Below are 144,179 nucleotides of genomic sequence, written 5' to 3' on the forward strand. Positions count from 1 at the left end.
GACTAATTTCAATTCTACCCAAATTCCAAACGTTGTCTTAATGTAACAATATATCGTGTCTTTATCAATTTCTAGTTGCAAGATTAACCATCAAAATTTTTATGCATCTTTATTTAGTTTAAGTTTAATTAACATATATACAAACTACCTCTTTTAGATCAGAGTTGAGCGATCATGGCGGCTAGGTCCCCGCACAACAGAGGAAACTTCGCGCGCGCAAATAGTACTCAATCTATATATATGGTGATCTACTTATAATGAGGAATGACTCGGCGCCTCGTGGTAACGCCTTGTTGGTGACTTTTCAGAGGGGGAAAACACTATCTTCTTGATCTGTAAAATGAGATTGCCATTAAAGTAAGTTACATGGGACATTTCATATATATTATATAGAATTAAAAGCAGTCAATATAATGAGTGAGGTAACATGCTAGCTACATGACATACATATAACTCATTTTGGAAAAGTATACCGTTTAATTTTCTTAGTGAGGACCATCTCAGTACCTAACTAATTAATAAAATTTAATAATTCTTCCAAATATCTAAATGAATTGGCTAGAAAACTCAAGTTGAATTATTACCTAACGACCTAAGTAGCGACACAAATGCATGTGCCATTATGTGAAAGTTGAAAACATATGCTTCGGCTATATATATAATTTTCACCTACATGCTCAAACGCACCGACACGTTAACGGCCCACGACGTATCTTTTCAAGTTTCTGATTAATCATGTGAACCCCATATATAGCTAGAATGAGAAAAGGAGGAAAATGACAAGCGAAAATCTCGGCCAATTGTTTTCGGTCATGCATACCGAATATGTACCAATATCCACGAGCCAAGTGCATGCACAGGCGTAAATAATGGTCGTATAGTAGTCCTAGATAGTACTGGGTAAAAACTGAAAACACAAGTTACACAACTATCACAGAATGTTTGTCTAATTATTCAAATGCATCGAGAAGGCGAGTGGAGTAGATGGTACTTAGAAAATCAACTTTTTTTTTCTTTTAAAAGGAGTTTTAGGGATTGCCCAATGACTCCTCCTTTGACCCCGAGTGTAGAGTGGTAATGCGCAAGATTCTTCGAGGACATTAGATTTTACTCGTAACCCTAAAACCAGGCCAGAGCCAGCGGTAAGAGGACTTGATGTGACTTTGATGTGCCTGAATTTGTACGGAATGGGCGGAAGAGTGACACGCTGATAGCGTACAAAGCGGAGACGTGGATCCAATAGTAATGATCCCATCGGCAACAGTTTTCCACACGCATGCCCATGATCCTCCTCGTACCATGCATATATCAGATGCATCTCAGATATTACTCCATGCGCGTTTTCTTTTCTTTATATTGAAATCACTAATGACAATATTTTGGAAATAGTTTTACTATACATGAGTTTACACATTATATATTTTAAACAAAATTTTAAAAAAAATTATTTTTTTAAATTAATTAAATTCTTCTACCCATTATTCATCTATCAAACATTTGATAATACTAAAAAAAAAATGGTATCTAATGTATGGGCTCATATTCAAAATTTTTATTTTAGAAAATAGTTTCGTTGAGCATCTATATGACAGTTTTAAAAAAAAAAAAAAACCTTTGAATTTGAATGAACATAAAACCAGTCATGGTGCGTTAACATAAATTTTGATGATAATACGCGATCAGTCAATTGGCTCTTAATTGCACGTCTGTCTGTACAGAAAGGAGTCGTTATACGCACTAGGGTTTGAGCCAGGCAATAAACATCGGGCAGGGACTGGGGAATTGTTCCTTGGGACAGCCTCTTAATCTTTATGGTTAATAGGCCACCACCACAAAACATGAAAAAGGAAACTTTGATTTCCAACACTCCGTTAATTCTTTATGTTGTTGGTCAATAGGTCAAGGTCCGATGGGCGGGGGATCCGTCAGTTTAAACACTTTTATTGAGCGGATTAGGCAAGAAAAAACAGAGAGAGAACCAAAAAAACAAAAAAAAAAATGAAAGCCGTGGGTTCCCCCCATCTCGTGGCCGGGATAAATTTTCAGATCTCCCAGCTGATCAAACTAATGCACGTACGATGCAGGCCGGAAGGCCGGGAGTGCCATTCAGTTTGTTGGCTTTCTTCACGTACAGCAAATAGCAATATATAGCTAGGAGATCACTTCCAGAATGTCAAAGGGCCCAACCTATTCTATTCGTTGACCTATCTACTAGCAGCTATTAATTCCAGATGCAATATTCCATTGTACATTACTAATTAAATGAAAAATCGAGGAAAGAAACTACGTACAGCCTAACCAGAAAAAGGAAGATATTTAATGGTGATGCATCAGGAGTTAAAGACAAAAATAGGGCCCTTCGAGCTAGCTAGCTGCAAAGTTGATATATAGTGCTTTCATCGCAGGCCAGCTTTAATTCGTAGGGAACGTTGCAAGAACCACCTGTAAAGGCACCTTTTCAACTTGGCACTACAAAACGCGCTTATCATATCAATTAATAGAGCGTCGTCTCCTCAACATTGACCATCAACTATTTATTTGTCGCTAATCATGAATCAATGGTGGATCGATGATCTTTTTGTGTCTCATATTAATGTTACCTAAGATAATGTTATACACACAAACACTTCGTGTAAATAACACTGTTCTATTCCCCAAGTGCAGATAGCTACCATCCTCAATCTGTAGGAATTTAAGCATTGTCGGTTCCGATAACAATCCCAACTCAAATCAAGAGACTTGTTACTACGTGATTTTTGATTGTTACTTCCATTCTCTCTTCCTGGGTCTGCTGTCAAATCGCACTTTCTTTTTATTTTATGAAACTTTGTTTAAAAAATAATAGAAAATTTTGGGAAGATGGTAACTTGGATTGTCCACCTCACAATAATACGATCACACGCTTTCACGTCGATGCGAAAACAAAAAAGGGATCCATTATGGTTCTGGCTTCGGTGTCAGGATACAGCATGCCACCGGGTCCCGTTCCAACTGTAGATCGGTCAATTATAATTATAGGGTAGCGCTATAAGCATTTTCCTTATAATTAAGCTTCTCTCAGCTCTGCTCATACAAGCGTCACAGACACTTGCACGTGGAGTGAGACTGCGAGTAGAAACATGGTACTGTTTTTTCCATTGATTTGCCGATAGATCTTCTTTTTACACAAAGTGGGGACTACGTGCTTTTTCCTTTCCATGCTACGTTGTCTTTCTTTCAAATAACTAATTATAGGCAATATAAATATATATATATATATATATAAATACGTAGATGTATTATTCTCGTTTCTCATAAAAATTAAAGTTAATGTTTGTGTAAAGTTTTTTACGAGCTGGTAACGTCACGTAATAAAACAAGAATATCAGTGCATGCATCATCCATGATCAATGTAGTAAGAAAAACTCCATTTATTGGCTCATCAAGTAAACCACACGATCGAGAAAGTCTGCATAAAACCTAGAAAAAAAAAAGGGGGGGAAATGTGACCTGCAGGTCAAATTAATTAGGTGGATCTAAATTGCGTCCTACTTGATAATTAATTTCCCAACATTGTAATATTGTAACGGCATTATTAACGTTGAACATGTTTTGTTGCACTGGCACTTCGTTGAAACTTGAAACGATTGAGCCCTAAGTAGGCGGCAGGCTAGGAGCTCTGAACCGGTTTGTCCCCAAAAAAACTCCCTGAAATTTCGGTGAGAGTTGTTTACTAACCAACGGATGTCACGTTAAATTGAATCAGTGGCTTAATTACCAGAAATGGAACGAATGGAAATCCCAACGTCCAAAGCCGACTCATGATCTTATAGTAGTTCTGTTTCCACCGCCCCAGCTTTCATCTACTTACACGCCATGCATCTCCTTTCTTTCAGACAGTAGTTTGACCCTCTTTTCTTTTTGTTCCGCGGCAGTTGTTTTATTAATTATCATCTGTTGCCCAGATGATGATTAACATAAGAGGAGGTGAATTGAGTTGTATTAAAAAAATAACAATTATAAATCAAATATACAATATAAAATATAAATAAAATACGAAATAGCAATAAATATAAAGAGTAAGGGTAAGAGAGAAGCAAACTCAGTATGTTAACGAGGTTCGACCCCACTGCTTACGTCCTCGCCTCAAGCTACCCCTTGAGAATTTCCAAATTCACTATTCAACCTCCTTCAGGTAGAGATAGAAATCTATTACACCTTTGAACAACACCGCTACAAAGGATCCGTGAACACCCTCTACACTTACAATCACCTTACACATAGTGATTCAACTATTCCCTGTGTAGATCACTTTCTACACGCACAATGGTTATACACACCCTTTTACTGATACAAAAGCTGATAGTGGGTAGGTTATCAAAAAACACTCCTCAATGAGTGGAATAAGAACAATACAGCGCAAACTATATCTCTCAAAATGAACAAGAATTAAGACTCAATACTTAGAGAAGAGAGAATGAAAGTTTTGAATAAATGTTGTATGCTCTTGGTGTTGTGAATGTGAAGTTCTCAAATGATCTATTTATAGGCATATGAGATTTCATATTCAAATTTAAAAAGATTCACATGTTAAAGACAACATCATTCACTTTTTCAAAAAATTCAAATAAAATGTTCTTCTTTTTCAATTGTCAAAGACAATATCATTCATTTTTTAAAAACTTTAAACCTAATCTTTTACTTTTGGCATATGAAAATGAATACACTTTACTTTTCAAATATTTCAAACAAAAACATCTACCTTTTGCATAAGTCAAAAAAAGTATCAATCACTTTTGAAAGTATTCAAATAAAGCATGCACATGTAAAAGATGACAATCAATCATCTTTCAAAATTTTCAAATTTAATTTTCAAAATATTTATACACATGTGGAAAATGTATTTTAATGCTTTATGATAAAAAATTAATTTTGACCCTTAATTCTAATTTCGAATTTTTGAGAGATTTACAACATTACTCTATCACTTTAATGTGAACTTGTTCCTTTCTTGCTCATACTTGTTTCCTTAATGTGCTTGGCTCCATTGTATAGACAACTTGAGTTTGAGACTCCTTTATTCTTTGAATTCATTTGTTATCATCAAAATCCATGTGTAGATATATAATTATACAAAACTTGAAACATTGGGTTTAACATCATCAAATGGTGACTGTATTATAGTATCCAATTAGAACCTAGTCTTGGACAATTTCAACTTTATCCTGGATTTGTCAGTACGGGCGGCAGATTGTAAATTGCAACTTAACAAAGCATCAAGCACCAAATATGTACCCAGACGTGGTAGCATTAATAATGGCAGAATTATAAGAATTTTTAGGCAGTCGATCGTGTTCCCGCTACAAGGAAATCGCATCCGTTGAGAGGTGAGATCAACAGGTTGCAATTAGGGCTATACTTGGGGAATCTGATCGACTGAAGCTGTGGTTGTGAATAACAATAGTCTGTGGGGGCAATTTTACATGAATGCACATATAAGATTCCCATTTGTATGGGTCCTCTTCTCCACATGACATTCATTCAAGTATAGTTGGGTGCTTGATATTCTTTGCCTCGATCTCTCCCAGATCAGTGTTAGCTAAAACAGTGTCATTGGTTCAATGATGAGGCCATGGTGCATGCAGGGCAGGCAAGGGCGGTTATGATTCTGAAAGCTCAACTCTCTGTGGCCATGCATTTTCTTCCATCTTCATGTGATGAGAATGATATGACCCCATTAACTAAACTCGTCCAAGAAAAAAAAATCCTTTTAACATGTCAATTATTTGGTCTCTCTCTCTCTCTCTCTCTCTCTGTCTCTCTCTCTTAAGTAAATTAAAGCAACTATGAAAGTTGGACAACCGGGGTTAGTGATAAAACTTTGCAAGTACCGAATCGATAATAGTTAACTTCAATTATAGAAAAAGCCAAAGTTAATTTATTTTCTTGAACTGATATTTCCGTTTGAGCCAATTGGGTCGTGACATGTGCTCAAGAATATCATCGAGTCTCTGGCCCGCTTTCAACATCACTATATTGACGAGATATGTATACTAGGGAATTTTAAAGCTACCAACTCCGGCCATCCTAAAACTGGCCTAGTTTTAGGCGAGTGTTTATCGAGAAGCTCCTGATCTAGACTAGCTTCGAATTTTATCCTACTCACCTGTCACTCACGGCAGACGTGCGCGCACACAGAGAGAGAGAGCGAGAGAGAGAGAGAGAGAGGACCCATAAATCCTACATCCCTGGTGTTGTATCAAGGAAGAAAAAGGCACACATACGGACAAGAAATTCTTTAATGTCTAAGAGTAATGTTTCTAAGTTGCAAATCAATTGGACAAAAATGAAGTATGTTAGAAAAATGGACCGTGTTAGTACCACCGCTCCCAGCTACCGCTCCCATTTACCGTTGAGAGCTACCGTTAGTATATATAAGTAGAGATTTTTTTTTTATTGTATTTTTTATATGTAATTTTTTCATATTTTTAAATAATTTTTTTCACAACAGTATTAAAAAATATTTTCTTAATCTTGAAATAACAAAAATAATAATAAATAATTAATTAAAAAATGTGAGTGGTAGTTGGGAGCAAGAGCTCTTATGATTTTTCTAGAAAAATATATAAGAGCACTCCTAATAGTTTATGTATTCTATTATTTAAAATATATCATCAAAATTTATTTATTTTTTATTTTACATGCTAACTTTTATAATATACCATATATCGAATTATTTATTTGTTCTTTACATCATTTAAATGTTATATTATTTAATAGTTTGTTAGAAAAATTATTGTGGGAGACAAAGTATATTAAAAGATAAAAAATAAATAAAATATTTTTATATTTGTGTACAATATACACTAGATCTAGCTTAATACTGTAGCAAAATATAAAATAAATTTAAAAATACATAATCCGTTAAGAGGTAGTTTTGAACTATTTTTCTTCAAGTTTTACATAAAAATAAGTTTCACAAAACTTATTGAGAGTGCTCTAATATGGGAAACGAAAAAGTAAGATCGATGTTAAATAATTAGTTCTCTCGAACACTTGAATTAATAGGAAAGAAATAAATTTTACGTAATTTTTATTCTCTATCCTTCGGTGGTTTATATTTTGGGGCAATGGCTGAAGGGGTGAGGTTGCAACGTGGGTGTACTATATATAATTGCGTAGAGGGTGGCTGCAGGTGAGGTGTTTGGCAAAAAGTCACAGAGAATCATTAATGAGTGAGGAAAAAAATGGATGACAATCACATCGGGAAAATAACATGTGTCATGATTAAAGGTGAAGCATGCATGGGCAAGAATGCTCTAAGAATAATTCCACTTTACCATTTTTATATATCATATACTACATTTATTTTATTTTATTTTTTTATTTGTCTATAATAAGCATGTCGACTACGTATAGATAATAAGTAGAACAATTCAATTATTTTAATAATAATAAAATAAAATAAAATAATTTTAAAATATATTAAGTGTATGGTATAGATTAATAAATAGCATTCCATATACTTCAATACCATAAAATATTTGACAATGCCATGGAAATTATAATCTAAGTCAAACTCTATCGGCTATTCCCAATTGAACCGTTGCTTATATATATAGATGTAATCATCCCATGCTTATTCTATTCAGAGTATGAAAGTGGTGAATTGCTCCGCTTAACACGCTTCTCCATCATATTTGAAGGCGAGATATCAGACCATCGCTAATAGAGGGCCTCAATATTATTGGGCTTCTAACTGCAAGGGCCCAAAGCTTATGGGTGCGCCCATTACTATCTGGGCTGCCTTCAGGGACACCACCATTTACCATTTAAAAACCGACCCATCGATATAGGCTTTCAGAATTTGAAAAACTTTTGGGCCACGAAAAAGGGAAAGAAAATAAACTCAAATAATAAATTGACAAAAGTATCATTTTTTTTTTCTTGCGAATTTGACCATAGGTTAGCAAATATATTACAAATATAGTCTGCATGGGGCACAAAATCTTGATCTCTTTTATCATAAAAAATAATCATAAAGGTAATAATAAATTGCATTCAATCATTATAGAGGATTATATTAATATATATCCTGTCGTTGCATCTAGTTTTTGAGTCCGGCCATTTCGGTTAGGACATCAACTAGAAAAACAGAAAGAGTTAATATTCTTGATTTTTAAAAATAATAACTTTATGTGTATACCATGTACACTCTATTAATATGAATAATTGGCTGCGTCACTTTTTTTAATATAAAATAATTATTTTGACAAATCATATTAGTGAAATGTATAAAAAATATATCAAAGTGGCCGTATGTAACAGAACTCTTTTAAAAATAATGATATTGGGAATTAAATATTAACTTGATCTCAAATAATTCTAGACGATCCCCCCTCTCTAGCTTGCTGCTTTATATATATATATATATAAAACGCCGCTGATTTGAAAATTTAGCGCTTGCTGCGCGCTCACATGGAGGCGCATGCATATGATATTCTCTTCTCACCTTAATTTTGAATTCAATCTGCATCTAAAGAATATGAAATTGTATATTTTCTTCTCGCCTTAATTCTGTAATCGATTTTGTGTGAAGGAGTACTACGGTTCGGACGAACGGTATATACGGGACGTTGGTTTGCTCTGTGAGGGAGAGAGAGAGAGAGAGAGAGCCGGGGGGAGGTGGGGGTGGGTGAGTGTGTGACGTAAGTTGGACTTGGAGGCTCGTAGTACCTTGTACTAAACGAACGTGACAGAATTTTGCACGATCGAACAATATTTACAGGGAATATTAAAATTGTAATGATTATAAGAAAAAAGTTAGTAGCATGTGAACTATTAATACTTTAAGCCTTATAACGATTTAATATTATAACAACAGTTTACTGATCATGAATCATTATGTATTTATAGTATAGTATGAAATTAGTTATAAAAAAAGTGGACAAGTATTCTCTTAAATATTCTACTCGTTTTATTCTTCTATATATATATGTATGTCATGAATAGTCATCAACAAATTAAAGGTAATATAAAAACAAAATCATTCACTGGATTTCTTTATATATACATACGTGTATATATATGTGTGAAAAAATTTAGTTACAAGTACAACTGTCCGTTAATATGTGTACCAATTTAATATTGGTCAAAAAGTAAATTTTATTGAAAAATATATATACACCAATTTCTACTTCAACTCAGCTCCATTCATTCCCCCCCCCCCCCCCCCCCCCCCCCTATATGATCTTGTCAAGTTAGCTAATATATCAAACCCACAAACAAAGATACCCATATGGCATATAAGGCATGGGAAATATTTGTAGGATTCGTGTTCCCCTTCCCATGAACAATACATGCAAGTAAATCTCTGTATCCACTATTTTTTGCGATTCTATCGATCTTACATTGACGCGATCTTAGAAAAAAAAAAGGGGAAGTGTCTTTATTAATCACAGGCTCATGATTGAAGTTGCCTAGCTCGGCGATCGATGTAAAAGATTTTCTAAACTTAACTTCATGGAAGCTGGTCTAGAATTTCTAACCATGCAGCCAGAAAATCAAGTGTCCATGATATCGCGGTAAGATATATAGAAATGTAGCAGAGTGAGTTGAAATGAAGGAATTGATCAAAAAATCTTTCATTCAAATATATGGCAGATATCAGCTGCAGTTACGAATAAAAGTGTGGTTTCATGAATATTTCATCTCCATTTGAGAAGAACTTTTGTGAGTCAAGAAAGTTAATAACAAACAAAAGTACTGGTAGGATAGCGCACCATAGAAATCCGATGGAAGAAACATGAATAGAAAAGCATTAGCTAGCCTCACAACTTCAACTCATTATTTTAACTGAAGTTTCCTTCAATCGGCAGCTGCAACAAACTTTATGCATTCATGTGTGCGACACATCTCATGTTATCGAATCTAATATGCTTTCCCTTCCAGTAAACATGGCGTGCTTTATGGAAGCTGCTCTGCCTTTTACAATTCTGATCAACTTTTTATAGAAAAAATAACATATTTTTGCATATTTTTAATTACCTGATTATTGATGATTCCCTGGCGCAAAGAAAGAGTCACGACATTTTTTTTAATAATTTGAACTTTTACTCTTAGCATGATAGCAGTCTAGGCTTTCTAGCTAGCCAAAACCATGCGCCGGAAAAGTGATGAGCAGTGTATCACTGGTTTTGGAATTTTCAACTTTCAGTTCACGTTAAATTGAAGTTTCTGTGATGAGAATACTACTGAATACTGACTGTATAAGCTCTGGGGAAGCACAAAGGAAAAGTGTTGAGCAGTATATCACTAGTGTCTGGAACTATATGATGATTAATTTGAGCGCAAAGGAAATTGAGGAAATAATTATTCGCTCGTAGAAGAAGACTCCAAATGTTCATGCATGGAAACGATCGTTGACATCATGAAGATTGGTCAAGCGCTCATGAAATCAGTAAAAACCCGGCCTCAACTAAGAGAAGACCATTCCTTGGTAGAACTCGGAAATTATGAATATATAAATGTCTCTCGATTCCAATGTTTTGACAACAAATTAATGCAGGATATTGGTTTTTTATCAATTCCATAATCTTTGTTAGATAGTCTGAGAAAGACAAAAAATGTACTGATTTAATTATCGGTCTTTCGTTCGACCAAGAAATCAAATAACGATCAGACCTAGAAGCAAATGGGTAGCATCCAGACATCTCCGGTAGTTACTTGTCGCTCCAAATATATATATATATATATATATATAAAATAAGCAAAGATATGGAGAATGATATATCTCCCGTCCTACTTAACGGCACTGATCTCTAGATCTCTCAAGAAGAACCATTTTGAGGTTGACATTATTTGCAGGGTTGTTGGCACATGAACTCTAACTACTCGGTTTATAAACAACACCCCTAGTTTGAAATTAAGTTCAGAACGCAACATCGCTCACATGCAAGCATATGATAGTTTCACCCAGTTGATAATCAAAGAATCGTGACATTGACCAAGTCATTATGGCAGAAAAATGCAATGTAATTGTAGATATCTAACGAGTGGACCTATGCATATGCCAGGGCAGCATAATTAAGAGACTGATTGACTGAAGTAGTACTGCTACAATTAAGTTGCATTCAGGCTATCTGACAAAGCAGTAATTTTCTAATTAATTTTTCTTTTCCCTTTTCCTAAGCCGACAGACAGGTTGTCGTAACACTCGGATCAATAAGTTCAAGCATCAAGAGAACCTGGAGTTCAGATTTTTGTGGTTATTGAGAAATGTTTTTGGAAGGGGTGAGGCAAAACTTCACTAAAAGCCCCATAGGACATTAAAGGGGAACAACACATGAGCAAAGCAACATGAAAGCCATTAAAACCGCTTTCGTGTTATGAAAATGAAGCTTCCATAACAACATATATATAGAGGACAACAGCATGATAAAGTAATTTATTAGTTGGTGAACTAATTTTAAAGAAGATAAGAACCACGTCTTCACGCCTGCATTAAGAGCAATGTTTGTGGTCCCAAACTGATATGCATTAGAAAGTCCAAGAAACGTAAAGGGGCGACGACCGAGTAAGACAAAATGTCTTAATAAGATATCAAAGCATAATTAAAAGACAAATGCTTAACCACTCCCATGATCCCAGATACCGTCTCTTCATTACTTAAATGTGTTATTTTTCTTCTTTATTGGGCACAAAAAAGGCAAGGCAGAAGTTTTTGTGCAGTAACATGCAGTTTTGCAACTGAGAAATCATTTTGACTAGTCAATTAAGACAATCGAAAGGAAAAACAAAACAAACAAAGATACCATAGAATTCAACGCAGGAAAGGAAGATAAACATTTTTAGAGCAAATGTTCCCTATCCCATGAACACGGAGGGCTGAAAAGGTGAATCTGCCTCATTTTGCGTTTGTGTTCTATATCCCATAATCCAAACGTAACGGAAGAGTCAATGATTGATGATGCCTTGGCGCCATGATTGAATTGGAATCTAGTTAATGGAGGGTTGTCTTGGTAATACTTAATAGTATAGACTCCGAATGATTAAGAGACTAGATAGTTATATATATATTAATACTGATTTCCCCGTTTTTGGTCCACGTAAACTGATTTCGGTTCGTAGTCTATTGGGAATTTGCCCATTTGAGTGGATATGTAATAGGGAAATCAATGAATCAAGAAAGATAGGAAAAGAGGTTCAGAGAGACAAGAAAAAGAATGAAGTGTTTCTGTGTACTAGTCGTGTATTTCTATAACCACTAGCTAACAGAACTTGTGGATTGTAACACTCGAGACATACGTACTTACCCAGTTTTCCCATGAGAGTGGTCATCTTGAATTTCCATATATGCTATATATAATCAACATCAGTGGGGATGGAAAATAGAATATCGTCCACATTTTTTGTGGACGAAATGCATGCAGCTAATAAAACCAAAAGAGAACACGTGGAGATCATGCACTTTTAAACCAGATAAGGTCAACACCATACGTAGATTACGCGTCGAAGACGTTTAAGGTCAGTTCTCGATATCCATGGTACGTGGTCTCTGTGATTTTTGACCGCTGAGAATGGAAATGAAATATAGCCATGTCTTGCATGGATTGTTGTCTAAATGCGTTTAACATAGCCAATGGGTAAACCTGGACACATGAACCATGCGGATGTTTTTATGGCGAGAGGGAGACTTGTACGTTCTGTGTATACAGATTAAAGCTGGAAGGAAATGGAAACACGAACGCTTTCATAAGCTCAAACTACATACGCACATTTAAAAAAAAAAACAAATTACGTACACTGTTCGTAGCAGATCTCTCTCTCTCTCTCACAGATGGTTGACCAAAAGAAAAAGCAGCAAGGACTTTTGGTCTGAGGGACCGGAGACACAGAGTGTCCCTTGTGCCGACTGACACGTGTGCAAAGCGACAGAAAGCAACCCAAAATTTAACCTTCTCGACGATGCATGCATGATACGATGTGCACCATGTGATCCTCACTACCTAACGTCCATTTTTTTTCAGTTTTTGTTTCTTCTTCTTCTTCTTCTTCTTCTTCTCTCTCTCTCTCTCTCTCTCTCTCTCTCTCTCTCTCTCTCTCTCTCTCTCTCTCTCTCTCTCTCTCTCTCTCTCTCCCCGGTTATTCCCTTTTCACCTATCCTCAACCTTTGCAAGTTTGTAACAATTTTTTGTTTTTATCCTTTTCTTTTCTCTACGGTTTTCTGATTTGGACATTCGTAGAATAGTAGTGCTACTCATAAGCTTCATACACCATACACTACATATTTTTTATTTTTTTAAATTTTTTTATTTTTTTTAATTCTTATTAAACTAATTCAAATTTTCTATTCATTATTTATATACTAAATATTTGATAAAATAAAAAAATAAAAAAATTTAAAAAAATGGATGGTATGTGGTGTATGGGCTTAGAGCATTCACATTGAATTATGCATATGCATATGCAAAGTCACTTTTACATAATATTAACATAAATTGGTCTACATTGGATTCTCTATCTCTAAAAATTTAGCTAACTATAAACAGTGTTACTACAATTTTCCATATCTACTATTTACTCTCCAAGTTTTATTTTAATCTTTATTTCTCTCTCCTCCCACACTCTCTCTCCCCGGACCCTCCCTCCCAAACGGGATATTTCTGCAGCTCTCTCCTTCGGTTTCTCCTCTCCAAATATCCATCCCTCTCTCGACCCAAACAATCCCACCGGAAGAAGCAGACCTCGCTCGGCGATTCATCACGCGGGACCAGCTCAGTCTTCCTACTCTTCAACCACACCGCGCCGACAAAGTTCACATTCACGAAGGGATCGACGATGTACTCAATCGCCGACTTCAGATCACCGGTGAGGGAAGCTTCCAGTAGCCGTTGCGAGACATCTGCTTCGTAGTCAACCGGAAATACCTGCTGCTTACTGGAGAACACCATCATCTCCGTAGCTTCGCAGGTCGACATTCAGTACACCACACTCTCGCTGCAACTGATAATAATAAAATAATAATATTTTATTATTATTTTATTTTAAATATGCATAAACCAATGTGGAAGTTTTGTTAAAATGATAAAGTGGATATGTAAAAGAGGTAAATTTGCATATGCATATAGATAAACCAATGTGAATGCTCTTATGTTTAGAATTTTTCTTCGTTAGGCAATCCGGCCAATCTATCTTTTTTTCTATAGATTTATGTTTTTAAAAATTACATTATGGCTTTCCATGGTATCGATTACACATATATATGTGTGTGATCTTAAAAAATACGCCTAATACGAAAGTCGAAAATAATATTTAGAGGATTTTTTTATCAGTGTTTCGTTAAAAATAAAATAAAAACAGAGAGAGTGAAGAAAAACAAGGCCGTATTTGTTTTGATTTTACCGCCAAGTCTTGCTGGTCCCTAGAGAGGAGAGCGTGGGACGAACATGGAACGTAGAGAATATTGGCGCTGTTTCACGTGGGCATTGGACATGCATTAAATTTGACTCTTACACAAACTTGTTATTTTTCAAAGGAGTCAAAGTTGCACCCGTGCAAAAGGGTCATGTACCCAAGTACTACTTTTTTTTCTTTTTTCTTTTTTAAAAGTTCTACGTAGCATAAATGGGACCACAATGATAAATCTATCTGAATGTACGATCTATGTACTTAAAAATAAATAAAAGATTAGCTTAGAGTCAAAAGTATGTTAACGAAAAGGTAGTAATGTGAATCGATCGACTTCAATTTTCCATCGTAGTGAATTCCGATTAGATCAGTTAGATATCAATTCATTTAAACCTTGACATAAAAATTGGAGAGTATGATCATGTTCATTTAAATCTTGATCATGAAAGCTTTAAAAAGATAACATATTATCTAAAATAAAATAAAATAAAAAGAGAACTAATATATGCATACTAGCAGCTTTTTTAGCATGCATGTATTTATTTATTTATTTAAATTGATAAACAGACGAGTCCTCAAATGGCTTATCAATCAGATCAGGACTTGAAGTGATCATCATTTAATTAATTAGGACGTACGTTTATTGGATGCGACATGCGAGATAGCAAATGAAACTGATATACATTTCTCTTCACTGCTTCGGAAACCTCTAGATTCGGTGAGTCTCTGCCACACCCACGATGAATATGATAAAGAACGCATGAGTACGAAGAATATATATATATATATTTATATATGTATGTATAGATGGGTGTACCTCTAGTAGAACACGTCTTCGAGCTCAAAATGGCAGGACTGATTGAACATGCAATACGATATGTCACTGTGGGAAATCTGAGGTAGGCATCAGATTGATCATCAAGCCGGCCCCGCCCAGAGGCCACCATTGGCCTCCCCCTTTCTCGTACCGTCACATCCACCTGATCCTCTTTCTTTCTCTCTTTCCAAACTGCATAAAACGCTACCTAGCTTCCCATATTATACAATCTTTTACGACAAGGAACACAACCAAGCAAAACAGACCCCCATTCTAATTTTTCTTTCTAGTTAGAGCTGAACCATGCAATGCGAACATGAACGACACGTTGTTGGAGGGTATCCCATCGGGATCTGGTGGTCGGTGCGTTCGTGCACCGCGTAAAGGGATGGGAGGGCGTGAGTTCAGAGGCAATATTATTATTATTATTATTATTAGATTTGGCCCATATATATATATATATATATTTAGTTCCACGACATAGGTGAAAAAGGTGGTCACTCCCTCTATTTCTAGTGGACACCGCTATGACTGTTTTCTTCCCGGCCAGGTCTTGACACCTGCTAATTGGTGGGATTATTGGCAAAATAAGGAGATAGATTAAATAAAATACTCCTTTGAAACAGGCATATATAGATTAGAATCGCCTTTTTGTTTAAGTACTTCTAAATCCATTTTAGTTACCAAATCCTAGCCATACAAGTGTTTTGAAATAGCGAAGCAAAGTTGATTTTGTTGTTATTAACTAATTATTCTTTTTAATAAAACTTTTTTTTTTCTCAAATTCAATTATATCTCTTAGAAGTATTATCGTCTCCTTGTGAATTATCTTTGCAGTAATTTTGAACTTTCATTCGGATAAATAAAGCACAAGCCAATGAGTACATTGTGATTACGTGCCAAGAAAACTTTTTTACCGTTCGAGAAAAGAAAAAGGCGTGTTAACATTCCTGGCCACCTTTGAAAACAAGAAGAAATCTCTATCCGGCACAAGTGGGTTTCCACATCATTCACAGTCACTCCTCTTAGAAATTCTACTCAGTGCAGTTAACATTCCTGGCCACCTAAACCTCAAGCGCGCGCGTGATGTCACAAAGACCTTTTTTTATGTGACAAGCCTTTTTTTTTTTTTTTGTTTCCTTTTACTTGCCAACTGGTTTGATGGCAGAATGCAGGATCTCTATAAATTTTTCTTTACTTTTCAACATATGCAGCTTTCAAACTGTTTTATACAGACTTTCGTGCAAACCCTATAAATTTTACAGTCTCAGCACCACATCCAGCCCAGTGAGATTTCTAGCATTAAATTCCCATCCCCTCCATTTCACCGAATTGAGTAGCCCATGACGTGTGCTTTGGGAACCCACCTCATTATTATAAAATTATTTTCCATTGAAAAAAAATGATATTATAAAATAATATACTAATAAAATACTAAGTGGGGCTCTCGAGGCAAAGAAGACCCAGGTGATACCCACTGTCCCAACCATCTGCAACCTCTTTTCCTCCCTAAACCCATTATAAATAGTAACCCTAACCCACCGTTTCTTCTTCCTCACAGACTCAGTCCCGTTACTCACTGCCTACAGTTTTTTTTTTCACTTCTTGTTGCTTTCATTTATCTCTCTTTCTCTGTGTTGCAAAAGCACAGCAAAAGTAATTGAAGTGAAAGAGAATATCTCCCCAGAAAGTTTGTTTACATCCATGGCTTCCATATCTTCTAGTACAAACCCCAATCCTCCTCCACCACCACCACCGTTTTACTTTGATGAGAAATGGAAGCTTTCAAAGAAAGAAGGGTCATCGAGAAGCCGCTCCTCGAGTACTCCTCTCATGAAGACTTCCTCGCATAGAAGGTGTGCTTTTACAAGAAAGTGTGCTAGGCTTGTAAAGGAGCAGAGGGCTAGGTTCTACATCATGAGGCGCTGCGTCACCATGCTCATCTGTTGGAGAGACTACAGCGATTCCTAAAAGAGTCGAGGGAAGGATAGAGGGTTAGAGGGATAAAGTTGTCTCTTTTTTTCTGTGTCTTTCTACGAGATCGTTCTTGGGTTTTGACAAAACGTCCAGTTTAGGCTTTTCTTGGCGTCCAAGGAGGAAGCAAATGAGAGTCGTATACCTGTATATAATTTTTCCCCTTCTTAATGGTTTTTCTTGTTAGATTTTTTTGAGCTCTGAATCTCCTTTACTGGAGACGGGTTCTAGATGTTGCTGTTGCTTTCGCCATGTTATCCGTCTGAAAATAGAAGTTGAAATTGAAAGAGAGAGAATGGTTCAAAGCTTCAGCATCCCAGTGTCATTTACCCTATTCTACCTTTTAAGTTCTCCGTTCTTTTAAATTTCTTTGTTTTGGTGGTGACCGGAATTCAGTTTTTGGCTCTCATCTGGCTTCACTTTTGATTGAAGTGATGGGTGTCTCTGACTCTGTGATCTCAAATCTCTCTCTCTGGTCGGATGGAGATTCCATTCAACCGTTGCAGTTTGAGCTTTGTGGATCTGGCTCGCCCTGCTGACAAAGATGATTACTTTATCTTATTTTCTCTAATTTTATAATGAATCATGGATGTCAAAAATTAATAAACAAAAAGGTGATATTCCCGTAGAAGATGGATCAACGTGGGAGAGAGACTCTTTGAATGCTGAAGGGGCAACCATGATAGATGCCTCCTCAACGCCATTGTATTTTGCAGAAATTAGTTCTGCAGTTATTATAGAGTCTCGTTTTGATACAAAACCAACGTTTCCGCACGGTATATTGAGAGATCTCAACTCTCAAGACATTGAAACTGTTAGAAATTATCTTTATTCTAATCTAAAAACAGAGTTCAAATAAAGATATTAAGCAAGATTTAACAAGAATATATTCACGTATATGAACCAAACAGATTCAACACTAATAACAGATTAGACCTAATCAGCAATATCATGTTATATACAGATTAGACCTAACAGCAATATCATGTTATATACAGATTCGGACTACTAACAGATTCAGTCTAACAAAATATTCAACCTAACAGATAACAGATATTAAGAATATTTTCAGATTGTAACAGAACAATATTAACAAGAAACTAAACCGTAGCAAGATCAATAATCAAAGAATAACAGAAATGACAGGAAATAAACAAGAAATAAGCAAGAAAAGAACAACACAATCGATTTACGTGGTTCGACCCTAATGGTCTACGTCCACGGCAGGAATGGCCTCAGATCTTTATTGATAAGCAATGTCTTTCACAGAGAAGCCTCAGAAACACTCAAAGATTTACAAATCTCTCATCTCACTATAAGAATCACACAGATTTCCTTCACAACAGTGAAAACCCTAGTTTCCCTCACTGCTCTCTCTCTCGAAGACGCTCTCACTCAATCGGCTGAAAAACCAAAATGAAGATTAGGTTATCTGAAAGACCCATAGCGATACATATATATGGTGGCACAAATAGCTCCACGTGTACAGATCCTGCGGCTGAAGTTTAACTCCTCTTGATGCTGCTTACGAGTCACGTGCAGAACACGTGATCACCAACTCAGGCTTTTAACTTCAGCATTCCAGAATTTTCTACTCATTTAACACGGTCAATGTCACAAAGACACAAAAGAGGTCAGATCACATATAACAATAGCAAATAAAATTAATTGCCATAACACTACAAATCTCCACCTTGGCAAAAGATTTATTTGCCAAAATTATCGATTATCAACATTGGCTCATTCCTGCACTTATCCCCCTAATGGGGACTGACTCCAGACTCCATATTAATTAAGTTCAAACAGTGTCTGAACTTAGACCTTGGGAGTGACTTGGTCATCATATCAGAGGGGTTATCCTCAGTTGAGACCTTCTCCACACCTACAATCTTAGACTCTATAACATCCCGGAAAAAATGAAGCCTTATATCAATATGCTTAGACCTTTCATGGTAAACTTGGTTTTTAGCTAAGTGAAGTGCACTTTGATTGTCACAGTGCACAGAAATATTGTCATTAAAAATACTTAACTCATTTGAAATGCCCTTTAGCCAAATGGTCTCTTTTATTGCTTCAGTCAATGCTATATACTCAGCCTCTGTTGTGGACAAGGCCACAACAGATTGTAAATGTGACTTCCAACTAACAGCCCCTCTAAAAGCAGTGAACACATACCCAGTTAAGGATTTTCTAGTGTCTACATTTCCTGCAAAATCAGAGTCTACATAACCAACTAACTCACATCCTTTCTCAACACCCTTTCCATAACTCAGTCCTAGATTAGTAGTGCCAACTAGGTACCTTAGTAACCATTTGATAGCCTGCCAATGGGGTTTCCCTGGATTCCCCATAAACCTACTGACTATACTCACTGCATAAGTTAGATCAGGTCTAGAACAGACCATTGCATACATTATGCTCCCCACCATGCTAGCATAGGGGATTTGTTTCATAAAGTCAATATCAGAATCTGTTTTAGCAGCCTGATCTACAGAAAGTTTGAAATGTTGACCTAAAGGTGTGTTAACAGATTTCAAAAGGTTCATACCAAATCTCTTTAGGACTTTAGAAATATAAGTTTTCTGGGACAGATATAAAACCTTTGCATTTCTGTCCCTTACTATTTCCATTCCTAATATTTTCTTAGCAGGGCCCAGTTCTTTCATTTCAAACTCAGATTTCAACATGCATTTAACTTCATCAATTAGATCACGGTCTTTACAAGCTATAAGCATATCATCTACATAAAGTAAAAGATATATCATTATTCCTTTTTCTTCCTTGTAATATACACAGCTGTCATAGCAACTCCTATTAAACTTATTACTAATCATGTGTGTGTCAAATCTCTTATACCATTGTCTAGGAGATTGTTTAAGACCATATAGAGATTTTTTAAGAAAGCACACAAGATTATTATTTATTTTATCAGTAAAGCCTTCAGGAGGTTGCATATAAAGTTCTTCTTCTATTTCACCATGTAGAAAAGCTGTTTTGACATCTAATTGTTCTAAATGCAAGTTTTCAAAAGCTGTATAGGCTAGCAGTAGCCTGATTGAGCTATGTTTCACCACAGGTGAGAAAATCTCATTAAAGTCGATTCCCTCTCTCTGTGTAAATCCTTTTGCTACAAGTCTAGCCTTGTACCTAGTCCCTTCTATCCCTGGTATACCATCCTTTCTTTTAAAGATCCACTTGGATCCAATGAGTCTGACTCCTTTAGGTTTAGGCACCAGAACCCAAGTTTGGTTCTTATTTAGTGACTCCATCTCCTCATGCATGGCCAAGAGCCATTTAGATGAGTCTTTACTAGATATAGCCTCTTTATAAGACCTAGGTTCTTGGTAAACAACATCATCAGCCACTGTCAAGGCAAAAGCTGTAAGGTCAGCTTGTCCAAACCTTTGAGGAGGTTTAATTACCCTCCTTTGTCTGTCTCTAGCCAGATTCCAAGATCTGGCTCCACCTTGACCTGTGTCCTCTGAGGTTTGATCCTCAGAGTCACTGTCATCACCATTTACAGGTTCAGGTTGAGTGTCATCCTGCTCCACCTCAACCTGAGATCCTTCTAATTGTTTGTCAGTATTATTGATTGGCTGTGTTTCTTGTACCCGAGCCATGTGTGACTCATTAAAAGTCACATCTCGGCTAACAATACACTTATGTCTACCAGGTCCATCTACCCAAAGTTTGTATCCCTTTACCCCTTCAGGATATCCTATAAAAATGCACTTAAGTGCCCTAGGTTCCAACTTATCAGTTTTTGAATGTGCATAAGCTACACATCCAAAAACTCTTAGGTAGTCATATCTGGGGGGTTTTCCAGACCATAACTCCTGTGGGGTTTTAAACCCTATAGCAGAGGATGGACATCTATTTATTAGGTGAACTGCAGTGGTGGCAGCTTCTGCCCAAAAGGTTTTGGGCAGTCCTGAATTAGACAGCAAACACCTAACTCTTTCTAAAATTGTCCTATTCATTCTCTCAGCTAAACCATTCTGTTGGGGTGTTTCCCTCACAGTCTTATGCCTAAGAATTCCTTCTTTTTGACAAAACAGATTAAATTCATTTGACAGGAATTCTAAACCATTATCTGTCCTTAGGGTTTTCAGCTTCCTTCCCACTTGATTTTCCACTAAAGATTTCCACTCTTTGAACTTTTCAAAGGTGTCACTCTTGTTCCTCAGAATATAAATCCAGACTTTCCTAGAGTAGTCATCCACTAAGGAGAGAAAATAACTCCCTCCACTATGTGAATTTACTCTTGCAGGTCCCCATAGATCTGAGTGGACATAGTCTAAGGTTTGCTCAGTATTATGGGTTGCTGACTTGAAACTGATCCTCTTTGCCTTTCCAAAGATACAATCCTCACAGAAAGGTAAATTTCCTAGGTTCTGTTCAGTCAGTAATCCTTGTTTTTGTAACTCTACAAGCCCCCTTTGGCTTACATGACCAAGCCTCCTATGCCATAAGACAGACTTATTCTCTAAAGTGTTCTGTATAGAGGAAGCTTCCCCAACTACAGTTTTTCCAAGCAATGTATATAACCCATTCTTAATAACCCCTTTCATAATTAGTAAGGAACCTTTAGTAACCCTAAGAACCCCTGCTTCAGACTTGAAGGTACAACCTGATAAATCAAGCATACCAAGATAAATTAAATTTCTCTTCAGCTCAGGTATAAATCTGATTTCCTTCAAGGTTCTTTCAGTACCATCATGTAATTTTAGTCTAACTGATCCTATACCCATGATTTTACAGGACTTATTATTTCCTAGGATTACATGTCCCCTTTTTAATTCAGAAAAGGTTTCAAACCACTCTTTCACTGGACACATGTGGAAAGAGCAACCAGAGTCCATTATCCACTCTGTCTTAGAATCAACTTCACTTACTGTGAGTACCTCAGCACTCTCATAACCTTCCAGCACCACAGAGGCATCCCCTGCCTCTTTGGTCTTATTCCCTATATTGTTTTTCCTGTCAGGGCAATTTCTTTTGAAATGCCCTTCCTTATGACAATGAAAACATTTAAAATGTTTTCCCTTTGATTTAGACATAGATTTCTTGATGTCACTCTTGCCTTTCTTTTCTCTTTTTTCTGTTCTGCCCCTAACAGATAGCCCTTCCCCATGTTCCTGTTTGGTATCACCTTTGTTTTGTAATTCCCTAGTATGAAGTACAGATTGTACTTCATCTAAAGTCAAGGAATCCCTACCATACATCATGGTTTCTTTAAGGTTCTGATATGATGAGTCCAAGGAACTCATCAAGAGGATTGCTTGATCCTCATCCTCCACCTTAATATCTATATTCGCTAGATCTAGAATGATTTTGTTAAATTCATCGAGATGCTGTCCTATATGAGGCCCAGGGTTCATTTTAAAAGTATAAAGTTTGGTTTTCTTGTGGAGCCTGTTGGCTAGAGATTTTGTCATATACAAATTCTCTAGTTTCAACCATATTCCTGCAGCAGTGTCCTCAGTGGCCACCTCTCTCAGGACTTTATTCCCGAGAGATAGGATTAGGGCACTGTGGGCTTTCTGGAGAATGTCTTCTTTGACAGTCTCCCTATCTTCCCCTTTCAAGGAAGAACCCTTCTTCCTTTCACCCAAGAGGGCATCCTGAAGTCCATGTTGGACTAGGAGTGTCCTCATCTTTATTCTCCATAACCCAAAGTCATTATCCCCTGTGAATTTTTCTATGTCAAACCTCATTGTCCCCATCGACCTAGACTCTAGATACCACTTGTTAGAAATTATCTTTATTCTAATCCAAAAACAGAGTTCAAATAAAGATATTAAGCAAGATTTAACAAGAATATATTCACGTACATGAACCAAACAGATTCAACACTAATAACAGATTAGACCTAATCAGCAATATCATGTTATATACAGATTAGACCTAACAGCAATATCATGTTATATACAGATTCGGACTACTAACAGATTCAGTCTAACAAAATATTCAACCTAACAGATAACAGATATTAAGAATATTTTTAGATTGTAACAGAACAATATTAACAAGAAACTAAACCGTAGCAAGATCAATAATCAAAGAATAACAGAAATGACAGGAAATAAACAAGAAATAAGCAAGAAAAGAACAACACAATCGATTTACGTGGTTCGACCCTAATGGTCTACGTCCACGGCAGGAATAGCCTCAGATCTTTATTGATAAGCAATGTCCTTCACAGAGAAGCCTCAGAAACACTCAAAGATTTACAAATCTCTCATCTCACTGTAAGAATTACATAGATTTCCTTCACAACAGTGAAAACCCTAGTTTCCCTCACTGCTTTCTCTCTCGAAGACGCTCTCACTCAATTGGCTGAAAAACCAAAATGAAGATTAGGTTATCTGAAAGACCCATAGCGATACATATATATGGTGGCACAGATAGCTCCACGTGTACAGATCCTGCGGCTGAAGTTTAACTCCTCTTGATGCTGCTTACGAGTCACGTGCAGAACACGTGATCACCAACTCAGGCTTTTAACTTCAGCATTCCAGAATCTTCTACTCATTTAACACGGTCAATGTCACAAAGACACAAAAGAGGTCAGATCACATATAACAATAGCAAATAAAATTAATTGCCATAACACTACAGAAACCACTATTCCAATGAAATCTTGGTAAGCACCGTGAACATGCATTATGTATGCGTGGGACTGGAATGATCTGCACGTATCCCTAACATATGATAATTTCAAATCCTTAAAACCTTTCATTTGTCGATTTAATTTGCTTACGAAAGAAAAATTCTCATTTTTTAACATAAATCTAATCGGGTTAGACATTATATGTACGGCAATTCGGTTTAAGCCTATTAAAATTCTCATCTCATCTTATAATTTTATTAAATTTTTATATAAAATATAATAAATAATTTAACTTTATCTAATTTTTTTAAATTTTAAAATAATAATAACATTAAAATATAATATTTTAATATTTTATGTTAAAATTCAAAATTCTAATCTTATTATCAAACCCTACCTAAATCAAACGATCGTCTTGTCCTAAAGTCTGGAGTTCTTTGACCATTTTGGACCACTTGACCCCTTATTTCATATTGAAAAAGTTGATTAGTCAAAAAGTAGATTTTATTGAAAATATTATTAATTTAACTTTTAAGTATGAATAAATTAATATTGGTATACAGATTAATGCGCGATTGTGTTTGTATGTAGCAAAACTCTTTTACAAAATCCATTGTGAGCTCTCAGAGTCTAAGAGCACTAGTAATGGTTTATTCATCTTTATTTTTATTCTTAAATTTGAATAAACTTGCCTTAAAATTACCTACATTGACTTATTTATCTTTATAATTTTAAATAATTATGAACAGTGATTATTCATCTTTGAATATGTCTTTTTCCTTCTTCAAATATTATTTTATTGTTTTTTCTCTCTCCTCCCAACTCTCTTTTTTTTTTTTTGCTCTTTTTTTTTTCTTCTCTCTTTATTATTTTATTATTATTTAATCAAAAAATACATAATTCAATGTAGAAATTTTTTTTCATATTTAAAATCAAATTTTAAAATATATAATATGAAGATTAATTATGTATACTGAAAGCTGGTAGCATTAGCAGAGTCGAATAATGTGAAAGGTAATTAAAGTGTATTTCTGGGGGTATTTTCGTCCGTGAAATTTTACAGCTGGGTTTTTCTGTAGTTTATACTGTATATGTGGGTGTAGTACCGTCATGGATCTGACAATTCTTTAAAAAAAAAATGGAAAGCCTTTGGGAATCATAAAGCTTCGGCACTACAATGAATCATGACTTATTACTTACGCCAAAAAAAAAAAAAAAAGGACCAGAGAGGGAATAAAATATTTGTTTCTTTTTGGCGTGTAATGGTGATACAGAATGGGAAATTCAAATCGAGTATATGATTTTATTTCAAAGGAGGATGAATATATGGTATAAGATCCAATGTGAAACTAGCTTTGGGAATGGCAAGTATGCACGTTTGCTGACATTGCAGCACAAGAACTACACATGGGTCGAAGCCCTTTTGTTTTCTCAAACATTGCCTGCATTGACAGTCGACCAATTTATATAAGTAGTATATTATTGGTATAATTTCTCTGACTTATTGCCCTAAATATATATATATTCAATGGCTTGATCCACCAATGAGGCCGCGGTTTGATGCATGCATGGTAATACAAATTGGTAAAGGTCTTCATTTAGGGTTTTAATTTCAATACCAACAAACTACAGTCGGGGATTTTATGTTCTCGAAAAATATTGTCAAGCAGAAGGATAAAAGTCATACAATTCATGGGTTGGTTTCGCCTCTTTCTGTTGGGATGATAAGCATAATTAATCTCTCTCTTTTTTTTCTCTGGCTTTTCTAAATTCTATATGTTGTCCTCTACTTTTCAGGTCAACGGTCAACCAATTAACTTTGCTTTCCTGGATTTTTCTTCTGTTTTCATGCAATTAGAGAAACATAAGTACCTATGAGATTTAGGTTTTGAATATAAATCATTGGATTTTGCTCCGTGTGCTAAGGGACCCCTGAAGACCAAAAGAAAAAGGGTGAAACTATTATTGCATATTTTAAATCTTTAATGATGGGTTTGACACGAGTGGAAACGTGTCAGCCCCACGTTATCCGAACCCACTATTAGTTTCGATGATTGAAAATCTTAAGTCTTTTCGATCACTAAAAAAAGATAAAAAAGAAAAAAGAGAGAGAAGATAAAATTACTTGAGAGACCAATGGGTGACATTAATCTCAAAATAGATGCATGGGCAAGCTGAGCCAAACAAGGGCGTGAGTGATTCTTAAAACGTCATTAATTATCTCTACAATTTGTGGGCCCACCCCTTCTTATCGCTTCGGTTTACCAAATGCCAATGTTTTCATCTACGTGGGCCAACCCTAACCCTAAACATAACTCTAAAGAAGATTCCAGCCAAGCCCTAAGCCTTCTCTTAGGAAACCGTTTGTGGGCCCCTGATTGACCTTAGGGTAATCTTGTACTTGAAGACAAAAGTATGTATATACACGTGTGTGTGTGATGATAAAAATAATAAAAAATTTAATATATTTAAATTTTAGCTCATCAACAATTTAGCAGTAATTTTGTCTTTAATGTTTCAAAATTATATTTGATATAACTTTGTGGATAAAATACTTCTATATGAGCAATGAAGAGGAAGATCAAAATAAGAAGAAGAATAGAACAATATAAGAAATTGGAATTGGAATTATAAATAGTAGAAAAATATAATATATATGAGAAGTTATTAGCAAATATAAAAGATAAGACGTTCACACTTCGGAGTTAGAATCTGTTAAGTAGGGAATAAAAAAAAAAAAAAACTCTTCTGGACCATTCGTCACATCACATGTTGTAGAAGGGGGCCCATCAAGCACGAGAGTGTTCGAATTTTAGAGTGGGTCCCAACCTCCAAAGTGAGAGATGGGGTTTATTGTTTTTTTTAGTGGGCTTTTAGTACATATAGGTAAGGGCGGTCGGGTTGAGGGGTATCCCCAAATTAATGGTACAAGCTTGGGCTAAAGGGGTAGGGACCCCGGAAGTTGGTCTTCTCCAAGGACATCGTATGTGTATATATATACATATGTATGATCCTTTATGGCACTCCTACAAATAACATTTAAGGTGGTGTCTCGAACACATCGTGATATGCTTGGTTTTTGGGGGACCTTGGACCACTCCATTAAATCCTTTTAACTCCTCTCTCTACCATACATTGCACTCAGACTTGCATTGATGTCAACACGTGAGATTTGTTCTTCCCGTAGGACACTTTAATCATAGTTTTGATGAACACTGTCCTTCCTTTTCCCATCCAAAGTCCAGTCCACATGCTTGGCCTAATGTACTCTGTCTTTCACTACAACATTTGAGTCATATGTAAAATAATATTGTTGTAATCATTTGAATGAGCAGAGGTTCAAAACCAGCTAGCCAGAGTGAAATCAATCCGTAATGAATTCCAATTGAGGAAGCAGATTTAGAAACATCAAAATCATGGAATTGAGGATTTTGATGATTCCTTCGTGGCGAGCAAAAACTCAGTTTGTGGGGCAGATGAAGATGTGTCCACACGGGCGAAAACATGCATTTATAACAATAAAAAAGCAGTCAAAGATGTATGCATCTCACTCATCATCGCCTAGATGGCAGGTGCCACCACAGCCCACCTAACTAAGTACTTCAAGTTCACATTAAAGACTCTGTGACAGTACTGTGACTGAATTGTTTCGGACACTGCGAATCGTTCGGATTTATTTCACCGGTAGAGAAGTTTTTAAACACACTCAGAGTTTAAGAGAATTACTGTCAATAGTTTTTATAAAAATAAAATTCATAAATAGATAAAGTTAAATATATTATATCATATATATTTTTAATAAAAATAATTTTATAATATAATGTAACATGATAAATGAATTTGTTTATACCATATTTTTTATGAACTAATTATATTTATAGCTTTTTAATCCAAAGTGGATTTAAAATAGAATGAAGTCTATATATTGAATTTGATTTTTGCTACGCAATATTCTCAATTTCAAGAAAATTTTTGAGATAGAATTGTCTTTCGTATGATTTTCTTTGATTAATTTAAAAAAGTATTATGTATTCCTTGATCATGTCAAAGAAAGTTTTAACTTAAAACTTCAAAAAATGCATTTAATTGTCAAATATAATTTGTTTGGTTATTGCATTTAAAGTCTTTGAAGGCTAGTTGGGATTAAGAAAAAATTAAATAATTATAAATTAAATTAAAAATTAAAAAAATATTATAATAAATATTTATTTTAAATATTATTATTATTTTAAAATTTTAAAATATTAAATTATTTATTACATTTTATCTGAAATTTTATATAAATTATAATAATAGGATAAACTGAGATAAGAAGAAATCTAAATCGAGCTCTAATACATACAATTTAGGAAAAAGACAAAAAAAAAAAAAAAATCACCGCAACACTAGACACGCGCTATGCGCGTGGACTTACCATCCCCCTCAGACATACAAAGCTACCTTCTTTGCAGTCGTACTGCGAACTTCGTCGAGACGCTTATGGCCACCGATCTGTCCGCAATTCGTCACGATTCTTTGTCCCCGAATCAATCCAATAGCCGATCTCTCCGTTTCGTTTCGTCAGCTCCCCCTTCGCTTAGTAACGGGTTCGTACAACTGCTGTGTTCTCTGTCACAAACCCTAGATTCTCAGAAATTGTCATTTTTTAAAAGAAATTTCGTGCTACTTTTTTATTCCAATTTTCCAATTATGTATACGTGTATGATTGCAGTAATTTTATTTTTCGTTTTGGTTATTAATTTAGATGGATATGGTGAACTGTAATTAGTGGTGTTCAATAGATACTAAACCCTAATCTTGTTCTTTATCCAGATACTTGTTTATTTTCCTGTGCATCCTAAAGTTTGACATAAAGAACCAAAATCAACGCCGTTCCTAAAAAAGATCCCAATTTGGGTCAAATTATATCATGTTCCTTTTGCACCCACTTGAGGAATATTTGGGAATTATCTCAATTTATTTTATTGAGTTGTTTTTTCTGTTAGGATTCTTGAAAGGGTTTATGTGCACGTATATAGAAGCATGACTTTTGGACCCTTTATTTTCCCCTCTACGGAGAGTTTTGGCTTAAAGCCTTGAATACAATTGTAATTTTGGGAGGGTTGCTTCCCTTAGCTTGTGGAGGTAGCTCCTTGAGTCAGTCAACAGTGTAATCTTGTTCTTCTGGTGGGCTTGTCTTGTTAATATTCTCTATTTCCATCTGACTGCCAATCTACCCCCCCATAACACTGCTCCTGTAGTCACTAATAAGAAAGAAATTCTAGTTTAAATGGATACTTGCCTTCTGCTTGGTGTCAAGATACTACAATAGATCTAAACTATGAAATGTGTGCATTATTACCCTCATTGTAGTCAATATCATTTGATATTGCCTTACAACAGACTACAGTTGATATGATCTTGTTTATTTCTCCTCCATGCCTCCCTTTACCTCTCACTACAGCAGAAATGTCAGGATCTGAGTTTTATTCTGGATGATTATTCCAATGCCCGCTATAAATCTCAAGTCACTGCTTTGGGATATTTTTTAGGCACGCTTCCCGTTAATCCTATGCCCATTCCATGACCATAAAAGGTTTGAAAAAGGAAAACTTTCTGGACAAGAACTTCAGTAAACATTATGTTGGTTCTTTCCATTTGTTTATAAAATCGTTTAACCAATTTTTGTCATATCTTGAGCTTATTAATTTGTTTATCCATGCATCCCCTTATTTGATCCACTGAGAAGGAGCATGACTTTCTTGGGTTTTACTTTTTTATTTATTTAGAAAAATATATTGACAACTGCAAGGATAGTAATGGTAAGTGGAGCAAATAGGAATAATTAAGTTCTTAACGTCTGTTTACTGATACTTCTTAGTTCTTAGCATATGTTTAATTGGGAATACTTTAGCAGTTTGGTAGCACCATGCAAACATAGTAAAGGGCCTTAGCCGTAGCATTTCTTGGTCTAGTTTGCTTTAGCAGCATTCTTTCTGCAAATATTTAAATTCCAAGCAGTATTTAGTTTTTCCCAATTCCTGATGTTGGTTGTGCCTGACCAGGCCGTTGACAGCTTGGAGCCATGGGTGATGTGATTGATTTAACCGGTGATGGAGGTGTTATAAAGACAGTTGTAAGCCAAGCCAAAGCTGATGCTATTGCTCCAACAGAAGACCTTCCTCTTGTTGATGGTATCCGCTTATTGCTAAAATTTTCTCCCTGAAGGATTAAAGTGGTTAGCAGTTCGTTAAATCTGCAATCATCACAATTTATTTATTGTGTTGAGCAGTTCATTATGAAGGTGTTCTTGCTGATAATGGCGAAGTTTTTGATACCACACACGAAGACAATACTGTATTCTCTTTTGAGCTTGGAAAGGGCACTGTAATCAAGGCTTGGGACATTGCATTGAGAACCATGAAGGTCACAATATCTTTTGACAGAATATTTTTGGGCATTTATGTAGTCTTTTTGTGACATTCTCTGCTTCTTATTTTACCAGGTTGGGGAAGTTGCAAAAGTCACGTGCAAGCCAGAATATGCCTATGGCAGTGCGGGTTCTCCGCCAGATATCCCACCAGAGTAATCTCGTTGCACTTATGAGTTATGATCTTACATAGTTGAAACACATTAAAGAGCAACTTATGTAAACGTGCATGCATAAACTCTCCCACGAAACCGCGTAGCAATGTGTCTTGCAAGCATGAGAGTAATCCTGCTCATGGGTTGGAACGTAGGTACTTACCATGACCTATTTCATTCAAAGTGGGAACAATATGTATTTAGTACTCCCACAATATGCTCGTGTTAAATTACTTCAAAAAAAAGAAAAAGAAAAAGAAAAAGAAAAAGAATAAGATACTCAAGGAAAACCAGCCTGAAAAATAAAGTTAGGGTAACAGATGGTTAGGATTACACGAGGGTCAATCCTATCATGGCAATGTCCTAGAGTTCAATACTTTGTTTGTGTGTTGTTATCCAGAAAAGTGTTGCATTTGCTTGGTTAATTGCCTTTGTCTACTGTTAGTTCATTGTTAATAGATCATCTGAGTTTCTTCAAATTTAATTCAAGGGCCCGTTATTTGCATCCCATGCAGTGCTACGCTTATCTTTGAGGTGCAATTAGTGGCTTGCAGGCCACGGAAGGGTTCGAGTTTGGGTAGTGCGTCAGAGGAGAGGACTAGGCTAGAGTAAGTTTGCTTTAGTATTTCCATGTATTATTCTCTCTTGAAATGTCAGACCAAGTCAGTTGCATTATATATATATATATATTTCTTTTTATTGAGATCTGCCTACTTTGAGAAATATTTAATGGGTTATTTTTCGTGTTAAACTTCAAACCAGAGAGCTGAAAAGGCAGAGGGAGCTTGCTGCCGCTACCAAAGAAGAAGAGAAGAAGAAGAGAGAAGATGCTAAAGCGGCTGCAGCTGCCCGAATTCAAGCCAAGCTGGAATCCAAGAAAGGTCAAGGGAAGGGGAAGGGCAAAGCAAAGTAGTGGCATATCGCAAGTTTCATTCACGTTAATGTGTGCTGATAACTAATATTTTACTATATTGAGACGTATAAACAATATTTGAAATGTGTTAAGACTATAAATTGTGCCACGGTAGCAACATCAGACACCGGGGCGGGGCCGGGGCCAGGGCCATCTCTAAATACTTTTACTTTGTTGGAGTGGAAATCTGTTGGTTGGGTGTATGAACACCACTCAAGAAGGCAACAGAACTCAATTTCGTGACACCAATCACCAAGACAAACAAAAAACTAGTCTGCATTAGCGTCTTATATGAACTGTTTATTATGAGTATCAAATTCTCTCGCCTACATGTTTCTCTTTATCTGACGGTATCGCATTATATTTATAACCGATGCTGCAATGCTACAAGGCGAAGGCCATTTTCGGAAATGGGATCTCTTGATATTAATCTTGGTGATGCAAATCATGTATAAAGCCAGTCCTTACCATTCATCGTTGAATGTTATGATCAAATTCATATTGGCCATGAGCTATATATAGAAAAGCAATCAGGACGGCTTAGGGTTTACAGTTTTAACACTTTACACTACACTACCCACGTTCGAACGCCTTACCTAGAATTTAGTTCTTCTAAAAACCAAAACGGTTAAGTCAAATGGGTTGCCCCTGGTTTCAAGGAGATGATAAAATAAAAACATAGAGGAAAAGATGGTTTATAATGCTCAGCATCACAGCGACGGTACAACAAATACCAAAAATGAAAAGGCTACCTGGATTCTCTCGTCAGATAATTTCAAAACATATCTAATTCCAATGAGATCTTCCAAGAGTACAATTACAATCTGTTATATGACCGACGACATGGTATTCTATAGTACCTATATGTCAGAGATAATTACACCAATGCTGGCCGTAAGTTACAAGAAGGAACCCCCTATTTTGCCCAATCTATGGCCATATTCATATATGTGAATATATCCAAAAGCTTTAGGCATCCATGTAATCAAACCATGTAAGAAGCATCCAAGCCACCTTGTCCATTTTCCTGCCACCCAGATCCCGCCCTAAATTTACAAACAGGGCATGTTCCCTGCTGTCCCAGCCAAGGGTCGATGCAGTTAGCATGGAACTGCAAGATGATCAAATATATTAGTACATTTTTTGCATAAGCTTATATTAGTAGAATTGCAGCTTGGTCATTCAGAATAACTGCCTAGGACAATGCTTCGTTGGATACGAGAAAAACTCTACTAATAAAATCACAAAAATGTACAAAGACCACTGGCTCTTTCATATATCAGATTCTTATACAGATGAATCCAACTCGTTGTAATAAACATAACTATGAAGAAAAACCAGTTTTCTGTATGTCCCAGAAATGGGATCTCCAATAGTCCTGTTAAATAATGTACCACATAATTTTTTATTTTTATTTTTATTTTTTATTTTTTTATTTTTATTTTATTTATTTATTATTATTATTATTTTTTTAAATATGTACCACAGAATTTACACAGGAATTGTGGCAGTCAGCTCTTTACTTGGCATCTAAAGGCAGAAGCTCAAAGAAGGGGGGTTTTAGGTCCCATGATTAAAACATCATTTGTAATGCCTTGTCCCCCATGGGAGGAGGGAAATAATCATTTTCAGTGTGAAAGGACAGTTCTACAGTGTGCTATGACTGTCAAAGTAACCAGAAAGTGAAGACGCAAAAGATGTGTACACCCACTCTTAATTTTTGACACAGACGAGTACTTCCCCGGGACAGATTTTGCATAAATACCTTTTTTTTTTTTTAATATATATTTAGGTAATCAAGAAGTTATATTCATTGAAATAGGCAAAACCCAGGTACACAGGTGATGCATATGAGAAACACCTAACTAGAAGTTACAATGGAGATTTTGCATAAATACTAAAACAATTTGACGGAATCTGTTTAAAAAGTTCCAACTTTTTGAGAACTGAAAAAAGAATTTATAATTCAATGATGAGCTAAGAAAGTACAGTTAAGAGCAAGACGACAAGGAACCTGATGCAAACATGGCAAGCTACGGATAAGTTCTCCCACATTAACTTGCTCCAAGCAAACACTGCAAGTTAATTCATCTTCTGAGGCCTTAGTGCTCACAACCTTATTGGGATTGTCTTGCTTCTGCTTTAAGAGAGAATTGTAAAACTGATGTCACTCTCAAGAATTTTAAAAAAAATATTACAAAAAAGAAAAAAAAGAAAAAGAAAAATCTGAGAATGGAAAGTAAGTTTCATCCACGGGGATAAAAGTGTAGTATGTTAACATAATTTTAAACTACACAAAAGCAAAGATGATTTAATTTCCTGAACGCTACACAAGTTCAGACTGACAAAAACAAACAACTAAACAATAACCATACCTTTCTCCGATTATGACAAATAGCATATAGACCAGCCCCATTTGATCCTCAGAGGTACATATAGAAAACACATTTCAAAAGTCCAAACATCCTCTATATGATCTTAGGGGCTTCTGGGAGACAAATGCCTAACTGGACACAGTTTTCCCCCAAAATGTCCCACTATTTTCAGCAATAAACACTCTGCACATCGCAATTAGCAATGGAGAGCACGACTTGCTTACAGTTCCTTAGACACGGAGTATAACCAGCAAGATTCCTTGAGCTCAGGACGGTTTTCATGGGTGGGGTTGTGTCTATCTAGAAGATACTTCCTAGGGGTGGGTCTGAAGGACCCTGGGTGACTTCCATGTCATCAAAAAGGAATGCCTTAAACTTAAGACATTTCAGAAACAAGAATAATCCAAATGGGAGAAAAACACTTGCACATGTATGTTCACATGCATATACTGCAGCACCAAACTTTGGCTTGGTGAATAAGTGGATATCTCTTTTTCAACAATACATCAAAAGTCCCCAAACAACAATAGAAGAGGAGAGAGAGACAAGAAGAAAAGGACTTAAATACACATACCATCTCTGCTGCAGATCCTGAAGATGAAGCCTGTTGCATCGATAGGCTACTGCTGCAAAAAAGAAAAATTCCAAGTCATATTATTGCCGTACATCAGTGCACAAATATTACATTTAATTTTATAGATAACCCACCAATAAAAAAATAATCTTAAAGATAACTGGGTTTCAAACCAAGATATTGAACAACTACAATCAACATAGTTCATTCAAACCCCAACTCCAAATATCAGATTCAGCCAGAGGAACATACTTTTGAGGACCTGCAACCTTGTACTTGTGAACAGGAAGTGCATTTATCTCTTCCTCAGTCATAGAAGGAACTGCAGGAGCGTTGTCGGCATCCAGTGCTCTCAGGGTTTCATAATCTGAAATTAAGTGCCAAAAGAGCTCATAATAATCTGAATATCCTAAGAATATAAATCACTAGTTATGGCTTTGAATCTCAAGCTATAATAGCATTTATTGAGTTCCAGCTTTAAACACCTACCAATAAAAAAAAAAAAAAAGAGCTTTAAACACCAAATTAATAATATTAGACAAATGCACCATAACAAACACACCTAGATCATCAAATTCCCTGTCAAGAAGTGCAAGCTGAAGTCGGAGGCCTTGTAGTCGGCCTCTTGTTGCAAGTGCTATGGATGGTGGCATATGCAAACGCAACTCAGTATGGCCAAGAAGCCCACTGGCTGCCACAGCATGAGCTTGGGCCTGAGCTTGAAGTTGTTGGCAAGTTGCATACATCCTTAGCGTTGTAGCCATCAAGAAGACACCGAGGACTAGCCAAAGCTACACAGAGAAGGGCATATAAAGTAGTTTATTGAAAAAATTAAAAATCACATAATCGTTCATTAAAAATACAAAATTCCTCACATAAAAATCAGTAAATGGACATACCAGAAAATTAGGCGACATCTGGTGCGAGTTTAGTATCATGAATAGCAAGAGAACTGACACATTTTAACAAGTTATGTTGATAAGAAAACACATTTCTAGAAAATCCACGTTGATTGAAAAAATAAATACCAAATATAAAAATAAACAAAATAAACTATAAATACCTGTGACAAGAAAAGCCAGTGAGTTAGAATTAACAGGACGTGCTGCGTGAACACGCTGATGGAGATCAGAATCAACATCAGAACACAGTGATTGAGAATTCAGAAAAGAAACCAAATGGGAATGGTATAATCATCCAGGCTTTGGGACAAAAGTATATTCTGGCCCAACGAATAAATTAAAAAGAAATGTACCATTGCACGCCGCTCAGGTATATATCCTGGAAATCCACTTTCTATATCTCCTCTCGTCCCCCGAAATACAAAACTCATAGCTGTAGGTTGAAGGCTTCACAAGCTTATAATGTGACTTCTTACCAAGCCCACCGGAAATTGAAAGCACCTAACAAAATACACTTCTGATATGCAAAATTATAAACCACCCATTAATGAGATGTAAAGTAATGTGTGCTACAAAAAAAGGAGTTCAATGCAATCAAAAACATTAACAAGCACCAAAAAAATTATAAATTTAGAAATTCTGTTTGATACACAAGCCCAATTAGGGATCCATCCCCTATTAATTTTCCATTAATCTGAACTGCATGACCCATAAAATGCTGGCATTTTATCGGTGAAAACTAAAGACTTAATATCAAAAAGCATGAAGTTCTCAAGTTTTCTAACGTGTAAGAAAAATATAGATGATTACTTGGGCTTGGGCTATGCTTTTGTATACCTCTAGTGTAACTGGGCTATGCCAATCTTTATATCAATGAAATATGTTATTACTTAAAAAAAATAAAAATGAATAATATAGATCATCATGTTTTAACACAAAGTCGTTACTTGACTCCTGTTTCATACCACAACATGACGTCCCAACAGGCAGGGGTGGAACCAGAAAATCTGGTTTTGGTGGGGCGGGGGGCAAGTTAGAAAAAAAAAAATAGTGGGGCTAAATACTAATTTTCATATAGTCTACTTTATAAAAACCCCTTTAAAATTTTAATTTTCATCAAATTTTGAATTTTTTTTTGGGGGGTTGGGGGGGGGGGGGGGGGGGGGGGGGGGGGAGGGGGTTTTCCCCAAACCCCTTAGTAGTTCCGCCACTGCCAACGGGCTGCCATGAAGTATTATAGTCATTTAAGCAGTTGACAGTATAAAACAAGCTCTGGTAATTAAATAAAAATAGTATTATACTGGGGAATTTCACCCTTCAACTAAGAGACATTTTACATTTTGCACCCAAAACTATAAAGTGTTGGCAGTTTCGGGTAGAAAGTGTAAAACGCTATTAGTTTGATCGTGGAAAGTGCATTTTCCCCATCATCCCAATACTTTTTCAATGCTTTGAGTGATAGAAGCAAGACAGCCACTCCCTCTAATGGCTCAATCCGAACCATTAAATTTGGGGGCGCATATGCGTGTTTAGCAAAATAACCAATGCCTAAATCACATGGGAGACACAGGAAAAGATAAATGAATCGTACAAATCTATTTTTGTAAAATCATATTAGTCATGCATCAGACTCTCTAGAATAACAAGAAGAGCAAGCAAAAACCAAAAGCCATTTACATTTGTGAAATTTGAGATCAGCCAAAAACCTAATCCCAAAATCACATTCCACATATCACATACTAAACAAAATTCAGCAATCAACACCATGGCATACAAAGTGTATAAAATAAATAATATTAAAGCTTAGTGATCTTCCATTTGGAAAGATGGAACTCGAAAGGCAACGAGGGATTGGAAAAGCGAAAGTGTGACTTACGGAATCAGATCGATACAGGAGAGATTATCGCATCGTAACTTAGAAAAAGCGTTTTGATCAAATGCAACGTTCGGATCTCCGTCGAATGATGGGGGACTGTGTAAGAGCCGGGAGGCAGATCAGCGAGTCCCGACTCGGACTCGGACGTGCCGATCGTTAGATCAAGAAGCTTTTCCTCGTAAGCTTTGGTTGGAGCTGTTTGTTTGATTATTCGTTTTACAAATATTACAAGAATTGGGGAAATCGAGTGTAACGACGTCGCATTAATATTCACGTGGACTTTAATGCGTCTGGTTGGCGTATATCATATCGACCATGGTCGGTTATACAAGGTTAAAGGTTTTGCCTCTTTTACACACAAGAAAAAATAATAAAATTAAATAAAAAAACCTGCAACGGCTTCAAAACATACTAGGAAACCAAAGCTGTCGTGCCGCCCTCAAGATCTGCTATTAAACCATTCCTACATCTTGAGAGAGATGGATCAGGAATATTTCCATCTCTGCGTGACAGAGAGCTGAACAATCCGACTGCAACGAAACTCTGATTTGCAAGAGGGAAGTCCTTAACCCTTGAAACGCTCAGATATTCATCAAGAAACCTCAGGAAAATACAAATCTGCCGTCAAACCAAACTCTTTAGGGTTTAATATTTAATCAAGACGGCTTCAAAAAAAGTTACAAGACTTGTCGCCTCTCAAAAAAGGTTTCCCATTCCAATTCATATAACAAGATAAAGGTTTCCCCATTATATTAATTGGTATGCTTTTCCAATCAGAGCAGCTCCTTTAACCCTTAGATCCCCAAGAAAATTGGACACTTTAACGCAAAAACACTATGCCCTTGTATCAAACAGATTTCTTAAATCGTCCGGACATAATCCTAGTCATCAGTATTAGCCACGTTCTAATCTCGGGCAGTTACCTTATAATCCTAGTCATTTTATTTTGTTTAGAGTTATTTTATTTAGCAACTCTACATTATGATATACAATTTTTTTTTTCCCTTTCCGTATGTATATGATGTAGGATTATCGAGTATGATATATTTTTTTTCTTTATATAAACTATTACAAGGAATAGTGTGCGGTGACTCGTTAAAGTTGATAGTTTTTTTATTAGAATAAGAGAAATAATATTTAAAGTATTAGAATATATAAATTATGTGTATTTGTTTTAAAAAAAATTGTTAAATCTAAAACCTACATATAAAAAAATATATATATTATTTTTTAATAGCTAACCATACATTTTTCAAATTCAATGTCTGTGTATTATAAAACTATATTTAACGTTACATTTATAAAAAGTCTCGCGTAATAAATTTGGAAATTTCTTTTATCAGAAAATCAATGCTGGTTTCAGATTGTGCACATAAAACTATTCATCGTGCGTATAGAAGTAAACATAGATGCTATTATACTTTACCATATTTCTACGTATGTAGTTAAATAATTTGAATGAATGGCAAATGCAGCAAAAAGAGAACACAGAGATATTGAATTCAACAGAGCAAGGAAAAAACAGACTTTTGGGAAGACAGTCGGTGGAATCTGGGAGTGGGGAACCTACGCCACAGTACCAAAAAGCTACTAAATTTGGGAGGGCCCTTGTGATAAACGAGGCATATGTGCCTGTCGACTTTGCTGTCTGATAAATACAAAGATTTTGTGGTATATCACTTCCAGACTTCGCCAAACAAACACAATGACATATGTCGATATGGTGAATTTATGCAGAGGACGACTCTTGTGATGTAACTACACTACAGTACGTGCATGCCCAGATCTCGTTCTGCTCTATATTTTCTTTACTTGGAATTTTGTAAAGTTCGAAATGCCAAAACTGAGTTCAACCTTTTCCGCGTCAACAACTTTCCGACGTTTGAAGAGGAGAAAAGTGATCAAATTGGACATTAAATGTGATTGAAAAGCAAAGCAATTAACATCTTTTCATACTGTACGTAAATGCTTATCCAGAACGCACAGATTAGCTTAGAATAAATTGACGACTCCTTCTAGCTATCACTTCAATTCCAACCCCTGTCTTATCTCCTAGAATATGAGTGATTCAGTGAACTGATTAAAATTCAAAACAGAGATCAAATTCTTCGACAATGTATCAGATCTTAACCTCTCCTGCCTGCCATTCTCTCTCTGCAATGGAGAGGATCTTTGGGCTTATATAGTTTGGTTATTCAATTAACATTGTTAAGAAAATTCAAATGTATAATAGTAGCAAACCTTGCATCAGTTTTGTCAAAACATGTAATATCTAAACACTTCAGAATTAGGATTTGATGATCAGAACGATTACGCAGTTCGAATTTCTGGTTTACCCGTAAAACAAAAATCATGATAGATGGTAACTAGTCCAAAAATTATTCACACCGTTCATTAACAAACTTTACAGCCCAAAATAAAAAGAGAAATGATACTATCATAAAAATAAAAAAATAAAAAGATGAAAATTATAAAAAAAAAATTCTCAAACTAACATAATTTTATATAATACAATATAATAAAAATATTAAACACATTTGACATTACATAACGTCAGATCAGTAAATTATACAAAATTTTTTGGTGGATAAAGCAAATTTCAAAGATAAAATGAATGTACTAGGTGCACTCAGAAGCCACCTGCTCCCCCAATAACTCCCAGTCACGACTACACCAAATCCTAGAGATACATAGAATCTACATATCAAGCAATAAATATACATTTTAAAATAAAATAATTGATTTGTGTAGGTCATGGACAGCCCAATTAATTGAGCCCCTCTGGTACAGTCATGGGGTAGGTAATGGCAAAACCTAATTATGCAAACACTGATGAAAATTGTTGAAGTGCCGATTCTCTTAGCAAAATCCACCTCCACAGATTGCATATTATATATATGAGTGTATGCCTTCTGTTCCAATCTGCACAAGAAAAGACTAGGGAAACTTGGCCTAAAAAGTGTTGCCTCAATCTACCAAGCCAAGCCTTTGACTTGCCAGATCACACCTAACCTCTGCAAGTCCAACCCTAGACTTTGCCAAATCAAATTCCATCCACAAGTTCTGCTGATGATGATGGCCAATCAAGAATGCCTCTATGCCCAACAAGTCCGAGTTCCCAAATGTGAAACAATACACCCAATCCCCACCCCGCATCATTCCTGGTACCCGATACATTAACCTCTCACCCGATACCACCATATCGGCCCCCTGAAACATCAAGGTCACAGCGGGTAACTGTGGCAAACTAGGCCGACTCGAGGGGACTCTGTAGCACAAGTCCATGGCTCCCTGAAAAACAAAGTTGGTGTCTTCCAAAAGATTCAGTATTCCCTTTGTTTGTTGAATAAACTCGTTTTTCAATGCGGTGTAGGCTGGGCCGAGTAAGAAGGTGAACTGGGTGCCGGAGTCAACCATGGTCTGACCTGCCCCCGTATGATCTGGTACAAGCACGGATTTCGGAAGCGGTAAAATCTTACCCGAAACTTTAATACCCTCGAGCTGAACTGTATAGGCTACCCGATCAAAATAAGGTAACGGGTCTGAAATCTGAACCAGAGGAGTGTAGTTCAATGGTTGGAGCCAAGTGAGACTCTCTTGGCCAAAAAGCAAAACACCGGACGAGTCACTCCCCGAAATGCAGTACGAGAATTGAGGGAAACCCATTTGGGTGATAAACGACAAAGACCCGCGGTTAAGACCCATCAACCCAGTGGTCTTGGAGTCCTCTTCGGAGTTGGAACTGAAACCGGAATCCATACATGCAAATATCGTACCGGGTCGGGAAGAGTTTCCGAGGTAGAGAGTTTCGGACGCGAGGTTGCCTTCAATGGAGGAGGCGTCAGCGTAGGAGACAGTCGCGTGGCAGAGCTTATTCGGGTCGCAGGAAGCGGGAACTAGTAAGGTCCGGGTCCGGGTTGTGCATAAGGGCGAGGAGCACGGGATTGGAGAGTACGAGGAAGAGAGAAGTGGGTTGAATATGGAGCTGATGTTTGGGGCTTTCTTGCAGTGGAGCCAAGAGAGTTCGCTACCTGTATCGAGGACCATGGTAACTCTCTGCGGAGGCGAACCTACGGTGAGGGAGACCGTTAAGGTCACGTTGTGGTGGAAAGAGAGTTTGTCTGAAGGTTTTGATGCTGATCCACGTGGTAGTACTGTTTGGGCTTTGAGGGGCAGTATGAGCGATTTCTGAGTTGCTGAGACAGAGGATTGAAATTGATTTATTATGAAGAAGAAGGTGAACTGAAGAAGAAGAACAAGAGGAAGACGTGGATGGTGAGTTTGAAGGCAGGCCATGGAGAAAGAAGATATTGAAGCATAAAAGTAAGGAGATGTTACCTAACGATGTGTTTCCTGTTTGATGCGTATTAATTTGCTTTAAAAGCTTCGGGGAGAGAGGTTGAAATATCAGATAAAGGTGTGTGTGTTGGTTTGGGACTCTTGAAGGATGTGTATGGGTGAGAGGTACCTCTTCGTTTCCTTAAATATATAGTTGGTTGGCTGACATGCATTAGAGGGCGTACGTGATGTTTGCCTCAGAATTTTTGGATCTTAGAACTATGACCAATCACCCACTCCTATGTGCTAATTGGATGCGTGCATGCATGTTTCTAAAGTTAATCAAAGTGCCATGAGGGTCTTGTTTTTGAAGCAGCCAATCAACAACCAATGTAGTCCATCACACTTTTTAACTACAAATTTATATATATTATTAACTCAATTGCTAATTTTAAGTTTTTAACAGCTAGCTTAAGCTAATGAAAAGAAATTAAAATATTTATCAGGATGTTAAAATTAATATAATGAAAATAGCTAAATTTAAATATAGAATTTATGTTTGAAACAGATATATTCTTGCTAAGCTCTAGAAGAAATGATTCTGTTTCTGGCATATACCGCTGCTTGCCCTCACTAGGATTGATTTCACACACATAACAGTTGTTATTGCAATTTACTTGTCTATTTGAACAGCTTTTCTGCCTGTTTAGTCGGCACTAAGATGCTTCGCTTGTGCATGATGAGAATATTATGCTCCAGAATCCATTTTAAACGAGATACTTTAAATCAGAATGAGTGCATGTTCTGTAGACATGGTTTCTCGATTACCCAAGACGTGACCTTATAGAACACAAAAGGGTAAAAAAGGTCTTGTCTTGAAGGTACAACTGGGGACAAAAAGCTGATACTTTTACGAAAATCGGGAGGAACACAGCAATGGAAGCGACCACCAGAATTGCATGGCTTGGAGACGAGGGACTCTTGTTAATTGTCTGGACTCTAGAAAATTATAGATAATTTGACTTTTAAAATCATATTAGTTGTGCAATTATGTTGGTGACTGTGACGCCTAACTAAATAGAGACTTCAACTTTCCGCAAAACACACAAGGTTCAAATTCTCGACTCTGTCCTGTTATGTGGGAGCCGCCCCCTCTGCCACCCGGTCCACCTCCAGGCTCTGGTGCTGTCAATCCATCACAATTTTTAGACTTTCCAAACCTTTCTTTCAATGTGATCCATAAAAACATCAGGTGTCAAGCATTTTCCACTTCATAACAAATCAAATTTTTTTTTTTTTTAAAATATAATTTAGAGAGAATACCTTTTGTTCTAATTTCACCTCAACTACGGGTATACCCACCATATGTTGATATGTCCCGAGCTATCCATGCATTAACCCTTTCCACACGGTTTAATTTGACTTCTCATGTTTATATATATAGTTTATGCATAAATCACCTATTAATTAATCTGTTGATGTGAGGCACGTACGAGTGGATTAATTTCACAATTTCCCTGTGAAAATGTCTTAAATCCATTCAGTGTAATAATTGATTGGCATCTTCTTTAATATTTTGAGACGTAAAATTATGCACGTTTTACCAAGTTTGTTTGTTTATTTACTTATCCATTTTGGTGTCTTTACCAAGTTTATTAGATTATCGTCAATGGAATAATTGTACTATAATTGTAGTGACTTTCAAAATAATTTCAAACTTTGAAGATTACTGTAAATAGACCAAATATATATTTTATTAATTATTTTTCTTTCTTTTTTCTCATCAGCCGCTTGAGTATTTTTCCTCTTTTTCTTTCCTAGTTGAATTATGCTATCATTTAATCTCCTTTTGATATGTTACAAACTTTTATTTACTTCATATGAAATAACATTAATTTAATTAGAATATGATTACTAATTTACATTAAATAAATTAATAATTAAATATTTAAATATTATTTAAAGTAATATTATTTTATTACTATATAATGAATAAATAAATAATCTAATGTGAAAATAATAATTAAAGTCAAATTCATCTCATATTATTTTATTATTAAATAATAAAAAATAGCTATTTTGATGCAAGAATCCGAATAATTAAAACTAAATTTATCTCACATTAACTAAAAATGTCATTTAACTTTAACTAATGTATTAAGAGTACTCTAAGTCGAAGTATGCAAGTGATCCATACTGTATTCTTACCAATTACTAGTTTTTTTTGAGTGTGCGTGTCTATTTTAAAACAATAATAATGCCACCTTACGTAATGTTTGAACACACATCGCGATCCAATACTGATGGCACTATGCAGAAAGCGTGTAGGCTTCGACGGCACCGGTGGTGAAGCAGTGTAGCTGTCTCGATCGTTAATCCAGCAGTTGATTCTACTAATTGTCGTCGTCAAGCAATCGGGTCCAACCACGACTCTCTCATGTTATTCATCCATATAGCAATGTCCATTAGTTACCTACAGCTATAATTAGACAGGGACAGTCTAAATGATTGAATCGTAGCAGGTTGGAACAACTACAAATTATTTTATTTTTTTAGTAGTCTATTTAATTTGCTGAATATTGGGCAAAAGATTTGCCTTTCAGATTATTATTTATACGATACGAGAGGGGGAGAAAAACAGATGAGTTAATGTTCTTTTCTTCATTTTTTTATTTTTATTTGTTGTAAGAAAACACTTTCATACAGACTGAAGAGATAAAAAGGTGTATACGTTGTGCCACGAGAGGCATTTTTTAAAAATATATATATGTATAGAATACCGTTGGGGGGAGAGAAAACGTTTCAAGCTCGATCGTGACGTTTTTGCCTTTTTCACAATCATAAAGATCGAACCATGCTGGATTGTAAAATTGCTTTCGATATTAGAACGTTTGCTAGAAAGATATTTAAAAAGTTCTACATATTTGCATAAAGAAATGGGGAATGGAGAAGTCAAATATAAGAAAACAAAGGGAATAGGTGTGCTTTCGCACTCAAAATCGCCTTTTCAAAAAGTTTATTCATCCAAGTTTGATATGGGTTTGATCTGTGGCAATGCTTTCCCGGTTTTAATAAAGAAGTAGAAACAAAACCCCCCCCCCCAACAACACTTGCAGTAAAAGTTGTTAGCCTCAAGCTAGGAGGCATATCCATGTTGGCAACGTTCTCATAATTTTCTGGAACTCTATCATTGTTCCAATAATAGAGCCCCAACGCATCAACTTGATCGACTGTGACCTCTGCTGAATTTCATGTTCTTGAAAGTTCCTCCCTCCATCGTGTTTCCTTTTCATTTGAAGAAAGCCAAATACTTACGGCCGAGGTTACTAATTGAAACGATGGGGTAAAGTGCAAACACTTGTCTGAAGGCCCATCTAAAAGGGTCCCATGGTTAGACTTGGATATTTATTACAACTTGTGATGGGCTTTGCAGCAACTAAATTTAACAAAAGAAAAGTGTCGCCTGGCTAGCTGCTTGGTCTCTATTTAAAGTTGTAGGCAAGTGAAGGCTTTAGTTGCTTAATAGCAGCCGACGAATGTCTGCCGATCAGCCCAACCAACCGGCTGCTTCCTCGTTTGAAATAGATCATGCCCAGCCCATTCTGCCTACCCCCCGCCCGAAATTTCTCAGAAGGAAAATTGGGCCGCACACTCCAGTTCCGGTATAAGCCAGAACGAGACTCCGCCAGTGATATTCAAAATGTACTTTTAGTGGTGGTGGCACTAGTTGCTGTCGCGACTTTCCAAGCTGGAATCGACACTCCTGGCGGGGTTTAGCAAGAGATCACCTCCACTGTCAATGGCGTAACTCGTCATGCTGGTAGCGCGATCTTGAGTTCTAAACCGGGAAACTGCAAGCTCTTCTTTTTCTGCAATACGCTAGCGTATTCTTCGTCAATCGACGTCATCTCATATCTTGTATACCGATTCCCATTTTACAGGGAGATTTGGGTTGCCTTACTCTCGTTTTCAGCTACATATGGTGCTGCAATTGGCTCCTTGAACCCTCGTGGCGCTGTTTGTTTAGTCTATGCAAGCGTTGCATTCTTTGTTCCGCCTGGCTAGACCAAGGAAGTTTCTAAAAGTATAAGGTTTCTAAAACTATAAAGTTTCTTTTAACGTACAATTCATATAACAGTGTCTTATATATATATATATAGCTATTTCTCTTTTTTTAAGCATTCCATTATTTGTCATGAAACTCAACCAAGAAATTTTTATTCCATTATAAATTCCTCACGACATACCATAATTATGTGACACTGCCGCACGAGGCACATGTCACTCGTGTCCCAAATCCCAATATATATGATACACATCTTGTTGCATGCATTATAAGAAAACTATTTATTTGTTATCAGTTATATTCGTATGAAAATTATTATTTTTTACCAAAATGACTATTTTATGTTAAAATGTATCTATTATCACAAATAGTCATTTTCGTAAAAAAATAAATCATCGTAAATATTTATTTTCTTGTTGTAATGCGTAAATTATCCCATACCCAGTATAAGATCTTGAGACTTTAATTTCTAAGACTTCTGGTTTACTGGACAATTTGAATTTAGAACAATGATATTTACAATCGTGAGTGCACAAGTGACGTGCAACCACTTTGAAAAAAGTAAATAAATACTGAATTTACATAAAAATAATAATTTTTTAATAGTAAACTTCACTTTTTATCAAAATGACTAAACAGTATTTGTATATTTCACGATTGTATGCAACATTACTTTTAAATTTAATAGCTAGGTTGAGGGAGCTTATATTGGCCGGCTTAAAGTTCCAACAACGACTGGCCTTAAGGATGTTGAGTTCAACTATTAGAGATTCTGGTTAATTCTACTTCTACTTCTACAAGAGTAACTTATGAACTTATAGATAAATTGGTCTGAATCGTATTTTTCTTTTCTACTCCCAAAAGGGTACGTAACTGATCATGACAGTAACGGCGCCTGTAGTACTAGACAAACATTAGCCACCTTCATACATAATTATTTTACATTAATAATTCGAGATCACAAATTAACTTCATAATTTAAAAATAAAGAAAATTACTACCATAAAAAAATCATCTAGCAGACAGAAAGTTAAAGAAATCAATCTTAGCCTAATATAAACTTAGTGAATAAACAGCTTGAAGGTGCTCACCACCCTTTTAAACTGATCAATGATCGAATTATAAGACACAGTTCCATCATTTCCAGACAGCACTCTGTACTTATCCTTCCTTGTAAAGTTCGTGCACTCAAACCCTAGCGTAGCAGCCAAGATCCTTTGCACGTAGTTTGCAACATCATGCGGGCTTTTCCCAGAGGAACATGTTGCTTCAACTGGCAATTGGTTCAAGAACGTGACCTCATAGACAGGCCTAGGGTTCATGAAGAAGAAAATGGGGTCCAGTGCTTTCCAACCCCCAGCCGTTGTTGCATGGAAGAACCCAACACGATAATTCATAGCCACCGGTACAATTCGATCTGTTAGTTCAGCAAATAGTGCGCTAAACCTTAAAAGGAAGGGCTCCCTGCATGTTGTTCCTTCGGGACAAACCACTAGGTCTCCTTTGGTCAATTGTTGCTTGATTTTCTCTGCATCCACTTCACGTATTCGTGTTAACCTGATGGTGGGGATTGGTGATAGGATCTCTGTTAATCGAGAGATGGAGTATGTCACAGCTGGGATTTTACGTCTGAGTACGGTGGAAAGGACCACGGGGTCCAATAGGGTTCGATGGGTACACACAAATAGTACCCCAGTGTTGCCACCAGACACAGGCGGGGGTGGTTTGCCTTTGACAATTACCTCGCCACCGAATAGCCGAGACAAGTACGGAATAGCCCAAATTGGTACCATCAAACTCACAACAATGCGGATTATTGCAAGCAAGATGCCTAAGGGAATCCATAAGAGTATCAGGAGGGCAGTCAATGGTGTTGGCCTCTTGACTAGGCGGCCATCATGGAAGATTACCGGTAGCGGGCGGAGGACCTGGCGGTCTTGCTTTTGGTTGCTGGTCATTGATGGGTGCACTTGTTCCTGTATATCACAGATTATCTCGGTATTAAATGGATTTAATAAATTTGTTCATGTATATAAGGCCGAACGTACGCACAACGCTACAAGAATAGGATTTAATTTGATGTGTGCTCAAAAAAGTTTACAAATCTAAAGATAAAGTTTACCTCGAGAAATATTAGTCTATTAAATTATCATGTATGTACACTTTAATATTGTTTTCTTTGGTGAAATTATCTATGTAGCTACTTACCTTGCATAGCGACAAGAACGAAGAACCAGCGGCTGATGTAGGCCTTCCTAATCCTAAACTTGGCGGTTCATCTACAAAAAGCTTTGCCACCCGATCAGAGAGAGGACGAATATCATATTCCTCGACAAAACCCGTTGCAAAACCAAAGCGGTTCAGAACAAGTTCGCTTCCGAGAACCTCATCAGCTCGCAAATGCTTTTTCACAAACCTCTCCACCATAATCCTCGGTGTCTTGGTCACTACAACTCTCTTGTCATACGAGCTAAAGACTTTCCATGCCTCCGTATCAATGCCATCCATATAAAACTTTGGCAAAACTGCCCTCGACACTGATTCGATCTCGGCTTCACGAACACCCACGACTGCAACAAAGATCATAAGCTTGAGCCCGGCGTCCGCCATGCCCATCATGTCCAGCAAGCGAATCACGGGCCATAACATCAGCAACGACGCAAACCTAATCAAACCCGAGGCCTCGAATGCCACTAACATGAAGTAGGAGAAGGGGTCTGGGTCCTTCAGAAGGGTGCCTTCGAGCTCCGCAACCACCGACTCCACTGGGGCTTTTTTCATTTCTCGTGATCTAGTATTTTTTACCTATTCAAGGACGTTCCTGTGTTAAGAATGTCCGGTTCTTGGATGAGGGTGACAATGCGTATAATGGCTTTTAGCTTTACAGTATTGGTGTTTTTTGACTGGTCTCTAACGTGGGAATTGGGCAGTTCATCAGTTTACAACTACCCGTTTTTATACTCCCCACCCCCCTCTCTTCTCTCCCGGCTCTCTCTCTCTCTCTCGCTCGCTGTTTCTCTTTGGGTGGGTATATCTGCAAAGAATAAAGCATCATACGCCACTTGTTTTATACAAAAATAGATTAGTTTGCTCCAACAACTTAAGCCGATTAACGTGTACACCTAGAAATACGCCAAACTCGAGACTTTAGGTTTCTATCTTAATTGTGGCAGCTTGAGCCGTAGGTGATGTTATTCAACTGTGCATATATAAGGTGTATATTTCAAAAAGTTCGTGATAATGGTCATCCCCACGTTGTTGCATGGGATGCAATTTGGGGTACGTTGCCGTGAATGAAAAAAGTTTTCATTTGGCGAGATTTTCTGCATATTCAAACTATATATCAGAAACGCTTCAGACTGGATACACCTATAAATGGAGAACAACGGAACAACGGAGACCAATTAAGATTTGCCAAGTAAGCGGTTAATTTTAAATCCACTACTGTGCGATGCAGGGATAACTGGAAATCGAAAACCCTCTCTTTCTATCTCCCTTTCTTTCCTCTGGAACTGAAACTGTAAACTTCTCTCTCTCTCTCTTCCCAGAATGCGACCTTTGCCCCCGCCCCCCCTGCCTCTGAAACATTTCTTCTCACATTGGTTTGCACCTACTCGCATATATCTACCCGAATCCTGCATGCCATACGCTGCTAGCCCCATCGTAGCAGCTGCCTTCCATTCCTCCTACTTCATCACCTCCACAGCGACAATTGGGAAATATTAATACAAATAATTCTACCACTCCCCCACTTGTTATTACTTGGTACTCAAAGAATTTGATAAATTAAAACACCCATATAAATGATTTTGATTAAAAACAAAACTGGCTATTAGACTTTTAAACAACCCAAATCAAAATTATTACTTGATAGCTACATCAAAAAAAATCTACAACTTCATGAATTTCCTGAGGCTGCTTCATGCACGAGTAACAACATATCCGTGAAAATAATTCACACCTTGTAACAATACTCCTTGGATATGCCCAAGATGCATGCAAATCCATACACATTTGGTTCATGTTCCCAGGAACAATGGAAAACACAATTTTGAAAAGGAAAAAACAGAAACATCGCACTCACCTGAAAATTTACACGATTAAAATCAATCCCATGCCTAAAAAAAAAACCCTAGCAGTTAGAGGCAAACGAAGGGAAAAAGAGATTGGGGGGAAGGGCTGGGGCCACAGACCAACGGGGGTGGGGGAAAACTAATTTTGTTTCAGCAGGAGAAGAGGGGGACGCAGGAGGAGGAGGTATTCAGGGAGAGGGGGGGGGGGGGGGGGGGGGGGGGGGGGTGCAGACTGAGAAGAAAAAAAATCCTATGAAATGCATACCACAGGCCAACCCGTGTATGGTGTACGTGGCATCTTTTAATTGGACTCTATTATATGAACGAAAACGAATTAATCTGTCTGAAGTTATCATCCACTACATATTTATTATAAAAAAAAATAAAAAAAAAAATAAAAATAAATATGGTGTGTGAAGTATGAGGATAAAAAGAAGAATTTTCCTATATATATATATATATATAGCTTAAGAAAGCTCTAGTCCTGCTAATTGAAGTATCATTTTGTCGCTTAAGGAAGCTCTAGTACTCCATCTATTTGACTTCTTACAGTTCAAGATGCATATATCTGTGTGCGCGCGCATTAAATATTATATATATATAAATGTAGGAGCAGTAAAGTAGGTTAGAAACTTGTTTGCCCTTGCACCGGTTTTCTGATCCGAGGATCGAATATGCGTGGATGCATGCATGCATATGGTTGCTCCCCCTCTTAGCTAGGTAATAATAAAACTTCTTAATCTGCTCAAACACCAGAATTTTCTCTAGGTAGGTAAGTTCGGTTTGACGATTTAAGTGTTTTTGGAGGTAGACTCATGTTTTTGTGTACGTAGATCATCCATAAGTTACTTAACATATATATATATATATTCGTTGAAGCTAGCTGTTAATAAATTGATCAATTAATATTAATGGTGTTTTTTGCAGTACTTTCATTATATCTTATAATAATTAATTATAAGGATTTCCTTTGACAACGAAATCATATACCAAAATTACACGTTAGCAACTTAAAGCACAATTGGGTATGTGTATATATATGATCAATGTCAATAATTAATTAGGTTGAACGTGCGTAGTGATTATGACCGTTGATTTATCACACTCCTTCCTTGATCTTATAATGAAGATCGAGCTACATTAATTAAGTTAACTGATTCTGCTTAATACGGGTATTTATCATATTCTTATTCCATAAATTAATCCTAAATCATGCACGTCATAATACGTGGCCATCGAGTTCAATGTGGGGAATTATATATTTATTTAATGATGTTGGCTGAATATATCTATTTACTGATCAATACAATTATACAGGTCTACATGGAGGAATTTATCTAGTTTCGGCCCATTAATCTCCAATCATCCCTATCTCGCAAATGGCCCAAGAGGGAAGCTCCTCTTAGACCACCCATTTCTGATCCCATCCTCCAATCTGCTTGGGAATCACTCATGAATCAGCACATGAAACTGGGTCAACCCAACGAGGAAAATGATAAAAGAATGAGAAAGGCAAACCCGTGTGAGGCCCGTCCGATGTATCTCTTTACATAAATGATTTGTGCAGTCGGAAAATACAGTTGGCATACAGTCGTAGAGATAAAAATGAATTAATATGAGACTTACATGAAAAAAAAAATTTTTATAACTTTTTTTTTATTCATGTAGGTCCTCTATGAAATTTTTTTTTTTATAATTTTTATTTATTTATTCCGTACAACCGTTTGCATCCCGACTGCGTTTCCCGACTGCATCTAGCAAAGCCCATCTCTTTATGCAGCCTAATCTATTTCCGTTTGATCAAAAATTTCCGTTAGAATTTTTCATATTTGAAAACACTCTGGCTATAAAGAATTACGTAAAAATAAATTTATAAATTATAAAATTATTTTTATTATAAAATAAATTTAGTTGATTTCATAAAGTCATGTTAATTTGTGAGTTTATTTCTATATAATCTTTTTGTGACTGTAATAGCTCTCAAAGAGTAATGTTAGATACAATCATTTATTGTGCAAGAGTCGCGCACTCCTTTTAAAAAAGATGAGGCCTACTATTAAAAAAATAATTTTTTCATGTGGATCTCATCTTTACTCACTTTTTTAAAAGGAGCATGCGGCGCTTGCATAATTTATAACTGCAAATATTATTTTTTTAATTATTAAAATAATATTTTTATGCTAATTATATATTAGTTGTGTGTTTAGTAAATTAATAAACAAATAGGTTCATTATGCAATCTCTATTAAATTTCTCATTTTTCTTTTGTCAAACGATAGAATCTAAGGATCGGAAGAGTTTACTCGTAAAAAGCTATATAAGCCTTATGCTACTATTTAAAAACAAAGAAGAAGAAGATGAGGAGATATTGTTGGGATAGATGAAGATAAATTATAACGTGAGGTCGAATGTCACAAAGATTGTGATACGTTAATTAAATGGATGGCTAGTTGGATGGAATTCTTAGGCCTCGTTTGGTTTGGCTAATCTCATGTTCTATAATTATTATAATTTTTTAAAATTTTTACACATAATATAATAAATAATTCAACTTTTAAATTTTATTTTATCTCATTTAATGTGTGTAACCAAATGAGATCTTAATCTGGCTAGACGAAGGAGTAGTGAAACTTGAACCAATTAGGCAGATGGTTAAAAGTTTCTGGTTTTCAAACACTAATGAATTTTTGCCCACTTAGATGCATGCATGTTGCTATTGCTTTTTTGCCCACTTAGTTGCTATTGCTACTCTTTGTGTTTATATTCAATCATGTGATGATGTCCCACTACAATGAAGATTGATTCCTAAAATTTTTGGACACGACGTTTTCCCAATTTTCTATCGGTTCCAAATGTCTAATCCCATACCTACATCATCATCAATATTAAAAGCTCGAGTTCTTCAATTGCGTTATTGTAAATAAAAAAGTTCTATCAATTACACTTACATCTCATTTTTGTTCTCAACTTATAATAAGGTTGCATTAATTACAAATTAATTTTTAAATTTAAATAATAAAATAAGAGGCAATATGAAAATGATAGAATATGCATGTCACATTTATAAAAGTAAAATGAAAGTAAAATCATAGTGTGGGATATATCATTTATTCTTTTAAATATGTTTACTTTTATTGATGATTAATCTAATTACCGTTATTTTAGTTGCATTCGTATTTAAATATATAAGAAAGAAGTTTTTAGAATTTATTTTACTTTTGCTATTACAGGTATAAAAAATAGGTGTACATAAGGCAGAAGAGATATTAAAAGGTAAATAATGCTATACACCACACCACCATCTTATTTGCATCTCGCCATATATGATGTGACGTATTTATCATCGTTTGATAATAAAAAAATATGCAATAAATAATAATTTAATGATAATAAATATGCCAGATCTTATTTAGTGTGATATAAATAAGATGGTAATATGATATATACAATTTTTTTTTAAAAGATTGGACGTTATTTTTGACTGCTTAGTAACTGCCCACTCAACAAATAATTAATATGCCGAATGTATCGTGAACAGCATTTAACACTCACAACTACTAATATAAAATATAAATTTATGAATTTGGTATGTTAACCAACAACTCAAATTTCTGGAAGAACACATGACCCATAGCCCAACAATAAATAAATAAAAACAAAAAAGAATGAAAAAGAGGATGATTATTTTATTTTGAGTTTTGTTATATACAAGCATAGTCGCGTATTAATCTGTGTACCAATATTGATTTATTTATATTTAAAATTTAAATTAATACTGTTTTCAATAAAATCTACATTTTGATCAATTACATCACATTAATGTATAGATTAGTACATAATTGTGCTTGTAATTATATATTTTTTTATTTTTTTTATCAGTACTTGTCCATTCAATTTATCTTTGAATTTTGTATCATAGAGAGAGAGAGCACTGAAAATCATGGATGGAAAGGTAATGTAGTTAGGTCCATAGGAGGAATAATATATATATATAATATTTATATTCATAAAATACGTAAATATCATGCATTACATTTTTTTAAAAATAATAAGTAAATATAGAATTTACTTAAAAATTTTAACTTTTAAATAATAAACTCTATCCCTTTTAAAACTACAAAAACGACACTTATATAATATATAACTATATCTAAAACTACTTAAAATAAAAATTATCTCCACCATCAAAATGAGTAACTTAAGCCACGGGAAAAAAATTAAAATAAGAAAGTTAAGACAAGGCACGTGACCACTGTAGCAGAAGCACAATTGGCGCAAAACAGCCTCACGTGTCTGCAATACCATTCCTTGTCCTTGGGCTATAAAAGATGTAACTAATGCTGAACCACCGAAGTGAATACTCAGATCTGATATGCTTCATTTTGTAGTCATATTTGATTAAATTATCTTTGGATTAGATATTTATGTCAAACGGTTTATTTTAAAAGTATTTAATATTATCATAAAAATATAGTCGCTCTACTGTGAGCAAGATTGGAACACTTTGACAAGCCAGAAACCAAACAGACTTAATCATGTACGTGTTTATATGCAAATAAATTCGCACTTAAGTTACCTACTTACGTTAAGACTAGTGATGCAAAAATATCATATTAGAAGGTTATTAATAACTTCTTTTCTTACCTATATGAAAAAGGGTTTCCATCCTTGTACAGTTTTAGGCCATTCTATGTATCTGCAAGGTAACTCGTTTTGCTAATGTTCTTAAACCTGTTTTATCATTATGTCAACTTTTCTAACACTTTCTTATTTTGTTTTTGGTTTCTTCCTTGTTGATTTAGGTAATAATGAAAGATCAGTTTGCAAACTATGTTGTACAGAAAGTGTTGGAAACTTGTGATGACCAGCAACTTGAACTGATACTTAACTGAATAAAGGTCCATCTGAATGCTCTGAAGAAGTATACCTACGGAAAGCATATAGACGTTGCACGTGTAGAGAAACTTGTTGCAGCTGGAGGCACTTTCTTTCTTTAGTATTTCATTTGGTTCTACTCTAATTACTTGTATACACGAGGACAGTTTAATTTTCTGTCTGCAAATTAATGGTTTTTCTTTAATGTTCATTTCTTGTCAATTGATTGAGAATTGGTGAGCCCCGATATATTTCTTTGTATGTCTATTTTACTTGCCTTCCCAGTTTTAGATCTTGTATTATCATGAATTTACGGCCGGGAATATATGCTAAGATTGTACTCAGTTTTTTCCTTCAATACATAACGAGCTTGTAAAAGCTTTCTGATTGGGTAAATCTGTTTGCAGAAAGGAGGATTAGGCTGCATAATGAATCCTCATCCTGCTTAGATGGCGTAGGAAACAAAGATCCTGTACAGCTAACTGAGGATAGTATGAGGACCCTCTCTCTCTCTCTCTCTCTCTCTCTCTCTCTCTCTCTCTCTCTCTCTCTCTCTCTCTCTCCTGTCTACTAGGAGCTAATTGAAAATAAAAATTGGTGCTTGTACTTAAAAAACTAACTGTACATTGTTAGTTTGAGAATATACCTAGAAACAGGCTAGCTGGGGATCAGATGGTGAACGCACCCGATGCTTCTGCAGAGGAGATAAAAAGTATACACGTTTTAACGGTGTTAAAAAAGGAGGTATTAGATTTGTAACCGTGACGGTACAAAATGTTGTCAGGTGGAGAGAGCCTTGTGTTAAGGAGAATCCAGAAATTTTCTTAAATGTGAAATTGGATTATTTTGTTTTATTTAAAGAACCTTTTCCCCAACTCAATATGGCTGGCATAAGTTTAAAACTAACTGATGTGTAACTTTGGTGCTGCTTGGTATGTTGATCGTTATGCTTTGGATGAACGTTGTTTGTAGCAATTATTTGGTGGGTGGGGGAGCGAATGTGGTGAGTGATGGCTTGCCCAATCTGAGTAAGAAGTTAGGCAAAATACTTGCTTTTCAACACGGTGCTTGACCTTCTTAATGGTCTTGTGCACTCACTCAAATGCTCATGTGAGTGATGTTTTGGGCTTCTATATTCTATAATGTGCATGAAAAGTCAAAATTTGCAATTCAATCTTTACATGTTCAATACTTAGATGCTAGTAGTTTGCACCCCTAACAGGGTTAGCAAAACTTAATTAGAAGCGACCGTTAAAATTTAAAATCCATGAGACGCATTTTGAAGACACTTTGTAGCAACATAATCTAATTTCTAAGGCGCTCCTACTTGCATTCACGAGCTGGAGAACGGATCTTATGGCATGCTAAATACCAACTTGCATTCAGATTCCGTTCCAATGATCTCTATCATAAATTACCAAAGTTACTGGGTGAAAATGATTACCCTAAACCAAGTTGGCTTTGAAAATGCAAACTGCAAATTGAATTTGAAGTGGCATTAACAGTACCAACTGCCCCAGTGGTGGAAATAGAATAAGGGTGTCTAATCCGTGGGCTGAGAATCAAATCCGGGTTTCCAGACAACAATTCACCCACACCAAAGAAAAAATTTGAGAGTTTTACCATATATAAATGAATTTATGTATCGATACTGCTGCCTTCATATTTAAAATTTAAATTGATACAATTTTTTTTAAAGTCTAACTTTCTAACTAATTACATTGGATGAATATTACCTAAAATCGTTACAACCAGATTTTTCCAAAACTTACAATAGTGATTACAAATATCACGGACATCATTGATAACAATTAAAACAGCAGACGTAGACTTGCTTTTAACTTTACCGTTTTAAGTCATCCATCAAACAGGAGGGCAAAACGTGATGACATACCGAGGAGCCCTGCATGTCTTTAGAGCTGTAGAATCATCGTATGCGTAGCTGTAAGCCCGAGGGCAGATGGCCTTAAAAAGATGAGCAAACACCGTTGGCTTGCAACTTTTTGGATTAGCAAAATCCCCGGTACAGCAATACCTATCCGACTTTGCGGCCAAACAGGCGCTTTTGCAGCCCACCACCTTCCCTTGGCGCTTTATCTCCAAGGCAGATGGACAGCAAACGTTCAAGTCAGCTTCGCACGCGGCTACTCCACATCCCACACCACCGCCTACAGGAACCATTGACACAGGAAGGTTAAACCCGTCGACCAAACTCACATCATAGTAATGTAAGGCGGACTTGGGGGTTCCAAGTGTCATTTCGACCAAAGTGGCCGGAGGGACTCCGCCAACGCCTTGGCAATGTAAAAGCCCCGCGCAGTCCCCAGTTTGGCATGACCTCTTGCCAGTTTGTTTTTCGAAGCAGCAGCCTTGTCTGCCCCATATTCTCCCAGACCATCCCTCCGCGACTTCGAGGACTACTTCCTCGCCGCTATAGAGATGGAAGCCGCCATCCTTGGGGTTTGGTTGGCCTGAAGTGCCAAGAACTCCAGGCCATATGCTCTCCTTGCAGTTGTTCACTATTATAAGCTGAATCCCATCTGCAAACAAAAGATAAACAGGCGGTAATGTACGATCAAAGCTGTTATATTTTTCACTAGAAGTAGAGAGAGAGAGAGAGAGAGAGAGAGAGAGAGAGAGAGAGAGAGAGAGAGAGAGAGAGAGAGCACCTGCGAAGAAGAGGGAGTAAAGAATACAGAGGAAGAAGGGAAGTAAGGCATTTGCCATTTTTTTAAGGATTCTGGAATGCGGAACTGATTGTTCGTCCTCTGTATGTGTTGAGAGAGGGAATGCGACACTAAAAGGGAGAGGGAGGGGAGCGACGTTTCCTTGTCTTTCGCAGCCACGAAAGAACTTTAACCGCAAAGAAACTTCCCCAGTATACACGGTTTGCCAACGATGATAGTGAAGGAGAAAGAAAAAGATAACAGAAAAGAAAACTGACTGAATGTGCACTTTAGCAGCTTCTGTTGTTACTACTCATTTGGGAATGGCAAATGAAAAAGTGTCAGACGATGTTTTGGGATTGATTTTGAAAGTTTAAAAATAACTTTTAATTGTTTAAAAGCTTTTTTTTTTAAAGAAAACACGATGTATTTGATAAATTTATAAAAAATATTTTAATTATTTGAAAATTTTGAAAATTTATTTTCTTTAAAAAATATTAAATTAAAACTTTTATTGAAAAGCTTCTGCAGATAATTGTATATTTTTAAAAAATTAATATAAATAATTTAAAAGTACTTTAAAGACATAATTATTAAATAATAAATAATTTTTTAATAATAAAGCTTGTTATTTAAATTAAAAATTATAAACCTTAAAGTTATAAGCTATATTTTTTATTGCAATTTTAAACATGTGCTAAAAATCACCTCCGTTCATTTTCTGGCCGTGTTTGAGTTGGGTTCAAGTTGTGCAACTGTTTCTGTGTGTCCTTCTCAAGTGAAAAATAAAGGCACAAATTGCTGGGATAACCCCTTATCTATTGATTGGAAAATGCTAACTAGGGGTGCTACCTGCACCATACGGTGCGGGGTAGACCCCCCCGCCCCCCGCCCCCGCATGGGGCGGATGAGGTAAATCTCCCCCGTCCCCCGCCCCCGGTGTGCGGGGGCGGGGTACCCCGTCCCGCATGACGGGGTACGGGGTGGGGGGGCAATCCGTCCGACCCCCCGCACCCCCTTCTGGACCTTGGGCCCAGGAGCATCTTCTGGGCCTTGGGCCAAGAAGCAATTGCTGGGCCGAAAATGACCCAGAAATTGCTATTTTTGGCCCCAAAAAAGTAATTTCTAGGCCATTTTCATTTTTCAGCCCATAAAATTATAAGTAAAAAGGAAAAGAAAAGTTAAAAAACCAAATTAAAAAAAAGTGTTATGAATGGTAAAATAATAATAACTAAGCTATTACAAAATTGAAAGGCTAAACAATTATAAAATTACAAACATAAAAGTGTCCAAGGGACATTGTATCAACATTACAAATTATTGAATACAAAATTCGAACAAATAATTAAAAAATAAATATTCTAAAGAGGCTTGTCAGCTGTGGCTTGTCTTTGAGTCAAGGGGTGTGACAGTTGGGGCGGCCCGGGCTTCAGCACATTTTTATGTTGCAGAGGTGCTAGATGTATCATGTGTTACTACAAATAATAATATTAAAATTAATAACGATGAAATGGAAATGAATATAAATAAATTAAAATAATAGAATAAAAAACATTTACTAGGTGGTCCAAATCTAGACTGATCACCACCCATATCGGTCTCCTTAAAATCTAAAATATCCGGAACATGAATATTCTTTCCTATCGTCCAACTCTGTGTGCATATCAATGCCTCTACAGTTGTAGAAGACAATGAACTACGGAAAGGATCCAATATAAGACCTCCGGTACTAAAGGCTGACTCTGAGGCAACGGTACTAATAGGGATGGCCAAAATACAGCGGGCAATCTCAGAAACGATGGGATATTTCTTTGAGGCATTCTTCCACCATCCTAATATATCAAAATGATCATTATCATCTTGGACCATATCCACTGACAAATAGTTGTCTAACTCAGAAACGACCTCCGTAGATTGATGGACAAGTGTGGGATTCTGTGCGAGGGTCTTAGTCCACGGCATTCTGCGCTTCTTTGTAGGAGGCCCGGTGACGGTGTCTGTAGATGGCGTTGGGGTCGGTGTATGTGTCTTCGATGTAGTACCACCCTTAATTGCCATAAACTCGTCATACAATTTTTTCACGGTCTTTCGGGCCAATTCACCAATAATTTCAGTCCATACCTGATCGTGAACAAGTCCCAACCCATATAACAAGTCTGAAACTTTCAGACGGGGATAAAAAATAACAGCCACATATAAGAAAATATTCATTCTAGTCAAATCTCCCAAATACTTGTCATATTTTAGCATCATGCTCACTATCATCCCCCTCATCCTTTCATTGGAACCCCTACGCATATCTTCTAATTCTTCTTTTACCCTACATATTTGTTGACAAAACCCATGGGATGTAGGGTACAAAGAACCAGATATATTCAATGTGACATCATAAAATAATCCAAGAAAATCAACGAAAGTAGAAACTACCACCCAATCATCATCATTAGGCTTTCGTGATCCACCGTGCTTATCAAAGTATTTGACATATTGGATGTCTTCATCACCCAATAATTGAAAGGCTGCCTTATATTCTTAGGCCGCCTCCAACATCAAGAAGGTTGAGTTCCATCTGGTAGGGACATCAGTACAAAGACCCTTCTTCGATGTTATGCCCGCAGCCTTTGCAGCAACTTTGAATTTCTCCAATCTAGAAGGAGAAGACCTCACCCATTTCACAGCCATTCTAACTCGTGCAACCGAGTCATCAACATCTTTCAACCCCTCAGTCACAATTAAATTCAAAATATGTGCAGCACATCTAACATGCAAGTATTCACCACCCAAGAATGTCTTATTTGCATCTTTAAGATAATTCTTTAGATACCCCAATGCGACATCATTAGACGACGCATTATCAACTGACACAGACAAAACTTTTTCCAACCCCCACTCCTTTATTGCGGCCTCCAAGGCCTTTCCAATCGTCTCACCCTTATGATCAGTTATTTGACAAAATTTAATAATTTTTTTGTGCAGAACCCAATTAGCATCAACAAAATGCACAGTCAACGACATGTAATTCATATTTTGGATTGAAGTCCAAGTATCGGTAGTGAGGCAAACTACCAAACCCGCCAATTGGCCCCTCAAAACATCTTTGTCACGGAGGTACATTTTCTTAATATCCTTTGCCACAGTGTGACGAAAAGGAAGTACAAATCTCGGTTCTAACTCTTGGACAAACTCTTGGAACCCTTTACCCTCCACAAACTGAAAAGGCAGCTCGTCCATGACAATCATACGAGCTAACTTTCTTCTACACTCATCGGGGTTATACTTCGTATACTCCTTCAATGTTGGCCCCCCGGCCCCACTACTCCCATCCGCCATTTTAAAATCTAGTCTAGATTGACCATTCTTTACTAAGGATTTTAAAATTGGACTCTTCTTGCATTGTTCCTCTAGATGGACTTTCAGCTGGGATGTACCATGTTTCCTATAGTGACATCCATACATTTTCCCACAGTGATTACATTTAGCTTGTGGGTTGTTGGGATCACCACCCTCTAGTTTGGTAAAGTGTTGCCAAACTATGGATACAGGTTTCTTGCCCTGTGTGGGCTTCGGAGCAGGGCAAGGTGTACTCGTTATAGGGGTAGGAGTAGGGTTAGTTTCTGGGGTAGGGGTGTTGGCTAGGGAAGGCGAGCTATCACTGAAATCCGACGACATTCCTGGTTCTCCGACAAAAAAGGATAAAAATAAAATTCAAAGTGCAATCCAACACAATCAGGGCAAAAATGCATACAAACAGAACAAGTCACAAACTAATCTTAAAATACATAAAATAAAGCTCTATAGACCACTTGCCACAAACTAATCTGAAACCCTAGCTTTGCTTCAATGTGAGCACAAAATGATTTTCAAAACCGATAAAATCCAATACTTCTAATTTAAATAACTCAAAGAACCCAAAAGTCTAATATTTAAATACACGAAAGTAAAGTTTTAGATGTGGAACCCTAATTTAAAAATTATATTTTATATAAAAATTTAAGAAAATTGGAATAATTAGATAAGATAAGTTGAGATCAACTCTAAATCTAAAAGAGAACTAAAGGTAACTTGTCATAACTAGTCCTTTGTATTTATAACAAAAGAATAAAAAAAAAAATCCTTTGTATTTATACATGTGAGCAGAAAATGAACTTCAAAATCCTACAAAATCCATGGTCTTTATTTTTGGAGAAAAAATTTTGTCTATGATCCATCCAACAAAAAAATTTTCAGTAGAAATGAGCTTTTATTTTATTTTGATTTTGTTTTTACCCAAAAAATAAATTATCAAAACTTTGTATTTATCATTAACTATTTTGAGATTTATCGTTTCCAGTCCTTACTATAATATTATATCCCGTTAAATGCAATGGAAATATTGAATTTAATTGTTACATTTCTAAAGGGTTTCACTTTTTTAATAGTTTACAAACTAGTTTCTAAACCCATAAAAAAACTGAAATTTTGGATTGGAACCCCACAATCTGAAACCCTATTTCAAATTTAGGGGTTTCAATAGTTGAAACCCCTAAATCAAATTAGGGTTTCGGATTGGAACCCTAATTTAATTTAGGGCCCTAATCCGAAACCCTAACCCCTAAATCATGAAACCCCTAAATCAATTTAGGGGTTAGGGTTTCAATGAAACCCTAAATCAAATTAGGGTTTCGGATTGGAACCCTAATTTAATTAGGGTTCCAATCCGAAACCTTACTCCTAAATTGATTTAGGGGTTTCAATCATGAAACCCCTAAATCAATTTAGGGGTCCGAAGTTCAATGAAATTAAAAAAAAAAAAAAACAATCCATTCAATCCAAACAATCACACAATCCATTGAATCCACAACACACAATTCACAAATCCCATCCTCCATCTTCGATTCAACCCCATCCTACCTCCAATCTCCGATCAAAACTAAATAAAAAATAAAAAAATAAAAACTCAACGGAGAAAATCAAAAGAGGAGGAGAAATGTTACCGTGCGGCGTGCGTCCGGTGTCGTGCGTCGTGCGAGAGAGAGGGAGGATGGAATACGTGCGGCGGCCGGACTGGTTGCCGGTGGGAGGAGGGAACACCGAACACGGGGGCTATGCAAAAGGGATTAGGCCGAAGGGGGAGGAAGGAACTCGGGAGGGGAGGGGAGGGGAGGGGAGGGGAATCAGGGGATCGGGGGGAGGGGGGGTGGAGTTATGGGTTAGGGTTATTGAAACGGCGCGTTAACAAAACGGCGCCGTTTCAATTAGTGGGTTAATAATAAAACCCACTAACTGAAACGGCGCCGTTTTGTCCACCACAAAACGACGTCGTTTCTCTTAGATATCCGGTTATATATATTATATAATATATAATATATTATATATTATATATATATATAACGGTGCGGGGAGGGGGAAAAACGGACCGGGGGGGTCCGTTTCCGTCCCCCGCCTCCGCTGGGGGTAGCCATACGGGCCGGGGGCCCCCGCCCCGGCCCTAACGGTATGGGGCGCCTCGCCCCGCCCTATGCGGGGGCGGGGCGAACGGGGCGGGGCAGCGGGTTCCGGGGCCCCGCTGTCCACCCGTAATGCTAACTTTGTCGCATGGTTTATTCTCTCATTTTGACCAAATGCAACCGTTCGTGTATTTTATTTTAATTTAATTTACTTAATGGTTAAAAAATTAAATTTGTGACTTTTTAAATGTTTAAAAATATTTAAAAAATATTAAAAGAAAAAAAAATAAAAAGTGCAATTTGCACTGGGGGCACAAGGTGGCCTTTATTATTATATAACTTTAAGGGCCTGTTTAGATATAATCTCAAATGATCTAAGTTAATTTATAAATAGTAATATTTTATAGATTTTATTGAGATAAATTTAAATATAAATAGATTGAGATATATTTGAATATAAATAAGTTAAAATATATATTTAAATGTATAAAATAGATTAAGATGAGTTTAATTTTTTATAAAAATTAAAAAAAATAATAAATTCTATCAATAATTAATTTAAGATGAATCAAAAGCCAGACTTAAACATTTCTTTACTCTGATGGAGACACTTTACATTTCTTTTTTACTACTTTATTGATATTCTCTTCGTTACAATACCGACATTTCCCCTTCACCTTTTGTAATTATTCACTTATCCAATCTCTTACACACTTCTACTACTTAATTGACCATTTTTGTATAGGACGCGGCTACTATGCTGTTTGGAGTACACCGCTGGTGTACCACCCAGTTGGTTTTTTTTTTTTTTAATTTTTTTTTCACATATTTTTAATTACTTTTTTAATTACTAAATAAAAATAATACACCAATATACTTAAAATTATTTTTTTAATCACTAAATAAAAAAAAAAAAAAATCCAACGATATACTGTAGCGGTGCAATTAGCTGGAGCGGCACACAACATTTTCCTTTTGTATAAAAGACAATTTCGATTTTCAATTTTGAAAAATGAAAAGACCCTTTGATTTTTACTTCCCAAAAGACCATTTGCATGCCACTCTAATCATAATTACAGACAAAAAGTACATTTTTTTTGTAATTTTTTTCTATTTCTGTAGCACGCGTCTAGTGCAACATAATAGCGCACACGCTTATGTACATGATCACGACAGAGATTTGAAAGGGGTTTGACATTAACACTGGCATTTTACACGGACTGAGGCATAACTCCCAAAATTCGAAAGGACTGGTTCAAGGGCATGCATCCTGGGCGAATCTAATACAATATTCTGTCTTTTAAAATCTTTCAAGGAGTCATCAAGCACGTATATCCATCCCCAACTTCCATCATTTTTATAACAGGATTCTCGGTCACGAAAGGACAGGATCTTAGAGATGACAAAGTGTAGGTCATTATTGCTTGCTTTGATTTTTCTCCTCATTTTCTTTGGATAATGATGAATGATGATGCTAAATTTTACACCCTGAATTCACCTCTTCTTCCTCGTTAGGATATTGTCCTTGTCTGTAATGCCTTAGCACACCCGCAGGCTCTTCATATTCCCCATTGATTCCCTGCAATTTTCTAAACCCCCAAACTATCTCCATGTCCTTTTAGATCCATCTGGGAGCTTAATCAACGCATAAATAACAACAGAATTGAGGAGCTGAGTTTGAAAACAAAGGTAACGGAGTCATATTCAAATATTTTCTCAGTCAAATTTTAGAGAGCTACTGCTTGCTATTTGAATACTGCCACATAGGTCATAGACAAAGCTCAAGGAACGAGGAAAGTTAATAGAGAAATGGGTGACTACTATAGAGAAATGCCGTAGAGAAATTCTGGAATTCCACCGTGAGAGTGGAGTGAAGAAACGAGGAAAGTTCAAGACTAGGCCAGCAATATTCTTCTTAGTTTTGGTCAAATTGTAGCTGCTCTGTACCTTTATGAAGTTGGACACCGCTGCACACTAAACTCTCGCATGCAAGACCTCATGCTATATATGAAAACATGTAGCTTGAATTTCACAAGCTAAATAACTCCGAACTACACATTATCATGTTTAGAATATGCTATGCATTTTTTTCTTCACAATTATTCTCCATGATTATGTCACGAACTGATTAAGAAACTGCATATGCATATGGTACTTTTTTCACAGGCTTTTGCCTATTTACATATCCCCCCCAACCACTATTCCCCTTAGCAAATTTTACATGTATTAATAAAGAGAGCTAGCATTAACAACGGATAGAGATAACTGGGGGGAGGGTTGAAAGACCATTGCGCTTAGGATATGGTTGACTGAATATTTGCTGTCATGGGGACTGGATTCTAATGTATAGTGTATAGATCTGAAAATAATTAATTAATCAAAAATTCAGTAAGGAAAAGACAAAAAAAGAAAAGGCAATTTAAGTTTCACTTTGTTTGTATGGATGCATCAGCGACAGCTTAATCTTATATTAGATGCAAGAATTGTCGGCAGGTACATTTGGATTCTTGTGTTTTAGAGCTTTCTACACACGTTGTTTACAGTGCGCACATTAAAAAAGCATGCATCGATCGGTGGAGGAACCCGCCAAGATGCTTTGCTAGGTACCATAGAAAGAGATGGAAAGATAAGAGGTAGGCCAGTCTCTTCTCGGTTGGTAAAGCAAAAGCAAGCACCTGTGTGGTAGGTACCCACCTTGCAGCTTGTCCAGTATTGTTTGTCACGTATTCTTTGCCATTCCAAAAGAATATTAGATGACTATGATGAATGACGCTGATATTCTTACAGTTGGTAGATGTTTGTATAATTTAATTGGATAAGAGTGTTTGTAAGCTTGAAGATTAGGACACTTTTATGATCCCATTTCTCTCCTTCAAAAGAACCATTATCTAACTGTCGCAGAAAAAACTTGTAATGGAGAAAGTCTGCATGATGTGGTTGTTGGAAGGTAGGCTTCTAAACCAGTAAACCTTGATTAATTAATTAATCTGCATCTTCATCTCTATCTCACCAAGTCCACCCTAGATATGCCTCTCATGTTTCTCTTGGTTAATAGATATTGCACCATATATATATGGGTAGTGCAGGAATACCCAAAAATGATATGAAATAATCATTGACTTGAGGATTCAGGTGGAACATTCCCGAGGTTGAGATGCTGAATAGGTTCTTGAACTACTTCTCGTCTCTCTCTGATTCCCCTCCCCGTGAAGAGCCCCTCCTCCTCCCCAAGCGTTCCCTCACCATCCCTCTTTATTTCTCGGCATATTCTTTTATTCCCCCTCTTCTTTTGCTTCAAATGATATATCTGGTTCCACCTCCTCCCCCGATCTTGCACCTCTGTTTTTATTCCCGCTTTCCACATATGCTGTTTGCCACAATCATCCTTCTGGCCAACATCTCCTAAGGAGAGCCGCCTACTCCAACAATACTTGGATCCAAATACTAAGTATAGCATCACGTGGTTCTTGTTCTCTGCATCAAGATTATCTCCTATATTCTCATCGCTTGTTCATACAAAAGCCATTTTGCCTTGGACCTCCAGCCCCTTGATAGAAAATCCTTTACTGAACAATTTAGACGGCTTTTATGTATTTTTTTATTGTTGTTTTGTATGCGGGAATCTTTCCCATATTAATTATATTCGCAATTTAGTTTACTTTTATGATATTGCCGAGAAGAATAAAAAAGAAAAGATTCTTGAATTACAAAACAAATTCTACTAATCTATTTTCAACCAGAGGGAAAAAAAATGGGTGACTACTATTTACATAAGAACAAAACTTTAATAACCGTATAATTGAAATAATCCCCCTCCCCCTCCCAAAAAAAAAACAAATCCAACAAAAAAAAAAGAAAGAAAGAAAAAGAAGACTTGAAGCTATGTCATGGCTATCTAGCATCACCTCTACTGGGTAATGAAAGAGGTGAGGTTGAACGACCAGCTTCAAGATCAGCGTCTATATCATCGCCGACCGATGACTGCATGCTCGCTTTCTCGTAATTGGGCGATGTTGGATAAGAATGCAAATAATCCTCTAACTCACTACCACCAGCACCAACTTTTTTTTCATTATACGCATCTGGTGCTTCCACAGCCTCAGGCAGGGGCACTTCCCCTTCCAAGTACCTCACAACCTGCCTCATGGTGGGGCGTGCTTTTGGTGAATTGTAAGAACACATCAAGCCTAGTTTGAGCACAACAACAGCCTCGTGCTCATTGAACTCACCCCCAAACCTTGGATCTACAACCTCGAGAATTGCTCCTGCTTTCCACTTCTCCCACACCCAGTCCACCAGGAACAGCTCTTCAGGCAACGCTTTAGGCTCAATGGGTCTTCTTCCACATGCCACTTCAAGCAACAAAGCGCCAAACGCATACACATCTGAGCTGGTTGTCGGTTTGCCTGTGCGTGTTAGCTCGGGGGCTAGATAACCCAACGTACCCACCACCCTGGTAGTGCTTGGATTGGAGCCGTGCTCATATAGTTTAGCAAGACCAAAGTCTCCAATTCGTCCATTTAACTCAGAATCTACCAAAACATTCCCTGCCTTGATGTCTCTGTGGATTACAATTTGTTCCCACTCTTCATGTAAATATAAAAGCCCTGCAGCCGCACCTTTGATGATTTTGAACCTTTGCTCCCAACTCAGAATTGTTTCAGGATCATCAAAGAGGCACTTGTCCAAGCTTCCGTTGGGCATAAAATCATAGACAAGCAACAGATCGCCTCGCCGACGACACCATCCTAACAATTGAACTAAATTCCTATGACGAAGACGACCAATACTGGCAATCTCCGACATGAATTCTCGCAAACCCTGCTTTGATTCATGCGAAATTCTCTTAACAGCGACTTGGGTGTTCGAATTTGGCAGAGTTCCTTTATAAACTCTACCGAACCCACCATACCCAAGTAACCCTTTGTCTCTGAAACCCCTTGTTGCTTTCTTGAGCTCCTTGTAAGAAAATCTGTGTGGACCAACATCAAGCTCCCAGACTTCAACTCCATCGGCGTTCTTGATTTTTCTAACGAGGTAAAAAGACAAACCAATACCCAAAATCATCAATAAAGAACCTGAAACAGAAACAGCAATGATCGTGCCCAAATGATTCTCTTTAGGCCGTGGGAGTGCAGGGAGCTTATCTAAATAGAGGCTTTTAGCCTGTCCATTCATTTGAAAGCTCCAGCCCATGATATAATGCGAGCTGGCGAGCAAACCAGTTGAAGAAGAAAATCCTACATACATGGACTCTTGAAGTATTGATGAGAGGTCCACTTCAAAGGACAGAAGTGTATACCTAGGTTTCACAGATGAAGGCGAAAGCTTTACATCTAATCGATTATTTTGCGAATCATATTCAATCCATGCCTGAATTACCTGACCGCTCTGCAAATTAAGATCTTGCTTTGAGTTATTACCATCAAAATAAGCCGCCGGAACAGACTTGTTTGATACTAAGCTGTCGATGTCGATGCCAACATGATTATCCTTGATGTCCCCGAACTCGAAGTCCTGGACAGTGTCAAACTCCACCGCGAGTATGTGGTTAGAGAAGTTGCCAATGTCGCTGGCGTTGAGTAGGCCAAGATAATTGCTTGGAAGGGTCCCCGGAAGCTCTTTCGTGGGAGAGATTGTAAAGGCGAGGCCATGGCCGCCAAGAGTCGCAGACTGGGGGACTATGGCGAAAGCAAAAGCGGTGGAGAAGGAGAAAGCTTTACCATTCGTGGAGTTCTTGAATTGGATTAGACGTGGGTAAAACGCGTGGCCAAGCACTCGCTGCGATCCGTTTGTTAGTCGTAGTATGCCATTGTCTTGGATATCTGAGGCGCCATTCAAGCTCATGTTGCTGTCTGCACCTTTGAACCCGTTAAAGAAGAATTCGTCAAGCTGAGACCTTGCGGGAGTTGAGAGAACAAAGAAAATCCAGAAAAGTAGGAGTTTTTCCGCCATGGCAGAAATCAGATATGAGCTGCCTGAACTTGAGGATGTGCAGGTGTGTTATGGTATATGGTGTGTGAGTTCTTGTGAAAAATATTTGAACTGTTTTGTTCACATTTTCCTTCGATTGGTTCGAGAGTAAGGAAAGGGAAGAGGGAAAGGTTGAGGACCTGCGGTATGTAGGCCGGGGCGTAACTATTAACTCTGATTTGACAAAAGGGGTTTGAGATTGTGACAGAAGCAGCCCACACCACCACCACTCCAGTCCACCGGCCACTTGAGTAATTGAAACACCCACCGAATTTGAACCTCGGATTGAACCCTGGAGAAACTTTATTTATAACCATTTATAAATTTATGATGATTCCCCGATGCTTTATTTTCTATTATTGACCGATATTAATTTCCATTCTTAATATAATTTGGTAGTATTTTAAATTTATTTTTATTTTAAATTAGACATAATAAATCATATAAAATTATATCAATTTAAAAATTTATTTTTATAAAATTTCTGCCTCACTTTCTCTAAAAATATAATATTGGTAAGTTAGATATATACACCCTGTTCTTAAACAAGACAAGACAAGACAAAAATAAAAATAAAATTCTTAAGCGTCAAAAGTTTACCCACGATTACAACATGTCATATGCTTCCCTTCACCGTCCGACCTTAAATAAAAAAAGATCACGTGTTAGTAATTTTTATGTTATTTAGTTGCGTAGAAGGAAGATTTAATACACGTTTTCTGTTCTTCCGAATTGATTTTTACTGGCCAAAGTTAAAAGAATATTCGTCCCCATATTTTTTTTTAATTGCCTGCCTGGTTTGTAGGGGCACTTGGGAACGCTATGTTTATTGTAGTCTTTTTTCTGCAATAACTGCACCAACTTGATTCATATTTTCTGGCCGAAATTCCGTAGGCCACGTGGTAGCTAGGAGAGTTTGTTTGATTAAAATTAGATGAGATAAAAATAGATGTTTTATTAAAAGTTAAATAAAATATTATTATAATATAATTTTTTAATATTAATTTTTTTAAAATTTTTAAAAATTAAATTATTTATAAAAATTTAAAAAAATTATAATAATTAAATTAAACGAAATAAAATGACATAATTTAATATTTGGTAACCAAACTAACAATCTCTATCGAAAGGTCAAAGGAAGGTATTTTCTTTCTGTTTTTTGTTGTTTTTTGTTCCTAGATGGCATAATACTAATCTCATTATGTATGTATATCTTGGCACAACTCTTTACAATAAGAGGGGGATAATGTTAATTTAATTTTTTTATAAGCAGGAAATATTAAATTTTGATACTAGTGTATATCATTTTTCAGATTTGATCAGTTTTGAGAAGGTTTAGGAGGCATGGATAACTTCTGGAATACCTATAATCTAATCTCAATCTATTAAGATTAATGACTTAAGATCATGCATTTTGGATTCTTTGCCATCAGCTTCAAGAACTGAAACAGGGGAAAATGGAGTCATCATACAACAAAAATATGCAAATATAAAAAAATAGATGAACTCGAATTAGAAGCCATGTGTCCGTCCTCGATCTCCTCTAATCCGAGTAGAGATATTCAGATTCCGACTGGAGGCAAATCTTGCTAGCTACGACTACCGGCCATTTGAGCCTTCCTCCCTCCCTCATCTACGCGGTTTGAAAAACTATGGAAGGACAAGATTGAATTTTTCTCCTTTCAAGTATTACATTAATTAATTTCCATGTTCACCATTTTGCTCTTTCTTATTTTTCCTGATAAGTTAACTCTTTCCTGAATGATGTGATGGATCTAATTGTAATAAAAAATAATAATAATAATAGTAATGGGACGGCTTCAAGTTCAAACCTTAGCTTTGCAGGCTCAACCCAATCAAGAATTTAGAATTAGATCTCAACTTGAACTCAGCATCATAATCAAACTCGTTGTTGTAAATTCCGCAAGTTCATTCATAGATGCTGATTGATACATTCACATTCGAACAAATAAATACAAAACCAAAGAAAGGAAGAAGGGAAGTACTCGCACTGCTTCGAACCCCCTCGTTTCTATTTACCATCATCTCTACTGTGAACTGAAACTTGTGGGGTTAAACCAGCTTCAATATCGGCATCACCATCACTACCGACCGAAGTCCACGTGCTGCCCTTTTGAGAAGTCGAAAAAGACGTAGTCGGAAGAGATCGCACATAATCCTTAAACTCAACACCATGACCAGAAGTACAATCATTTCTCCCGTAAGGAACCGCCACCTCGTCCTGCAGCGTCAACTCCCCCTCCAGGTACCTTACCAACAACCGCATCGGGGGGCGTGCCTCGGGCGCATAATTCGAACACATTAATCCCAGTTTGAGCACCAAAACTGCCTCAACCTCATCGAACTTACCGTCCAACCTTGAATCTATAACATCAAGTATTGCTCCTTCACACCACTTCTCCCACACCCATTCCAGCAACAGGATCTCCTCTGCGGATGCTTTGGAATCCACGGGCCTTCTACCACATACCACTTCTAGCAACAACGCACCGAAGGCAAATACATCCGAGCTGGTTGTAGGCTTGCCTATGCGCGTCAGCTCAGGTGCCAAATAACCCAGCGTGCCCACCACCTTTGTAGTGATTGGGTTGGAACCGTGCTCGTATAGTTTTGCAAGACCGAAATCACTCAGCTTTCCGTTAAAGTCAGAATCCAGTAAAACATTTCCTGCCTTGATGTCTCTGTGAACCACAGTCTGTTCCCACTCCTCATGTAAGTATTGAAGCCCTGAAGCCACTCCTTTGATGATCTGGAACCTTTGATCCCAACTGAGGATTGTTTTAGGCACATCAAAGAGATGCTTATCCAAGCTTCCGTTAGGCATAAAATCATAAACAAGCAGTAGATCGCCTTCCCGACGACACCAACCCAATAACTGAACCAGGTTTCTATGGCGAAGACGACCAATACTACCAACTTCGGACACGAATTCTTCCAAGCCCTGTCTTGAATCGTGGGAAATACGCTTAACAGCAAGTTGGGTGTCTGAGTTTGGCAGAGTTCCTTTATAAACTCGACCGAACCCACCGAACCCAAGTAGCTGTGTGTCGCTAAAACCCCTTGTTGCTTTCTTCAGCTCCTTGTAAGAAAATCTATGCGGACCAACATCATGCTCCCAGGCTTCTACCGCGTCAGACTTCTTGATTTTCTTGAATACGTAGAAGGCCAAAGCCGTCCCCAAAATCACAGCCGAGGCACCTGAAACTGAGACAGCAATTATTATTTTTGTGTGATTCTTTTTGTTCCCAGGAATAGAGGGAAGCTTAGGGAGTTTGTCTAAATAGAGACTTTTAGCCTCTCCATTAACTTCGAAGCTCCAACCCAAAATATAATGCTGGCTAGCGGATAAACCAGTTGAAGCAGAAAATCCGACATACATAGATTCTTGAAGAATTTCTGAGAGGTTCTTTTTTATGGACAGAAGTATAGACCTGGGTTTAGCAGACTCCAGCGAAACCTTTACATCTAGTTGATTTATTTGCGAATTGTATTCGATCCAGGCCTGAATTACCTGACCCCTCTTCAAGTTGATGGAAACATTGTTGGTATCACTACCCTTAAATTGCACGACGGGAACAGACATGATCGATGCTACGCTATTGATGTCGATCCCAACATGATTGTCGTCGACGTCTCTGGACTCCAAGTCCTTGAAAGTGTCAAATTCTACCGCAACCACGTGGTTTGCGAAGTTCCCATCATTGGTGGCGTTGAATAGGCCAAGATAAGGCCCTGGAAGAGTCCCGGGAAGTTCTTTTGTTGGAGAGATTGTGAAAGCGAGGCCGCCGCCGCCGCCTTGTTTCCCACTCTGGTCGATTATAGCAAAAGCGAACGAGGTGGAGAAAGAAATTACTTGGCCGCTGGAGTTCTTGAATTGGATCGGATAAGAATAAAATGCATGGCCGACAGCTTGGAGAGAGCCGTTTGTCAGCCGAAGCAAGCCGTTTCTTTCAATTGCAGCAACGCCGTGTAAGCTCACGTTGTTGCTTGCAGCATTGAACCCATCGATAAACTCTCCCAACAAGGGCCCACCATTGTCTAAATCAGGCTTTACTGGGTAAAGAAGTAGAAAGAAAACCAAGAGAGAGATTAGTTTTTCTGCCATGTGTGAGGGAAAAGAGAACAGAGTTTTGTGAAGAGAGGAAGTAGAGGGCTTTTATAAATTGATACCAACACGGTGGGTAGGTGTGAGAACGACGTCGGAAATATTCTCTCCAACTGCATTTTTGTTTTTGTTTCTGTCGTTGTTGGGCGAACATGAAAGGGTGTAAGAAAGTAGAGGATTTTCTGTACTCTGTGTTGTGTCGCACTGTCTCTATTCAAGCAGTGATTTTTTCCCGAACTCGCACGGGAAATTCAGCTTATGGTTAAAATCAGAGCCCTTTTGTTAGGTTTGGTGCATGCGATATGATTAAAATTTTTATTTCATCTTATTTTATTATTATAATTTTTTAAATTTTTATATAAAATATAATAAATAATTTAATTTTTTTAAATCTTAAAACAATAATAATATTAAAATATAATATTTTAAACTTTCATATAATATTAACAATATTTTTTACATCAAACACCATATTTTAATATGGTTTGAATAATGAAATAAGATAAGATAGTTTTACATAAAAGTTAAAAAAAATTATTGTTAGAATATTAATTTTTAATATTATTATTTTTTTGTAATTTAAAAAAAATTAAATTATTTATTATATTTTATGTGAAAATTTAAAAAACTTATAAAATAAAATAAAATTAAATAAGATAATTTAATTTTATATAACCAAACTTAATAGCTGTTCATGTCATTTTTACTCGCCGGTGTGAACATTAAAAAAAAAAACCGTATCTGGGGTGAAAAAATCGACGAACCACATATTAAAAGTTCCTAAGAGACATGTCATGATTCCATGACATTTTACTCTTTTAACACTTATAACAAAGATCATATACATAAATCAGATTCAGATGATGGACAACAGCTTGCAGATACACATTCATGTTTCAACAACCGTACGCTACCCACTCTTTTTAAGTTATTCCTTGAGCCAAAACTTACATTATTTGATAATTGTCCTACACGTTTTCCTTTACTAAGGAGTAAGGACAGGACCCTTCATAAATAATTGTTTGCATATATATAGTAATTATATACGATTACACACACGTTTTTCCAACATAATTGAATAGCACACACGTTTTCACCTTGTGTCCTACCCTTTTATTGGCGGTTGCAAAAGTTGCTTCATTTTCTAATGAAAAACCTCCGACGACAGTAAGAAGTTGAATGTCTCCTTCCCGAAAACGAGTAAACTGATCTCTATTCTAATTACTATTTTAATAATAAAGATACAGCACAGGAATCTCTCTAAAACTTGGGTTGTCCTAGCTAGCATTTAATTTGAGGTTCTAAAGTTTTGCTGCATTATTATACAAATATAAAGAAATTATTATTATTTTTTTAAATTCGCCCTACATTAGCATGACAAGCTAGCGATGCTGGTTATAAATAAAACAAATACAAGCAGTGTTAAAGATATAAAAAATATATAATAAAACTTAACTCTTCTCATCATCTTAATCTTTTAAAATAAGTGACGATTTTACATGATATTAAAACAGTTGTCTTGAATTTGAATCCTGATTTTGTACTATATATCATTTAATCAAATAGTCTACGTGTTGAAACACTCGTTGATGAAAGTCTAACTCACATAAGAGAGAGTATATTAAGATATAAAAAATAAATAATAAAATCTATAAATTTTATCAATTTAAAATTTTAATATAGGGAGATTCATATCATCTATCAGAGCAACTATAGGCGTAATGAATAGTGGGCAAGTTTGACACGCTGCTCATCATGTTAAAAGATATGTTAATGGGGCGGCTCATAAGTTGGCCAAGAAAGCTTTGGACTTAGTGGAGGATAAAATCATATAAAGGAAGGACTTATTATATTCGAATTTTGCTTCAACCTGAGTCCTGTAACGGTCTGAATATTAATCGATGTTTTTGTGTTTGATCTCATAGATTTTGTCCCAGGTTCGTTTGCTATTCTCATATATTATAATTTGTGTCTTTAATTGTATGTATTTTGTTTTTACAGGTTGGTTTGGTTTAATAGATTTACTAGTTGAGTTTTTATTCCTTTTTTTGGACCCTTTGTAATTTGTTGGCTTTATAGTTTTGGATTTTTTTAATGACTGAGATTTGTTTTTTACTTTTATTTGTAATTCTCAAGAATTTGAGATGTAATCACGGTTTTTTTTTATTATAAGTGAGAGCTATTAATAAAATCGTGATACCGTCCTCTTCTTAAAAAAAAAAATCTCAAAAGAAAATGATAAAAAAAAAATACACTTACATCGTTATTCTATTTATAAAATAATATTTACAGAAAGTACGTAAATATTGTAAATTTTTGTTGAAAAGTGAATACATATAAGATTTATGTGAAAATATTAATTTTGTTATATAATAAATTATTATTATTTTTTTAAATGCGTCGTCTTTTGAACTTTGTGCAAGTCACTGTCTGTAATATTTATAATATATATTCGGATAGAATTTCTTTCAATTCTACTTTGGTTAGTGTTAAAAAAAAAGGGGCAATAAACGATTGGTGGGATCCTTATCCTTCATTACAATGACGTTTTACAGCTCACCTCATCTCCATCCATTTTCTGAGGCAATTTCGGATGGTTATTAGAATTTAATTAAATAATTATATTACATGTTGTGTTAAGTAAATGAGAGTATTTTATTATTATTTATAAATAATTAAATATATTTTATTATTATTTACAGGTTATTTAAGATCAGTTAAACATCTAAATATTGTCTAAGTTTTCTATAACATTGATTTATAAGTATTCTAGAAACAATCTTCCCACTATTTTCACGAAAACTCGAGCATGCATAATATTCTATCCGTTACGTACCGTGCTTTCCAAACCACTAAAAGGCAAATTGAATACTCTCTCGATCATAAGGTCAAATTGTTTGGTACGTCAAAATCCGAACTTATAAATGTTTTCATACTAACATCAGTACAAGTAATGTAAAACAGGAGACAACCCTCCATCCCTCCCTCCCTTGAAGATGTACGTTTGATGATCAATTGAGAAATAAATAGGAAAAAAAATAAACCAAAATACGAAAGAATTTTGGGAAATATGTTTATTTAAGTACCACTTGGAATTACTTTTAGGCCTCCAAAATTGGCTAAAATTCGAAACTTATAAAGTAGAAGGATAATTAAAATTGACTCGGACTATTCATCTCCTTTCTTATAAAATGGTGCCGGTCCCAACTACGGTCGGTAGTTATATATAAAAAGTTTAATTATTAGTTAATCTTTAAGTATTTATAAGGTAATTTTTCTTATGATCATGTCATATTATTAAAGTTAGTTACATAATCATTAATTTTGGAATAGGTAGAAGTGTCGTGTATCCTTCGATAATCGAAACAATATTTTACCTATTCAATAGCACTAAATATTTAATAGAGGTACTTTTTTGCTGTCTAGTCCTTGATTAATATATATATATATATATATTTTTTTTTTAAGTATTCTGAAGATTATTTTTTCTTGCCAGGTTGGCCATGGACCAAACACACTTTTTCTTTTCATAAAAAAGATATACATTTTTCTAAGAGCATTCACATCTATTTTTACAATTTTTTCTAAAATTTGGTTAAAAATCACATTCTTTTTTTATAATTTTCTCTTAAATTTTATTTTATGTTTTTTTAAATTTTATTCATCTTTCAAAATATTTGTACATTTCATTTCCTATCATTTTCTCTATTTTATCAAAATAATATTTTTTTATTATTTCTTTCTCTCGCTTCCCTTTATATTATTTCTTTTTATAGGGTTGTTCATTTGGATCTAATTTTTTTTCAATCCGGTCCGATTATGGATTTCAGCCGAGATTTGATCTGGGCCAAAACCTGCATAACAAAACCCAGACCTATACGGTCCAGGCCGGATATTAAAACGCAGGTTCCGCATTTTATACTGTTGAACCTAAGATTTCAAGTTTTGTGTAATTATATATTTATACATGGATCTTGATGATAACAAATGAATTCAAAGAATAAATGAGTCTCAAGTTCAAGTTGTCTACACAATGAAGTCAAGCACATAAAGGAAACAAGTATGAGCAAGAAGAGAACAAGTTCACATTAAAATTATAGAGTAATGTTGTAAATCTCTTAAAAATTCGAAATTAGGATTAAGGCTCAAAGTTAATATTTTATCATAAAGTATTAAAATTCATTTTCCACATGTGCATGAATATTTTGAAAATTAAATTTGAAAATTTTGAAAGATGATTGATTGTCATCTTTCACATTTGTATACCTTGTTAAAGGGTTGAACTTTGAAAATATTAAAGATGATTGATTGTCATCTTTCACATGTGCATGTTTTATTTGAATATTTTCAAAAATGATTTATGCTTTTTTTGACTTATGCAAAAGGTAGATGATTTTGTTTAAAAAATTTAAAAAGTAAAGTGTGCTCCTTTTGTCATATGCAAAAAGTAAAAGATTAGGTTTGAATTTTTTGAAAAGTAAAATGTGCTCCTTTTGTCATATGCCAAAAGTAAAATATTAAGTTTGAAGTTTTTGAAAAATGAATGATGTTGTCTTTGATAATTGAAAAAGAAGAACATTTTATTTGAATTTTTTGAAAAAGTGAATGATGTTGTCTTTGACATGTGAATCTTTTTAAATTTGAATATGAAATCTCATATGCCTATAAATAGATCATTTGAGAGTTTCACATTCACAATATCCAGAGCATACAACATTCATTTAAAGCTTTCATTCTCTCTTCTCTAAGTATTGAGCCTTAATCCTTGTTCATTTTGAGAGATATAGTTTGTGCTGTATTGTTCTTATTTCACTCATTGAGAAGTGTTTTCTGATAACCTATCCACTATCAGCTCTTGTATCAAAAAAAGGGTGTGTATAACCCTTGTGCATGTAGAAAGTGTTCTACACGGGGAATAGTTGAATCACAACGTGTAAGGTGATTGCAAGTATAGAGGGTGTTCTACACGGATCCTTTGTAGCGGTGTTGTTCAAAGGTGCAATAGGTTTCTATCTCCACCTGAAGGAGGTTAAATAGTAAATTTGGAAATCCTCAAGGAGTAGCTTGAGGCGAGGGCGTAGGCAGTGGAGCCGAATCTCGTTAACATACTGAGTTTGCTTCTCTCTTACCCTTATTCTTTATATTTATTGCTATTTCATATTTTGTTTAAATTTTATATTATATATTTGATTTATAATTCTTATTTTTTTAATACAACTCAATTCACCTCCCCTTGTATTAGTTATCTGGGCAACATATACCCGGTGCCCAATTTTATATACACCTCAAGTGGTTTCACGATTTCCATTTTACCCCACCCCCTTATCATATGATTTTTTCTTTCAACTTTGGTAGGGTTTCCGCCTCTCTCTCTCTCTCTCTCTCTCTCTCTCTCTCTCTCTCTCTCTCTCTCTCTCTCTCTCTCTCTCTCTCTCTCTCTCTCTCTCTCACGAAATCGCGAAATAGTCTTTCTATTCAAGCTCCGGCCGTTATCTCTCTATCTCGCTACCATGTTTGTCTCACAGGCGACCTTTCGGTAAGTCTCTTTCCCGATTTGTGAACAATGAATGTAAATTTGGATAGATTTGGTGTTTCGATGAACTATGTCTCCTTATTGTGCTTGGAACTTGTTGAATGTGATTTTTCTTGTGTTATCTCTCATGGAAGTAGCCGATTGGAGGGGGGGCAAGGAACAAAGAAGACACGAAGTGGAAGAAGACTAAAATGGATCTATCGAGTTAGGAAGATGAGGGTTGGACTATTAAATGGTTACTCAAAAAGCACTGTATGGGTCTCCTCTCTCATACTTTATTGATCTGTATGCTATATTTGCTAGGGATCGGTGTCTGTAACTGCATGTGTTTGGAAATTTTTGTTTGTTATATTGATGAATGAAAATGGGCTGCAAGTGTGAAACTCTTGGACGAAAAGTAGTTTTATTGTTGTATCTTATCGTTTTAATTTTTTCTCATGACACCCTGGCCAAAAACAGAAAAGAATTCACAAAGCCGCCACATTTTAGGAAAAGTAGTAGGAGAGAGGATCTAAAAGAATTCACGAAGCTTTGTATATTGTTGTTATGTCTGGCTACGAATTTGATGTATAAACGAATGATTTTCTACAACTGAGTTCCAAACAATTCCCAATCTATAAGTAGTAGTCATAAATGCTATATATTCTGATTGCAATTCCACCCAAATCCAAGGGATCTTAAGCTCCCACTCTTATTTCCAAGTACAAATCTAAGGGTGATGATGAGAAGTGAATTGACCGAAAAGGTCTATTGTGCAACCATTTCAACCACATGCTTCGGAGATCATTTTTTATAAATATTTCAGATTATTGATTTTTGGAGAATTTCTTGGGTTTCTAAGCATGAAAGATGAAAACTTTAGGAAGAAACCATTATATTGCAGGAATATACTTGCTCACTTTTCACTTCCCATGCCAGCATATATGTCATTATTGTGAGTACTTACACTATTCTTCAACTAACTCTTTTGCATAATGTCCAGCCTTTTTATCCAGATCAATAATGGCAGCCACTATTCTAGAGTGCTATTGTGTATTTAATTTCCTGATATCAACACATTTGTTAACCACAAATATGCTTTAAAATTTCTTTATTGGCAGTCGGATGAGATTTGTTCAAAAAATCACCTTTGACAATCATGGGAAGGCGGGGAGTGAAGTTACTCATATGGTCCTCAAAATCCAAGTGTTTTTCCAGCCCATAGATTGCAATCCCACATTAGAGATGGGGTAAATGTTCAAATTAACACCATAATTAGTACTACTCAATTCATTTCAATATCAAAATTATATTAGGAATTGGTGTTCTTTTCTATGGTTTGTATTTTTCTCTGCTGAAATATCTTCCTTCTCTTCAGTTTGAGTGGCTGCAGAGAATATACTAGGAATTCAATGTGGCGAATGTCTCTAGTTTGGGTGGCTACATATAATAGACTTGAAGTTGTTATTTTGGTGTGATTAAACCACTAATGAAGGACTATGTTGTTTATATGTAACTCTTATCTTGTAATTTTATATCTTGCAATGTAATGTATATAATACAAAATAATGCAATATGTAGTGTGTTGTGTGTTGCATGCATATCATGATGAATATTGGATGTTCTTTTTTTTTTTTTTTTTTTTGGCATGCATTTAGTTAAAAAGGTAACTAGTTGTTTCTAGGTTTATTTGTGTTTGACATAAAATTTCGTTTTTCATTTTTAATATATTTTTATTATTATAGATAATCTTCAATGTATAAGCATTAAGTATTATGGCTTTCAAGATGACTTCTTGAAAATATATATATATATATATATATAGGCTTTGTAAGAAAAAAAATTAGTAGAATATAGGCTTCTAGATTTAAAAAAATGCTTTTCACCATTACTCTTTACTTATAAAAATCTAATAATATGGCCTTTATTATTAAAAGGAGGGGGGGGGGTTCAGCCGGAACCTAAATTTCCGGGTGGTAAAAATCTCGATACATCTGGGTTTCGGCCCGGATCACAACCCGGGTATATCCGGGCCGAAATCTGGCCTGGGTTTGAGATCCAGATTCTGAACCGGGTATACTCGGATATCTGGTCTGAAACTCAGATGAACAGTCTTATTTTTTTATATTCTATTAAAATATAAGTTTTAAATAAAAAAAATCAAAAGAATGATGTACATATCCTAAAATTAAAAGTTGATATTAAGGAAACGGATGTAGCTCATTTTTCTTCACATTTTATTTTCTTCACGAGTGCTCTTAAGGATGTCTTATTCAGTTCTTGTTAAAGATTTTTTATTCATATAGAAATAATATGAAAGGTTGTGAGTTTTTGTTTTTAATATAAGAAATGGGAGATTCGAATCTAATTATCTTATTTAGAGACTTGACCCAGACATTGTGCGATATTATAATTTCTAAGATATTGGCATATTATTTTCTTTTTCCCTAAGCGTATGGGCGTCCCTGTAGTGAGAACACGTAAATATGTTCCATGGGCCATAGGGCATATTCTGTGCATCAATAGGGTATGTTGGGCCGTTACTGATAACCACGTTGACAAGGGCAGGCATTGGTCATGAGATGGGCTTTGATTCATCATGTTTAATAAAAGTGTGCGTGGCTTAACTGCCACCCGCAGGTGTTTATTCGACAAGTAGCCGTTAATATCCAAACCATTTGGATTGTTGTTCCCATATTTTCTATTTTAAATTCACATTTTAGTTCACTAAAGTTGTTCCATCTTAGGTTTTTAAAGTGGGTAAAATTACCATGTCACAAACTTGGAGGGAGAAGTGGGGTTGATGGTTTCAACGTACGTGATGGGGATTTGTGTACGAACTTGCAGTTAGAAACGTATAAAAATCGATTATTTGTGGTTACCCATTTATTGTTATGGGAAATTATACATTATTTCTGGGTATTTTGAAAACCATAGCCAACCCTCTTAGGGTATTGGAGATTAATATAAAATTAATTGCCAGTATTTTCCATCCCAAGTGATGGGTTCTCCAGGCCACTTGTCGCATGAAATAAGAAATTTAAACTTCGGTTGGCTCTCATTTTGGCCCTGGGGAATAGTAAAATAGCTTTATTAATTCGAAATCGAAGTCCTGGAAGAAAGTTGTGCGCGCAGGTAATATGTGGGTCAACTTGGGTCTAGGATTTGTGTTCTGAGTGATACATTTGTGATATGGGTGAATGTCTCAAATGGGTTCGAACTTAGGACGCTCTCATTTTACTGTAAATAACCGGAAAGCTGTGCAATGAATTCCAAAAGATGGGAAAGTTGTAATTAAAAAATTCAATCAATTAATCATCATCATTTCATTATCTTTTAGTGGGATAACATTAAAAATATTGAAACGACCATGGTTTAAACTGAAAATCCTAAAAATAAAGCAGGATGTAAAGCTCGACCAAAGATGATGAGATTGAAGCTAAAGGTTTTTGAGTGGTGCGCATACTTTCAAACGTCAAGTAGCATAGTTCCGGCCATTTTGTTGAATCTCGATGTTTGATGCAATGTAAATAAACTAGATTCAAAAGAGAAGCATAAACCAAACCCTCGGATCTGATCTCGATTCCATAACATCACGAACTGTCCCTAAAGTACACTTCTCCCAATCCATACCCACAACAACAGCACAAGCTCCTTCGATCGCTTATGCGTCAGATTAAAAATGGAAAATAATATAAGCCACGTCAGATATCAAAGCTACTTTTACATTTTAAATGCCCATATCCACTTACTTGGAGTCGTAATTGATTAGCATAAAATACATTTACAAAAGACCATATGACATATATAATCGAAGTATTATTGACGGAATCATATCTCAGAACAAGCGCTTGTACTTCCACCCATAATTACCTAGAATTAAACGTCCATGGAACATATGTAGGCAACTCCATCATAATTTCCAGCTAGCTGTAGGGTCTTACGTTCCTTCTAAATCAGCAAAACCTCCAGAGACAGGATCAAAGATTCTTCTTAATCTTATACGCTGCTTTGCCTGACAAAAGTGTTAATATTGTGAACACATATGAACAAAAAATAAATAGAGAAAAAAGAATAAAAAATAAAAAATAAAAGAGAGAGAGCAGAGGAGCTTCGAAATCTCATGCCTAACTCCTGGTCTCTTTTTGTTGAAAATTGAAAATGGCGGGGTCAAACCAGTTTCAGCATCACCACTCCCACTGTTACAGACAGAAGTCCACGTGCTTTCCTTCTGAGAATACGACGACGTAGTCGGAAAGGATTTCAAGAAATTCTCAAAAGAATCGGTAGCAGTAGCACCACGTACTTTTTTCCTATATGGCTCCGCCACCTCCTCCTGTAGCGCCAACTCACCTTCCAGGTACCTCACCAACTGTCGCATCGTGGGGCGTGCCTCCTGTGCATCATTGGAACACATTAAGCCAAGTTTAAGCACCAAAACGGCCTCAGACACGTCAAATTTCCCCCCCAACTTTGGGTCCATAACACCAAGAATTGCTCCTACTCTCCACTTCTGCCACACCCAGTCCACCAGCATGAACTCCTCAGACGATGCATCGGAATTAATGGGTCTTCTACCACATGCGACTTCGAGCAACAGAGCACCAAAGGCAAAAACATCCGAACTGGTTGTAGCCTTACCTGTGCGCGTGAGCTCAGGTGCCAAATAACCCAGCGTGCCGACCACCCTGGTAGTCCTTGGTTTGGACCCGTGCTCGTACAGCTTGGCAAGACCAAAATCACTCAGCTTTGGGTTAAACTCAGAATCCAATAAAACATTTCCTGCCTTTATGTCTCTGTGAACTACAGTTTGCTCCCACTGCTCATGTAAGTAGAGAAGCCCTGAAGCCACTCCTTTGATGACCTTGAACCTTTGCTCCCAGCTCAGGGTTGCTTTAGGCTCATCAAAGAGATACCTGTCCAAGCTTCCATTAGGCATGAAATCATACACAAGAAGTAGATCAGCTTCCCGACGACACCAACCCAGTAATTGAACCAAGTTTCTGTGGCGCAGACGACCAATAATAGCAACCTCTGATACGAACTCTTGCAAACCCTGTTTTGAGTCATGGGAGATACGCTTAACAGCAATTTGGGTATCGGAATTTGGCAGGACTCCTTTATAAACTCGACCGAATCCACCAGACCCAATTAGCTCTTTGTCTCTGAAACCCCTCGTCGCTTGGTTCAGCTCCTGGTAAGGAAATCTATGAGGACCAATATCATGCTCCCAGGCTTCAATCACATCAGCCGTCTTAATTCTCCAGATGATGTAAAAAGCCAAAGCAGTCACCAAAATCACAGCCAAAACGCATGAAACCGAGACGCCAACAATTAGGCCTGTGTGATTCTTTTTGGTGTTAGTAGGAATCTTGGGTAGTTGGCCTAGATTGATAGTTCTGGCAACTCCATTCCTGTTGAAGCTCCAACCGAGTATATAATGCGAGCTTGTGAATGCGCCAGTGGCTGCAGAAAACCCTACGTACATGGATTCTTGAAGAAACTGTGAGAGGTTTACTTTATAGGACAAAATTGAAGACCTGGGTTTGGTAGAATCCATCGCAATCCTCACGTCTAATTGATTTAGTGGAGAATTATAGTCGATCCATGCCTGAATTACCAGACCACTTGTCAGGTTAAGGTCAACCTTGTTCGTGTCACTACCAACCTGAAATTGCTGGACCGGAACAGATACGTTCGATAGTATGCTGTTGATGTCGATGCCAACGTGGTTTCCATTCTGCTCATTATTGAACTCATTGTTCTTGAAAGTGTCGAATTCGACAGCGATTATGTAGTTCGAGTGACGACCACTATTGTTGGCGTTGAATAGGCCAAGAAAAGAGCCCGCCGCACTCCCAAGAAGCTCTTTTGAAGCAGAGATCGTGAACGCGAGGCCATCCCCGCCTGGTTCCGCAGGCCGGTTGACTATAGCAAAAGCGAAGGAAGTAGAGAAGGACATGGCGTTGCCGCTGGAGTTCTTGAGTTGAATTGGGCGGAAATAAAACGCGTGGCCTTGTTCCATGCCCGTGTAATTTGTAAGGCGAATTAGGCCATTGTTCTCAATGGATGCAATGCCGTTTAAGCTCATGTTGTTGCTTGCAGCACCGAACCCTCGGCTGAACCCATTCAACAAGGTATCGGCATCGTCCACATCGGGCCTTACGGGATACAGGAGCAGAAGGAGAACCCAGAGAGAGAGAAAGCTTGTTGCCATGGAGAACAGAAAGTTAAAAGTTGATCAGCTCTGTGAAGATGAGTGTATTATTGTTGGACACGGGAGGGCGAATGCGGAAAAATATTGGATTGTCATTTTATAGAGAGAGAAATTTGAAGGGCGAATAAAGTAAGAGCAAACCTTATAAATGGTCCGGCTGTTTTCAGCCGAAGAGCAGCTCACCATTAACTAATTGACACCTAGGCATTCCATTACATCTATGGTATAGTTACACTACATCTGATTAGAATTAGGCAATCCCGTCGCCCCCTCTCGCACCCCCTGGCTGGAACTCGCAACACCTTTCTTTGCCCGTTCGTCTTCATCTCCTCCCGCGACATAGAGGATCTCGCACGGCACCCACCTATTGGCTTCGTCTCCTCTCATCACACGGGAGCTCTCGCATGGCACCTCCCTCTCGCCCCTTCATCATACGACAAATTCTTAATCCAAAGTGCAGAGCAACAAAGCGTGAAAAGGAAACAAAAATTGAGACTGAGATTAAATTTCTATAAACCCATCTAAAATGAAAAATCATTTCACTGGTAAACTACCTGTGCGAAACCCCTTCCCCAGATTGCCGCTCCATGAACTGCCGCACTGTGAGAAACGTTCATCCGTCGCTGCCACCTGTATAGCTCAACTCAACTAGCTTCTCTCTTTTTCTGTTGATCATTTTTTCATACGTGGGATTTGGTGTTCATTTGAGTACAAACATGGGTTAAGTTACATAATTTTAAGAGCATTTTAAACTCAGACTTTTGTCAAACCGTTAGGGGGCTTAATCTTGATATCTATTTCTCTTATCTAAATCTGTTAATCTGCATATTTATAGTAGCTAATTAGAACTTGATTTTGAAAGGAGCAAGAGAAACCAGTAAATAAACGATTATTGGAGGAAGAGGAAGAGATTTACAAATCTCATTTACAGATTTACAGAAACTAGTAATTGCTTACAAATCTGAAGATTTACAGGTTTACAAATCTGCAGATCACACCCTTCTGCTTGTTTTCTATTTTTTTTTTCCCGTGCGATCAATTGTTCTATGGCTCTTGGGCGTCAGACTGAGATGGTGGTAGTTGAAGATTTTGCAGTGAGGAAGACGAAGAGTGAAGTGACGAACTGCTTTGGGCGAAAAGTGAGCTGTTTTCCTTAGAAACGTTCTAGTGTGGTGGAGTCTATTTCTTTTATTGTGAAATTTTTGATGTGGCGTGCTGTGAATGGAGGGCTGCTTTTCTCCTTTTGTCAGCCCGACCATTACTAAGCGGTTCTGATAAAGTAAACCGGTCTGGTCATTTAAAAATAATATTTAAAGAATAAATAGTAAATCTATAAACTTTACTTTTATCTTTAAATCGACAACACAACAAACCTTTAGAATAAACAATTTAGGCTGGCATAATCGCAACGACCATTTCTTATCAGAGAAAATCGCCCAATTCACGTTATGCTTGGATAGACGTTGGAACAATTTCGTGGAAAAAATGGAGAATGACTTAAAGGTCATTGGTTAACCAAATTAAAATTTAAAAAAGAAAAGGGAGAATAAAGTTAACTGCCATGGTCATTTAAAAATTAAAAAAAAAAAGTTAACTGGACCTAATTTACTGGCAGTGACATCACAAGAACGTGATTTCACTGGTTATTGATATTATTCTTTAATCTGATCAAAATTATTGATGTGTATGGTCAATTTTCGCAACTATTACAAATGGGATTTGTGAAATTATTAATAATTGTTCGGGTGTAAATATTAATCACATCGGCCCTCAGGTAATAATGATACTGAAAATTAATTAATATAATATAGTTACACTTAAATTAAATTAAAATTAAGTCAGGTATCTAAGGTTTTGTTCGACTATTGATTTTTTAGGTAAGTATTTTAAATTTCAAGATTAAATATTAAAATATTATATTTTAATATTATTGTTGTATTGAGATTTAAAAAATTTAAGAAAAAATTAAATTATTTATTATATTTTATATAAAAATTTAAAAAAATTATCGATAAAATTTTATGTGTTAAACAGTAACTAAATGATTCATTACAAATTTACACTTTTAATTTATGAAGACGTCTCGTGTATCTCGCCTGTCATTTGAATAAATAGAAAGAAAAGAAAAAACCTTCAAATCGGAACCGGGGTAAACTTTTAATTTACACCGGTCAATAAAAATCGAACACGTAAAAGACTCGCTTAATTTATCATGGGTGTACACTGAGACCATTTCTTTCTCATTCTCCAGACAGTTCCTCTCTCTCTCTCTCTCTCTCTCTCTCTCTCTCCAAACAAATCCAGTTCCTCTCTCTCTCTCTCGCAAACTTTATTCGTGGATGAAGCAGCCAATGAAGTCGCCAGTCTCTCGCAAACCCTCTCTTTCTCATTCTCGCAGACTTCTCTCGCACTCTCTCTCTCTCTATCTCTATCCAACGGAAGCAACAACCAAGATTTGGATTGATGATTCTCAACCTTCCTTGTTTCTTGTTTATTGTTTGAAATATAAATCATGAAATCTGGGTTGATGACTCTCAACAGGTCGCGAAGCCGATTTGGAACCCATCTTCTTTAGCCAAAAGTTGCGATTTCGTTGATTTCCCTCTTCTCAATTTGTTTGAACATTTTGATCTTTGACAAATTTACTGCTGAAACAACTTAAAGAACTCCAGCACGGAATTTCTTGTCTTTTTACGCAGCTTCAAAGAAGTAATTCTTGGGAAAAAAGAAATATCCAAACCTCACTTCACCGCTGGGATAAAGAACTACTGCAGAGTATTCTATGGTCATTATATTAAGAACAATTAAATTATAAAAAACAATGGTCATCATTGCTACCATTACTATTTGGAGTTTTGCTATAGTTACTCGGCGTTGGTAACTTTGGAGTAACCGGCTGACTTTATTAAAAAATAAATAAATAAATAACAAAAAAAAAATAAACCAATTAAAAGAGAGAAATGAGAGAGTACTGTCTTGGGGAGAGAGAGAGCACTGGCAGTCTAATAGAGAGAGAGTGCCGTTTGAGAGAGATAGAGAGAAAGCTTGCAGTCTGTTATTGTGGGGAGATGAAGGGAGAAGCAGCTCTGTTTTCCCCATGGCCTTTGCAGTAGTTGCACTTGGCTGATGAGAAAATTTTCAGATTCTAATAATATTTGGATATTGAGTTTTTCTAAATTTCCCGTCATGGATATCGAGTCTTTCTAAATTTTCCATCATTTAGAACTTTGAAAGACCAAAAGTTTTCATCAACTCGTGTGCGAATCAAGTGAGAACAAAGAAACCTATAATTTCTTATTGAGTAATTTTTCCGTGATTGTGAATGTTTGCATATTTTGAATGCCTGCAAATGATTTCAAAGGTTTTTTTGTCTCACTCTACAAATGTTTGCACGTTTTAGTTTCTCCGGTAAGAATTTGACATCTATGGTATAGAAAGAAGTTTATTTGCTACTTTGTGTTATTTTACTCTGATAATCCTCTTGAATGTGGTTTAATTTTGAGAATATTCAGAGTTTGTGAGTTGTTGGGTTTTCAACCTCACTTTTGCAAAGAATGGTCTTTTCGTTAACATTTTTTCTTGTCACTTTTGTCCGAAGTGCTGACTTATTTGTAGATAATTTGTCTGTGAGAAGACGAAGTCGAGAAGAAGATAAGAAAACGAACGTATTTTTGTGGGTAGTTGAAGGGAGAAGCAACTCTATTTTCGTGGATATATGAAGGGAGAAGCAAGGGAGAATCAGAGTGTTCGACGAAGGGAAGGAAGGGAACAGCAAAGCCTCAGTGATTTTGATGTATATGAAACGCAGCGTTTATTTATACACGTGGAGGAAAGGGTACGCGGCGTGTCCCCTTCGGCGTGTGCAAGAAGCATTTTTCTACTATTTACGGTGCTTCATGTTAGTGAGGATATGGGAATCAATACTGCCAAGCCATTTCTCTTCTTAGTTTTGCTTCTACTCCTCAGGGCATTCTTCTTCATTGCAGTTGATACCCTTTCGAAAGGTCAGTCCCTTTCAGCGATGAATATGACAGCATATCAGATGCTATATATTCAAATGGGAGAAAGAGAGAGAGAGGGAGCGAAATGGGTGAGGAGAGGAGTGAAAGGTATCAGGTCCGGAGAGAATTTCCCTACCAATTTTCTGAAACCAATTCTATTTCATTTTTGAATAAACTCTTACGTGCCATCTCCTGATTGGTGGTGTAAAAGGTGTAAATACACCAAATCCAGTAGCCGCTCACTAAAGAAAGACAATTCTTCTGTACACAACCGGTTTTGCAAAACAAGTGCGACATCGGGACGTGTACTGCCACGTTAGTTAATATTTTAATATAAAAAAAAAAAAGCAGAAAAAGAGAGAGAAATCAAAATAGAAGCTTTGAAATGTGTTTGAAGTAGAGAGAAGACCAAAAACTGCCGTGGTTTGAAAAATCTCGTCAGAAAGTCGCCGATGTGGACAAAAGCAGTTGTTGAGGTTGCCGTCTGTCACTACTTCCATATCTAAATTTGCTTCATAGTTCTTGTGGATTATTCGGTAATGAGTTATGTTTTTTCTTTTTCTTTTTTGTTCCTTTTTTTCTGTTGTTCTATTCTTTCCTTTTACACAAACTTGATTTAGTCTTACTATCTGGTTTCAGAGATTTTTTGGTCTATAGTAATGATGTTTACGGTGTCTCCAGTTTTTGGAAGTTCTTGTTGTTGTGTTGATGAATGTGTCCTATTTCAGCTTACGGGAAAGAAATGACAATGCTTCTTCCATTACGTCTGCATCTTTATTTTAATTTTTACAACTACAGTATACATGGACTTAGATGCCATAATAAACTTGCTTTTATGAAAAATTTAAAATTTTTAATGAGCATGAAAATCTCTTAACAGTAGGCTAGTTGGTTGATTCAATTTTTGGATGAATTCATATTTGCTTCCCACTGAAGTACTAATCGTGTGGCTTCAAGCCTCTTAACTATATCTAATGATGCTGAAAACAAATTTTGATATTTATTGATCTCTCTCATGAGCAATGCCTGAATGTCTAAAGCAAAACAATCAGTCCACTACATAAATTACTTTATGAATTAAAATAGAACATGCCACTAATTATTTAGAGATCAAATCCTAGGATGAGTAGGATAAATATTTAGAGATTAAAGAGGGAAAAAAATTGACAAGACAACTTGAATGTTTGCTAGAAGAAGCTTTTGTCAACTTGGTAAACCATAGTTAGAATGTAGTGAATTATTACCAAATCTATGTCAATGTTCTCCACCTTAGAATTATTATACTCAGTGATTGGCTGGAAAGCATTTGCAGGACATTGTTTCCTTCCTAGTAATGTTGATTTTGGGATTTTTTGTAGATATACATATATTTGATCATTTTTTATATACTAGTGCATAGATTTTAATGTGGTTTAAGTTATATAATATTGCTATTAACAATTCATTTGCCTCCCTCTTAGCATGGGAAACGGAAAAGAAGACCCATCTAATTCAAAGCCATCTAACTCAAATCCCCCACCCGCGGTATGTTATATTATTTAATATATCGAAAACATTATTTGTTTATTAGTTGATATTTATTTTCAAAATACATCAATAACTTATCCAATAATATTTTAGGACATACCATCAACTTGTCCAAACATCACAAATTACATGCACGATTACTATGGACCAATACCTGCGTGGTCACCGGCTTTTTTATCATATCCTAGTGCCAACCAATATCCAAGCAACCTACAGATGGTGATGTCATATCGAACAAGTTTAATTTTAATAATTTTGTTTTTTAAAAGAGCTTAATTGCATTGTTTTTTTTCTTTCTTTTTGCCAAAATGGTAGTTACCCAATTCAACATGGCATGGAAGGCCCAGTATCTCGCATTAGTACAAGCTCCATTACAAGCAAATTCCAAGGTACAGAAGATAGTGGACCCGATGGTTGGGAAACCGAGTCGCCATGTACATCCTCTAGAGTTGATGAATGTTTTGCGGATATACCTGATGCACAGGATAATAGATGGTGGGGAAACTGAAACCCCCATATCCAGTGCCGAAGCATCTAAGAAAGTGCAAATGGATGGTGATGATGTGCCAAAGTCCAAGATGGAATTTAATTCCTTAGAAGATTTAATGAGTTATTATAAGGAATATGATAAGAAATGCGGGTTTGGGGTGATAACAAAAAAGAGTGAGAGGAGAGAGGATGGGACTGTTAGATATGTCACAATTGCCTGTGCCCGTGGTGGGAAGGCCCAGAATAGGATTTTGAATGTTTCCAACCCTCGTCCGACAGGAAAGATGAAATGTAAGGCAAAAGATTAATGCCTCAAAAACTGCTGAAGAAAAGTTTTGGCTAAATGCAGTTCACAATATCCATAACCACAACCTCAGTCCAAAGAAATCACGCTTCTTTCGATGTAATAGAGAAGTAAGTGAATCTGTAAAAAGAGTCATTGATACAAATGATATGGCTGGCATCTGAATGAATAAAAGTTTCAGATCTCTTGTTGTTGGTGTGGGTGGATTTGAGAACGTCCCATTTTTTAAAAAGGATTGTCGTAACTACATCGACAAGGCACGACATCTACGACTAGGTGCAGATGGTACTGGGGTGCTTCGAGACTACTTTTTACGGATGCAGTACAAAAATCTGGCGTTCTTTGCATTAATGGACCTGAATGATGACGATAGGTTAAAGATTGTATTTTGGGCAGACCCCCATAGTAGAGCAGCCTACCAATATTTCGGTGATGTAGTCATATTCGACACCATATACCTGACGAACCGATATGGGATGCTCTTTGCACCATTTGTTGGTGTAAACCACCATGGACAATCAATTTTGTTGGGAGCTGGCTTGATTTCCTCAGAGGATACTAAGACCTTCGTGTGGTTGTTCCAGACCTGGTTACAATGTATGGATGGTATAGCGCCGAAGGCTATTATCACTAATTAAGACAGCGATGAAAAATGTAATTTCAATTGTTTTTCCCGAAAGTCGACATAGATTTTGCCTTTGACATATACTTAGGAAAGTCCCCGAAAAGCTTGGTAGCTATGGTTTCTACAAAACTGGAATGAAAACTGCACTAATGAAATGTGTGTATGACACCCAAACTCAGGAAGAGTTCGAGAAATGTTGGGATCAGTTCATCACCACGTACAACTTGCATGAGAATGTGTGGTTGGAAAGTTTATACACTGAGCATGAGTAATGGGTACCAGTATTCTTGAGAGAGGTTTTTTGGACTGGAATGAGTACAACTCAACGAAACGAGAGCATGAATGCCTTTTTTGATAGCTATGTTCGTGCTAAAACAAACTTGAAAAGAGTTTTTCGATCAATATGATAATGCATTGAAAAAGAAAATTGAGAACGAAAATGTAGCAGACTTATACTCATTTAATGTCACAATTCCCTGCATCTCTAGATCTCCAATTGAAAAGAGATATCAAGATTTGTACACAAATGAAAAGTTTTGGGAAGTTCAACAACAACTTGCTCGTGTTATCAACTTGGACCAAGTTTTACTCAAAGTGCATGGTACAGTAAAGACCTATGTAGTAAAGGAGGAAGTTTGTCTTGAAGAGTTCACTAAGTTGGTTATACATTTAGTGGACTTTAGTCAGGAAGATACAGGTGCTGCAAAGTGTTCTTGTGGTTTATTTGAAATGAAGGGGATAGTGTGCCGGCACATCTTCGCTGTGTTCAAATGTAACGGGATTAAATCATTGCCAGATGGGTACATTTTGGATCGATAGAGGAAGGATATCAAAAGAAGATACATGTTATTCCACAACAGCTACAACACAGTACAGCAACGGGAGGATTCTATTGCTTATTCAAGTCTTTTGAACATCTGTTATAAGATGATTACTCATGCTGCGAGTTCGAGAGAATGTACTTTGGATGTAACTAATAAATTGCATGCAATGATTGATCTCTATTCTGGCAATCAAGATCCCCCATCATACATCCAAAATTGTCCCAATGTTGGTGGTACCGCAAATGTTATAGCAACTGTTGGTTCTTCAAAACAAGTACTCAGTCCACATATTGTGATAGGGAAAGGGAGACTGTAACATACGAACCCAGAATTTAGATTAATTCAGTTAGAAATTATTTAGTTATGTTATTATTTTATTTATTATTTTTATTAATTACTTATTTATCTTTCTTCATATGCTTATAATTATTTATTTGTTAAATAAGATAATAAACCATATTAAGTAGAGTTTTAAAGAGGTTTCCTTTATCTTGTATTCCTTATTTTTATCGGATGGATTTCAAATTATTTTCAAAAATATTCTGAAATCAGAACAACACTCAAATCAGATCCTATCTAAACTCCTCTTGAAGACCACATAAATAAGAAACCCTTTCTCCATAAAATCCCACATTATACTCAGACTCTTCACATACAAAGATAGGCAAAAAAACTCACACCAGTCCAACGTAATAGCTCCTACAAACCTAGAAAACCACTCTCACAGCCAACCAAGGCAACCAACTTGTTGGAAACAGCCACAGAAAGTGCCGACCAGCCCAATCTCGTCCAACCCACTCCCTTCCGGTAAGCCCACGCCAGAATCTTCTTTCTCTCTCCCTCTGTTCTTTGTTTCGGTTTAACAGATTCTCTCTCTCTCTCTCTCTCTCTCTCTCTCTCTCTCTCTCTCTCTCTCTCTCTCTCTCTCTCTCTCTCTCTCTCTCTCTCTCTCTCTCTCTCTCTCTCCCTCCCTTGGTTCACACCACCATTTCGAGAAGGCCAGTGGTGTTGCCGGTCACTTCCAGCCATCCCAGAGCTGTCGTCGCCTCAGCTTCCTCTCGATAAAGCATCGCATAGACACTTGATTCTCTTTTTCTTTCTTTGGTTCCAATGATACACGTGAGCCATTCCTGTAAGCTCCTCCTAGACTCTTTTATTTGCTTTACTTTAGACTTTCCCAATAGCCCCTCAAATAAACTCTTATATTACCTTAATGCCCTTTAAAGCCCCCGTAATCATCTTTTGAAGAACCTTTGGTTAAAATTACAATCCTGCCATTAAGTGTCTATGCCTTATTTATGTTCCTATACGTGGGCTGCCCCTCACTTAGGCCTTGGGCCTCCTTTTTTTTCTTAAAATTATTTATGTTCCCATTTATTGTTATGGGAAATTACATATTATTTTTGGGTATTTTGAAAACCATAGCTAACCTTCTAAGGATATTGGAGATTGATATAAAATTAATTGCCAGTAATTTCCATCCCAAGTGATGGGTTCTCCAGGTCACTTGTCACATGAATTAAGAAATTTAAACTTCGGTTGGCTGCCATTGTGGCCCTGGGGAATGGTAAAGCATCTCTATTAATTCGAAATCCTGGAAGAAAGTTGTGCGCGTAGGTAATATGTGTCGACTTGGGTTTAAGATTTGTGTTTAGAGTGTTATATTTGTCATATGGGTGAATGTCTCAATTAGGTTTGAACTTAGGACGCTCTCATTTCACTGTAAATAACCGAAAAGCTATGCAATGGATTCCAAAAGATGGGAAAGTTAGTAATTAAAAAATACAAATAATTAATCAGTTCCTCTTTGGAACGGAAGTTCCTAAGTTGTGAGTTTAACAATAGTTAGGTACTGTTTAGTCATTTGAATTTTTCATCTCAAATATAAAATTCTCATCTCATCATTAAAATTTTCTTAAATCTCCATACAAAATATAATAAACAATTCAACTTTTTCTTAATTTTTTTAAATCTTAAAATAATAATAATATTAAAATATAATATTTTAATATTAAATCCTAAAACTCAAAATTTTCATCTGAAAATTCTTAGTGGCCAAGCAGAACTATTTTGACAAATTAGAATCCTTCATAGTAAACTCCTGCATTTGCATCACTACATATCAAAAGCAAAAGGAAAAAAGCCCCTTTGCTGCTTGTGATTGACCGCTGAGCAAAAAAAATTTTTTTTTTAACTTAATGATTAAGAAAATAATTTTAAATATATTGGTGTATTTTTTTTATTTAATAATTAAAAAAGTGATTAAAAAGTGTGAAATGAAAAATTTTTAAAAAGAAAAAACGCCCAGCAGTACGTTTGGAGCAGCATTGTAGCCTTACCCAAAGCAAAACTCCCTCCGTATGTGTTTTCCTCGTGTTCTTGACTAGGGGTGTACAGCGATCGGTCCAGACCGGAAAAACCGACCGGACCGATAGGTTCGGTCCAGACCAAACCGGACCGAGCAAATGCATGGCCGGTTTCGGTCTTGCCATTTTGCTAAAATCGGTCTTCGGTCTGGTCCACAGTCCAGGTTTTCTAGACCAGACCGACCGAATTAATATTTTTCTAAAAAAAATTTATATATTTATTTTATATAATTAATAAGTCATTTTCATCTAACCTATCAGACTATTACCAGTTACAATATAAAATTTTAAATGTAAAATTATAAATTAATATTCTAATAATTAACCAAGGTATATTATAATATATTGTTGAATCCAAGGTTTCAAGTTTCATATGATTATAAATCTACATATGGATTTTGATGATAACAAATGAATTCAAAGAATAAAAGAGTTTCAAGCTCAAGTTATTCACACAATGGAATTAAGCACATCAAAAGAACCAAGCATGAGCAAGAAGGAAACAAGTTCATATTAAAGTCATAGAGTAATGTTGTAAATCTCTTAAAATTTGAAATTAGGGTTAATGCTCAAAATTAATATTTTATCATAAAGCATTAAAATACATTTTCCACATGTGCATGAATATTTTTAAAAATTCAATTTGAAAATTTTGAAAGATGATTGATTGTCATCTTTTGCATGTGCATGCCTTGATTAAAAGGTTGAACTTTGAAAATATTAAAGATGATTGATTGTCATCTTTCACATATGCATGTTTTATTTGAATATTTTCAAAAGTGATTGATGCTTTTTTAGACTTATACAAAAGGTAGATGATTTTGTTTGAAAAATTTGAAAAGTAAAGTGTGCTCATTTTGTCATATACAAAAAGTAAAAGATTAGGTTTGAATTTTTTGAAAAGGAAAGTGTGCTCATTTTGTCATATACTAAAAGTAAAAGATTAGGTTTGATTTTTTTGAAAAAGTGAATGATGTTGTCTTTGACAATTAAAAAAAAAGAACCTTTTATTTGAATTTTTTGAAAAAGTGAATGATGTTGTCTTTGACACGTGAATCTTTTTAAATTTGAATACGAAGTCTCATATGCCTATAAATAGATCATTTGAGAGCTTCACATTTACAACATCCAAAGCATACAACATTGATTCAAAGCTTTCATTCTCTCTTCTCTAAGCATTGAGCCTTAATCCTTATTCATTTTGAGAAATATAGTTTGCGCTGTATTGTTCTTATTTCACTTATTGAGGAGTGTTTTCTGATAACCTACCCACTATCAGCTTTTGTATCAGAAAAAGGGTGTATAACCCTTATGCGTGTAAAAAGTATTCTACACGGGGAATAGTTAAATCACTACGTGTAAGGTGATTGCAAGTGTAGAGGGTGTTCTACATGGATCCTTTGTAGCGGTGTTGTTCAAAGGTATAATAGGTTTCTATCTCCACCTGAAGGAGGTTGAATAGTGAATTTAGGAATCCTAAAGGGGTAGCTTGAGGCGAGGACGTAGGCAGTGGGGCCGAATCTCATTAACATACTGAGTTTGCTTCTCTCTTACCCTTACTCTTTATATTTATTGTTATTTCATATTTTGTTTATATTTTATATTATATATTTGATTTATAATTGTTATTTTTTTAATACAACTCAATTCACCCCCCCTCTTGTGTTAGTCATCTGGGTAACAATTGGTATCAGAGTTAAGAGTTCTATTATAAGATGAACTATCTTTTGAGTTAAGATCTTATGGCTAACATTGCAGCTTCATTTGGTGAAGGTCAATCTAGCAGTCGGCCTCCACTCTTTTGTGGAGATAATTACTTATTCTGGAAAGTTAGAATGAGAATATTTCTTCAAACTCAAGGTAGAGAAATCTGGAAATGTTTTGTAAATGGACCTTATATTCCAACAAAAGTGGTTGATGGAGTAAAGGTCAAAAAGGAAGAAGAAGAGTTTGATCGTCAAGACGATAGACTTTATATTTTAAATTTAACTGCTATGAATTTATTATATAATGCTCTTAATGGAAATGAGTTTAATAGAATAATGAATTGCGCTACGGTAAATGAAATGTGGGATAACTTGGAAGTAACTTATGAAGGAACTTCGCAAGTAAAGAAATCAAAAATTTATATTGTTACTCATGAATATGAAATGTTTAAGATGAATGATGATGAATCTATTTCTAGTATGCACACTCGTTTTACTAACATCATAAACAGCTTGACAGCTCTTGGCAAAGTTTATTCCAAGGTGGAGATAGTAAGAAAAATTCTCAACTCTTTACCAAAACGTTGGGAATCAAAAGTTACAGCGATTCTTGAAGCTAGAGACCTCAAGAAGCTCGAAATCAATGAACTTATCGGATCACTTATCACCCATGAGTACACATTGAAAAGAGGAGAAGAAGAAGGAAAGCCAAAGAAGAGCTTAACACTTAAAGTTGTTCCTCATGAAAGTCAAAGTGATGAAGATGAGGAAAATGACGATAAAAATGAAGAAGTTGCGATGATAACAAGAAGAATTCAAAGGTTCTTGAAGAAAAATAGAACTCCTCCGAGGAAATCCTTCAAAAAGTTTTCCAAGAAAGATTCAGGTAAAAATGACACTTTAATTTGTTATAAATGCAATAAACCTGGTCATATCAAGCCAGATTGTCCTCTGCTAAAGAAAGATCGAAACAAGGGCAAGAAAGTAATGAAAGCTACATGGGATGATGATTCAAGTAGCTCAGATAGTGAAGCAAGCAATGAAGAATCAGCAAATCTTTGTCTAATGGCTAAAGATGACATTGAGGTAACAAATCTTGATAATATTGAAAATCCTTCATATGAAGAATTGCAAAATGTTTTAGAAGAGATTTATAAGGAATTTGAAATATTGGGTATCAAGTATACTGCTTTGAAAAAGAAAAATTCTTTTTTAACAAACGAAATTGAAATTTTAAGAAAAGAAAGTATCATTTTGAAAGATGAAAATCTTGAATTGAATAAGAAGAAAACCGATTTAGAAAATATTGTTGAAAACTTTACGAATGGAAAAAGAAATTTTAAAAAACTTCTTGGTAGTCAAAGATGTGTTTTTGACAAGGCAGGTTTGGGATATATACCAAAACAAAAATACAAACCTTATAAAAATTTCTTTGATAATCATTCTACATCAAAGACTAATATTCAAAATTATTTTTATAAAAATAATTTTGTCAAAAAAGGATATTATTATAATCATTCAAGTTTTTCATATATTTCACATGCTATTTGTAATTTTTGTAATAGAAATGGTCATAATTATCATACTTGTCCTATTAGTAGAAATTATACAATGACTATTAGGGCCATATGGGTACCTAAAAATCTTGTTTGCTCTAATACTAATAAATAAAGGACTCAAAGAATTTGGATACCAAGAAAAATCATTTTAATTGTTTTTATAGGTATGCATGAAGTCATCCACAAGCAAAAATAAGTGATTTTTAGATAGTGGATGTTCAAGACACATGACGGGAAACAAGATTAAGTTCTTTGATCTTAGATCTAAAGAAGAAGAACACGTGACATTTGGAGACAACTTGAAAGAGAATATCATGGGAATAGGTAAAATTGGTAATGAATCTTCTCTCATAATTGAAGATGTTTTACTTGTTGAAGGTTAAAACATAATCTTTTGAGTATAAGTCAATTATGTGATAAAAGATTTACAGTTACTTTCAAAATGGATAAATGCATTATTTTGAATGATCATGATTGTAATATTTGTTTTATTGCTTTTTGAAACAATAATGTTTATACAATCGATTTTGAAGAAATTACCTCACAAGATGCTATTTACTTTTCAGCTCAAAATGAAACTAGTTGGCTATGGCATAGAAGATTAGGTCATGCTAATATGGAACTTATTTCCAAACTTTCAAAAAATGATCTTGTGAGAGGTTTACCAAAATCAAATTTTCTTAAAGACAAAATTTGTGATGCATGTCAATTTGGTAAACAAACAAAAACTTCTTTTAAAACTAAGAAACATATTTTCACTACTAGACCATTGCAACTGATACACATGGATCTTTTTGGACCAAATAGAGTTGCAAGTCTAGGAGGAAAATATTATGCATTTGTTATTGTTGATGATTTCTCTAGATATACTTGGGTCATCTTTCTTGCTCATAAAGATGAGGCACATAATGTCTTTACCAAGTTATGCAAGAGAATTCAAAATGAAAATGGCTATATTATTTCAAGTATCCGAAGTGATAGGGGAAAAGAGTTTGTTAATAAAAATATTGAAACTTTTTGTGATGAAAACGGTTTTGTGCATAATTTTTCTGCTCCTCGAACTCCTCAACAAAATGGGGTAGTAGAGAGGAAAAATAGATCTCTTCAAGAGATGGCAAGAACAATGCTCAATGAGAACAACTTGCCTAGTTATTTTTGGGCCGAAGCGGTAAGTACTGCATGTTATGTTATAAATAGAGTTATGCTAAGGTTTAAGTTAGATAAAACCCCCTATGAGCTTTGGAATGAGAAAAAGCCCAACATTGGTTAGTTTCATGTATTTGGATGCAAATATTTTATTTTGAATGACAGGGATAATTTAGGTAAGTTTGATGCAAAATCTGATGAAGGTATTTTTCTCGGATATTCTACTAATAGTAAATCTTATAGAGTATTCAATAAAAAAACTTTGACTGTACAAGAATCTATGCATGTAGTATTTGATGAATCTAATTCTCCACTCTCCAAGAAATCTATTGATGAAGAAACAGGAGGTATAAATAACACAGAAAGTCTCAATCTCAACAAAGAGAAAACAATAGAGGAAGTTCAATATGGGGCCATCAGGAAAGATCATCAAAATTTAATACAAGATGCAACCAAACAGTGGAAATTTGTGAAAGATCATCCAGTGGAATAAATTTTGGGAGAACCTTCACAAGGTGTAAGTACTCGATCATCTCTTAGAAATATTTGCAATCATACTGCTTTTCTATCTCAAATTGAACCCAAAAATATTGATGACGCACTTCTTGATGAATCTTGGATTCTAACTATGTAAGAAGAGTTGAATCAATTTGAAAGAAATGATGTTTGGACATTTGTTCCTAGACCCAAAAATCATACTATTATTGGAACAAAATGGGTTTTTAGAAACAAGAAAGATGAGTCCGGAGTCATTACTAGAAATAAGCCTCGACTTGTAGCCCAAGGTTTTAATCAAGAAGAAGAAATCGATTATGATGAGACATATGCATATGTCGCAAGATTAGAAGTTATTCGAATGCTACTTGCATATGCTTGTTATAAAGATTCAAACTGTTTCAAATGGATGTTAAAAGTGCTTTTTTAAATGGTTTTATAAATGAAGAGGTATATGTTGAGCAACTTCCAGGTTTTGAAAATCATATTTCCCCAAATTATGTTTTCAAACTCACAAAAGCACTATATGGATTTAAACAAGCTCCTAGAGTTTGGTACGAGAGACTCAGTGGTTTCTTGATTGAAAAAGGTTTTTCAAGAGGAAAAATCGACACAACTCTTTTCATTAAATATGAAAATGATGATATTCTTTTGATTCAGATTTATGTTGATGATATAATATTCGGTGCTACTAATGAAAATATGTGTCAAGTTTTTGCTAATACTATGCAGGAAGAATTTGAGATGAGCATGATGGGAGAACTTACATTCTTTCTCGGATTGCAAATTAAGGAAGCAAAAAGTGTGACATTCATCAATCAATCAAAATATATTAAGGAATTACTAAAAAAGTTTGGGATGGAAAATGCTAAGGAAATTGGAACACTAATGAGCTCATCAACTAAACTTGATAAAGATGAATCCGGTAAGCCAGTTGACTCGAAGATATATCAAGGTATGATTGGTAGCTTATTATATTTAACAGCAAGTAGACCAGATATTATGTTTAGTGTGTGCTTATGTGCACGCTTTCAATCATCTCCAAAAGAATCACATTTAATTGCAGTTAAGCGCATTCTTAGATATCTTAGTGGTACAATTAACCTAGGGTTATGGTACCATAAGCACACATCTTTCGATCTAATCAGCTACACAGATTCAGATTATGCTGGCTGTAAAATAGATCGAAAAAGCACTAGTGAAGCATGTCATTTCTTAGGTCATGCACTAGTTTCCTGGTTTAGTAAAAAGTAAAATTCTGTTGCACTATCTACTGCTGAGGCAAAATATGTTGCTGCAGGTAGTTGTTGTGCTCAAGTTCTCTACATGAAGCAACAACTTGAAGATTTTAAACTCATGTATAATCACATTCCAATCAAATGTGATAATACAAATGCTATAAATCTTTCAAAGAACCCAATACAATATTCTAGAACTAAGCATATTGAAATAAGGTATCATTTTCTTCGAGATCATGTGCAGAAAGGCAATATAATATTAGAGTTCACAAACACACACGATCAGTTAGCAGATATTTTCACAAAACCTTTACCAGAAGATAAATTATGTATGATCAGAAGAGAAATAGGTATGATGCATGCTATGAATATCTCTTAAAAGATAGACCAGAGTCGATAAAAATAGAGATAGATTTTTTAAATACTTTTACATAAACTTGAGATTCTTAGTCTCATATTTGAGACGCTCATTCTCTTCATACAATATCATGTCATTCTTATCCATGGGAACCGGCAAGCGGAATGAAGAATCTAATAAAGATTTCAACTGTTTATTCTTCTGCCGAATGATTCCTTCCCTTGTGTGAGACTCTTGAACAATTCGTTGAAGTACAACAATTTGTTCTTTGAGCTTTTCAACTTTGTAATTTTTGGCTTGTAGCCACTGAGAAAAAGCAACAATAGAGGAAGAGTAGCGAGTCCCAAGACTCACCAAGTCATAAATAGCATCAGAATCTGACTTATTAGTCAGATTATTATTTTCTTACTGCAACATGGCACCAATGGCAGCTGCAGAAAGGACAGGAGGTTGAGATGCAGAATGCCTCATGGATGGATCTAGAGAAATGTTAAAAGAATGAGCCGTTGAGAAAATAATAGAAGGCTTAAAATGAGAATGTTGAAGGAATGTAGATGAGTTATAGCGATGAGATGAAAACTTGATGCGGATTGAGTGAATTTCAGGATTGATTTTATAGAGATAGCATAAAGAATAAGACAAACTATTGTCTCTTCAAATCTTATTTAGTCAAAAGAAATACAAGATATGCTGGACACACATTGTCAAAAGTTTTTTTACTAAGCCAGCGAGATTAACAGTAGATTGTCCCTATTTTTCTAGTAAACGATGAACCTCTGCTGTTATTTGCCGATGTTGACCTTGTATCTAAACACTTTCTCGTTCCAGCTCCTCTATTCGTGGTTGCAGATTATGAGCATACCAATCTGTAAATTTTTTCAATTCTTGGTTTTCTTGCTTTAGCCTTTTATTCTCACTATGCTTATTAGCAAGCTTCTGTCGTAACTCAAATATTTGCATGTTGAGATGATCAATCTCACTCACCCTCGCCATTAACCTCCGAGACATGATCGTATCAGAGGCAGCATATTGACTACTGAGCATTCTTGATTCTGCAATAATCTCAGTATCAGCCTTACTAGAAAAACGGTTCACTGCTCCTATCATGGTATTGATGGCCTCAGGAGAGAAGATTGATGATTGATGCGTCAAGGGTTCCTGATTCAAGTTTGGAACATTAGTGGAAGAGAATTGCTCAGTCATTCTATCGTTGTGGAAAAACAGAACTCAGGTCAAGAAGCGATTATTTTTTTGGCATCCGATAGATGAAAATGATCATTTTTTTATAGCAACTCAGAGCCTTCAATCACGTTTGTCAACAGCATCAGGCGATTGTTTAAATCTCTAACCGCACTAAATTCATAGAGTTAGGCCTCGAGACTTTGCAGCATTTGTCGGGTCACGGATGGCTCCTTTTTTCAACTATCTACAGTGACTATTAAACGCATCATTTTCTTCAGTCCATTTAGTTGCTGCCGATCCTTTTTAATGATGCCAAAAGGGGGAGAAGTTTTAGACTAGAACATTAACATTGTTTAAATTACTAAACTTGTTATATATGCTTAGAATTATATTTATATTTTTGCTTAAAAAACTAACGCATATTTTCAGGGGGAGCTTAAGTATTAATACAGGTTTCAAGTTCTATCAAGTATTTGTCATCATCAAAAAGGGGGAGATTGTTGAACCCAAGGTTTCAAGTTTCATGTGATTATAAATCTACACAAGGATTTTGATGATAACAAATGAATTCAAAGAATAAAGGAGTTTCAAGCTCAAGTTATTCACACAATGGAATCAAGCACATCAAAAGAGCCAAGCATGAGCAAGAAGGAAACAAGTTCACATTAAAGTCATAGAGTAATGTTGTAAATCTCTTAAAATTTGAAATTAGGATTAATGCTCAAAATTAATATTTTATCATAAAGTATTAAAATACATTTTTCACATGTGCATGAATATTTTTAAAAATTAAATTTAAAAATTTTGAAAGATGATTGATTGTCATCTTTTGCATGTGCATGCCTTGATTAAAGGGTTGAATTTTAAAAATATTAAAGATGATTGATTGTCATCTTTCACATGTGCATATTTTATTTGAATATTTTCAAAAGTGATTGATGCTTTTTTAGACTTATACAAAAGGTAGATGATTTTGTTTGAAAAATTTAAAAAGTAAAGTGTGTTCATTTTGTCATATGCCAAAAGTAAAAGATTAGGTTTGATTTTTTTCAAAAAGTGAATGATGTTGTCTTTGACAATTAAAAAAGAAGAACCTTTTATTTGAATTTTTTGAAAAAGTGAATGATGTTGTCTTTGACATGTGAATCTTTTTAAATTTGAATATGAAGTCTCATATGTCTATAAATAGATCATTTGAGAGCTTCACATTTACAACATCCAGAGCATACAACATTCATTCAAAACTTTCATTCTCTATTCTCTAAGCATTGAGCCTTAATTCTTATTCATTTTGAGAGATATAGTTTGCGCTGTATTGTTCTTATTTCACTCATTGAGGAGTGTTTTCTGATAACCTACCCACTATCAGCTTTTGTATCAGAAAAAGGGTGTGTATAACCCTTGTGCGTGTAGAAAGTATTCTACACGGGGAATAGTTGAATCACCACGTGTAAGGTGATTGCAAGTGTAGAGAGTGTTCTACACGGATCCTTTGTAGCGGTGTTGTTCAACGGTGTAATAGGTTTCTATCTCCACCTGAAGGAGGTTGAATAGTGAATTTGGGAATCCTCAAGGGGTAGCTTGAGGCGAGGACGTAGGCAGTGGGGCCGAACCTTGTTAACATACTGAGTTTGCTTCTCTCTTATCCTTACTCTTTATATTTATTGTTATTTCATATTTTGTTTATATTTTATATTATATATTTGATTTATAATTGTTATTTTTTTAATACAACTCAATTCACCCCCCCTCTTGTGTTAGTCATCTGGGCAACATATATTAATATTATTATCAATTAACTTATCACCAATTCACTATTAAGTATTACTAACATCTATATCTATATCTAATTAAAGTGTATAGATTAATTTTTTGTAAATTACCTAAGTTGTGAGTAAATATAAAGCAATTTATAAATTGTAAATTAACTAACCTAATGGCTAATACCAATTTCCCATTAACTAATTAGTAACATGATAACATCTACAATTCTACATCTATGACCTAAATTGCAAGAAAATATAAAGCATGTATGTATAATTAAATTATTTATGCTTATTACTTACTATACAAAATGTAAATATATAGTTCATTCTTTATTATGCATTAACTTAGAAGTTAGAACTATCATAATACATTGATAGTTTGATATACTCTAGTTAGTAACAAAGTAACAATTAACATTATCAATATAATATTAATTATATATATATTTTTAATGAGTTAATTAAATAATTATATTGAATAGTTTAATTAATTTAAATTTTACTAATTCAAATAATTTCTTTTATTAATTTATGTGTTAAAAACATAGAAAAAAGGAGAAGACATATTTAGTAAGGGAAGAAACGGCGCCGTTTAGTGCAAAATGGGACCTAAACGTCGCCGTGCAGTAGATGGCCAAATTTATTTTTTTTGCCCTTTCCCTTGTTAAAACGGCGCCGTTTAGGATTGTTTATAATCCAAACGGTGTCGTTCTGTGTAGCCCTAAAAGTGAATTCCCATTCCCTCACCCCAGTCCCATCGCCCTCCCTCGATTCCCTCTCATTTCAACTTTCAGACTCTCTCTCTCAGATCTCTCTCGTTCTCCCCTAGCCCTCCCATTCCCTGAAGGCTGAGTTCGTGGACACTGGAGTGGGACCGTGAGTCTGTGACGGCATGACCAACAGAAAATTTCATCTCATTCTTGGGAAGGCAGTTCGCAGCGGCAGACGGTAAGGATAAATGTCCCTTTCCGGTTTTATTTCTTGATTTCATGAATCTGGGCATCTCAGTTTCAAAATGTGAATTTATGATTCTTGAATCTAGGTTTCTTGTTGTTGAATCTGAATATTGTGTGTTTTCGTGGTGATTACTGATTAGTGATTCAATTTGTTGAAATGGCTTGAATAAATATGATGAATCTATTATCTGAGATGGCTCGGTTTAATTAGAATGAATAAATATGATTTGCTTGTTAAGACTTAGAAAGAGATGTTTATTTGAGAATTCTTCTCTAAAAATAAACACAAAAAAAAAAATACCTTTTTCCCAGTTGGTTGCAATTTACAGTGTTTAAACTCGGTTTTTCTTCGGCCATGTTTCTACAAATTAACAACTCAAATGTTTCTTTGAAGAATGAGGTATTAATAGCTCAAATGTTTCAGTTGATAGTAAGAACATTTATATGAACGAGAAACCAGGGGAAGTGGAGATATGTACCTGCCTTGGAGAGAAGATCCAATCACTCCAAACTGGGAAAGCCAAGGCATAGTTTACTTTCACACCAGTATTCGAGCTTAGTATGTTTTGTAAATCTTACTCGAGGCTTGGATGTAATCACTTGTTTCACCATTACAAACTCTTACAATTAGTTCTGCCATTACTATTGTCCTTCCAGCAATTGTGGGATGTAACTTGTTGCCCCAAATATCTATTTCCCTTCTATTTCTGTCTGCCCTCAATTTCTTTCGTCCTCACTTTTGGGGTTTTACTAGGAGGAATTCAATGAAAATATGATGCCTTTGCCATTTCCACAATAACAAATGATGAACTGCCATTGAAGCTGGATGGGGATTTCAACACCCGTTAAATATTAGATGCAGCTGTACATTTGAGTCATAAATGTTGCCTTGAAGTACTTGTATTTGTTTATTTATTTTGTATCTTGGCCTGGCATTTTGCTCAATTTTTAGACTGCATCATCTACATCCTAGTTTTACTAATGCCTTGAAGGTTTTGGACTACTCGTTATTTTGAGTAGATTTTGGAGGGTCCAGAGTTTTGAGTAGATTTTGGATATAGTTTATGTCATGATGTCTCAAAGCTTAAGACTTTGGTGGATGTATCTTTCTCATAATGATTGGGTACCAGATGGTGGCCAATGTATAACATTTACTATTTTTGTTAACTTTATAATATTTATGCAAGTTCATTTACTGACTTTTAGTATATTTTTGTAGATAGACCAGATTCAAGATATGAATCCACAAGATTCTACTACAGATGATGTAGAGTCAACTATGCCTACACAAAGTGATACAGCCCTACCTCCACCCGCACCCAATATAAGTGGTAGACATAGGTCAATGGTTTGGGATCACTTTACTAAAATACCAAATGGTGATCCAAGTAAACCTAGGGTTAAATGTAATTATTGTACTGCTTCGTATGCATGTGATACGAAAACCAATGGTTCAAAGTCCATGAAATATCACATTGAAAAACAATGTAAGAAATGTCCTTTTAATAAGATTGATAAGTCTCAAACTACTATAGTTTGGAAGGCGGATGGAGAAAGTAGTAGTGGGGAACTTGTGTCTATAGCCTTTAGTGTTGAGGCTTGTAGACAAAGTTTAGCAGAGATGATAATTCTTGATGAGTTACCCTTTAGATTTGTTGAAGGAGAGAGTTTCAAAAAGTTTATGCTTACTGTTTGTCCTAAGTGGGTAACGATTCCATCCCGTGTTACGGTTGCGAAGGATTGCTTCAGTATATATATGAGGGAAAAAAATAAGTCCAGAAGTGCTCTTCAAGGGCAACGAATTTCCCTCACTACGGATATATGGACATCCGTGCAAAATCTCAATTATATGTGTCTTACTGCACACTTTATTGATGATGATTGGAATTTAAACAAGAGGATTCTTTCTTTTTATTTGGTTGAGAATCACAAGGGGGATACACTTGGTAAGGCCATTGAGATGTGTTTGCATGATTGGGGGTAACCAAAATATCTTGCTATCACACTTGATAACGCAAGTTCTAATAATGGTTCAGTTTCTTATTTGAAGAAAAAAACCAAATATAGGAAGGATACTATTTTGGAACATGAATTCTTGCATGTTCGATGCTGTGCTCACATCTTAAACTTAATTGTTCGTGAGGGGTTGAAGGAATTTGATGAGTCTATTGCGAATGTGAGAGGTGTTGTAAAATATGTGAAGTCCTCACCTCAAAGGTGGAGTATGTTTAAAAAATGTGTACAGTCGGAAGAAATTACATGCAAAAGTGGCATTTGCTTAGATGTACCGACTAGGTGGAACTCCACCTATCTTATGCTAGAGGGAGTTTCAAAATTTTGAAGAGCATTTGAAAGGTTGGAAGAAGAAGATTCGGCTTTCCTTACTAGTATTGGAAATGATGATGACGATGATGAGGATGATGTGGAGCAAGTAGTGAATAGGAGAACGTCAAAAAAGTTGGAGCCTCCCAATAATATCGATTGGGAGAAGGCAAAGTTGTTTGTAAAGTTTCTTAAACTATTTCATGATGCAATTTTACGCTTTTCGGGGGGTCTATATGCAACTTGCAACTCTTTTTTTCTGTAGTTAGCTACAATATCCGATGCAATTGATTTGGAGTGTCAAAATCAAAACCTTGTGGTGGGATCAATGGCCACAAATATGAAGAAAAAATTTAACAAATATTAGGGCAACTTGGATAATATGAATATGTTGTTTGTTGGGATTCTTCTTGATTCTCGGTACAAGATGCGATATCTTGACTTTGAGTTGGAATGGATGTATACCCATGATCCCACAATAGCAGCAGCCTAGAAGTTTATCATGTGAAGATGTAAATCTTACGGGTGAAGATGGTGCAAGTACAAACATGGACGTTCGTGCACAAAGAATGGTCATATTTAAGAAACGGTTGCAGTCGAAGGACTCTCTTGAAAGCAAGTCAGAGGTTGATAGATACTTAGATGAAAAGTGTGAGACAGACAATGTAAGTTTTAACATTCTAGTTTAGTAGAAGGTTAACTCATTTAGATATCGTGTGCTTTCAAAAATTGCACGCGATGTACTTGCAATACCAGTCTCTACAGTTGCCTTTGAATCTTGCTTTAGCACGGCGGATCGTGTTCTTGATCCTTTCCGAAGTAGTTTATCTCCGATGATGGTTGAGGGCTTTATTTGTACACAAAATTGGCTTCGTTCTTTATCTACTCCAATAAGCCTTAGGACTATAATGGATGATGTGGAAGATTTTGAGAGGCAGTTGGATATGGGTATGTTTATTATTTACTTCATTTTATAACTTTTATGATCTATATATGTAGTGAAAATTTATATAAATTGTTTTTTTTCCTTTATCGTATAGCACTTGCTCAGGAATGTGAAAATTCTATAAAGGCGTCAAATACAATGTCTACATCTAATGCAAATTCATGAGGTGAGAACTTGAATTGTTTTCTTTAAAATTTCAAATTATTTTCTTCAATTGTGACTTGTCCAATTTAGTTTTACTTTTGTATTGTCTCTCATTGAACTTTTGTGTCCTATTTGGCAGCATTTCATTTGGTGATGAAAGCTTTAACGAGATCAAGTGTGCCGTTTAGAGATCAAATCTTAGTTAGTTGTTATTTGTATTAGTTATTATTTAGTCATTTGTAATTTATAATATCACTTTATTAGTTATTATGGCTAGAAGCCTAGATGCATGGATTGTAAATTGTAATATTTTTTGTGTCATTTAGTTAACTTTTTTTGGTTTCTTATTTTATTTTTTTCCCTTTTATTTGGACTTTTGCATGTTTAGTTGGATGTTTAGTTAAGAATTGGATGTATTCTTTAACTTTTTTTTTTTTTTTTTTGAAATATGGATGTTTAGTTGGTATAGAATTAGATGTATTAAATTTCATTTGATATAAAATATTGCTTGTATGTGAGGATTTGACATGAATTGTTGGAATTTTTTTTTTTTTTTTGGATGTAAAAGTGGTGCTCTTGAGATTTTAATGAAGTCATGGGTCCTTTGCAAGTCATTAATTTAAACATTAAGTCATGGTTCTTTTGCAATTTATGGGTCTTTTTCAATTTTTCTTACTTTTTTTTTTCTTGTAAAATCTTTTATTCAAATTTATTGTATATTGATAATTTTATTTTTATGCTTAATTTTATTTTGCATTCAAATCTTTTTTTCTTTTTGGTATTTTTTGACTTAAAATACAGTGAAATATTAATAGAATTTTACTGTTGGGCCGATTGGGCTCATGGGCCTCATGATCCATATTTGGACTGACAGACTGACCGGACCAGATCGCTCCGAAAGAGACTGACTAGACCGGTCTTTATTGTATTTCAATCCAATTTAAAGTGAAAAAATCTTGAACCGAATTGATCCAATCCGATCTATAAATCTCCCTATAGACCTACCGGATCGAATTCACCCATATTCTTTTGACAAATCTGTAGTTGTGCAGTATGTAAATCAATAGTTAGCCTTCCATAGCATTAATGATATGAAACTACTCAATCTCAAAACGACACGTGGGTTTGGATTCATCACCATTGAATGCATTCTGATTTCCAAGAATGTGGTGTGGGACCTATATAAAGTCCACGTCGGGTCGAACTCCCATTTGGATTCAACCGATTCGAGGATCTGCCAGATAAAAATCCATTAACTACCAGCAAGTTTCCAACAACTACTTGCTTAACTCTTGTGCGTGCTACGCCGTAAGATTTTAAAAGAAAAAAAGAGTAACAAAAAGTCCTAAAATTTTGCTCTTGAGAGTGAGAGCCATGACTACAGGTCTTTCTCATTCACAGGCTCGCTTTTTATTATTCTTCCATCAAAATCCACCGATTGCTCCTCAAACCCTGAGATTATAGACGTTAGAGACTCAGAAGAGCACATATTTACCACCGAGATTCCAGGCAGTCCGATACTTTGCGAAACCGAAAGAGCAAATTATCCTCAGAACTTGCAAGAATTGCAACGCCCAATTCGACCCGTTAGATTTAAGAAAAAAAATTTTTGTCATTTTTACATTTTACACACTACACTTATTTTAATTTTTTTTTATTTTTTTATAATAAATATATAGTATGTAAATGATAAATTAAATAATTTAATTAGTTTAATAAAAATAAAATAAAATAAAAAATAATATTTTAATATATAAAATATATAATATAAAATAATTGTAGCATCCTTTAGATTTAATCTCATTTTAAATGGCCAAGATTTTGGTAAGAAACTGTTGAGATGAAAGGGCAGGAGATTGAGGGAGGGGGTTTAAGTGGATGGTATACGAAGCTTGGAATGAGAGAGAGAGAGAGAGAGAGAGAGAGAGAGAGAGAGGAAGGACGGAAGTGACTAGTGAGGAACATAATTTTTTTTTCTTTCTCTGCAGCGCAGTCTACCATTGAGAGGACGTGGAGTTTTCGTGACCTGCTTCCATCTGATGCCGTTGTTTGGAGTAAATCGGATGAACTTATGAGAATATATTTTCTTAATTAATCATCACCATTTTATTATCTTTTAATGGAATGATATTAAAAATATTAAAACGACCATGGTTTAAACCATAAATCTTAAAAATAAAGAAAGATGTAAAGCTTGACAAAGATGATGACAAGCTAAAGGTTTTTTTAGTGGAGCGCATACTTTCATACGTTAGAAGCATTTCCATTCGGTTCTCTACAATATCATATTTTTTATAATTTAGAATTTATTTTAAAGTTTTGATTAAAATATCCTCTACATCCGAATCCCTATTTTAGAAAAAAAAATTTAAAAAATAAACAGTAAGTCCTTATATTTGAAGACTCACTATTCATTCCCTAAATCATTTTTATCAATATTTTATTCTAATATATAAAATAAATAATTTTACTAATCATTTACACTTTCTCTCATATTCATATTTATTATAATTTTAAATAATAATTTTAAAAATAATTTAATTAATTATGAAAATATCAAAAAATTAATTTTAAAAATATTATCATATTCACACAAAAATAATTTAAATTTTTATTTAAAATATTTAATAGAGTAATAGTTTAAAAAATAAGAAAAAATATTGAGTAGTTAAATTTGTAAATAAAAGTGAAAGAAAAAAAGTAATAAAAAAATAGAAAAATATTATTTAATAAAATAAAGATAGGGATAGAGAATGAGATGTGGAAAGTTTTTTAAAGATGAATAAAATTTAAGAAAAAATTTGAAAAAATATAATTTTGAGTTAAATTATAGGAATGGAGATGAGGAATGAGACGAAGATGCTCTAAGTTGAGCATGGTCCCAGCGAATTGTTGAATCTCGATGTTGGATGCAATGTAAATAAACTAGCTTCAAACGTGCAGCATAAACCAGGCCCTCGGATCTCATCTCGGCTCCATATCATCACGATCTGTCCCTAAAGTCCACTTCTCTCAATCCACACCCACTACAGCAGAGCACAAGCTCCTTCGATTGCCTATGCGTCGGAATCCACGGGTCTTCTCAAACAAATAATGAATGGAAGCAAATTAGCGTATCCGAGTTGGTTCTAAGCTTGCCTAACAATGTCCATGTGAGCTCAGGTCCCAAAATAACCCCAGGCACCCTGGTGGTGCTAGGGTATGAGCTGAGCGTGCTCCTGTGGCGCCTTAACAAGACCAAAATTGCTAAGCCTTTTATCAAATTCAGAACCCCAACAAAACATTCCGTGGCTTTATGTCTCTGTGATGCATATATAAGATACTCTCAAATATACAACTGCATATTAATAATTTAAGATCTGAGTATATTGAATTAGATTAAAAATAGAAAATGATAAAAGCCATGTCAAATATCAAAGCTACTTTTACATATTAAATGCCCGTTTCCACTTACTTGGAGTCGTAATTGATTAGCATAAAAGACATTTACAAAAGACCAAATGGCATATATATATATATAATGGAAGTAAGTATTATTGACGATGTCATATCCCAGAGCAAGCGCTTGTACTTCCACCCATAATTATCTAGAATTAAAAGTCCATGGAACATATGCTCAGCAAAACCTCTAGAGACAGGATCGAAGATTCTTCTTATATGCTGCTTTGCCTGCACAAAAAAGTGTTAATATTTTTAACACATGAATAAAAAAATAAAAAATAAAAACAGAGAGAGAGAGACAGGGTGAACATTTAAAAAAAAAAAAAAAACAAAATGAATAGAGGAGCTTCAAAATCTCATACCTAGCTCGCGGTCTCTCTTTGCTCAGAACCGAAAATGGCAGGGTCAAACCAGTTTCAACATTACCACTCCCACTATTACCGACGGAAGTCCACGTGCTGTTCTTCTGAGAATACGATGAAGTAGTCGGAAAGGATTGCAAAAAATTCTCAAACGAATCTGTAGCAGTATCACCACGTACTTTTTTCCTATATGGCTCCGCCACCTCCTCCTGCAGCGCCAACTCGCCCTCCAGGTACCTCACCAACTGCCGCATCGTGGGGCGTGCCTCCGGTGCATCATTGGAACACATCAAGCCCAATTTAAGCACCAAAACGGCTTCAGACTCGTCAAATTTTCCCCCCAACTTTGGGTCCGTAACACTAAGAATTGCTCCTACTCTCCACTTCTGCCACACCCAGTCCACCAGCATGAACTCCTCAGACGATGCATCGGAATTAATGGGTCTTCTACCACATACGACTTCAAGCAAAAGAGCACCAAAGGCAAAAACATCCGAACTGGTCGTGGCCTTACCCGTGCGCGTGAACTCAGGTGCCAAATAACCCAGCGTGCCCACCACCCTGGTAGTCCTTGGTTTGGACCCGTGCTCGTACATCTTGGCCAGACCAAAATCACTCAGCTTTGGGTTAAATTCAGAATCCAATAAAACATTTCCTGCCTTTATGTCTCTGTGAACTACGGTTTGCTCCCACTCCTCATGTAAGTAGAGAAGCCCTGAAGCCACTCCTTTGATGACCTTGAACCTTTGCTCCCAGCTCAGGGTTGCTTTAGGCTCATCAAAGAGATACCTGTCCAAGCTTCCATTAGGCATGAAATCATACACAAGAAGTAGATCAGCTTCCCGACGACACCAACCCAGTAATTGAACCAAGTTTCTGTGGCGAAGACGACCAATAATAGCAACCTCTGACACAAACTCTTGCAAACCCTGTTTTGAGTCATGGGAGATACGCTTAACAGCAACTTGGGTATCTGAATTTGGCAGGACTCCTTTATAAACTCGACCGAATCCACCGGCCCCAATTAGCTCTTTGTCTCTGAAACCCCTCGTCGCTTGGTTCAGCTCCTGGTAAGGAAATCTATGAGGACCAATATCATGCTCCCAGGCTTCAATCACATCAGCCGTCTTGATTCTCCAGATGATGTAAAAAGCCGAAGCAGTCACCAAAATCACAGCCAAAACACATGAAACTGAGACGCCAACAATTAGGCCTGTGTGATTCTTTTTGGTGTTAGTAGGAATCTTTGGTAGTTGGCCTAGATTGATAGTTCTGGCATCTCCATTCCTGTTGAAGCTCCAACCGAGTATATAATGGGAGCTTGTGGATGCGCCAGTGGCAGCAGAAAACCCGACGTACATGTATTCTTGAAGATACTGTGAGAGGTTTACTTTATGGGACAAAATTGAAGACCTGGGTTTGGTAGAATCCGTCGCAATCCTCACGTCTAATTGATTTAGTGGAGAATTATAGTCGATCCATGCCTGAATTACCAGACCACTTGTCAGGTTAAGGTCAACCTTGTTCGTGTCACTACCAACCTGAAATTGCTGGACCGGAACAGATACGTTCGATATTATGCTGTTGATGTCGATGCCAACGTGGTTTCCATTGACTTCATTAATAACCTCATTGTTCTTGAAAGTGTCGAATTCGACCGCGATTACGTAGTTCGAGTGATTCCCATTATTGCTGGCGTTGAATAGGCCAAGATAAGAGCCCGGCTGACCCCCAAGAAGCTCTTTTGAAGCAGAGATCGTGAACGCGAGGCCATCCCCGCCTGGTTCCGCAGGCCGGTTGACTATAGCAAAAGCGAAGGAAGTAGAGAAGGACATGGCGTTGCCGCTGGAGTTCTTGAGTTGAATTGGGCGGAAATAAAACGCGTGGCCTTTTGCCATGAGCGTGTCGTTTGTAAGGCGAAGTAGGCCGTTGTTCTCAATGGATGCAACGCCGTTTAAGCTCATGTTGCTGCTTGCAGCACCGAACCCTCCGCTGAACCCTTTCAACAAGGTATCGGCATCGTCCACATCGGGCCTTACTGGGTACAGGAGCAGAAGGAGAACCCAGAGAAAGAGAAAGCTTGTCGCCATGCGAGAGATCAGAAAGTTAATAGTTGGTCAGCCCTGTGAAGTCGAGTGTGTTATTGTTCGGAGAAAATATTGGACCAGCCGGTATTTATTATCATCATACATCTTATAAAAAATTACCTATATATCTTATAAAATTATCTATATATTTTATAAAAAAAATTTATTTCTTATCAATATAATTATGTATTAATTTATATATTAATATTAATTTATTAATATTTAAAATTTAAATTAATATTATTTTTAATAAAATTTATTTTTTAATCAATCATATTATATTAATATATAGATTAATATATAATTATATTTATAATTATATTTTTTTATAAAAAGTATTCTTATATTTTATAAAAAATTATAAATAAATAATGTGAAATATAAATAGTTGCTAATGCGTAATAAAAGTTAAAACCCGTTTGTTTGACACGGGAGGGCAAATGCGGAAAAATATTAGATTGTTATAAGGGTAACGATAGTCTTACTATTTTATTATTATTTTTTTATTATTTAAGTATATTTTAATTTTTTTTAAATATTTTTTTAACATTCTTAATTATTAAAAAAATTAAAAAAATATATAATTTTATTAATACTCATTTTTTTAATTATTAAATAAAATTAAAAATTAAAAAAATAATTAAATATAAAAAAGATAATAAATAAACTGTAGAGGAGTAGTAAGTATATCATCCTAAACATTTTTTTATGATTCGGCTCTCTTCGGCGAGTGAGAGGACAGAAAGACTGACGGGAGTGGGCCGTGGCGCATTGTACAAACACTGCCCGAGTTCCAATGTGTAATAATGAACCACTTTTTCTAGTTGCTTCCAGCTGTTTTCGTTTGATATAAATAAATGCCTAAAATAAACAACTCTGGCTCGCATAATCGCAACAACCATTTCTTCAGGAAAACTCGCCCTTTTATGAGTTATAATTTATAGAGGACTGTTATATATAATTATTTTTATATATTTTATTGATATAATTAATTATATTTTTTTAATATATAATTTAATTAAATTAATAAATAAAGTATACAAAAAAAATATTTAAAAATGATTTCATATAAAATTTTTATACAGGTAGAACTATTGGACATCTCCCTTATATTTTATACATACAAATCAAAAAATATATATATATATATTCATGTGCTTTCTTTTTGGTAAAAACTTGGTGGACTGTGAGGTTGTGGGTTTGAAACTCATTGAGTACATGTGCTGCTAATCTATAAAAATAAGAAATACTTTTTTAATTAATTAAAAAAGAGAAAACTGCAATTGACTTGCCTGACCGTCAGGCCCTGACCCACCCGTATATATTTAAAGAATTTTATTATATATAAATATAAATACCTATTAATTTATATATTAATATTAATTTATTTATATTTAAAATTTAAATTAATATTATTTTTAATAAAATTTATTTTTTAATCAATCACATCATATTGATATATAAATTAGTATACAATTATACTTATAATTATATTTTTTCATATTTAAATTATATCTTTAACAATTTAATTTTAAAACTTAGAAAACCTGATATTTCAAAATGATAATCGACCTGTAAATCAGAATGCATGGAATACTATTTAAATTGAGTACATTTCTTAATTATATAATTTACACAAATGAATGACGATATTAATTTATTAAAAAAATTAATATTTCTTTTCGTAATCCAGTTACTTTTTGCAAATTGAATTCCATAAATTGTAATATTTTGATAAATTAATTCAAATTACTTCAAGAGTCAAAAAAAAAAAAAGGATAAATTTTCAAAATTGTTACAATTTTTCAGTGATAAATGATATTTGCAGTTATGAGTGTACAAGCATCGCATAATCACTTTTAAAAAAATAAATAAATATAAAATTCATATAAAAAGAAAATAATTTTTTAATAATAGACTCTATTTTTTTTAAAACGACTACAAAACACTTATATATTTCACGATTATATGTAACATAACTCTTATAATAATATTTTTATTTTTTTTATTATTTCATTTCTAAAAACACCAAAAAAACATTACTCCAATAATCTCATCATTATTCACAAACCATCTTACTACAATTAAAAAAATTCTTATCTCATTTTATTCTCAAAAATCTCCTCAATTCAAAAACCTACCACCCTACCATACATCTTTAATCCTAAAAAATTATTTTTTCTGAGCAGTACCGTCCATTAATATTTCAATTTTTTCGACTGTTCTAGGTTACAATATTTCACCTTATGCTTTGGATAGACTATCCATTTCTTGGAAAAAATGGAGGATGACTTAAAAGGTAATTGGTCAACCAAATTAAAATTTAAAAACGAAAAGGGCGAATAAAGTTTTGTGGAATGGGACCTAATTTTCTGACAGTGACGTTGGCAACAATAATTGCACCACAAGAACGTGATTTCACTGGTTATGGATATTATTCTTTAGTCTGATCAAAATTATAGATGTCCATGATCAATTTTCACAAGTAATGCATATGGGATTTGTGAAATTATTATTAATTGTTCATGTGTAAGTATTAATAGTCATGACATCGGCCATCTGGTAAAAATGATTCTGAAAATTCATTAATATAACATAGTTAGACTTAAATTAAATTAAAATTAAGTCATGTATCTAATTAATATATTACACTTTTAATTTCTGAAGACGTCCCGTGTATCTCGTCTTTTATTTGAAAAAAGATAAAAGAAAAAGGTCACTCGATTTTAAAAGAATGTAGATAACTTAAAGTATTGGTAATAGATTCTTTATTTTCGTATGTAAAATTACATTTTTTAAAGATTAATTTTGAATATAAAGAAAAATTTCTATATTAGATTATGTATTTTTTGATCAAATAATAATAAAATAATAAAGAGAGAAAATAAAATAGAGAAAAGAGAGAGTTAGGAGGAGAGAGCAAAAATAATAAAAATATAGTTTGAAGAATGAAAATGAGGTCTTCATCTTTGAATAAAAACTGTACATAATTATTTATAACTATACATATGAATAAACCAATACAGATCATTTTAAGGACATATTCTTCAAATTCAAAGATGAAGATGAAGATGAAGATAAATAATCCATTATCAATGCTCTTACTTTTGATTTTGAGCGGGTCCCAGAAAAAAAGTAACATGTTTTTATTTATTTTTATTTTTATTTTATAAGAAATTGTCTCAATTCATTAATATAATAAACTTACAATCGTAATCACGAATCATATACATTCTATAATATCTTCATATCAAATATGACATTATAAATCAAAATAATATATTTAAAGCTTCATAAATACATTATTTTCTTTTGTGACTAGGTTGGTCTTTACTATTAATGATATTTACTATAAACAAACGTCTAAGAGACGATATTTTCTTCTTAAATAGAAATTCAACCTCACTATTCATAGAAAAAGAGGACTCGATCTCTCTAGACAAACTTTTTTTTTAATTGACGACCCGTAAAGACAACACACTTATCTCTTTTCACTCATAAAGGTTGAATCTAAAAAGTTTTATGCTGGAAAGTCCAGTAATCTGGTGTATGCGTCAAGAAAAACTATCAAAAGGGATGGCATTTGAGAACGACTCACAGATATGAGCAATACGTGAGAATCACGCATGGTGATTTTTGCAAAACTATCACTCGAATGACTTTCAATCGGTAAATTTGTTTTTGCCTTGCATGTTTTTAATAGTTGCTAAAAAGTTGTAGATCAATCTTTTTTGACCTTGAAAAAAATAAAATAAAACTAAACAAAATAAACTTTAATAAACAAGATTGGTGAATGAATAAATGAAGGAAGAAGAGAGATGAGGAAGCCGCCTTCTCTCACTCCAACGAAAATCAAAGAAGAGAGATGAGGAAGCCGCCTTCTCTCACTCCAACGAAAATCAAATTTAGAGCCTTTAATTCTAGAGAGAGAGATGGGGGGAGGAGACACTAGTTTTTTTTTTTTTTTTTTTTTTTTTTTTAAGATTGGATCGAATGGTGTTTCAAGGTAAGTAATCGGCTATGGTTTTATTCATTGTTTAATGACTTTATTTTATGATTTATGGGTTTAGTTAATTTTACACACGAGTTTTTTTTTTTGGTTATTTTTAACTCTCAAGTTTTTTTAATTGTTTTGACGTTATTTCTACGCAACGATTGAAGGTATCAATAAAATTAAAATTTCATCTCCTTAAAATTTGTGGTTGAAATTGGGATCCCGTTCTCAATGACTGCATTAGCTAATTTGTGGTTGAAATCTAGTTTTAGCTCTTCAATTACAAAGCCATCCTTGACCATTTTGGTTGCTCTTGTGTGGATCCACAAATATGTTTATTTAAATATTCCAAATATTTGGTTATATTTCAAATATTCCAAAGTTATTCCAACTTAAATGTTAAGAAGTGTTTAAAGTATATTATGAATAGTAATGAAAAAATAGATAATAAAATAATAATAAAATATTAAATAATAGTAAAAAGTAATAAATAATAATAAAAAATAAGTAAAAAATAATAATCAAATAATTAATAATAACGAAGAGGGTTAAGAAGTACACCCAAACCACGAGACTAGTTGCAATATTCCATTTCCAATACTTTCATTCCAGCCGACAAGTATTAATCCAAAATATCTTCCTAAGAATTGCATCAAAAATATTGTTAATTGTCTCATTCCTTTTCACTTTTCCTAATAAAAGATAAGCATGCCCCCGTGCCGGCTGACAACCTCACACATAAGAGTGAAACATTTTCAGTCCCGATCGAAAAAATTGACCGAATTGAATAATTCAGTTTTGATCGGACATGATTAAAAATTGGTATGGTCGGTTTTGGTCCACAATTTGTGAGACCAAAAAGTTACAGTCTGATCTTGAGGTCTATAAATTATGGATTGGATCGGACCAAAACCGACCGATTGAAATATATATTCTTAATAATATAATATATATTTTTATATAATATTATATAAGTTAATTATATAATTTTTATCTAATCTATTATAATTGATCATATAAACTGTTAAATAAATATATCTTATCAATTAATAATATATCATAAATCATATGATGATATATGTAGATACATAATACATTCATACATACTCTATTATTTATATTTAATTAAAATAATTAGGTAATTTACTTTTAAATGCCTAAGTTGCAAGCAAGTATGAATTATTAATGTACAGTGAAATTATTTGATATTCATTAACCATATATAAAATGTAGAACATTATTAATAATTATGCATACTAAAGAGTAAAGTCTAAATTAGTAAATAGTAATTATCAATATCATAAATATAATTTTAGTTAAGTATTTTTTTTATTTAGTTAGTTACATAATCTATATTAGTAATTTATTTAATTTAAATTTTAGTAATTTAAATAATTTTTTATTAATTTATTTGTAGAAAAAAATGAAACAAAATAACTTGGCCGAACTAATAGTTAACAGTTCGGTCTGGTCCACCAAAAGTGATAAGTCCATCCCATCCGAGTAAATGATGAATCTCGTCCCCTCATATATAAGAGCATTCACATTGGTTTAGGCATATGCATATGCAAAATCACATATTTTAGAGATCCAATTTGCCACACAAGTAAAATTTTCACATTGGCTTATGCAAATTTGAGACAAAATAATAATAAAATATTATCATTTTATTTTATTTTTTTGCTTTTTTTTAATAGGATTTGATATTCAAATATGTAAAATATTTAAGTAAAATATTTTTTGGGGAGTGAATGAGTAAAATATGTAGTAAAATATTTAAAGATAAAATATGTAGAAAGAGAGTGGAAGGAGAGAAAAATAATGAATAAAATATGTTTTGGAGAGTGAATAGTAGATCTTTAAACATGTAAAGGTACTGTTCATAGTTATGCAAATATTTGAAGATGCATAATCCAATGTAGATGAATTTAAACTCATATTATGCAAATATGACTTTGCATATGTATATGCATAGACCAATGTGAATGCTCTAAATAGTTTTTCGCTAATTGCTATATTCGTATAAAAACAATATGAAAGGTTGTGAGTTTTTGTTTCTAATATAAACAATAAGAGATTCGAATCTAGTTCTCTTATTTATCTTATTTGTTTTCACTTTTATTTTATCTTATTTAATTATTACAATTTTATTAAAATTTTACATAAAATAAAATAAATAATTTAATTTTTTTAAATTTAAAAATAAAAATAATATTAAAAAAATATATAACAATATTTTATTTAATTTTTAACTTTTATTTCAATTCATCGTAATTCATCTAATAAGCAAAAACATCAAGTATTGCTCTTCACACCACTTCTCCCACACTCATTCCACCAACAGGATCTCCTGTGGGTATGCTTTGGAATCCGCAGGCCTTCTGCCACATACCACTTCTAGCAACAACTCACCGAAGGCAAAAACCCCCGAGTGTGCGCAGGCTTGGCTGTGCGCGTCAGCTAAGGTGCCAAATAACCCAGCTCAGCTTGCAGATACACATTCATGTTTCATGTTCTCCAACAACCGTACGTTACCCACTCTTTTTAATTTATTCCTATCGATTTGACAATAATCAAAACTTACATTATTTGATTATTGTTCTACACGTTTTTCCTTTACTAAGGAGTAAAGGAAATATATGGTACACGTTTTCCTTTACTAAAATAATTGTTTGCAAATATATATAGTACACACGTTTTGTTCTTTTGACCAAAAAAAGAAAAAAGAAACACATTTTTCCAACATAATTGAATAGCACACACGTTTTCACGTTGTGTCCTTGCCTTTATTAGCGGTTGCAAAAGTTGCTTCATTTTCTAATGAAAAACCTGCGACGACAGTAAGGAGTTGAATGTCTCCTTCCCCGAAAACGGGTAAACTCTCTATTCTAATTACTATTTTAATAATAAAGATACAGCACAGGAATCTCTCTAAAACTTGAGTTCCTAAGTTTTGCTGCATTATTATACAAATATAAAGAAATTATTTTTTAAAAAAATTTGCCCTATATTAGCGTGACAAGCTAGCGATGCTGGTTATAAATAAAACAAATTCAAGTAGTGTTAAAAGATATAAAAAATAAATAATAAAATTTAACTTTTCTTATATATCTTAATCTTTTGAGATAAATGACGATGTTAAGAGCATATATGAGCTGTTTGTGAAAATGTTTCACTCTTAGATTGTATTCTTCTATATCCAAGATGGATGTACAGAATGAGTATATATAGATATTTACGTAACAGAATTTGTTTTAAAGACCACTCATATTTATTCTTTCTATCACAAGAAATATTCTCAAATATTCTAGATGATTCTTGCTGCTCTGCTTGTGATGTTGTTGGTGCTTTAATATCCTCCCTCGATTCGTCTGATACTGGGACAAGGGTGAGACTGGATCGAAGAAGTGAATGAAAATTCTATTTATAAAATAATATTTTCAGTTATAAAATTTGTAAATATTATAAATTTTTTTGAAAAAGAAAATAAATATAAAATTTATGTAAAACTTTTTTAAAATGCGTCATCGTTTGAACTTTGTGCAAGTCACTGTCTTTAATATTTATAATATATATTCAGATAGAATGTCTTTCAATTCTACTTTGGTGAGTGTTAAAAAAACAAAGAAAAAGAAAAAGGCAATAAACGATTGGTGGGATCCTTATCCTTCATTACAATGACGTTTTACAGCTCACCTCATCTCCATCTATATTCTGAAGCAATTTCGGATGGTTATTAGAATTTAATTAAATAATTATATTATATGTCGTGTTTAGTAAATGAGAGTATTTTATTATTATTTATAAATAATTAAATATATTTTATTATTATTTACAGATTATTTAAGATCAGTTAAACATCTAAATATTGTCTAAGTTTATATAACATTGATTTATAAGTACTCTCAAAACAATCTTCCCACTATTTTCACAAAAACTCGAGCATGCATAATATTCTATCCGTTACGTACCGTGCTTTCCAAACCACTAAAAGGAATATTGAATACAAGAAAATAGATCAAATGGACACAACTCTCTCGATCATCAGGTCAAATTGTTTGGTACGTCAAAATCCGAACTTATAAATGTTTTCATACTAACATCAGTACAAGTAATGTAAAACAGGAGACAACGCTCCCTCCCTTGAAGATGTACGTTTGATGATCAATTGAGAAATAAATAGGAAAAAAAATAAACCAAAATAAGAAAGAATTTTGGGAAATATGTTTACTTAAGTACCACTTGGAATTACTTTTAGGCCTCCAAAATTGACTAAAATTCGAAACTTATAAAGTAGAAGGATAATTAAAATTGACTCGGACTATTCATCTCCTTCCTTATAAAATGGTGCCGGTCCCAAATACGGTCGGTAGTAATATATAAAAAGTTTAATTATTAGTTAATCTTTAAGTAATTATAAGGTAATTTTTCTTATGATCATGTCATATTATTAAAGTTGGTTACATAATCATTAATTTTGGAATAGGTAGAAGTGTCGTGTATCCTTCGATGGTCGAAACAATATTATACATATTCAATAGCACTAAATATTTAATGGAGGTACTATTTTGCTGTCGAGTCCTTGATTAATATATATATATATATATTTATATATATATTTTAAGTATTTTGAAGATTATTTTTTCTTGCCAAGCTGGCCATGGACCTAACAGACTATTTTCTTTTCATAAAAAAGTAGATACATTCTTGTTAGAGTATTCACATTTGTTCTTACAATATTTTCTAAAATTTGGTTAAAATTTACATTTTTTTTAATTTTTTCTTAAATTTTATTCATCTTTTAAAATTTTTGTACATCTCATTCCTTATTATTTATCTATTTTATTAAAATAATATTTCTATATTATTTCTTTCTCTCACTTCTCTTTATATTATTATTTTTATATTCTATTAAAATATAAGTTTGGAATAAAAAAAAATCAAAAGAATGATGTATATATCCTAAAATCAAAAGTTGATATAACTCATTTTTCTTCACATTTTTCTTCAAAAGAATGATGTACATATCCTAAGGAACGGATGTAGCTCATTTTTCTTCACATTTTATTTTTTCTCCTATAATTTAGCTGAAAATCAATTAAGAGGAACCAAATGCGAGTGCTCTTAAGGATGTCTTATTCAGTTTTTGTTAAAGATGTTTTATTCATATAGAAATAATATGAAAGGTTGTGAGTTTTTGTTTTTAATATAAGAAATGGGGGATTCGAATCTAATTCTCTTATCTAGAGGCCTGACCCAGACATTGTGCAGTATTATAATTTCTAAGATATTGACATATTGCTTTCCATTTTCCCTAAGTGTATGGGTGTCCCTCCTGTGAGAACACGAGAACATGTTCCATGGGCCATAGGGTAGATACTGTGTATCGATAGGGTATGTTCGGCCATTACTGATGACCACATTGACCAGGGCAAGCATTGGTCATAAGATGGGCTTCGATTGATCATGTTTAATGAAAGTGTGCGTGTCTTAACTGCCGTCCGCGGGCTTTATTCGACAAGTAGCCATTAATATCCAAACCATTTGGGTTGTTGTTTCCGTTTTTTCCATTTTAAATTCACATTTTGATTCATTAAAGTTGTTCCATCCGAAGTTTTTAAAGTGGGTAAAATTACTTTCTCACACACTTGGAGTGGAGCCTTGGATGGAGAAATGGGGTTGATGGTTTCAAGGTACATAATGGAGATTTCTGTACAAACTTGCAGGTAGACACGTATAAAAATCGGTTATTTATGATTACCCATTTATTGTTATGGGAAATTACACATTATTTCTGGGTATTTTGAAAACCATAGCCAACCTTCTTAAGGTATTGGAGATTAATATAAAATTAATTGCCAGTATTTTCCATCCCAAGTGATGGGTTCTCCAGGCCACTTGTCACATGAAATAAGAAATTTAACTTCCGTTGGCTCTCATTGTGGCCTGGGGAACAGTAAAGTTGTGCGTGCAGTAATATGTGGGTCAACTTGGGACTAAAGATTTGTGTTCTAAACGATACATTTGTGATATGGGTGAATGTCTCAATTGGGTTCGAACTTAGGACGCTCTCATTTTACTGTTAATAACCGGAAAGCTGTGCAATGAATTCCAAAAGATTGGAAAGTTGTAATTAAAAAATTCAATCAATTAATCATCATCATTTCATTATCTTTTAGTGGGATAACATTAAAAATATTGAAACGACCATGGTTTAAACTGAAAAGCTTAAAAATAAAGCAGGATGTAAAGCTCGACAAAGATGATCATGAGATTGAAGCTAAAGGTTTTTGAGTGGTGCGCATACTTTCAATCGTCAAGTAGCAGAGTCCCGGCCATTTTGTTGAATCTCGATGTTGGATGCCATGTAAATAAACTAGATTCAAATGTGTAGCATAAACCAAACCCTCGGATCTGATCTCGATTCCACAACATCACGAACTGTCCCTAAAGTCCACTTCTCCCAATCCACACCCACAACAGCAGCACGAGCTCCTTCGATCGCTTATGCGTCAGAATCCACAGGATCTTCTCAAACAAATCATGAATAGAAGCAAATTAACATATCTACACTTGCCTAACCATGTATGTCCATGTGAGCAGGTCCCAAAATAACCATGGGCGCCCTGGTGGTGCTAGGGTATGAGCTGAGCGTGCTCGTGTGGCGCCTTAGCAAGATCAAAATGGCTAAGCCTTTTATCAAACTCAAAACCCCAACAAAACATTTCGTGGCTTTATGCCTATGTGATATATATATATATATATATACTAGTAGTTGGGCAACGTCCAAGGGACGTTCGTCCAGTGTATAGAAATATTATTTTTATTAAGGAAAAAATTTTGAATAATAATGTAATATTTTTAGAAAAAATATATATAAATTCTAACGTCAAATAGTAAGATAAACTTAAATCAGTTTTAAAGCATTTAGAATTTATAAAAAAAAAAAAAAATCTTGAAACAAACATGTGCAGCACAAGAGATAAACTGTTAACAGTAAAGGAACGTGCATAGCACGTTTTCTTAATTTAATAAAGCGATTATTTTTAAAAAGTAACATAATTTTTATAAAGAAATAAAATACTAAGGTTTTTATAAGATATTATTATTTGATTTTAATGTTTCATAATGAATTTAAATTGATAAATAAATAATATTTTATTAGGATAATTGTATTCGTAAATGTAGTTGATAAATAGATTTAAACTTAATTATTTTACATTTCTCTTTGTTTATATAAGGAATGAATAAAAATTTTAAATCACATAAATAAATTGATATATAAATTATAATTTATATAAAAGATCATATATATATATAATAGAATATAGAATATATATTTATATAATTTATATAGATATATATAATAGAATATATATATATATATAGATATCTAATATACCTCATAAATAAATGATCATCAATGCATAGGTTACAGGATCATGCATGCTGCATGAATTTTAATAATTATGAATTTATTCATAAGTGATTGGGGAGAGAGAGATTAAAAAATTAAGAACTTTTAAGAAGAGAGAGCCACTTTAATTTATTTATGTAACTAACGGCGTTAATTTTAACGGTAAAACAACAAAAACCGTTAAACCAATAAAATTCCGTTAGATAGCCACTTTATATATATAAAGATATAAAATACTATTAAATATATATAACTGCATATTGAAAATTTAAGATCTGAGTATATTGAATTAGATTAAAAATGAAAAATGATATAAGCCATGTCAGATATCAAAGCTACTTTTACATTTTAAATGCCCATTTCCACTTACTTGGAGTCGTAATTGATTAGCATAAAAGACATTTACAAAAGACCATATGACATATATAATCGAAGTAAGTATTATTGACGGTATCATATCCCAGAGCAAGCGCTTGTACTTACACCCATAATTACCTAGAATTAAACGTCCATGGAACATATGTAGGCAACTCCATCATAATTTCCAGCTAGCTGTTGGGTCTTACGTTCCTTCTAAATCAGCAAAACCTCCAGAGACAGGATCAAAGATTCTTCTTAATCTTATATGCTGCTTTGCCTGACAAAAGTGTTAATATTGTAAACACATGAACAAAAAATAAACAGAAAAAAATAAAATAAAATAAAAGAGAGAGCAGAAGAGCTTCGAAATTTCATGCCTAATTCCCGGTCTCTTTCTGCTAAAAATTGAAAATGACGGAATCAAACCAGTTTCAGCATCACCACTCCCACTGTCACAGACGGAAGTCCACGTGCTGTCCTTCTGAGAATACGACTGTCACAGACGGAAGTCCACGTGCTGTCCTTCTGAGAATACGACGACGTAGTCGGAAAGGATTTCAAGAAAAAATTCTCAAAAGAATCGGTAGCAGTAGCACCACGTACTTTTTTCCTATATGGCTCCGCCACCTCCTCCTGCAGCGCCAACTCGCCCTCCAGGTACCTCACCAACTGCCGCATCGTGGGGCGTACCTCCGGTGCATCATTGGAACACATTAAGCCCAGTTTAAGCACCAAAACGGCCTCAGACTCGTCAAATTTCCCCCCCAACTTTGGGTCCATAACACCAAGAACTGCTCCTACTCTCCACTTCTGCCACACCCAATCCACCAGCATGAACTCCTCAGACGATGCATCGGAATTAATGGGTCTTCTACCACATGCGACTTCGAGCAACAGAGCACCAAAGGCAAAAACATCCGAACTGGTTGTGGCCTTACCTGTGCGCGTGAGCTCAGGTGCCAAATAACCCAGCGTGCCGACCACCCTGGTAGTCCTTGGTTTGGACCCGTGCTCGTACAGCTTGGCAAGACCAAAATCACTCAGCTTTGGGTTAAACTCAGAATCCAATAAAACATTTCCTGCCTTGATGTCTCTGTGAACTACAGTTTGCTCCCACTGCTCATGTAAGTAGAGAAGCCCTGAAGCCACTCCTTTAATGACCTTGAACCTTTGCTCCCAGCTCAGGGTTGCTTTAGGCTCATCAAAGAGATACCTGTCCAAGCTTCCATTAGGTATGAAATCATACACAAGAAGTAGATCAGCTTCCCGACGACACCAACCCCGTAATTGAACCAAGTTTCTGTGGCGAAGACGACCAATAATAGCAACCTCTGACACGAACTCTTGCAAACCCTGTTTTGAGTCATGGGAGATACGCTTAACAGCAACTTGGGTATCTGAGTTTGGCAGGACTCCTTTATAAACTCGACCGAATCCACCGGACCCAATTAGCTCTTTGTCTCTGAAACCCCTCGTCGTTTGGTTCAGCTCCTGGTAAGGAAATCTATGAGGACCAATATCATGCTCCCAGGCTTCAATCACATCAGCCGTCTTAATTCTCCAGATGATGTAAAAAGCCAAAGCAGTCACCAAAATCACAGCCAAAACACATGAAACCGAGACGCCAACAATTAGGCCTGTGTGATTCTTTTTGGTGTTAGTAGGAATCTTGGGTAGTTGGCCTAGATTAATAGTTCTGGCATCTCCATTCCTGTTGAAGCTCCAACCGAGTATATAATGCGAGCTTGTGAATGCGCCAGTGGCTGCAGAAAACCCGACGTACATGGATTCTTGAAGAAATTGTGAGAGGTTCACTTTATAGGACAAAATTGAAGACCTGGGTTTGGTAGAATCCGTCGCAATCCTCACGTCTAATTGATTTAGTGGAGAATTATAGTCGATCCATGCCTGAATTACCAGACCGCTTGTCAGGTTGAGGTCAACCTTGTTCGTGTCATTGGCACCCTGAAATTGCTGGACCGGAACAGATACGTTCGATATTATGCTGTTGATGTCGATGCCAACGTGGTTTCCATTCTGTTCATTATTGAACTCATTGTTCTTGAAAGTGTCGAATTCGACAGCGATTATGTAGTTCGAGTGACGACCACTATTGTTGGCGTTGAATAGGCCAAGAAAAGAGCCCGGCGCACTCCCAAGAAGCTCTTTTGAAGCAGAGATCGTGAACGCGAGGCCATCCCCGCCTGGTTCCGCAGGCCGGTTGACTATAGCAAAAGCGAAGGAAGTAGAGAAGGACATGGCGTTGCCGCTGGAGTTCTTGAGTTGAATTGGGCGGAAATAAAACGCGTGGCCTTGTTCCATGCGTTTGTAATTTGTAAGGCGAAGTAGGCCATTGTTCTCAATGGATGCAATGCCGTTTAAGCTCATGTTGTTGCTTGCAGCACCGAACCCTCGGCTGAACCCATTCAACAAGGTATCGGCATCTTCCACATCGGGCCTTACAGGGTACAGGAGCAGAAGGAGAACCCAGAGAGGGAGAAAGCTTGTTGCCATGTGAGAGAACAGAGTTAAAAGTTGATCAGCTCTGTGAAGATGAGTGTATTATTGTTCGACACGGGAGGGCAAATGCGGAAAAATATTGGATTGTGATAAGCATTTTTTGTGGTTCGTCTCTGTTTGGCGAGTGAGAGGACAGAAAGACTGACGGGAGTGGGCCGTGGCGCATTGTACAAACACAGCCCGAGTTCCAATGTGTAATAAAGAACCACTTTTTCTAGTTGCTTCCAGCTGTTTCGTTTGATATAAATAAATGCCTAAAATAAACAACTCTGGCTCGCATAATCGCAACAACCATTTCTTCAGGGAAAATCGCACTTTTAAAGCATGGCCCAAAACTATCTTTAAAATTTAATAAAAAATATAAATCTAAAATCTATATTTAAATTGAAAAATGCTAAGATGCCTTTTTTCATACTCTCTCAAAGTGATTGCTGTTTACGAAATTTTTTTTATAATTTTTTTTAATTAGTAATTAAAGAAGTAATTTTAAATATATTAATATTTTTTAAAAATATTTAAATATATTAAAAAAATCTGAAAAAAAAATTTAAAAAAAAAAATTTTACTGTACAGTCAAAAGGAACGGTACACTCTAGGCGAGCAGAATAGCACCGTCTATTTAAATTTTAGATTTTAGATCTTTCTATTCATAAATCTAAAATTTTTTTATTTAAAATTTTATATTAGATTCATCAAAATAATAATATAATATTATTTTTTTAATAATATTATTTTTTTAATATTTTGCAATTAAACCTTATATATATACATTAATAATTTAATTTGATATTTAAATTATTTATTTCCAATTAATTTTTTCGTTCAATCTAATTACCAACAAACATATTTTACCAACCATTCTTTTACATCCACACACACACTCAGTTATATATATATATATACGCTTGTTTAATAAATATTTCCAGCCACAAATCGTATAAAAGATTTCCATTGATAATAATGGAGCAAATAAAGATATAGATGAGGATACGATGGAACAATCCATGAGTGCTATATTTGTGGCTGCCACATGATGAAGCTGGCAGAAAATGGAGGAAGACAACGGAAAGAAAGAAAAGTGCCGAAAACAGAAAGGAGAGATGAAATAAAATAAACCAGCTGTGTATTAAAATTATAATAAAATATAAGAATAAATGTGTAAAAGTAGTCATTTAAATTTGAAGGAAATGGAAGAATTATTATAACTCAAAACTTGAGATAAAAGCCTTTACCAAATGCAATGCAGGTCAATTTTATCTATATTCATCAAATTTTAAAAATGCATTGACTTTTGATTAAGCCAATGACAATGCTCTAATGAATTATAATTTAAAGAGGTCTGTTATATATAATTATTTTTATATATTTTATCGATATAATTAATTATATTCTTATTTTTAATACATAATTTAATTACATTAATATAGTATAAAAAAAATATATTCCAAAGTGATTTCATATAAAATTTCTATACATTAAAGCCCATTGGTTTTACTAGGATAGTGATAAATTTGCACGAAAAAGCCATGCACAACAAAAATTCAAATTAACTCGTGGAACTGGAAATCGCAACTGACTTGCCTGATCCACCCGTATATATTTAAATTATATTTTTTAACAATTTAATTTTAAAACTTAGAAAACCTGATATTTCAAAATGATAATCGACCTGTAAATCAGAATGCATGATATACTATTTAAATTGAGTACATTTCTTAATTATATAATTTACACAAATGAATGACGATATTAATTTATTAAAAAAACTAATATTTCTTTTGGTAATCCAGTCACTTTTTGCAAATTGAATTCCATAAATTGTAATATTTTGATAAATTACTTCTAATTACTTCAAGAGTCAAAAAAGAAAAGGATAAATTTTCAAAACTTTTACAATTTTTCGATGATAAATGATACTTGTAGTTATGAGTGTGTAAGCGTTGCGTAATCACTTAAAAATAAATAAATACTAAATTCATATAAAAAGAAATTAATTTTTTAATAATGGACACTACTTCTTTTTAAAACGACTACAAGACGCTTGCATATTTTACGACTGTATATAGTATAATTCTTATAATAATATTTTTATTCTTTTTTATTCTTTCATTTACGAAAACACCAAAACACATTACTCCAATAATCTCATCATTATTCACAAACTATTTTAATATAATTAAAAAAAATTTCATCTCATCTTATTCTCAAACATCTCCTAAATTCAAAACCTTATCACCCTACTATATATATATTTAATCCTTTCTGAGTAGTATCGTGATCGTCCATTAACATTTCAATTTTTTCGGCTGTTCTAGGGTACAATATTTTCACCTTATGCTTGGATTTGGATAGACTTTGGAATCATTTATTGGAAAAAATGGAGGATGGCTTAAAGGTAATTGGCCAACCAAATTAAAATTTAAAAACGAAAAGGGCGAATAAAGTTACGTGGAATGGGACCTCTAAGTTTCTGGTAGTGACGTTGGCAAAAATAATTGCATCACAAGAACGTGATTTGACTGGTTTTTTTTTTCTTGAATGAAACATGTATACTTTCCATTTCACCGTAAACAATAGTTACAAAGTTTATCTTGTAAAACAAGAGAAAAAATTTCTATCGGCTGTCTAAAACAAAAGAGGGTGATGTTTTCTATCCAAATCTTCTCTTTAGTGTATGACATGGCTAATTTTGTCAGTTTGTAAGCAACTTTATTTCCTTCCTTGTATATATGCTGCAATCTCCACGTTTTCTTATTTGTAAGCATCACCCTTAAATCATCTATTATTTGCCCATACCAAGTACTACATCCATCTTTGCTGTTTATCCCCTCAATAACTGTTGCTGCATCTCCTTCAAACACAACTTTGGAGATATTCAGTTTTGTACATAACTGCATTGTACGCCACAAAGCACATTTCTCAACTACAATAGCATTGCAGACTTTCAATTTTTGCATACACAGTGACACCAACACCTCACCCTCTTCATCCTTTATAACCACACCTGCTCCCATCCTCATCTGTTTTGAATCATACGCTACATCCCAATTCAGTTTAAGCATCTCAACCTGTGGTTTTCTCCATCTAACCTTTGATCAAAGAACCCCAGACCTTGAATACTTCACACTAATCTCCCTCCTTGCCATCTGGTATTCAAACAAATCATCCATTGCTTTCCTTACTACTCTTTTTGGGCTGATGAAGGAATCCTTAAAAATTACTTTATTTCTTCTCAACCATATATTCCTCATTATTATTGCCAACCTTTCTAGATCATTAGCCTTCAATTTCTGTGCCAACAGCTTCCAAATCGAGAAAAAGTCTTTACCATTACTGCTCAATTTCTAAACTGGGCTTTGTGACTCTGTCCATATATTAGATACTGCACTACAACCCCAAAGAGAATAAGCTACAGATTCCTCTTCATTAAAGCATATACGACACCATGCTTCTTTTACTATCTTTCTTTTCACCAGATTTTCTTTAGTTGGCAAGCAATTGCTTACAGCTTTCCAAATAAAGTTTTTAACCACCGCAGGAACATTCATATCACATATACCCTTCCAGACTTGTCCTTCATCATTGACATAAGACGTCTTCCCCTTATCCCTCCTCTTCACACTCATATCTAAGTGGTAAGTACTTTTCACCGAGAAAATGCCTGTTTTAGTATAACCCCAAATCATTTTATCCTTCAATCCCAACTTACTTATAGGCATTTTGCTAATTACCTCAGCTTCCTCTTTTCCTAGCACCTCTTTAATGAATTTTTCTTTCCATTCCTTTGTTTTCTGCATCAACAAATTCAGCTACATTTGCCTCCTTATTTAGTATCTTCACAGGTTTGTTTACAGCCCTCCACATAGAAGATGAATTAACCCATTTACTTTCCCATATCTTCACATCTTCTCCATTACCAACTCGCCATACTAAACGTTCTTTTAGCAGTTTTATTGCACTCCACAAGCTCCTCCACATCACATATGGGCACCACCCTAGTTTAGTTTAAAGAAAATCCTGGTGCTTAAAGTACTTCTCTTTTAGAATCTTTGCAGATAAAGAAGTTGGATTTACCAAAACCCTCCAGCATTGTTTTGTCAACATTGCACTGTTAAAACTGACAATATCCCTGAAGCCCATCCCCCCTACCTCTTTTGTTGCTCCCATTTTATCCCACCCTTTCCATTGAATTTTTTTTTTTTCATTATGTTTCTGCCCCTACCAAAATCTAGCTATAAGAAAGGAAATCTCATTACAAAGATTCTTTGGTAAACGAAAGACACTCATATAATATGTGGGAATTGACTGTATAACAACTTTCAACATAATCTCCTTACCCACTTGGGATAAAAACTGATTCTTCCAACTGTTCAACCTCTGCCACACCTCATCTTTGATACTTCTGAAAGCATTATACCTAGACCTCCCTACCATCACAGGTAATTCCAAGTATTTCTCACAATTACCAATCATTCTTGCCCCCACTACCTCCAAAATCTGCATTCTCACTTGCTGTTTTGTATTACAACTAAATAAAATTGAGGTTTTCTGCTCATTTAGGCACTGGCTTGATGCTCCTTCATACATATCTAAGATCTTCCTTAAACTTTTCCATTCCCCAATTGATGCCTTACAGAAAAGGATATAGTCATCAGCAACCATTAGGTAACTCACTCTTGTTCCTCCTCTAGCAACTTTTACTCCATTTAATACATTCCTTTTTTCAGCCCAACTGATTAGGCAGCTCAAACCCTCAGCACACAAGAGAAACAGATAGGGGTACATAGGATCACCCTACCTTAATCCCCTAGTAGGGGTAATGATCTCACTAGCGATGCCATTAACTAGAACTAAATATTTCACAGTAGAGACACAGTTCATAATTAACTTGATCCACTTTTCATAGAAACCCATCTTCCTCATTACCCCTTCCAAAAACCTCCATTCCACTCGGTCATAGGCTTTGGACATTGATATTAATCTTTAGTCTGATCAAAATTGTAGATGTCTATAATCAATTTTCGCAAGTAATGCAAATGGGATTTGTGAAATTATTATTAATTGTTCATGTGTAAATATTAATCGTCATGACATCAGCCATCTGGTAATAATGATTCTAAAAAGTAATTAATATAACATAGTTAGACTTAAATTAAATTAAAATTAAGTCATGTATCTAATTCATATATTACACTTTTAATTTCTGAAGACATCCCCGTGTATCTCGCCTGTCATTTGAATAAAGATAAAGAAAAAGGTCACTCGATTTTAAAGGAACGTAGATAACTTACTTTTGATTTTGAGCTCGTCCCAGAGAAAAAAGTAACATGTTTTTATTTATTTTTATTTTATAAGAAATTATCTCAATTCATTTATCTGATAAACTTACAATCATGATCGGATACATTCTGTAATATCCTCATATCAAATATGACATTATAAACTAAAATAATATATTTGGACCTCCGTTAGTACATTATTTCCTTTTGTGACTAGGTTTGTTTTTACTATTACTGATATTCACTACAAAGAAACATCTAAAATACAATATTTTCTACTTAAACAAAGACTCAACCTCAATCTTCATATAAAAAGAGAATTCAATCTCTCTAAACAAACGTTTGAAACACAAACTTTTGTTTTTAAATTAATAATAAGGAAATAAAAAAAAGAAAACAATAAGACAGATGTAAAAAAAGACAGATTATAGTTTGGATCAACTCCGATAGGCTTCAGAATATTTGGCGGCCCATAAAGATAACACACTTATCTCTTTTCAATTATAAAGGTTAAATTTAAAAATTTTGGTGCTGGGGAGTCCAGTAATCTAGCGCATGTGTTGAGAAGAGCTGTCGGAAGGAATGACGCTTGAGAACCACTCACAGATATATGGGTGGTGTGACGCCTCCAAATTCCGTTTGGGATCGGACGGACATTTGAAGCGTCGAGACATGCAACACAAGGTTACCTGCACCCGTTCATGACATATAAGATGCAATATTCGCAGCGGATAAATTTTTTCTTTAACAATACTATGCACCAAATTGAAAATATATCAAATGCTTAAAACATACTTCATACATAAAAATCCATTGAACAACTAAGATCACAATACTAGTTCAAAATGGTTATGATCCAAAACGTATTAGAGATGCAACTCAATCGTACAAGTAGTAATTTACGTTAATTACTATATTAACATTTATGTCGCACCGTCGCTTAGTCAACTGTGTCTAGTTGATCAGCTCCTGATTCTCCTTCAGGTCCTGTAATAAGATCTACCATTCGGGGGGAATGGTAGTTGTGACTATCAAAGTGAGATTTGATTACAAATCTTAGTAAGTTAACAAAAAACTTCCACACAAGCTAATAATGCATGGATGACAGTAAAAGTATAAATGCATAATCAAATTCATAAGTAATTAAAGCATAACTTGACGTACAACATAGCATAATTGACATAACTTAAATTGAAACATGAACTGAACTTGACTTGACATGAACTTGATCTGAAACTTGACTTAGCATGAATTTGCTTTGAAACTTGAATTAACATGAAAAATACATACTCCACAGTTGTTGTGGCCCCATGTATTCTACACAAACTTGACTTAACATGAAAAATACATACTCTACAGTTGTTGTGGCCTCATGTATTCTACGTGTAAATACATACTCCACAGTTGTTGTGGCCCCATGTATTCTACGGAAACTTATTCTTTAACTGCTTAAATACATACTCCACAGTTGTTGTGGCCCCATGTATTCTACGTGTCACAATTGCTGTGTCTCACGTAGTGTATGCGCCACAATTGCTGTGACCCCATATATAAGTAATCAAGATGAAACGTGACTGGAATACGAAATGACTGAAACCCTGACGTAATATAACGTGACTTGAACATAACTTGAAATACATGATCAACTTGAGATAGAAACATTTTGAAACATGGCATAACATATAATAGACAACATATTTAACATGACATACTTTTAACAGTGAATATTACATGACTTGACATACATGTAATAGATGGCATACTTAGCATGACGTACTTGTAAGGTACAGTAATACATGACAGAATATATTATGTAACAAATAAAAAATTGATGACAGAATAAATTTTGTATAATAGACAATTACGTGATAACTTGGCATGGCATGACATATATGATAACACACATACATACACTGTAGTTCATTTACTTAGCACACATACACAGTAGACTGCTAGTAAGTTAAAAGCTAACTTACCTCGATTTCCGCGTTTCTTATAAAACCTCAAGCGCGATCACGAGGAAAAAAGTTTCGAAATGGGTGTGCAAAAGACCTCCTAAAAGCTGTCCGAGAGAGAGTGTTTGATATTCTTTCAATGGAAAGTGTAAATGAAGATAATTTCGTGGGGAGGGGTGGTTGGAGATACTTATGGATGAGATATGGAAGATGATAAAGCTGGAGTTGAGAGTTGAGTGTAGTTTTCTCCTACCCAAAATATCTATAAAAGATTTTCTCATAATATTCTATCTAATAATATATACAAAAAATCAACTTAAGATATTTTTATCTAATAATATCTATAAAAATCAACTCAAAATATTTTTACCCAATAATATTCACGAAAATTATCTGAAAATATTTCTTTTTATCCAATAATATCTACAGTTTTGAACAGACGTTTTGTCCGAAAATATGAAAAAATGTTATTGCGCCATAAGACTTTAAATAACCCTCCGAGTCTAATGGTACAAACCATAATACATTTTGACACTTCTAACTATCTCCAATAATCAAAAACACACTTCTGATACCATAGTAAATAATAACACTAACTATGTAATTAGACAAAAATCTATTAGATTAATGGATTCCTGAAAATTTATGGGGTTTTCACGAGGTTCCTAAAGTTAATTGAAATTTCACAATTGAATTTCTAGCGGGTTGTTATAGGTGGTGCGTGAGAATCACGCGTGGTGATTTTTATGAAACCACTACTTTCCTTCGAATGATTTTCAACTGGTAAATTTGTTTGTGCCTCACGTGTTTTTCAATAGTTGCTGGAAAGATGTAGATCAATCTTTTTCGATCTTGAAAAAAATAAAATAAAAGTAAACACAATAAATCTTAATAAACAAGGTTAGTGAATGAAGGAATAAGGGAAGAAGAGGGAAGAGGAAGCCGCCTTCTCTCACTCTAATGAAAATGAGATTTAGATCCTTTATTAGAGAGAGAGAGACCGCCGGTGGGTGGGTGGGTGGGTGGGTGGGTGGGGGGATATGCTAGCTTTTTTATTTTTTTTTTAAGATTGGATAGAATGATGTTTCAAGGTAAGTAATAGGCTATGGTTTTATTCATGGTTTAATGACTTTATTTTATGATTTATGGGTTTAGTTAATTTTACACTCGAGTTTTTTTTTTTTTTTTTGTTATTTTTTAACTCTCACGTTATTTCTACGCAACAATTGAAGGTATCAATAAAATTAAAATTTCTTCTCCTTAAAATTTTTGGTTGAAATTGGGATTTCGTTCTGGATGACTGCATTAGCTAATTTGTGGTTGAAATCTAGTTTTAGCTCTTCAGTTACAAAGCCATCCTTGACCATTATGGTTGCACTTGCATACATATAGTTTTAACAATATTTCATTCAATTTTTAACTTTTATCTCAATTCATTACATCTCTTCTAATATGCAAAAACATCAAAAAATTATTCTTCACACCACTTCTCCCACACCCATTCCACCAACAGGATCTCCTCTCGGGATGCTTTGGAATTTCATTCTTTCAATTACAAGAAATATTCTTAAATATTTTAGAGGATTCTTGCTGCTCTGCTTGTGATGTTGCTGGTGGCTTAATATCCCCCTCGATTCGAGCGGGAGTGAGACAAGGGCGAGATTGGATGAAAAAAGTGAATGAATATTTTATTTATAAAATAATATTTACAGTTATAAAATTTGTAAATATTATAATTTTTTTAAAAAATAATAATAAATATAAAATTTATGTAAAATTTTTTAAAATGCGTCATCGTTTGAACTTTGTGCAACTCACTGTCTTTAATATTTATAATATATATTCGGATAGAATTTCTTTCAATTCTACTTTGGTTAGTGTTAAAAAAAAGGGGCAATAAACGATTGGTGGGATCCTTATCCTTCATTACAATGACGTTTTACAGCTCACCTCATCTCCATCCATATTCTGAAGCAATTTCGGATGGTTATTAGAATTTAATTAAATAATTATATTACATGTTGTGTTAAGTAAATGAGAGTATTTTATTATTATTTATAAATAATTAAATATATTTTATTATTATTTACAGGTTATTTAAGATCAGTTAAACATCTAAATATTGTCTAAGTTTTCTATAACATTGATTTATAAGTATTCTAGAAACAATCTTCCCACTATTTTCACGAAAACTCGAGCATGCATAATATTCTATCCGTTACGTACCGTGCTTTCCAAACCACTAAAAGGCAAATTGAATACTCTCTCGATCATAAGGTCAAATTGTTTGGTACGTCAAAATCCGAACTTATAAATGTTTTCATACTAACATCAGTACAAGTAATGTAAAACAGGAGACAACCCTCCATCCCTCCCTCCCTTGAAGATGTACGTTTGATGATCAATTGAGAAATAAATAGGAAAAAAAATAAACCAAAATAAGAAAGAATTTTGGGAAATATGTTTACTTAAGTACCACTTGGAATTACTTTTAGGCCTCCAAAATTGACTAAAATTCGAAACTTACTACGGTCGGTAGTTATATATAAAAAGTTTAATTATTAGTTAATCTTTAAGTAATTATAAGGTAATTTTTCTTATGATCATGTCATATTATTAAAGTTTTTTACGTAATCATTAATTTTAGAATAGGTAGAAGTGTCGTGTATCCCAATAATATATCTATTCGATAGCACTAAATATTTAATGGAGGTACTTTTTTACTGTCTAGTCCTTGATTAATATTAATTTGCTTTAATATTCTGAACATTTGTTTTTCTTGCAAGATTGGCCATGGACCTAACACATTATTTTCTTTTCATAAAAAATGAGATACATTCTTGTTAGTGGATTCACACTCGTTCCTACAATATTTTCTAAAATTTGGATAGAAATAATATTTTTTATAATTTTTTTTAAATTTTATTCATTTTTTTAAAAGTTTCTATATCTCGTTTCTTATCATTTATCTATTTTATTAAAATAAAATTTTTTTATTATTTCTTTATTATTATTTTTTATCTCACTTCACTTTATATTCTATTAAAATATAAGTTTAGAATTAAAAAAAAAAAATCAAAAGTTACTATAAGGAACTGGATGTAGCTCATTTTTTTCCTCTATCTTCATCATTATTTTGCCTATAATTTAGCTAAGAATCAATTCTGAGGAATTGGATGTAAGTACTCTTAAAAGGATGTTTTATTCAATTCTTGTTAAAGATGCCTTATTCATATAGAAACAAATATGAAATGTTGTGAGTTTTTACTTTTAATATAAGGATTGGGGGAGAGAACATGTTCCATGGACCATAGGGTAGATTCTGGGCATCCATAGGGTATGTTGGGCTGTTATTGATGACCAAGGCTGGTAATGGTCTTGAGATGGGCTTTGATTCATCGTGTTTAGTGAAAGTGTTCTGCGGGCGTTTATTCGACAAGTACCCGTTAATATCCAAACCATTTGATCTGTTGTTTTCGTATTTTAAATTCACATTTTGATTCACTAAAGTTGTTCCATCCGAAGTTTTTAAAGTGGATGAAATTACTCTCTCACAAACTTGGAGTTGGAGGGAAGGAGAAATGGGATTGATGGTTTCAAGGTACGTAATGGGGATTTGTGTACAAACTTGCAGGTAGGGGGAATAGTAAACTAGCTCTATTAATTCGAAATCCTGGAAGAAAGTTGTGCGCTCAGGTAATACATTAAAAATTGGGTGTTCTGAGTGCTACATTTGTCATATGGGTGAATGCCTCAATTGGGTTACTGTAAATAACCGGAAAGCTGTGCAATGGATTCCAAAAGATGGGAAAGTTGTAATAAAAAAAAAATAAAAATTAATCATCATCATTTCATTATCTTTTAACGGGATGACATTATAAATATTGAAGCGACCATGGTTTAAATCGAAAATCTTAAAAACAAAGCAGGATGTAAAGCTCGACAAAGGTGATGAGATTGAAGCTAAAAGATGTAAATCGCCTATGCGTCCGAATCCACGGGATCTTCTCAAACAAATCATGAATAGTTGCAAATTAACGTATCCGAGCTGATGCTAGGCTTGCCTAACCATGTCCATGTGAGCATAGGTCCCAAAATAAGTTAAACAACCCTGGGCGCCCTGGTGGTGCTAGGGTATGAGCTGAGTGTGCTCGTGTGGCGCCTTAGCAAGACCAAAATTGCTAAACCTTTTATCAAACTCAGAATCCCAACAAATCATTTCGTGGCTTTATGTCTCTGTGATGCATACATAAGATATGATTAAATATATAACTGCATATTGAAAATTTAAGATCCGATTATATTGAATTAGATTAAAAATGGAAAATGATATAAGCCATGTCAGATATCAACGCTACTTTTACGTTTTAAATTCCCATTTCCACTTGCTTGGAGTCGTAATTGATTAGCATAAAAGACATTTACAAAAGACCATATGACATTTATAATCGAAGTAAGTATTATTGACGATGTCATATCCCAGAGCAAGCGCTTGTACTTCCAACGATAATTACCTAGAATTAAAAGTCCACGGAACATATGTAGGCAACTCCATCATAATTTCCAGCTAGCTTTTGGGTCTTGGGTTCCTTCCAAATCAGCAAAACCTCCAGAGACAGGATCGAAGATTCTTCTTATATGCTGCTTTGCCTGTACAAAAGTGTTAATATTGTAAACACATATGAACAACAAAAAAGAAAAGAAAAGAAAAGGTGAACATTTAAAAAAAAAAGAGTAGAAGAGTTTTGAAATCTCATGCCTAACTACCGGTCTCTCTCTGCTGAGAACTGAAAATGGAGGGGTCAAACCAGTTTCAGCATCATCATTCCCACTGTTACCGACGGAAGCCCACGTGCTGGCCTTCTGAGAATACGACGACGTAGTTGGAAAGGATTGCAAGAAATTCTCAAACGAATCGCTAGCAGTAGCACCACGTACTTTTTTCCTATATGGCTCCGCCACCTCCTCCTGCAGCGCCAACTCGCCCTCCAAGTACCTCACCAACTGCCGCATCGTGGGGCGTGCCTCCGGGTCATCATTGGAACACATTAAGCCCAGTTTAAGCACCAAAACGACTTCAGACTCGTCAAATTCGCCCCCCAACTTTGGGTCCGTAACACCAAGAATTGCTCCTACTCTCCACTTCTGCCACACCCAATCCACCAGCATGAACTCCTCAGACGATGCATCAGAATTAATGGGTCTTCTACCACATGCGACTTCGAGCAACAGAGCACCAAAGGCAAAAACATCCGAACTGGTTGTGGCCTTACCTGTGCGTGTGAGCTCAGGTGCCAAATAACCCAGCGTGCCCACCACCCTGGTAGTCCTTGGTTTGGACCCGTGCTCGTACAGCTTGGCCAGACCAAAATCACTCAGCTTTGGGTTAAATTCAGAATCCAATAAAACATTTCCTGCCTTGATGTCTCTGTGAACTACGGTTTGCTCCCACTCCTCATGTAAGTAGAGAAGCCCTGAAGCCACTCCTTTGATGACCTTGAACCTTTGCTCCCAGCTCAGGGTTGCTTTAGGCTCATCAAAGAGATGCCTGTCCAAGCTTCCATTAGGCATGAAATCATACACAAGAAGTAGATCAGCTTCCCGACGACACCAACCCAGTAATTGAACCAAGTTTCTGTGGCGAAGACGACCAATAATAGCAACCTCTGACACGAACTCTTGCAAACCCTGTTTTGAGTCATGGGAGATACGCTTAACAGCAACTTGGGTATCTGAATTTGGCAGGACTCCTTTATAAACTCGACCGAATCCACCAGACCCAATTAGCTCTTTGTCTCTGAAACCCCTCGTCGCTTGGTTCAGCTCCTGGTAAGGAAATCTATGAGGACCAATATCATGCTCCCAGGCTTCAATCACATCAGCCGTCTTGATTCTCCAGATGATGTAAAAAGCCGCGGCAGTCACCAAAATCACAGCCAAAACACATGAAACCGAGACGCCAACAATTAGGCCTGTGTGATTCTTTTTGGTGTTAGTAGGAATCTTCGGGAGTTGAACAAGATTGATAGTTCTGGCATCTCCATTCCTGTTGAAGCTCCAACCGAGTATATAATGGGAGCTTGTGGATGCGCCAGTGCCAGCAGAAAACCCGACGTACATGGATTCTTGAAGATATTGTGAGAGGTTTACTTTATAGGACAAAATTGAAGACCTGGGTTTGGTAGAATCCGTCGCAATCCTCACGTCTAATTGATTTATTGGAGAATTATAGTCGATCCATGCCTGAATTACCAGACCACTTTTCAAGTTAAGGTCAACCTTGTTCGTGTCACCACCACCCTGAAACTGCTTGACCGGAACAGATACGTTCGATATTATGCTGTTGATGTCGATGCCAACATGGTTTCCATTTTCTTCATTGAACTCAATATTCTTGAAAGTGTCGAATTCGACCGCGATTATGTAGTTCGAGGGAAGCCCATCATTGGTGGCGTTGAATAGGCCAAGATAAGATCCCGGCTGACCCCCAAGAAGCTCTTTTGAGGCAGAGATCGTGAACGCGAGGCCATCCCCTCCTTGTCTATCAGGCAGGGTGACTATAGCGAAAGCGAAGGAAGTAGAGAAGGACATGGCGTTGCCGCTGGAGTTCTTGAGTTGAATTGGGCGGAAATAAAACGCGTGGCCTTTTGCCATGAGCGTGTCGTTTGTAAGGCGAAGTAGGCCATTTTTCTCAATGGATGCAATGCCGTTTAAGCTCATGTTGGTGCTTGCAGCACCGAACCCTCGGCTGAACCCGTTCAACAAGGTATCGGCATCGTCCACATCGGGCCTTACTGGGTACAGGAGCAGAAGGAGAACCCAAAGAGAGAGAAAGCTTGTTGCCATGTTAGAGAACAGAAAGTTAAAAGTTGATCAGCTCTGTGAAGATGAGTGTATTATTGTTCGACACGGGAGGGCAAATGCGGAAAAATATTGGATTGTCTATGCATTTTTTGTGGTTTGGCTTTCTTCGGTTTCGAAGGAGAGAACAGAAAGATTGACGGGAGTGGTGCACTGTACAAACACAGCCCGTGTTCCCATGTGTAATAAAGAACCACTCTTCCTAGTTCCCAGTCGCTTGCAGCTGTTTCGTTTGAAATAAATGAAGGCCCAAAATAAACAAGAGGCTGTGGCTGCCGCCAGCAATGACCGCTGGCGTGCCGCTAGCACATTTGGATTTTTTTTTTTTAATATTTTTAAAAAATATTAAAAATCTATCAATATATTAAAAAATATTTATTTAATTATTAAATAAAAATAATAATTTACCGAGCGATCAAACGGAAGAGTAACAAAGGGAAAATAGTAACTTTTTTCAAATAAAAATTTTATGTGTAATATAGTTGTATATGAAAAATATTTATTCCGATTAATTATATTAATAAAATGACTATAAATAATATTACTCTTTTTTAAGTAAACAATTCACGCTCGCATAATCGCAAAGACCATTTCTTCCTAATCATAAGAGAAAATCATCCAATTATGAATTATACTTTAAAGTCCAACGAAAAGATCATGCGCAAGAAAAATTTAAATTAACTCGTGGAACCCGCAACTGATGATTTGCATGAGCCGTATACATTAAAATTATATTTTTAACAATTTAAGTTTAAAACTTAGAAAACCTGATATTTCAAAATGATAATCGACCTTAAATGGTTTGTATGTTTAAATCAAAATGCAAGATATACTATTTAAATAGAGTACATTTCTTAATTATATAATTTACAGAAATGGATGACGATATTAATTTATTAAAAAACTAATATTTCTTTGGTAATCCAGTCCCTTTTTGCAAATTGAATTCCATAAACTGTAATATTTGGATAAATAACTACTTATTACTTCAAGAGTTAAAAAAGAAGAGAAAAAATTTTCAAAACTCTCAAAATTTTTCCGTGATAAATGATACTTGTAGTCTTGAGTGTGTAGATACTGTGCAATCACTTAAAAAAAATAAATAAATACCAAATTCATATAAAAAGAAAATTAATTTTTTAATAGTGAATCTTACTTTTTTAAAGCGACTGTACGACGCTTGCACATTTCACGACTGTATGTAACGTTATACTTAATTTCATCTGATCTCATTTTTTTAAACACTATTTAAATATAAACATTTTTAAATTCATCATTATAATTTTTTCAAACTTTCAAACAAAAAATAAAAAACAATTCAAATTTTTTCAAATCTCAAAATAAAAATAATATTAAAATTTTATATTATAATACTATTTTTATTCTTTTTTTTTTTCAAAACTCCATAAAACACTACTCTAATTATCTCACTATTATTCTTAAATTATTTTATTACTATTAAGAGAATTTTCGTCTCATCTTCTTTCCAAGCATCTCCTAAATTCAAAACCCTACCACCCTACTATATATATCTTTAATCCTTTCTGAGCAGTATCGTGATCGTCCATTAATATTTCAATTTTTTCGGCTGTTCTAGGGTACAATATTTCACCTTATGCTTGGATAGACTTTGGATCCAAACCATTTATTGGAAAAAATGGAGGATTGGTCAACCAAATTAAAATTTAAAAACGAAAAGGGCGAATAAAGTTATGTGGAATGGGACCTAATTTTCTGGCAG

The 144,179-nt window shown here is 35.1% G+C and overlaps 11 protein-coding genes and 2 long non-coding RNA genes across 26 annotated transcripts; 4 read left to right on the forward strand and 9 right to left on the reverse strand.

The window, feature by feature from the left end:
- Window positions 1-28,220: 28,220 nt before the first annotated feature.
- LOC122291203 (peptidyl-prolyl cis-trans isomerase FKBP20-1) lies at window positions 28,221-31,586 on the forward strand. 2 transcript variants are annotated; one of them, XM_043098845.1, is made up of 6 exons: window positions 28,221-28,378; window positions 29,837-29,965; window positions 30,064-30,197; window positions 30,277-30,356; window positions 30,872-30,964; window positions 31,119-31,586. In XM_043098845.1, exons 2-6 carry the CDS (start codon window positions 29,857-29,859, stop codon window positions 31,267-31,269), a joined length of 567 nt encoding a protein of 188 aa, XP_042954779.1. In that variant the 5' UTR covers window positions 28,221-28,378; window positions 29,837-29,856; the 3' UTR covers window positions 31,270-31,586. The 2 variants fall into 2 exon arrangements, with proteins under 2 accessions (XP_042954779.1, XP_042954788.1); XM_043098854.1 differs by lacking the exon at window positions 30,872-30,964.
- A 448-nt stretch (window positions 31,587-32,034) lies between these two features.
- On the reverse strand, window positions 32,035-37,702 carry LOC122291169 (E3 ubiquitin-protein ligase SDIR1). 8 transcript variants are annotated; one of them, XM_043098813.1, is made up of 9 exons: window positions 37,409-37,702; window positions 35,474-35,637; window positions 35,282-35,336; window positions 35,118-35,170; window positions 34,781-35,009; window positions 34,471-34,585; window positions 34,219-34,270; window positions 33,284-33,409; window positions 32,035-32,380 (listed from the first exon to the last, which is right to left on the reverse strand). In XM_043098813.1, exons 2-9 carry the CDS (start codon window positions 35,549-35,551, stop codon window positions 32,255-32,257), a joined length of 834 nt encoding a protein of 277 aa, XP_042954747.1. In that variant the 5' UTR covers window positions 35,552-35,637; window positions 37,409-37,702; the 3' UTR covers window positions 32,035-32,254. The 8 variants fall into 8 exon arrangements, with proteins under 8 accessions (XP_042954747.1, XP_042954769.1, XP_042954751.1 ...); XM_043098835.1 differs by lacking the exon at window positions 37,409-37,702 and adding an exon at window positions 36,997-37,370 and having other exon boundaries at window positions 33,259-33,409; XM_043098817.1 differs by lacking the exon at window positions 37,409-37,702 and adding an exon at window positions 36,997-37,364 and having other exon boundaries at window positions 35,474-35,621.
- A 1,776-nt stretch (window positions 37,703-39,478) lies between these two features.
- On the reverse strand, window positions 39,479-41,439 carry LOC122291216 (aspartic proteinase PCS1-like). The gene has a single exon (XM_043098863.1). It carries the CDS (start codon window positions 41,290-41,292, stop codon window positions 39,964-39,966), a length of 1,329 nt encoding a protein of 442 aa, XP_042954797.1. The 5' UTR covers window positions 41,293-41,439; the 3' UTR covers window positions 39,479-39,963.
- A 4,708-nt stretch (window positions 41,440-46,147) lies between these two features.
- On the reverse strand, window positions 46,148-48,857 carry LOC122291226 (glycerol-3-phosphate acyltransferase 5-like). Its single transcript, XM_043098875.1, has 2 exons — window positions 47,549-48,857; window positions 46,148-47,316 (listed from the first exon to the last, which is right to left on the reverse strand). Exons 1-2 carry the CDS (start codon window positions 48,119-48,121, stop codon window positions 46,402-46,404), a joined length of 1,488 nt encoding a protein of 495 aa, XP_042954809.1. The 5' UTR covers window positions 48,122-48,857; the 3' UTR covers window positions 46,148-46,401.
- Window positions 48,858-55,951: 7,094 nt separating this feature from the next.
- Window positions 55,952-57,192, reverse strand: LOC122303707 (thaumatin-like protein). The gene is made up of 2 exons (XM_043115614.1): window positions 56,958-57,192; window positions 55,952-56,828 (listed from the first exon to the last, which is right to left on the reverse strand). Exons 1-2 carry the CDS (start codon window positions 57,013-57,015, stop codon window positions 56,152-56,154), a joined length of 735 nt encoding a protein of 244 aa, XP_042971548.1. The 5' UTR covers window positions 57,016-57,192; the 3' UTR covers window positions 55,952-56,151.
- An 8,892-nt stretch (window positions 57,193-66,084) lies between these two features.
- LOC122291234 (L-type lectin-domain containing receptor kinase S.4-like) lies at window positions 66,085-68,636 on the reverse strand. The gene has a single exon (XM_043098887.1). It carries the CDS (start codon window positions 68,333-68,335, stop codon window positions 66,272-66,274), a length of 2,064 nt encoding a protein of 687 aa, XP_042954821.1. The 5' UTR covers window positions 68,336-68,636; the 3' UTR covers window positions 66,085-66,271.
- Window positions 68,637-70,223: 1,587 nt separating this feature from the next.
- On the reverse strand, window positions 70,224-72,660 carry LOC122291243 (L-type lectin-domain containing receptor kinase S.4-like). The gene has a single exon (XM_043098899.1). The coding sequence runs from the start codon at window positions 72,477-72,479 to the stop codon at window positions 70,386-70,388; it is 2,094 nt and encodes a 697-aa protein (XP_042954833.1). The 5' UTR covers window positions 72,480-72,660; the 3' UTR covers window positions 70,224-70,385.
- A 5,228-nt stretch (window positions 72,661-77,888) lies between these two features.
- On the forward strand, window positions 77,889-79,565 carry LOC122303716. Its single transcript, XR_006240805.1, has 4 exons — window positions 77,889-78,015; window positions 78,150-78,264; window positions 79,113-79,241; window positions 79,370-79,565. It is a non-coding gene; the product is annotated as an uncharacterized LOC122303716 (long non-coding RNA).
- Window positions 79,566-81,546: 1,981 nt separating this feature from the next.
- On the reverse strand, window positions 81,547-85,350 carry LOC122291251 (L-type lectin-domain containing receptor kinase S.4-like). 3 transcript variants are annotated; one of them, XM_043098918.1, is made up of 3 exons: window positions 84,763-85,349; window positions 82,119-84,632; window positions 81,547-82,006 (listed from the first exon to the last, which is right to left on the reverse strand). In XM_043098918.1, the coding sequence occupies exons 2-3, from the start codon at window positions 84,206-84,208 to the stop codon at window positions 81,991-81,993; spliced, it is 2,106 nt and encodes a 701-aa protein (XP_042954852.1). In that variant the 5' UTR covers window positions 84,209-84,632; window positions 84,763-85,349; the 3' UTR covers window positions 81,547-81,990. The 3 variants fall into 3 exon arrangements, with proteins under 3 accessions (XP_042954852.1, XP_042954861.1, XP_042954844.1); XM_043098927.1 differs by having other exon boundaries at window positions 81,547-84,197; window positions 84,350-84,632; window positions 84,763-85,348; XM_043098910.1 differs by having other exon boundaries at window positions 81,547-84,632; window positions 84,763-85,350.
- A 5,343-nt stretch (window positions 85,351-90,693) lies between these two features.
- LOC122301290 (protein FAR1-RELATED SEQUENCE 5-like) lies at window positions 90,694-91,973 on the forward strand. The gene is made up of 3 exons (XM_043112526.1): window positions 90,694-91,118; window positions 91,243-91,422; window positions 91,643-91,973. Exons 1-3 carry the CDS (start codon window positions 90,694-90,696, stop codon window positions 91,971-91,973), a joined length of 936 nt encoding a protein of 311 aa, XP_042968460.1.
- Window positions 91,974-105,261: 13,288 nt separating this feature from the next.
- LOC122303722 lies at window positions 105,262-105,661 on the forward strand. Its single transcript, XR_006240806.1, has 2 exons — window positions 105,262-105,342; window positions 105,505-105,661. It is a non-coding gene; the product is annotated as an uncharacterized LOC122303722 (long non-coding RNA).
- A 5,845-nt stretch (window positions 105,662-111,506) lies between these two features.
- Window positions 111,507-114,119, reverse strand: LOC122291269 (L-type lectin-domain containing receptor kinase S.4-like). The gene is made up of 2 exons (XM_043098937.1): window positions 111,966-114,119; window positions 111,507-111,831 (listed from the first exon to the last, which is right to left on the reverse strand). The coding sequence occupies exons 1-2, from the start codon at window positions 114,053-114,055 to the stop codon at window positions 111,816-111,818; spliced, it is 2,106 nt and encodes a 701-aa protein (XP_042954871.1). The 5' UTR covers window positions 114,056-114,119; the 3' UTR covers window positions 111,507-111,815.
- An 11,604-nt stretch (window positions 114,120-125,723) lies between these two features.
- LOC122291278 (L-type lectin-domain containing receptor kinase S.4-like) lies at window positions 125,724-142,646 on the reverse strand. 4 transcript variants are annotated; one of them, XM_043098964.1, is made up of 3 exons: window positions 140,438-142,646; window positions 126,201-126,301; window positions 125,724-126,100 (listed from the first exon to the last, which is right to left on the reverse strand). In XM_043098964.1, exons 1-3 carry the CDS (start codon window positions 142,421-142,423, stop codon window positions 126,085-126,087), a joined length of 2,103 nt encoding a protein of 700 aa, XP_042954898.1. In that variant the 5' UTR covers window positions 142,424-142,646; the 3' UTR covers window positions 125,724-126,084. The 4 variants fall into 4 exon arrangements, 3 of the variants coding, with proteins under 3 accessions (XP_042954898.1, XP_042954882.1, XP_042954890.1); XM_043098948.1 differs by lacking the exon at window positions 140,438-142,646 and adding an exon at window positions 126,346-128,483; XR_006236587.1 differs by lacking the exons at window positions 125,724-126,100; window positions 126,201-126,301 and adding exons at window positions 139,409-139,813; window positions 140,092-140,227 and having other exon boundaries at window positions 140,337-142,646.
- Window positions 142,647-144,179: the final 1,533 nt, after the last annotated feature.

Source organism: Carya illinoinensis, chromosome 1, assembly GCF_018687715.1.
Source record: "Carya illinoinensis cultivar Pawnee chromosome 1, C.illinoinensisPawnee_v1, whole genome shotgun sequence".
Lineage (NCBI taxonomy): Eukaryota > Viridiplantae > Streptophyta > Magnoliopsida > Fagales > Juglandaceae > Carya > Carya illinoinensis.

Bases quoted from the DNA above. Each gene is read 5' to 3' on its own strand.
- LOC122291216 (XM_043098863.1), bottom strand. From the start codon at position 41,292: ATGGCCTGCCTTCAAACTCACCATCCACGTCTTCCTCTTGTTCTTCTT.
- LOC122291203 (XM_043098845.1), top strand. From the start codon at position 29,857: ATGGGTGATGTGATTGATTTAACCGGTGATGGAGGTGTTATAAAGACA. The intron at 29,966-30,063 runs GTATCCGCTTAT...TGTGTTGAGCAG, and splicing joins AGACCTTCCTCTTGTTGATG to TTCATTATGAAGGTGTTCTT. The intron at 30,357-30,871 runs GTAATCTCGTTG...CATCCCATGCAG, and splicing joins CCGCCAGATATCCCACCAGA to TGCTACGCTTATCTTTGAGG.
- LOC122301290 (XM_043112526.1), top strand. From the start codon at position 90,694: ATGAATAAAAGTTTCAGATCTCTTGTTGTTGGTGTGGGTGGATTTGAG. The intron at 91,119-91,242 runs GTTACAATGTAT...ACATATACTTAG, and splicing joins GTGTGGTTGTTCCAGACCTG to GAAAGTCCCCGAAAAGCTTG. The intron at 91,423-91,642 runs GTAATGGGTACC...CTGCATCTCTAG, and splicing joins AGTTTATACACTGAGCATGA to ATCTCCAATTGAAAAGAGAT.
- LOC122291226 (XM_043098875.1), bottom strand. From the start codon at position 48,121: ATGAAAAAAGCCCCAGTGGAGTCGGTGGTTGCGGAGCTCGAAGGCACC. The intron at 47,317-47,548 runs GTAAGTAGCTAC...TGTGATATACAG, and splicing joins CGTTCTTGTCGCTATGCAAG to GAACAAGTGCACCCATCAAT.
- LOC122291278 (XM_043098948.1), bottom strand. From the start codon at position 128,337: ATGGCAACAAGCTTTCTCCCTCTCTGGGTTCTCCTTCTGCTCCTGTAC. The intron at 126,302-126,345 runs GACAGCACGTGG...TATTCTCAGAAG, and splicing joins CGTCGTCGTATTCTCAGAAG to GACAGCACGTGGACTTCCGT.
- LOC122291251 (XM_043098910.1), bottom strand. From the start codon at position 84,208: ATGGCAACAAGCTTTCTCTCTCTCTGGGTTCTCCTTCTGCTCCTGTAT.
- LOC122291234 (XM_043098887.1), bottom strand. From the start codon at position 68,335: ATGGCGGAAAAACTCCTACTTTTCTGGATTTTCTTTGTTCTCTCAACT.
- LOC122291269 (XM_043098937.1), bottom strand. From the start codon at position 114,055: ATGGCGACAAGCTTTCTCTTTCTCTGGGTTCTCCTTCTGCTCCTGTAC.
- LOC122291243 (XM_043098899.1), bottom strand. From the start codon at position 72,479: ATGGCAGAAAAACTAATCTCTCTCTTGGTTTTCTTTCTACTTCTTTAC.
- LOC122291169 (XM_043098813.1), bottom strand. From the start codon at position 35,551: ATGAGTTTTGTATTTCGGGGGACGAGAGGAGATATAGAAAGTGGATTT. The intron at 34,586-34,780 runs GTGTGTTTGTTA...ACTTAATTTCAG, and splicing joins CAGGGAATTTGATGATCTAG to ATTATGAAACCCTGAGAGCA. The intron at 33,410-34,218 runs GTATGTGTATTT...TCTCTCTTAAAG, and splicing joins CAGGATCTGCAGCAGAGATG to CAGAAGCAAGACAATCCCAA.
- LOC122303707 (XM_043115614.1), bottom strand. From the start codon at position 57,015: ATGGCAAATGCCTTACTTCCCTTCTTCCTCTGTATTCTTTACTCCCTC. The intron at 56,829-56,957 runs GTGCTCTCTCTC...TTTTGTTTGCAG, and splicing joins TTACTCCCTCTTCTTCGCAG to ATGGGATTCAGCTTATAATA.